Below are 144,179 nucleotides of genomic sequence, written 5' to 3'. Positions count from 1 at the left end.
GTATATGTGAAACTTGGTAAACAGTCTGTGAAGCTAGTGAATGATGCCCCATGATCATATCAATGTACACAGCTATGATTTAATACAAAAAAAATTAATTAAAAAAAAAAAAGAGCTGGAGGTTGCTATGAGCTGTGACGCTATGGCACTCTACCAAGGGAGACAAAGGCAGATTCTGTCTCTAAAAAAAAAAATAGATTCTGTCTCTATATAAAAATAGATAGATAGATATATGCATTATTTAGTTTGATAAAGCACACACACTGCCTTACTTGTGTCTCCTCTCAAACCTTTAAAGTGTCACCTTTATTTAACAAATAAAGAATCCTAGGATGAGGATATTGGGTGACTTCCTCATGATCTCCTGATAAGAAGCAAACTTGAACTCCCTATCTCTGGACTTCAAGTTTTTTATGCTTAATGTCCTTTTGAACTATGCTTTGTTATTAATCTCAGAAAGATATTTTAGCTGTTTGATATTGAGATATCAGGCATTACGAATAATTTCAAGCATATCAAAAAACAAGAGGCCCAAATGAAACTGTCAGAATAGGGGACATAGCCCAGGGGTCCTCAGCTTCTTCCTTTCAGCATTTGACCTTCTCTGGTCCAAGTTTGACATGTTATCTCTGAGTGAAGTCTGTGTCACTTCATACAGCCATGAGTACTTGCATGACTGACAACTCAGTTTGATGACCCAGATATCTGCATAGTTTATGAGACTTCATGTGGGGAGCCAGAACCCAAACACCCATACATTCTAGGTTGGGTTACCAGAAGAAATTCTACACCAGGGACATCCTGATAAGCACACGGAAGTGCTTTCCTGGCAGTTAGCATTAGTCTGTTTATAAGAAGGTGCATTTACCAGCACGCTTATAAAGATGTTAGATAAACTTATCTTCTTTCTCTCCATGGCAGTATCTCACCAGTAATTAGAAAAGGAATAGATCAAAAACCAGATTCTTTATTTTTTTCTGTTTGGATGCATATACTTACTTTTTTCCTCCCCCTTACATTATAGAGAATGTCAATTCTACTATAGTAAAACAATACAAATACGTGTGTGTATAAGATAACTTTATTAAATTTGTGCCTTAAAGAATCATACAATTCTAACTTTGAATAGGAACGTTATCTGCTGTGACCCCTCATTTTATAATTTTGAGAAAATTAAAAATTAAAACAATTAAATCAATTGTTTTTGATCCACTACTGAGTATCTTATTTATATTACTTTATATTACAGTCATTCACTCATTCATGCATTCAAATACTATTCTGGACCTGAAACATAACAAACAAAAGAAATCTCAGTTCTCCATAAATTTATAATTTAGTGATGAAAACAGGCAAAAAATCAAATAAGTAAACATGTATATGGGCTGTAATATGTTATATACCATGTGATAAAAATCACAGAAAATAAAGCAAGAAAATTGGTATTTGGCAGGAGTCAGGAAGAGGAAAAGAAATTTAGCTGCCTTGGCCAGGGAAGGTGATTTCAATTCAGGAACTAAAGAAATTGGGAAATGGGGTGTGCAGATAACTAAGTAACATAAACCTATGAAGGGAACAGCTTGTGCAAGGTATTGGATGGAAGAGCACCTCTGGTTTGTTGGAGAGCACCTCTACGGACCAGGGTTTCTGAAGTGGAGTGAGCCAAAGAGGGGTCAGTGATGGGTTGTGAGACAATAGGTCTTTCAGGAAGTTCATTGATTATAAATCTGCATTCTCTGTTTAACTGGAATTTATAAAAAGTCAGTATTATCTTAGCATTCTGTCTCTATTCACTCTTGAATCTGCACATTTACCATAGTGTCTTCCTTATACATCTCTGATTCAAGAATATTAATTGAAGAAGTGACTCTAGAATCGATGTCCCTTGACCCATGGAATAAGATTCCATTAGATCACACTAAGTCTTTCAGACATAATTATTTTAAGAAATTAATAATGTAACACCTTCAAGATGTTTAGTTACCTTTAAAAGTAGTTTATGATTTTCTACATGTTCTCCTGCATATTAAATTCTAAATTATGAGGTCCACTTAAATGCCCAAATTATGAGAAAATAACAATTATTTATTACCTTGTTTCCCTTGGTAAGACATCCTCTGAAAATAAGACCTACTTACAGGAAAGATAAGACATCCCCTGAAAATAAGACCTAGTGCATCTTTGGGAGCACACTTTAAAATAAGACACTGTCTTATTTTCGGGGAAACAGGGTAGGTACTACTCCATAAGTGACATTCCCAGAGCTAGGGATGCTTTGGCTTATCTGAATTATAATTAATTCAGCTGAGACTCAGTATATTTGGGTTTGAGTAACCAGAAATGTAATGAGACTCAGCAACTGATAATAATGATAAGCATCATTTTACAATGCCATGGATATCTTAATATATTCTATAGGACTTGGTAGTGTTTCTTTTACTTTTAAAACATACTCTACCAAATATAAATGTATACACATGTCTTTTCTACCTTTTTATTGCTCTGTGCTTTCTCAAGTACATAGTTTACCCCTTTCTGTAATAGTTAAGCCAGGTTGAAACCTTGCTAGAAACAGACTAGAAGGATGCCACGCTGAGCCATAGGACTTACAGCAAATGTTTTGAAGAGAAGTTTTAAAATGATCTTATTTTTTCTTTATGCACTTATTCTCTTGTGGTGCACAGAAATGAATATTTACTCTGAAAATGTAAGCTTTGTTGAGTACTTTATTCTAACAGTTTCTTACATGTGGCCATGAAGCTATGATACAAAAATAGGATTTCATGCCATCATTAAACATCTCACGTAAGAGTACACACCAATGTTTAAAATTATTTATAAAAACCTACAGAGCGTAATATTTTTCAGTTAAAAATAGCTTTGTAATTCTAGATAAATAAGTCTTATCTCTATACTAAAAACTTCCCCAAACAAAATTCTATATTTCATGAGAACACTATAAAGTTTTATGGAACAATATACACCAATAATTCATAAAACCAAGTCAATGCTATTTTGTTTGGTGCAGGTCACGCCATTCCATACATTTCTCTCAGTTTGGATAATTTGTAAAATGCCTAGTAATTTTGAACTTTAGGGAAAGTCAGTATGCCATTTCCATGTTATTCCAAATCCTGCAATGCTCATGTCTGGGTGACATAAATGGAATGGCAGCTGATTCTTCCATGTGTTTGATATATGGTCTTGGAGTAATTTCCTGATGGATATTTTAGTTGCTAAATTTCCAGTTGTTGCAAGAGTAATGATGACTATGACACTCTTCTTTAGAGGTAATTAAACTTTCAGCCCATCTGTGCAGTAACTTTCATAATATTTTCAAAGGGCACAGAATGCTTTTAATATTTGTACTACTTCATATTTGCTTGCTAAGGGACCTATTATCTAGCTGAACATTGTTGAAACAAGTTTTCAGAAAATGGTTAGCGAAAGGGGACATTAAAAATGTCACACTGGCAAGAAAACAACATAGCTACTGCTGAATTTAAAAATAAGCTGAAAGATATCTTGTTTACCAAAAGTACATTTCCCATCCTTGCATTAGGCATTTTATCTTTGACTCTCTATGGTAGTCAATCCTGAAATGAAATGACAGGTTCCAGATATGACCTTCTTGTTCTAGAGACATTATCTTATTTCCTTTGAGAAGCTTATGGCTCTGTGTGTATTATTAGCAGAAGATCATATTAAAATATGAAAACTATGAGAGAGGGAGTTAGGTAGACACCAAACGATGATATTTTTACTAGAGTGTATCAACTGCTTAACAGCATAAAAAAATAATAATAGCTATTGTCCCCTGAAACTTAAGTTAAACCCATCAATTGAGTATCTTAGTCCCCTTATTGCTGGTTTAAAGAAATGTGTGAGGTAATTTGTGCAGAAAAGAGGTTTATGTGGTTCATGGTTCTGTAAGCAGTGCAGAGGCGTTGTGCCAGCATCTGCTTCTGGTGAGGGTTTCTGGCTGTTTCCACTCATGAGAGAAGGTGAAGAGGAGCCCGGAAGTGCAGAGATCACATGTGGGGGGAGATTAAGAGAGAGAGAAGAGAGGTGCTAGGCTCTTTTTAACCGGTTCTCACAGGACCAAATAAAGTGAGAACTCATTACCAGGACAGCACCCAGGCTAGTCATTAAGTATCTGTCCCCATGACCCAAACGCATCCCATTAGACACCCCCTCAACAATGGATATGAAATTTCCCAAATTTCAACATGAGGTTAGTGGGCCAAACATACGTCCAATAGCAGTATTTAATAACCTCTAGATCAAATAAGGCTTTATAGAGAATAGGAACTTTTATGTTGTCAAATGCGTGTCTACTTCTACATGTATTTTTTTCTTACTGTGTTTATTGTAAGAAGTTTAAACAATTCAAAAAATTACATTTAAAAACTTCTCTAACTCCATCTTTCTAATTAATTACTAGTCTTAATTTAATAATGGAAATGCTGAAATACACACAGACACAAATTAGACTTACCCAATACATTTTCCTTTACTATCTGGTTTTAATCTTATCATTAAACATTGAAAATTTTTTGCACTAACTTGCTCAAAATTGTTATTAATTAAATTTTATTCATAATTGATACATAATAATTGTACATATTTACAACGTTGACACTTGAATTTATCTATACATATTAATAGCATAATGATCATATCAAGATAATTACCATATTTATCACTTTAAGCAGTTATTTTTTTGTCATTGTGACAACATTCAATAACTTCTAGATATCTTGAAATATGTATCACATTATTAGCCATAGTCATCTTACTATGTAATAACACATTAAAACTTATTCTTCCTACCATAACTTGTACTCATTGACCAACCTGTCTCAATAACCCCCCAAACTTCCCAGCCTCTGACAACCACTATTCTCTACTTCCATTAAGTCAACTTTTTTAGATTCCAAATAAAGATGAAATCATACAGGGTTTGTCTTTCTGCACCTGGCTTATAATAAACATTTTAAAAGTTAATTAACAATTATTTTGGTATATTTTCAGCAATTGGATAGAACATACATGATTTAGCAGACCTATTTTTACTAGTAATAGAATGTCTTCAACAACCTGTTTTTTAAAATGTTATCTCTTGTTTTAGGATGTTTATATATTGCTATTTGTTTGTAAGAATTTTATATAATAAGGATAGTATTCCTCAGTTAAGTCTGATGCAAATACATAATTCCAGGTGATTTGATTTTTAGTATTTTCTATGGTGATTTAGTATACATAATAGTGTATACCAGCAAATTTTGCCATTTTATTTGCCCTTATAACTTTCTATAATTTATATTTGGACTATGTTTATAATATGGATATCAATTACTCATCTATATTTTCTTGCATTTTTAATATATTTCCATTTAAACAAAAAGTACTTAATTTAACTGGAATTAATTTTTGTGCAAGAAATGAGTCAGTGCTTGACTCTTCTTTACAAAAGTATTATAATTATCTAAAAGCCATTTATATTAATCTTTCTTCTGTCTCTAATTTTCCACTTTCTGTGGTTATTAGTAATTTCAAGCTTTATCATTCTTCTTGGGTCTTTAAAAAATGATTTATAAATTTGTTAGCATAAAAATGGAGCTTCTAAAATGTTCACAAATATATTATTGCAATCTTACAATTGAACACTAAATTGCTATTGGTAAAAGAAGAGTACAAGGAATTCAAATTCTAACAAAAGGATCTTTAATAAATATTTTTCTATTACAAGAGCATGGGACCAAAATTAGTGAATTCAGTGAATATGAAACGCATGTATGCATGTCTCAAAGATAAAGAAGATGCCATTTTTCCCTGAAGACCCTTCCAAAGAGATTACGCCATTTAGAAAGGATGGATGTACGCGCGGTGTGATGTGCAAGCATACCCTTCGACCAAGCTTGACTTTCAGGAAAGTCTTCCTGGAGGAGACTGGCTGTGATGAGCGATAATGAATGAATATGTGTTTTTTTGATAGATAAATAAATAAATGTATGGCTATCATGAACACAGCTATGAAGCTAATGTAACAGAAATTTTAAGAAAAATGGAAATTGTACTATTGTAAAACTACATGAGTTCAGCTAATCTTGTGTGGCCATCTAGTAAACAAAAAGAGAAAAGAAAGGCATTATAATAATGTCCTAAATATCTATCTATCTACTCACAAATCTTTTTTTGACAGAAATAATTATAGAGAGGGAAGAAAGAAGAGACAGAGAGAAAACCAAAGAGAGGACCAGAGTAAGTGTTAAGTGCTTGACTGATAACTATGCTCATTTTCACCTAGTCAATATTTAGTGTAGCTGGACATCTTGATAAAGTCATAAAAACCCATGTATTTTTTACTTGTTTAAAGGTTAGGTTTGACCCGCAACTGAGTTTTTGCCATAGTGTAACAAAGCATCAAGATTTCTAGAATTAATAACAAGATTGAATCCCGTGTCAATAAAACTGTCAGTTAATATTAACTATCACAGAGTTGATCAGGATAAGGGAAATAATCTTTTAGTTTAGCTGTCACTCTACTTACTATTCATTACACATATAGAATGAAGCTAATTGAGCTTTTAGAGAAATGACAATGTAATATAACACACACAGATTCGAGGAAGACTATGACTTCCTTTTTTGAAATATCTGCAGCAAATTGGATATCACTTGATTATATATATAAAAAAAATCTCTAATTTGCCCTTAAATCAAAAAGTAAGAAAAATTCACAAGGATATGATAGCCACAATTAATAGCAACTATTCCATGTACAGTGCTATATTCAGCTTGGTGAGGAATTAAAATTATTCCTGAATTTGTTGAACTGACAATATGTTTTTATTATACAAAGGGAAAAAAGGTGGATATTGCCTTTGCCAAACGTTGATTTTATCAAACACATACAACAAGTTTTAAACAGGCTCACTTCACAATGCATAACATTTGTCTTTTGATGTTTAATTTTGAATAAAAACAACGAAGTGTTGATATTTTCACAATTAACAATATAATATATACATGTATATGTAGTTTACTTTCTTATAATAGTCAAATTACTTTTAAAACCAACTACATTAATCTTTTCAGTTTTGGATCTTACTCTGGCTTGGATTTCTCTCTTTCTTTTTAAAATATCATCCAACAAGGGATGCCACTACATAGATTTAGTGATTTTGTAATTTTTAAAGGAGTAATAATAATATTGCCTAATGAAAGTAAGATTTTTCCTTTTATGAAAAAATGGTTTATTGCCATATTCTTCTATTTTCTAAAATCTTCTTTCAAAACAGTTGTGCTGACTGCCAAGCACTCAAAAGATTCAATGCTTTTTCTCTAAATTTTGAATCAATTGTTCAATTTATCTTCATGAGATAAAGGAGTAATAGTGAATGAGACACAATGACTCTAACCATAAATTATAACAAAAACAAGGTATTAATTTGGGGAGAATCTTGTAGCACATATGTCCTGAAGCAATGCAAAGTGTTCTAGAATATCGTTTTGTAGTTTTCAGATATCAGGACATAGGATTTTCTAATAACATGTACTCACTGTTTTTATGCTACACTGTGAATAAAGAAAAGGCATTCCTCACTGTTCTTTTGAGAAATAATATCAACAAAACCACACTGACATTTTATCCCCTTTCTCAACAACAGGTTTCAAATAATAGTGATAGAGTAAGTGTGACGGAGTTAGTATTCACCAGGTAGATAAGACTCCTATGTCAAATAACATGAATGCAGACTGGTCTTTAGAGATTTTCCACTTCATGTTCAGAATTGCCTTTACTAACAGAAAAGGCAAACCAGATTTGGCAAGAATCTCACATTTGAATGGTTACAGATATTAACAAAATTTACTTTAATTATCTAACATATTCAGAGTATTAAATGTAATTTATTGTTTGAATCAACTTTTAGCCACCTGCTATTTTTTGTACCTTATTCACTAAATTTCACTTAACACATTTAGCCAAGTTGACAGAAAAGCAATTCACAGTGGTGCTTTACTTCATTGAAAGAAATTCACTTTATTTCTCCCACAGAGATCTCACTAGAGATGTAGCATTTAAATTTCTCAGGAATCTTAATACACTCAGCAGGGTCAAAATAATTGTTTCAGGTATTTATTGCTGCAATAAATCAATACTGGCCCCAAATAGCTGAACAGGTAGAGAAGTTATGCCAAACAGCACCATCCCAAGTTTTAGAACAACAATTAATCGATACAATTAATCTTCTTCCTTTTCTTTACTCCCCAACAAGGAAAAAAAAAAAATTGGCTCATCCTCAATTTTATAAATTGATTTACCTTGAAATTATCTTTGCCTTTATGCAAATATTATAAAGTACACATTTTAACACTAGATATTTACAAAGTTTTTCAAGGAAATATATCAGAGATTATTAATGAAAAATAAACCATGTAATGTGGTAGTTTATTAAGAGCACTATGGAATATTCATATGGTGGGAGCTCTGAGAGTCAAATTCTTTTCTAGTAGACAATCAATTTGCAAAAAATACAAGTCTTCACTGGATATTCCATCACTGGAAGAGGAACACCAATTGGTGAAATGATCTGCGGCGTTTTTAACAGAATTACATTCTTACATGAATGAAAAAGCTACATTGTTTATTGCTATTATTTCAACTCTGATACTCTTTATTTCTCCATGAGCCCATCATATGGCCGCTCCATGATGTGCAACACATGAGGAAGAGAAGGAGGGATTCACAGGACTAGTCTTTACCTTTGTCAATGTGAAAAATGATGCTCTGGGACACTGATTTTCAACTGGTGTGCTTGGGCACACAAGTGTGCCATGAAAGAATCTTAGCTGTGGAAGATTTTAGAGTTCATTAATTAAATTATTTTTGAAAGAAATTCAAAGCACAGTAAGTATACTCTATTTTTTTTTTACTCTCTCTTTTTTTCTTTTGATCAAAATTTAAATGTGTTGCAGAAGTTTAACTATAGGTTCAAATGTGTCGTGAGATAAAATAGGTTTTAAAACATTGGTTTAGAAGAAGGCAAAGCGAAAGCAGGAAAATAATCAGGACAATGTTAATTCAAGAAATGCCAGGTAGTAAAATGGAATTCAGGGGCACAGTCTGCGGTTACATAGGAAGCAAGCCCAAGAAAATCTGGATTCGCGCCTGTAATCCTAGCACTCCAGGAGGCCTAGGTGGGAGGGTCCCTTGAGCTCAGGAGTTCCAGACCACCTTAGCAAGAGGAGACCCTGTCTCTACTAAAAATAGAAAATTAGCCTGATGTTGTGGTGAGCGCTTGTTGTTCAACTATTTGGGAGGCTGAGGCAAAAGAATCACCTGAGGCCAAAAGTTTGAGGTTGCTACCAGCTAGGCTGATGCCACTGCACTCTAGCCTGGGCAATAGAGTGCGACTGTGTCTAAAAAAATAAAAATAAAAAAATTATAATAATACTTAGAAAGCATGTCCTTGAACAATTTTCCACAGACCTCCACAAGTACATTTGACTCATTTTTATTAGATAGCCAGGTTGAAATATGAAGCTGGGTTAGTTTAGTTCAAACAGATAGAATGAACATGACTGAGCTTTTCCTGTTTGCCTAACATCTCCAGTTAATGGAAAAATATCCCAAGTAGCATGTGCTAATTTGCATACTTCACAACAAATAAATCTTCTAGAACCATACAAAATACTCTGAAGAATGAATTGATTAGTATATATATATATATGTATATAGAGAGATTGATTAGTATATATATACTAATCAATTCATATATGTATATGAATTCATATATATAGGTATATATAGATATATATATTAATATATATTTACAGTACTGTAGGATTTGCTGCACAGTATTTGCAATACTGTAGGATTAAACTCATTCCTTTTTGTTAATAAGAACTAACACTCTCTAGGCATGGTTCTCTATGTGCTTTCCATATACAGATTCTTTTTCTGTGGTTCTGTAATCTATATAGCTATAATAACTGAAAGGTTTTCTTTGCTTGGTACAAACATGTTTGCTGCAAGACCTGATTTTAACCATTGTAGGTATTTCATAGTCTTTATTAATCCCCTTTGATATGAATATAGGCAGCTCTAACCATAAAAGTGTCAGGCTACCCTATAACCCATTGGAAGTATGTAATGTAAATACCATTTGACCTTTTCAAAAACTGAAAAAACATTTAAATTCTATTATAAAACAGCTGTAGGCATGAGGGTTTCAGAAAGGTGATCTGGATCTGTGCACACCCACTTAATCTCAGTATACATATATATTGTGTGAATTGTCCAAGGTCGTAGACAAAACATTGTAATCTGGTTTGTAGTTCATTCTCCCCCTCTAAAATTTTATTAATTACCAAAAACGATGTCATACATTGGTCTTTATAGCTGGGTTCAATACATTCTGCTCAATGAATACTACTTAGCATCTGCTTTCTTGGCTACAAAATTTATCTGTCCGCTAACATTTGCATTTCCAATCTCCGTTGATTTTTTTCTAACTATCCAATGCCTTTGAGCCTTATTGAACCTTTAGACGAAATATTTAAATGGTGTACGGAAGAGCCCTTATACTCTTTTGTTATCCTACTCTGGGAGAAGGAAATACATAAGGCACAGAGGGACAATGTGTTGTGAGTTGGCCTTTTTATTTATGTTTTTATCCCAAAACATACCACTTAGTTATGGGATAAAAATAAGATATGAGAAAATCTCTATCTCTTAAACCAAAAGGATAGAAAAACAGCACATATTCATCTTTAGCTTTTGATTTATTTTATCACCTTCAAATTCTGAAATGTTCTAATTCTGTCTTACTACAGATATAGTCTTAACTCCAATAACATTGTAAAGTTGGAAATGATTTCATGTTGCAACCTCATTTAAAGGCATAAATGATTGACAAAGATACATTCATATATTCATATATATTTATTTAGTGCTGCCACAAACTTAAATACCATGATGTAAATAGCAGCACAATAATTACATGGTAAGCATTTCATTTTGTCAAGGGCTAAATTTGAAGTATGTAATTCTCTATGGAATACAACTCAGTTATGCATTGGTTTTACATGTGCTCCTACTAACTATTCTATTTTTTTTTCCTGTCAAGTTATTAAGTTTCTTGTTCAGCATAACTTCAGGCTAGAAATACACTTTTGTCTATTGACTTTAGTAGATAATTTATATTCCTGTGATTTGTTACATTTGCATTTTATGCATTTATAGCTGCACTTACACACTAAAAAATGATTAGATTGCTTGAGAAGTTAACAAGCTTATGAAACTAGTGCATTGGTTAAGAGATGTACTCATTTCTTCAATATTTATTTATTTTTCTGCCATTGGCTAAATATTCCACCAGCCCTGGAAATATATTAGAAATGAAAGCCAAATGGTTTCTGTTCTCATGCAACAAATGGTCATTGCTTCCTAAGAAAAATTTCTAATTTTTAAATCTTAGAGGTCTATTTTGTAGACATGTTAATACTGGCTTCTTGGAAGAACCTTTATTCTTTTTAAAAGGAAACTAACTAAAATTAACATTTATACTATGGAAATATTGTTGAAAATTAATAGTAAAAATTGTTTCCTTAAGGACTCAATATTTCAATAAAATGGAGTATGTTGGTATTTTTATCTCATGGGAAGAGGCCAAGGAATTTCATGTGACAACTGTTTTAATTTTTCAAATTTGTTATTATTTGCTGTACATATTTAAAGTGATGTAAATCTACCTTTGAAACTATACTGTTCTGAGGAATTAATCATTTTATCATTATGAAATCTCCCTCTTCATCTCAACTATTACATTTTGCTTTGAATTCTATTTTTCTAATATTAATATGAAAACACTTTCTTTTTTATTTTTTTCTTTGTTGTTGTTGTTGTTTGTTTGTTTGTTTTGAGACAGAGCCTCAAGCTGTCACCCTGGATAGAGTGTCATGGCATCACAGGTCACAGCAACCTCCAGTTCCTAGGTTTAAGCGATTCTCTTGCCTCAGCCTTCCAAGTACCGGAACTACAGGTGCCCGCCACAACGCCTGGCTATTTTTGGTTGTAGTTGTCATTGTTGTTTGGCAGGCTGAGGCTGGATTCGAACCTACCAGCTCCGGTGTATATGGTTGGCGCTTTAGCCACTTGAGCTACAGGCGCCAAGCTGTGAAAACATTTTCTTATGTTTAGTATTTACTTATTGTATTTCTTCATCTTGTTTCTAACCTAATTGTATTCTTATATTTAAAGTTATTTTTGTAAACAGGGTTTTTTTTTGTTTGTTTCTTTGTTCTGCTTCATTTTGTTTATATTCACTTAATCTTTGTTTTTTGATTGTATTGTTAGATCTATTTATATTTAATGTAATTTTTTATATAGTTGGGCATAAGTATACCATTTTACTACATGTAATCTAGTTGATATTTCTTTGTTCCTAGTTCAGTTTTTGGATTAGCTTTTTTTAAAGTTAGTCTTTCATATTTCCTCCACTATTGATTTTACTGCACTCCAATTCCTTTACATTATTATTATTTAAGCTTCATTAAATGTTAAAATATATGCTTTCAGATGATCACAGTCTTTATTAATATTATGCTGTTTCATGTAAAATAAAATAAGCCTAAATATAATTCAATTTATCACTACCCTTTGTGCCATAGTCATTTATATTTTGCTACTAAATATATTATAAACCCTACTATTCATAGTATATTTTGTTTTAATAGTCAAGAGTCTACTAATTTTTGTTGTTGTTGTAACTTTTTTTTATTAAATCATAGCTGTGTACATTAATGCAATCATGGAGTACAATGCGCTGGTTTCATATACAATTTAAAATGTTTTCATCAAAATGCTTAACATAGCCTTCGTGGCATTTTTTTAGTTATTGTGTTAAGACCTTTATATTCTACATTTAGTAAATTTCACATGTACCCTTGTAAGATGCTCTCCCTCCACCCATCCTTGCCCCTTCCCTCCACTCCCTCTCCCCTTTCCCCTTCTTCTTGGGCTATAATTGGGTTATAGCTTTCATAAGAAAGCTATAAATTGGTTTCATAGTAAGACTGCATTTCTTTAAATATTTATTCTTTTTTTATTAAATCGTAGCTGTGTACATTAATGCAATCATGGAGGTTACTAATTTCTGATGCAGGTCTTTATACTTGCTCACTAGTTATGAAAGTAGTGCATTGGTTAAGAGATTTATTCTTTGCCTGTGTTAAGAGATTTTGGTCTTTACCTGTGATCATTTCTTTCAGTTAGAAGAAATTCTTTATTTCTTGTGGTGAACATCTACTGATGTTACGAATCACAGCTTGTTTGTTGAAAATATATTTATTTTGCTTTTATTTTTGAAGACTAATTTTACCTGCATATACTCACGTAATTGTTTTTGACAGAAATTTATTTTTTATTAAAGCACTTTAAAAATGTAATCTGTGTTGTGTTGTATTCTATGTTTCTGAAAAGAACTCAGTCATGTCTATTGCTTGTTTATTAAATGTAATATATATTCATTTTCCTCTCACTATTGTTGTTACTTTTTCGTTACTTTTATTTTTAGTTTTTTTTCTTTATTTTAGTTTATCAATCCAAACATATGGATTGATATCTTATATTAATTTTGGAAAAAAAAAAAACAGTTATCTCTTAATTTATTTTTGTACCTCACTTTTCCCCTTCTCTTTTGCGGACTCTGATAATATATATGGCAGACATTCTAATTCTGTCCCATAGGTCCTAGCATTTCTGTTACCTTTAATATTCTTTATTTCTTATGCCTTAATTTTTATAATGGTAAATCTGGATACTTCCTTCTTTGTCTTGTCTTCTGTTAAGTAGTATCAATGATAATTTGATTTAAGATTTTATTAGCTATAAAACTTTCTGTTGGTTCTTCACATTTGCCATTTTCTTTCCAGACTTGCTCATTTTTATTCATTTTGACCACTTTGTCTGAAATAATCTTTGAGTACGTATATAATAGTTATTTTAATGTCCTTGTCTACAAATATCATATGGATTAACTGTGGAAAATTCTTGAATTGACTATCCTATCCTTTAATTATAAGTCATACTTTTGTTGTTTTAATTTCATTTTATATTTACTTTTGTTTTTTCTCTTTTATAAATTTATGCATGAAATTTTTAAAGTGTGTTGTAAAGAGTTTAGCTTGGGTTGCCTTCATTTAAAGAGCGTAGAGAATTATTCTGGCAGGCACTGAATTCATGGAGATGATTTGTATAATGACAAGACTTAGTTAGAAGGTGTTTATTTTGTTATTTTCCTCACTCTTAGGGAATAAATGTGGCCTTTTAGAATTCCAGATGAATTTCTTAGGTATTCACCAAAAGTCTTTCCAAATATCTCTCAGAAAATGTTGAAATCTTTGCCTAACTCTCAGCCCTAAGCTGCTATTTTTTTATAAAGGCTGTGGAATGGCATTCTATGCGCTGATAGCTCACAATTCACTCCAAGTTCTGGTATCATATCCTGCAAATCCTAACTACCTCAACCAAGATGCACTCCAATCTCAGTTGACTTAATACAGACTCTATTTTCTGATTACCAAGATACTGTTTTCTATTGGAATGGATTTGAACATGAAACTGCTTGAAGTTGGCCCCAGGCAGAAAGACAGCATAAAAATGTACTCATCTTACATGTTTTTTGTTGTCCATTGCCCAATGCATACTTCTTATTTTATCGAGTTTGATAGTTGTTTATAGCAAAAGAGCAATTTTAATAGCAGTTGATCTGTCATGGAAAGAAGCTAAAAGTCTCTTTTTGCATTTTCATTGTGGAATTGGGTTCTATCATCAAACCTTTTTAGCAGTTATCAAGCCATCAATTTCAATTAAAAATCACTCAGAAAAACACATTTGTATATCTCTAGTTATTGTATGAAGTGTTAGAACCAAATAGAAAATACATGAGCTTTTTGAGACTTGTTGATATTTCTTAGGGAAGATGCTACACTGCTATTCAAACACTGTAGGTTCTTTTTCATGCATAATTTCATTAAAAGTGTTTACTGCTCTCAAGGAACTAACTTTAGTACATTGCAAAAGCATAAAATCTAATACTATAAAACTATTTAAAATAATCTCCATGATGGAACTTAAGATATAATTTCAGAGATAACATTTAAACAAGTGAAAATTACTATTAATACAACTATGGAGATTGTGGTTCACATCAATAATGAATATATAAGTTTTACAGTAAAAAATTACTATAGGTATTTAAAGGAAGGTGAGATCATTTTAAAGAATTATGAAAAAAAATTTTAGGGAGGAGAGGAAATCTGAACTATATCATCAACAATAACAACAAAAATAATTTGAGTATGTGGAATACACGTGATTATTTCAGGTAAACATAGAAATAAGAAAATAAATGTTGTGCTATTACCACAGTGAAAAAAGCTATCCTCCCTTTCACAAACTGGAACCTCAAACTGAATATCACCATATGTAAATTAGTGACTAATGACATCTACATCTATTTTGCACGAACATAGTAAAACTATAGCAGAGTAACAATAATCATCTTGGAATTATTATTGTGATTTTCCCAGTAATATATACCATCCTTTAATAAGTGTTATGCTTTTTAATTAAGAGAATTATGACAAAATATTTCTATTATAGTACTTTCTTTTTTTTTTTTATTAAATCATAACTGTATACAATGATATGATTATGGGGCATCATACACTCACTTCATAAACCATTTGACACATTTTTATCACAGTGGTTAACATAGCCTTTCCGGCGTTATCTCAGTTACTGTGCCAAAACATTTACATTCTACATTTACCAAGTTTCGCAAATACCCCTGTAATATGCACCACAGGTGTGATCCCACCGATCCCCCTCCCTCTACCCACCCCCCCCTTTCCCACTTCCCCCTATTGTTAAGTTGTAGCTGGGTTATAGCTTTCATGTGAGAGTCCCAAATTAGTTTCATAGTAGGGCTGTGTACATTGGGTATTTTTTCTTCCATTCTTGGGATACTTTACTAAGAAGGATATGTTCCAGCTCCATCCATGTAAACATGAAAGAGGTGAAGTCTCCATCTTTCTTTAAGGCTGCATAGTATTCCAGTACTTTCAATTTCTCAATTCTGTCATTAAAGAGTTCAGGGCACTTGTAGCTTTTATTTTTCACTTATTTGTGAGAATAAGTGAAATGATACAATATTTTCAGCTCTCTACACCTATTTACTTAGTATGAAAAATTGATGAAAGACTACTGTATGATATGATATCCTAAGTTACATAATTTTTATCTAGATCCACAGGTAAAAAACCCTCACTAATTATATATTAGTAATAATACTTTTCTTACATGTTGCAATGGCATTGTAAATCATTTTGCAAATTATCATTTACTCAGTACGTAGTATGGATGTCAATGTGCTAGGCAGAGAAAAAAATGTGCTAGTCAGAGAAAGAAGAAAAACAAGTATTTCTTTTTCCAAAAATTTAATAAATTAGAAGGGAACAGTAAGTAAATAAAATAGTTGAACTATATGCAATATGTTAAGAGTAGAGATACAAATAAATCAGAATGTGAAAAAACTCCATGTGAAATTTTCTAAGCATTGGAAAATCCAAAAGAGTAAATATTCTAATTTTTATCTCTAAAATATTCTTAGGAAAGTGATTCAAATTTAGGAAAGGTTGTGGCAGACAATTTGTAGCATATATCCATTAACAATTTCCTATTATGAAAACATTTAATATATTGCTTCACTTCTTTCACATACATATACCCCTCATTATCCCTTTTCTCTATTCTTTCTTTCCATTATTTCTTCTTTTAGACTCCAAATTTTGTAAAAGTACTTTCTGTTATTTTCACTGTTATAATATTGCTGATTTTAAAACTAGAATATTAAATTATCCCAGTGAACTTTTACTGGGGTAATTGTAACATTTTAATCATTAGTTATATACTTGTTTTAAAACTATACAATATGGGGAAAAAATAAATCCTGATTTTTTGAAACAACTTCTTTTCAAGTGTATACATGCAGGAGAAATCACCATAGGACCCAATTAAATACTTCCATTAGTTGTTGCAACAAAAGGCCTTCGGGCTCCACTATTGCAACAAGGAGTTTAACAAATGAGTAACTTAATCAATATTTGTATCAGCAAAATTCTGGCAGTTTTTTTTTTAATAGAATAGCTTGAAATAACTAATAAAATCATTATATCTAAAGAGTAAAACAGAAAATGAGTAAATTCACTATTTTATGAACATTAAATGCTGGTTACTATGTCTAATAAATAGCAAAGTAGGCAAATCAAAAACATAGTATTATCTACCACTCAGTACTAAATATTTTAGATAATACATTAGCAGATCTTGATTTTTATTCACAAAAAAAAAATTGAATGTAAAGAATGTTTTTTCTAAATTGCCCATAACATTTTGGTGTTTTATCTATGTGGAAGTGATTTTTTAATTTTTAAAAAGAATTTAGTTTTTTTTTTTTGTTTGGTTTTTTTTTGTAGAGACAGAGTCTCACTGTACTGCCCTCGGTAGAGTGCCGTGGCGTCACACAGCTCACAGCAACCTCTAACTCTTGGGCTTACGCTATTCTCTTGCCTCAGCCTCCCGAGCAGCTGGGACTACAGGTGCTTGCCACAACGCCCGGCTATTTTTTTGTTGCAGTTTGGCCGGGGCTGGGTTTGAACCTGCCACCCTCGGCATATGGGGCCCACGCCCTACTCACTGAGCCACAGGCACCACCAAAAGAATTTAGTTTTTATTGATAAATAATAGATTTATGTATTTTGAATATACAAATAATATCTTGATACATTCATACACCAAATCAAGGGAACTGAGATATTCATTAAATATTTAGCTTTATGCTAGGAACATTCAAATTATTTTGTTCTAACTATTTTGAAATGTACAATTGGTGAATGTTAACCATACTCACCCTACTAATCTGTCAGGATTTTTATCTTGTCTGTAACTGAATATTTGTTTTCTTTTCTTTCTTTTTTTTTTTTTTTTTTTTTAATTAGGTAGAGTCTTACCATGTTACCCTCGGCAGAGTGTGGTAGCACCACAGCTCACAGCAGCAACCTCAAACTCTTGGGCCTAAGTGATCCTCCTGGCTCAGCCTCCCAAGTAGCTGGGACCACAGGAGTCCGCCACAACACCAGGCTATTTTTGTTGTTGTTGTTGTTGTTGTTGCAGTTTAGTTAGCTCCAGCTGGGTTGGAACCTGCCAGCCTTGGTGAATGTGGCTGGCGCAGAGCCTGAATACTTGTTTTCATTGTGTAAAGTGCTTATTCATTTTTCTCCTTAAAACTGACAATTTTGAAAACCTTGTTCCTTCCCCTCCCGTGACATGTATCATTTCTGTTGTATACTAAGCATCCATGGCCAAGCTCTGTTGTATAGTGTGGTCCTCAGGTCAATTTATCTGCCAGTACCACTCGGACTTATTTATTCATGGTAGCTACGTAAGGAGTTTTAATAAGCAGTAAAGATGTCCTCCTCTACTCCACTGACCTTCACATTTTTATATTAATGTTAAACTTAGATTTTCATTGTGAAAATCATGTGATTCTGATTGAGATTGCACTTAAACTATCTATTTGAAGGCCAGGCGTGGAGGCACATGCCTGTAATCCTAGCACTCTGGCAGGTCCAGATGGGTGGATTGTCCTGTTGGAGACCAGCCTGAGCAAGAGCAAGACCCTGTCTCTAAAAGTAGTGAGGCATTCTGGTGGATGCCTGTAGTCCTAGCTACTCAGGAGGCTCAGGCAAGAAAATTGCTTGTGCCCAAGAATTTGAGATTGCTGTGAGTTATGACACCAGGACACTACTGAGGGTGACAAAGTGAGATTCTGTCTCACAAAAAAAAATATATATATATATATATGAATAAAAACTTTAAAATACTGAGATTTTCAGTGTAGGATGTTAAATTTTTCTTCCTTTATTCAGATACTATTTAGATCTTTCAATGATTATTAATGCATTTTTTAGTTTTTATCCCTATGTGCTCCATTGTTTTTTGTAATATTGTAATTGACATGTATGTATTTCTGACTACTAAATTGAAAATTTTCCCTTTTAATTCTTATTTGGTTACATTTGTGTTTTTGTTTGAATATTTTAAAATTATTACTTGATATTGAATTTCATCTAATTCTTACTTTTATTGAGATAGTTTCAATTTTTTAATGTTAAATTTATCTTCTAATATTGTTAGTCTTGGTAAATTTTTCTAATATTGCACTTCTTGAAATGGATACAATTTGGTCATTATCTTTGTAGACACTATTTGCTAATTATGGTAGTCATTAGTGCTACCTACCTATGTTTGCTTATTTTCTCCTTTCTTCTCTAATTAGATCTAACTAACACATTGTGACTGAAGACCTATGTGTCACTTCTGAACTACAATGTTTAATTAGAAGTCTCAAGTGTCCAGAATTATCTTTCTCCACCAAAGTGATCTTGAAAACACAGGTAGAGATGGAGCTTGGGAGCTCCCAGTTCACTGAAGGACTCCTTGAATAGAGAGTTCTTTAGACAAACAGTAATGGGAGCAAGAAAACATATAAGTTTCTTTTTCTAAATATATGATATTTGGAAGTTTCTTATACCACATCATTACCTGGTTGGCCCATTCTGACTGATACAATGAGTTAATATTCACCAAAGAGACTCACCTAAGATTTTGATATCTCATACTGTGCTTGCTAGTGTCAGATAACACTGTTTTTCAAAAATAATTATTCAAGTCTCTATATGCATTTTAATAATATTGAAAAATATATATTTCTTTTAAATCAATTATAATTCATGTATAAAGTTATTTTCTTTTCTGTGGGAAGATTTTAACAATTTTTTTTTTATTAAATCATAGCTGTGTACATTAATGCAATCATGGGGCACCATACACTGGTTTTATAGACCGTTTGACACATTTTCATCACACTGGTTATCATAGCCTTCCTGGCATTTTCTTAGTTATTGTGTTAAGACATTTATATTCTACATTTACTGAGTTTCACATGTACCCTTGTAAGATGCACCGCGGGTATAATCCCACCAATCACCCTCCCTCTGCCCATCCTCTCCCCTCCCTTCTCTCCCTCTCCCCCTTCCCATATTCTTAGGTTATAACTGGGTTATAGCTTTCATATGAAAGCCATAAATTAGTTTCATAGTAGGGCTGAGTACATTGGTTACTTTTTCTTCCATTCTTGAGTTACTTTACTAAGAAGAATATGTTCCAGCTCCATCCATGTAAACATGAAAGAGGTAAAGTCTCCATCTTTCTTTAAGGCTGCATAATATTCCATGGTGTACATATACCACAATTTATTAATCCATTCGTGGATCGATGGGCACTTGGGCTTTTTCCATGACTTAGCAATTAACATTCCTTTTGGAAAGCTGTTTGGAGAACACTTAGAGATCTAAAAAAAAATAGATCTGCCATTCAATCCTATAATTCCTCTCCTAGGTATATACCCAGAAGACCAAAAATCACATTATAACAAAGATATTTGTACCAGAATGTTTATTGCAGCCCAATTAACAAATGTTTGTGATGAAGTCTTTTTCTTTTTTTTTTTTTTAATTTGGCCGGGGCTGGGTTTGAACCCGCCACCTCCGGCATATGGGACCGGCGCCCTACCCGCTGAGCCACAGGCGCAGCCCAGATGAAGTCTTTTTCAAATTTCTTTGACGAGTTCATGCTGGTATCACATATGAAAAAGGGAAATAAAGAAGTGATTTGAGATTAGAGATAAAAATAATAGAGAATTTGGCTCAGTGCCTGTAGCTGAGCAGCTAGAGCACCAGCCACATACACCAGAGCTGGTGGTTTCGAATCCAGCCCTAGCCTGCCAAACAACAATGACAACTACAACCAAACAATAGCTGGGCTTGTGGTGGTACCTATAGTCCCAGCCACTTGGGAGGCTGAGGCAAGAGAATCCCTTAAGCCCAAGAGTTGGAGGTTGCTGTGAGCTGTGACACCACAGCACTCTACCCAGGGTGACTGACATAGTGAGACTCTGTCTCAAAAATAAATAAATAATAATTAAGGGTGGTACCTGTGGCTCAAGTAGTAGGACGCCGGTCCCATATGCCGGAGGTGGCGGGTTCAAACCTAGCCCTGGCCAAAAAATAAAAAAATAAATAAATAATAATTAAAAATAATAGAGAATTTGATCATGGTGAGATGTGGGAGGGGTCCTTGGGCTTCAGAAAGACAAAAAGAGAAGAGTTTGTTGTTGTTCTTCTTCTCTGACCTCACCTTAGGACATTTGGAAGACTTCACATGAAACAATTGGCATGGATGGAGCCTACCATTGCATACAAAGCCCTCTAATGCTCTCTCTAAGAAAAGCACAAGAAAATCAGATATATAGGCTCTGAAATGGTCAATTATTTTTCTTCTGATCGTGTATTTTCAAATAGCCTGTCTTCAAGCTCACTGATTATTTCTTCTGGTTGATCAGTTCTGTTTTTGAAAAACTCTGATGCATTTTTCAGTTTCCAGTTGAATTTTTAGCTCCAGAATTTCTGCTTGTTATTGTTAATTTCAATTTTTTTTTAAATTTCTCTGGTAAGCTTCTGGATTTCTTCTCTGTGTTTTATTAAAATTCAATGAGTTTCTTTCAGGCAGTTATTTTGAATTATTTGGCTGAAAAGTTATATATTTCTATCCCTCTGTAATTTTTCATTTGCACTCTATTTAGTGAGGTCATGTTTTCCTGGATGTTTCTGATGCTTGTAGTATTCTTTGGTTGGTGTCTAGACAATACAGAGTAAGTTATTTATTTTAATATTTACAGTCTGGGTTTGTTTGAACGTGTCCTTCTTAAGGAAGATTTCCACAACATAGTCAAGGGAATTGAGTGTTGTAATCTGTGTCTTTGAGCACTACAGCTGCATTAACATGAGGAGTACCAAAAACCCAAGAATATGGTGACTCTGACAGACTCCTGATGGTACCGCTCTGGTGAAGTTGAGTAAGGTACAGGAGAACTTCCTGGATTCTAGACTACAACACAAAATCTCTCATTCTCTTCTCTTTCTTTCTGCTTGGCTGCTAGATTTGGGAAATGAATAATGTAAGCACATCTGGGACTGCACTAGGTCATGCTTGAAACCAGTCTCCCAAAATCTGTGGTGATTGTTGCTTAGCTGCATCTAATGTTTATTCAAAGCCCAAGTGCCCTTTAATCAGCAGATGGTAAATCCTGCCAGAACTGGGACCCTCCCTTCAGAGCAGCATGTTTCCCTCTGGTCCCAAGGGTTCAAGAAAGGTCATCCAAGAACTGTGTTTGAGAATGAGGGGCTTCAGGAGTCATTTTGGTACATAAAGGCTGAGCTCATTCCTAAGTTGCAAACCAAAGTCTTCTGAACTCTTCCCTGAACTTCACTGCCTGTGGTTGAAGAAGGGGTGATAGAGGCACTGGCTTGGCCACTGCCATTGGTATCTCGCCTGGTTACATGCACTCAATGTCCATTGGCTACAAGGCAGCGTAGCCACAGTAGACATCCAAGGACTTTGGCTTAAGTGGCCTGATTGCTTTAAGAATTTATTCTAGGTTGCAGGCTGTTTTTTATCAGCCAGTGCTGGGTCTAGCTGTGAGATTTTGAAACAGAGGGTTTCCCTCATGCCAGGATGGTCTAAATACTTCATGCATGGGCAGCGACAGAATTCTGCCCTGTGCTTTGTCCTGCTGTGACAGAGAGGCAGTGAGTTCCGATAGAAAGCCCCCTAAATCACTTCACTATCTCTCTGCTGGCACACAGATTGCCTCTCCACTCAATGTGCTGGCTGGCACAGTATTGCTGGGGGATGGAGCAGGGTGTCTTAGACCACGTAAGACTGCCTTCTCTGCTCTTGACCCACGTCTCCTTCTTTAATGTAATGTTAAAACAAGTGCTTTCATCGCCTGCCTGATTTTTTGTTCTTCTAAAGGTGCTTCTTGGTATGGTAGTTGAATTTGTGTTCTTGTATAAGGATAGTTGCTAGAAGTTTCTATCCGTCCAACTTTGCCTTCTCCCCCCAAATATTTTTAAGCAATTTCAACTAAAAGGAATTTTCACTATATTGTGCATAATTGTAAGTAACTGTTAAATAATTTGTGTAACTGCCATCCAACAGAATCAATAGAAAATGAGAGCTTGAAAGAATGTCAACTGACTAGAAAAGATAAACAAAATAAATAAATAGTAAAAAGGAGTAGGTTGCCAATTAGTACGTGCTATTTAATTATATATTTATCTGAAAAATATTCATGAAGGTAGTTGCCTAAAAGTACTTTATATTTTTTATGCAATGGAAAAATGTTAATGGGATCTACCTAAGAAAGAATAACTTTTATAATAAGTCCTATTATGAGAGAAACATTGTAATCATTTTAAGTTTGGGGAGTGTGGAAATAGATGCCTGTGTTCCATGCCTATCTCTAACACATTCATTAATCCACTCTGTGCCTAGTACTGAATTAAATGCAGAGAATATGGTGGTGGGATATTGTTAATAGGTGAGAATATGGTGGTAGGATGCTTGTTAATAGAAACAGTGCAAGAAACTCTTAATTTTTTTCTTAAAGTTAACTTTAATTTTCCATATATTCTAATAATGGTTATTTCTGGCAGTGACATAAGAAGAATTTAATGAGAAAATTCAAGCCATAAAACAAACAGATTATACTTTATATATTTACATTAATGGAAGTGAATGAAAATGTCAGCTGTTTCTGCCCTCACTTTTCATGCTGAACTCTGTGAATTAAATTAAGTGAAGAATAAACAGTCAGAAATATACTCAACTATTTCTTTGCAAAACATATCAGTTTATTTTACATGAAGGTGCACTGGAAATACAATAAATTCTTCGGGAAAATAATGAATATATTTGTGTTCATGGTTCATATTTCATGACTATAACTTAATTACTCAACTATGCTTGCCTACAACCAATGGGATTGGCATATTTCCTCGACAGATTACTTGTGAGTAAAAGTATTTGATATCTTTATTATCTTCCCCAGATATCAGGATCAAATCCATGTCCAATAATACACAGTTTGAGCTCTAAATCTTTAATATAATTGGAAAATACATGGCCTGCTTGGCAAAAATTAAGGAGCCTCTAAGTGATGTAACTAAATGAGTGTTTAATCCTAGGTTTTACTACTGAAGAGCATCTAATCCCTTCATTAGTATAAAGTTATTTTGAGCCGGAGTCTTAGTTTTCATATTCGTATGTTCTCAGTTTTCACATAGTAATTGTCATGCAGCACTTAGCCTATACCTATTTGTTGATGAATTCCTTATGTATATATGAATACCTTGATGTATATATGAATTTCTGTTAGATTTAGTCATTATTAGTTAATTAGTAAGATGAGCACTAATATACTCTCCTTAGGCAAGAGTACTGGGAAAGAGAGCAGCAAATTGCTCATGAAAATTAAAAGAAAGACACACACTCAGGAAATTTCTAGGAGGTTGTATGCTGGGGACTGGGGAGTGAGGAAAAAGCAAAGCAGAAGGACAGAGCACAAAATGAGCAGCCTCCCTGCAGCAAAGGATGTCTGGGTCCCTATACTGAAGATGAAGAGAAAAAGAGGGAAAAATAAAATTAGAATTGTGTCATGGACTGAATTGTGTCTAACTGTCCAAAATTCGTGTGTTGAATCCTGCCCCCCCCCACCAAAATGACTATCTTTGGAAATTAGGGTTTTGCAGAAGTAATAGAGGTTAAATAAAGTCACAGGGTAGGGCCCTGATGCTTCAGGTCTAATGTCCTTGTAAGAGACACCAGGAAGTGTGCATGTGCCTGTCTTTCTCCTCCATGTAAGGACACAGCTATCTGCAAGCCAGGAAGTGGTCTTTCACCAGAGTGCTGGCAATCTCTGGTACTGAGAGAAAACTAATCTGTCTGGTTTAAGTCACCCATTCATGGTATTTTCTTATGATACCCCAGGCTAAAACAAAGTGTGAAACAGAGGGAAGAAAAGGATTTAAATTAAACATCACAGATTAAGTAAATATATTTACCTCAAATTCCCTTCAATAAAATGGATGCATTCACAAGGGATGGATAAATAAATAAAATTAAAACTATTAAATTGTGCATGAACTTTAAGGACACGTGTATTAAAACTATCTATAGAAAAGCACAAGTGCTGGCTATGTTTCAAAGTTTATAACTTAGAGCAGTGATTTTCAACTAGCATGCCATGGCACGCTGGTGTGCATGAAAGAATCTTAGGTATTCCATGAAATTCTTTAAATATAATTTATTAAATTATTTTTAAAAGACATTCAAAGCAAAGTAAGTATATTATTTTGTTTTACTTTTTTTCTTGATCAACATAATTTAAGTGCGTTGCAGAAGTTTAACTGTAGGTTCAAGAGTGCCGTGAGATAAAAAAAGGTTGTAAAACATGAGAAATAATAAAAGAAAATGCCAAGACATTGAGACAGCTGTGAGAAACCTTAAGGAAGTTGTCTCGAATAGGTGCGTGTCTGGGAGAGGAGGTATTTGAGTGTAGCAGAAAACAGCCCTGTCCTATCGTGAGAGAATTAAAATAATAGGAAAGAACTCCTTAGAATTTTTGCTCCTGTTTCCTTCCTCCCCCTCCACATGGGACAAACAACAGCTGCCTCCATATCATCAGGGACACAAATTTCTGGTGCACATTTTCACTAGATTAAAATCACAGCAACACAAAAACCACAGCAGGTGTTGGAGATGTTCATGCCCTTTGGAACATACCTCGGGTAGGAGTTTCCACGCCTCTTCTGTATACTCCCCCAAGCCTCTAGAACAAGGGGGCAGGGTTCCTCCTTTCATTTCTGCAGCTCTTTGCTTAGGTAGGACTGGCCTCCTGAGCTGAGGAGTTACTAAGACAGAATTAACTATGGTTTTCTTATGCTGGTGCTTTCTAAGCTTATTCATCCCAAAGTGCAGTAGTCAGGGCTCAATTAGTAAAGAACATAGAGTGTTAGGACCACAGGTGATTCTTACAGGCTAGATACCTGGAGCTACTGAGAAAGAAACTAGGGAAATTAAGGTTTGCAAGGTGGAGCTTGAGAAGCAACTACCCTGTTTCCCCGAAAATAAGACATCCTCCAAAAATAAGACCTACTTACAGGAAAGATAAGACGTCCCCTGAAAATAAGACCTAGTGCATCTTTGGGAGCACACCTTAAATTAAGACACTGTCTTATTTTTGGGGAAACAGGGTAGTTACTTACCCAGCCACTCTGAGCAGCAAAACACTGAAGTAGACTACAAAGGGCAGGAAGCTGGTACAGAAGTCTATGGGGGCTGTTGCCTCCGAGGGTTCTTAGCCGAATGTCCAGTGAAGGTACCATAGCTACCATTGCTTAGTAAGACCAGCATTTTGAAAGAAAACCTAAGTACAGAGCTAGCAAGGTCTGAGGAGAACAAGGGAAGCAGGAACACTTGGTTATGTCTTGTCTGTCTCTCACTGCACCTGACTCCTAGATAGTAATGGCTGTCGCTTCACTTGTGTGAACCTGTTTGACTAACTCTAACTTAGAACCATAGAGGGCAGGGCATTCTGGGCAATTTAGATTTGAAAAGCAAACTGACAAAGTGCCAACCACCAGGCCACATTTTGAACTCATTGGAACTGACACCTCTTAGGGCCTGGTTTTGTCCATGTTGAGTTTCTTGACTGAGTAGTACATAATATTAACTACATAACAACAAGGGAAAAATCACATTAGTCAAAATAGCAAAGCATTTGAGTAGCACAACTATTTGAGATCAGAGAGAACAAACTGATTTATTCCATCAGAAACACAGTATTTGATTGAAGGAGCCAAGAATTTCAAAGTAAGCCCAATAAATATGTAAAAAAGGATATGAAAACTGCATGCAGTATAAAACTATAGAATAAAGACATAAAGACAAGAAAAATATTAACCTGAAAAATATAAAGGTCAAATCAAAGAACATAGTTGTTAGAATAAATTGTGGAAAGGATGCAACTGAAGAAAAAATCTGTGGGAAAGGAAATTGAAATGACACCTTGTTAAAGAGCATGTTTATTGTTACAGGGCGACAGTGTGGTCTAACATAATGAGCACAACCTAAAGAAATGTGTTGCCTTTTATATTTCCTTTTTTTATTGTACATATTTATGGGATACAAGGTGGTATTTTCATCCATGTATAATCATTAAATCATCATAATTAGCATATCTTTCACCTCAAACATTATTTTACTTATGTTGTAAACATGCAAAATCTTCTCTTCTAACTTTTTGAAAATACACATTAATTATAATTTACCACTTTCACCCTCCAGTGCTGCACAACACCAGCACTCATTCCTCCTCTGCATCTAAGAGTGTGTATCGATTAACCAACCTGTCTCCGTATTCTCCTCTACCACCTTTCCAGACTCTAAACCCACGATTACACTCTCCACTTTGATGGGCTTGAATTTCTTTTTAGTTCCCCCATATCAATAAGAACATGCAATATTTGTCCTTCTGTTCCCGGCTTATCATACTTAACACAATGACCTCCAGTTCCATCTTCATTGCTGCAAATGGCAGGATTTCCTTCTTTTTTTATGGCTGAATACTGTTCCAATAGGTATATAAACCATATTTTCTTCATCTATATGTTTATTGATAGACATTTTGGTTGATTAATATGTTTCTTATTATGAATAGTGCCATAATAAATTTGGGATGCAGGTGCCTCTTCAATGTACTGATATTTTTTACTTTGAATAATTACCCAGTAATAGGATTCCTGGATCATGTGGTATTCCTATCTTTCGTTTTCTGAGACTAGCCCACACTGTTTCCATAGCAGCTGTACTAATTTACATTCTCACCAACAGTGATAAGATTTCTCTTTTCTCCTTATCCTCGCCTGCATCTTTTTTTTTTTGTCTTTTTGATAATAGTTATTCTAAATGCAGTGAGATGATACGTCATTGTGGTTTTGCTTCACATTTCTCTGATGCTTAGAAACATTTAACATTTTTTCCACATACCTATTGGCCATTGCCAGTCTTCTTTTAAGAAATGTCTCTTCAGATCCTTCGCCCACTTTTTAATTGAGTTTTTTCTTGGTGTTCAGTTGTTTGAGTTTCTTGCTAATTATGGTTGTCAGTGTCTCATCAGATAAACAGTTTGCAAAGATTTTCTCTCATTCTACAAGTTGTCTCTTCCCTCTGTTGGTTGTTTCCTTGGTTGTGCAGAAGCTTTTTAGTTTGCTACAGTCCCATTTGTCTACCTTTGGGATTGTTGCCTGTAATTTTAAAGTCAGAGTTAATATTCAATTTATGTTTTACTATCGCCAGTGTCTTCATAAATTATTAGCAAATTTGATTTCTGATTTGCTACTTTGACTTAGCAATCATGCACTGTATATCATGTAAAGTCTTTATTTTTTTACTTTAAAATACACATAAATATGTATACACATATGTAATATGAATAATACACAAATTTGTCCAAAAACATGTATATTTACATATTCCTATGTACACATAATACTTTAATGAACACTGTACAACTATCAAATACAGACAGGTAGGTTTATACATACAGCTTGAAACATTGAGATGTTAAGTGAGAAAAGCAAATTGAAAATGAATATATTTAGCACATACCTGGTTTTGAAAAGATATATAGATATGGAAATACTTAGCAGATAATTATACCTATATATTTTACATACTCAAAAATATCCTTTTTTTAAGTATTATGAAGGTATAAATATTTTTGGTTACATGGCTCACTTTTATAAAGTTTGGGTCATGGTTATAAGTGTGCCTGTCACACAGATAGTGTTCATTATAGTCATTTGGTAGGTTTTCATCTGGCCCCTCCTCCATCCTCCCTCCTGCTTGATTTCTATTGAGTTTTATTTCCCTCTATGCACATGTGTGCTCATTACTTAGTTCCAATTAAATAGTGAGTACATGTGGTGTTTATTTTCCTAGTCTTTGGATTCTTCACTTCAGATAAAGGTCTCCAGTTACATTCAGATTGTTATGAAAAGAATTAAGCCATCCTTATTCATGGCTTAGTAGTATTCCATTATATATATCACATTTTGTTAAACCACTCATGGATTGATGAGCACTTGGGTTGATTCCATATCTTTGTGACTGTGAATTGTGCTGCAATAAACATTCAAGTGCAAGTGTCTTTTGGATTAAATGATTTATTTTCCTTTGGATAAAAACTAAGTAGTAGGATTGTTAGATCAAATGGTAGGTCCATTTCTAGTTCTTTGAAGAATCTCCCTACTGTTTTCCACAGAGGTTGTACTAACTTGTAGTCCCAGCAACACTATGTAAGTGTTTCTTTCTCTCTGCATCTATGCCAGCATCTACTGTTTTTGGACTTTTTAATATCAGCCATTCTAACAGAGGTAAAGTGCTATCTCATTATAGTTTCAATTTGCATTTTCCAGATGCTTAGTGACATTGAGGATTTTTTTCAAATGTTTATTGGCCATTTGTCTATCTTACTTTGAAAAGCTTCTATTCATGTCTTTAAGCCAATTTTTAGTGGGGTCGTTTGTATTTTTCTTGCAGATTTGCTTGATTTTCTTATTCTGGTTACTAGCTCTTTATTGGTTGTATAGTTTTCATATATTTTTCTCCCATTCTGTATGTTATCTCTTTGCTTGGGTGATTATTTCCTTGGCTGTATAGAAGCTTTTTAATTTAGTCAAGTTCCACTTATTTTTTTATTTTATTATTATTTTATTTATTTATTTTTGCAGTTTTGGGCCAGGGCCAGGTTTGAACCCGCCTCCTCCAGTATTCCTTTGAGTCACAAGCACTACCCTATTTTTTTTTTTTTTTTTGCTGTGATTGCCAGTGGGTTCTTCTATTTCATAAAATCTTGGTGTAGGCTGATATCTAGAAGAGTTTTTCCAACATTTTCTTCTACAATCCTTATAGTTTTTTGGTTTACACTTACGTTTTTTTATTTATCTTGAATTAATTTTGTGATAAGTGAGAAATGTGGATCCTGTTTCATTCTCCTGCATGTGGCTATCCAATTTGCCAAGCACCATTTATTGAATAGGGCTTCTTTTCCCCAGTGTATGTTGCTGCCTGCTTTGTCAAAGATCAAAGGTGGTTTTGTTCTGAGTTTTCTGTTGTGCTCCATCGGTCTATGTCTTTAGTTTTTTGCCAGTACCAACAGTTTTGGTTACTATTGCCTGCCTGAGGAATGCAATGATAGTTCAACATTCACTAATAGATAAATGTGATTAAACACATAAACAAAAACAAAGATCTTACGATTCTCTCAATAGATGCAGAAAAAGCATTCAACAAAAATCAGCACCTTTTTATGACAAAAACTCTCAACAAACTAGGCATAGAAGGAACATATCTCAAAATTACAAAAGCCATATATGACAAATCCACAGCCAACTTAGTACTGAACGGGGGAAAATTGAAAGCCTTCCCTCTGAGAACTGGAAAAAGACCTGGATAGCTACTGCAACCGCTTGTATTCAATATAGCGCTGGAAGTCCCAGCCAGAGAAATTAGGCAAGAGAGAAAAATTAAGGCTATCTAGAAGGGAAAAGAGGAGATTAACTACAGGCAGTGCTTGAGTTACAAACATCCAATTTATGTATAATTCACACTATGAAAGGAGGTTGTTATAGTAATACCCCAAGATACAAACTTCTGACATTCAACTGGTGAATGGAAGCTATTACAGGTAATAGTAAATGTTCCTGTTCCAACTTACATACAAATTCAACTTAAGAACAAATCTATAGAACCTATCTTGTTTGTAACCCTGGGGCTTCCTGTATCACTTTTTCTGATGAGAAGATTGTACATCTAGAAAAACCCATAGATTCTACCCAGATACTCCTGGAATTGATAAATAAATTCAGCCAAGTCTCAAGTTACAGAATGAATGTATACAAAGCAGTAGCATTTCTTTACACCAATAACAAGCAAGCTGAGGGTCAAATCAAAGATTCAATATCATTCATAGTAGGCACAAAGAAAATAAAATACCTAGGAATGTACTTAACCAAGCAGGTGAAAGATCTCTACGAATAGAACCGTGAAACCTTGAGAAAAGAAATGTCAGATTATACCAACATATAAACAACATTTTATGCTCATAGATCAGTAGAATCAACATTATTAAAATGCCCATGCTACCCAGAGTGTTGTGCAGATTCAGCACAATCCCCATCAAAGTACCAATGGCATATTTAATAGCTCTAGAAAAAAATAATTCTGCACTTCATTTGGAACCAGAAAAGACCCCGAATAGCTATAGCAATGTGAAGAAAAAAGAGCAACTCTAGGGTCATCACATCTTTAGACTTCAAAATGCTATAGTAATCAAAAAATTCTTAAAGTAGAAACATTATATCATTAAATGTAGTTACCCGTGTGTCATGGGTTTGGAAGGAAAAAATACCTTTTCATGTTTGTTTTTACTGTAAATACTTTTATATTACTTGGATTACTTATAACTATTTTTAGAGTTGAGAATACTTTTAAGTGCAAATAACAAAGCAGAGGAAGCACATATAAACTTCTAGATTTAGAATCAGAATACTGGGGCTCGCGTTTTAGCTCTGAGTCATATAGAAACACCAGCTGTGTGATTTTAGACAAGCTGGTATTTCTATCTGAATATTCATTGTAATTCTTCTCTTAAATTTTTGGTGATGGTTAACATGGGAGGTTAACTTACCTACATATAAAAGTGACTTGCCCAGTACTGTGCAAATACTCCAGAAATGTTTACTTCTATAACAAAAAGTGAGAAGAGAAAAGGGAGGAGGAATAATAATTCCTTTTTCTTAGATATTTTTGCAAGTCCTTGTGGGAGTCAGTATCGTTTCATAAAGCAGTTTTAAGTAGAAGCAAATTAGTACAGTGTGAAACTGTAGCTTTACTTGTGTAACCACTATTGAATGTTATTTGTGGGATACCACAAAGATTAGCAAGGGAAAATACAGATTGGCAGAGAAGTGGATTTTACATGGATCTCCAAAATGAGAAATACAGGTGGTTCTCAAGCAGACCTGTCTTCACCCAAGATTTATCTTACATTTGGGCAGAATTGAGTAGGTCAGAAGCATTGCCAGACCACAGAGACAATTCTTTACTGTTCCCTCTGTTAGCAGCCTATTTGCAGGCAATCCCATCATCAATTCCATCCTTGTAAAGGGTCCCTGCCAGTGGCAATTAGGAAAGTAAATTCAGCAGCGGAAATCATCAAAACACACTCATCAATCAGTAGCTCTTAAAGAGAGAGATCACTGTCACAGCAGGAGTCAGAGCCCCAAGGGCATTAGGAGTTTTATACAAAAATATAGATGATGACTTTGCAGTAGGGACACACATTGTGCAAGGTGTTATGTGTAGCTTTCATTATCAATTCAGAGATAGCCCAGCCAGAGATCTTATAATGCAATCACACTTAACGACATAGATATTCAAGTTATGACCACTGATGAGCAAAAAAAAACCCCAATATATTCCTTTTCTCATCCCACCCCACATTCTGAAGAAATTCTGGGGATATTTGCATTCACCCATAAAACCATTTGCCTTACTATGCAAAGAAAGCAGAAACTCAGATGTAACCACTTGCCACCAGTTTTGGAAATACTGATTTCGGGAAAGCCTACTGGCTAGTCTGTGTCCACACCAGTCTTGGTACTATCATTAATGTGGAGGCCTGCTTTGGAGTTGAACCAAAGTGAAAAACATATCTAAAGGCAGCAAATCCAGCAGTGTCTCCTCATTTGGTGCTTTCAAGAACAGCAATGCAGTTTCTGCTAATGCAGACAGGCCTGGGTATCTTCCACCTCACCCGAGAGGTGATAAACTTTTAGTATTGTGCCCCGTCTGTGAATACCCAGAGTAAAAGCTTCCAGGCCAAGTTGCAGCCAATGTCTCTCAGAGTTTATACACAGTGATCTTCCCAAGGGCAGAGCAACTGTGAGTAGGGGCTGGTAGAATAATAGAAGAAACCAGGACAGCATGCTATGCCCAGAATCTATTGTCATTCCAGGCATTGCTTAAGTTACAATGATTTTCTTACACTCAAAATACCAGAATTTTTCTCTCTTTTTGCCAGTAGGTCTACAACAGAGATGTACGTTTGAAGGTGCAGCTGGATATTACCGTCTGTAGACTCATTGCTTTTCTAGGCAACTGATTAGAAATGTTGCTGTTCCTGCAACTGCACAATATCAGTGCCAAAGAAGAGAAAGAGAAAAACAAACAAACAAAAATCCGTGATGGACTTTCTGGTTCTCATGCCAACTCTGTGTGGCCTGAGACAGCTCACTTCCGACCAAACCTACTCCAAAATTCCTCATGGTTCAGAATAGGAATTTCTATACAGAAGAAAACACCTTTCTCTTTTAAGCTTCAAGTTCCTTTTTTTTGCCTCAGGATAAACTCTCTCTCAGACTGATTCACAGTAGGAGTACACATTCATTTCAAAGAAAAACTTCACTCTATATATTAGTGGTAGTTTTTCCTACAAAGGCCCAATGGGTTATTGAAATAATGTCAGAAAATTTGCTAAGGTGTTTTAAGAGCCAGACTCCTTAGCCAGATTCCCTGGCCTGTATCTCAGTTCATTATGTATTAGCTATTTAACCTTGGACAAAATAATTATCTTCTCTGTGTCTTGGTATTTTAATCTGAGAACAAAAGGGATGTCAAAATTATATCGCAGGGCTCTTGTGAAGACGAAATAAATTAATCTATTTAAGATGCAAAGAATATTGCCTCGCCTATAGTAAATGTTCTATAAATAATTTTTTCTTTGTCATAGGTTTATCTCTCAAATCTGTTATATTTAATCATATCTATGGATACCTTTTAAGAACAGGCATCCTAAACCTATTATATCACAGGAGGTGACAAAAGTTGAAGAAGAGAATAGATAGTTTATGCAGGAAAAAGGGAGAGAGGGAGAGAGTGGATAAAGGCTTGGAACTTTACACCCAAGACAACCTTTGCTTAAATCCAGCACATTTGCGTCTCTATACATATTTTTTCCCAAAAATGCTCCTTATAATTCTTCATCTTGTCAAAAACAATGTTAAATTATAACCATTTTCATACTGAAACTATTGCACTGTAAATGTATTTATCATATTCTATGAGTTTTTCTGTTTGTTTGTTGGGTGGTAGCTATGATCATCTTTCTGAGAAAACTGACAGAGCAAAAATCCATGTTTTAGCTCAAGCCTTGTTCACTGAAGACTTCCAAAAATAACTCTCTGGCAGGGGAATTTCAGGGACTTTTACCTTTTCCTTTGTATCAGACAACTGTTTCCAATTACTCTTTTGTGCTGTCATTTATAAACAGTGAATAGCTATGAAGGAAGAGCTTTTCAGCAAAGGAAAGCAGTGACATCCAACCTTTAGTTGCCACATTCTATTTTCTCACTCCTTTATTTAAGACAGTCATGAAAATGCCAGAATTTAAATTGTGAGACTGTGTGATGGTATTTCGATAGGCTCCCAGAAAAGTTTATGGGTACTTCAGTTCAAATCTTTTATTGAATAATAAAAGTTTTTTATCTTCATTGTACAAAATGTAAAATGGAAAAGAGTAGAGAAGAATTAAAAGTCTTCTGCACTTCAATAACCAGATGATGCAACCACTTTAAAAATATTGTGTATGCACACCAGAGAGACCATACTTGTTCACACTATGTACAATATTAGACAGAAACACAGAATTATTTTATATTATGTACGTAGATTTAAAAAAGCAATTGGAGTCACTGTATAATCCATCTTGGTATCATGTATTTGGTATTCTTTAACATTATGTCAGGAAGCGTTTTCCTTGTCTTTAGATTTGCTTTGACCTCATGATTTTTAATGGCAGCAGAAATGATATTATATGAACATACCATTTTTACTTAATCTTAACTGTATCAAACTATTTAATATATTAAAATATTCCTATATTGCTTAATATTAGGTTGTTTTCATTAATGTTAATACTTTGGAGAAATATCTAGAACATAAGACATAGTTTGATTCTTGCTTATTTTTATTGGTAAAAATAGCAAAGGGCCAAATTTCCCTTTTAAAGGCTTGAGCCAATTTCTACTACTAGAAATATAGTATTAATTATTAGGTTTCGGTATAGTAATAAAAAATAGGAAATATTATATTATTCTCTTAACTTGCATTTTGAAAGTCACTGATGATACTGAACATTTTTTTTCCTGTTTTAGTCCTTTGCCCTTTTTAAAAAATTTGCCTGTTTTTATATTTGGAAAATGTGTGCATACATCTTAATAAAATGTAAGCTCAAAAATATTTCCATCAATCACTTATCTATTGATTTTGTCATGGCTTTTAATTTATCAGGTTTCAAAGACCAGGCAAAAATTATTCAAATTATTTCTTTAGGTGTAGGATATTCACCTATGGATTTATAATATTTTTCTGTTTTTTTTTTTTTTTTTGTATATGAAAGCTATTACATAACTTCTTTTAAATCTCTCAAATTTATTTGGGTATGCATTAAGCAATATCCTAACATAACAATTCCCCAGATATCCATTATTTCCCATACCATTTTATGACACGTCCATCAGAGGGGCATGTTCCAAAGCCTGTTTCAAGTCTGTAAATTCTGTCCTATGTATGTTTCTGTTGATTTGTATGTGATCTTTTTACATTATTCTCCTTTTTATGTATTTTAAAATCTTATAGGGAAATCCTGTTTCATTATTTTTTAAAGTTCCATGATTTTTCGCTAATTTAATGGTAACAGCAACTACATATCTGACAGTTTCCCAGTACCTCTGCTATAATGCTTCCTAGTTCACCGAAATGGAGAATTATTTAGCTGAGCTCTAATAGAAATCCCTCTATAAATTAATTTAGGAACATTTGAAAGTTATGTTATTCAGCTTTTCCTTTTGTCTCCATTTATTAAAATGTATCTTTCATTCATTCAAACATACTGGATATGTATAGAGTGTCATTGTGTGCCAGAGGCCAGTCTAAGTTTGGGGAATAGAGAAGTGACAGAACAGATTAAAATCCTGATCTCTTGTGAGTTATAGTCTAAAGGGAACAGAAAGACAACAGAAAAATAGACAACCACCAGAAGTAAAACTTATTCTTTGTGAGACATTTATAAAACTTACAAAAGAAAACAAAGCAGGGTAGGAAGGATCTCTAAACAGGGGTCTGAAACTGGGGAAGGCACCAGCCAGTCTAATATCTGAAGGCAGAGCATTCTAGGCAAAGAGAATGGCCAGTCCAAATCTTCTTTTTTTTTTTTTCCTTTTTCTTTCTTTTTTGTGTTTTTGTTAATGAAATAACCCTCAGGATTTCTTTAGATTAAGTCTAATCCTTTCTTGCAATAACTACTGAGATCTTACAACTCACTAAGGGTGACACATGAAAGGGAAAAATTTTGAAATTTTTGCACCTGAAAATATCTTTATTCTACCCTCATATCTAATGTACAGTTTAACTAATTATGAATTTTTAGGTGGCAGATCCCTTTTCCTCACATTTTACAGGTATTGTCCAATGTCTTTAGTGTTTAGCGTTAAATGTCAAGATACCTAATAATATTTCAGCCATCTCCTTTTGTTACTTTTCCTCTCTCTAAGTTATGTTTCTCACATGTTGTGAAATCACTGAAATGATGAGTCTTGCTGTGAACCTTCTTAATTTATTGTTCTGAGATCTCAGTGCTGTTTTGTTGCTTATTTAGTTTTTAAAGTCTACTAAGACATAGTTTTTCAGTTCTAAAAAGCATCCCTTTGATAGTTTCTCCCTTCCATTTTCCCAGTTCACCCTTGCTGCAACTCTTTTCATCCTAAAATTGGACCTCCTGGGCTGATCTTTTCTTTTATCTCCTATTTTATATTGTATCTTTTATCTGTTGTTACGAATTTCTTTATGGTTTTGTTTCTTTGGGATATTGTTTCAACCTTAATTGTCAGTCTTTCATTCCTCATCAGCCATAGATAAGTAGGAAATATCCTCTAGATATAATAATACATTTGGACTTCTAGATATATATGTATATTTATATATACATACACAGGAACACACATCAGTATAAGTGTATATACATTATACAAGTAATGTGTATGCAAACATACATTGATTATACATACTATATATATTAATATCAATATTATTGATTTGATGAATACTCATTTTTATTGCATTCTATTTGCTTTTCATGATTTTGCTTTCTTACCACTTCAAGCATACTTATTATATGCATTTTGAATGTTTTTCTTCTTCTTGTATTTTTTGCCTTTTTGTTTTTTGTTTTTGGCCTCTGCTTATGACATAGACTTTTTTAAACATACTATTTTATTTAATGTTGCTTTTATTTTGCTTAGTATTTTCTAAGTCCAGTAGTACCTACTATTGCATGACAAATTACCCAAAACATAGTGGCTAAATGGGACAAAAATAGTATTTATTTATTTATGTATTTAAGTATTCTCTCGTTGTTTATGTAAGTCTATAATCCAGGAGCAGCTTACCCAGGTGTCTCTCATTCAGGGTCTCTCAGGTGGAAATCAGTGCATCACCCGAGTCTGAAGTCAAGGCAAGGTTCAGCTGAAGGAGAATTCCTGTCCAAGCTCTCATGTTGTTGTCAGTGGGATTCATGAACTTCCTATCTATTGGCTAAAAATAGTAGTTCCTCAGTACATGGAGCACTCCAAACAGTTTTAGTTGGTTTCCCAGAATGAGGGTAGAGCAAGAGGGAAGAGGGAGAGAGAGACACGCACACACACTGCCATGACATCCTATCTCTTCTGCTGTATTCTGTTCCTTAGAAGTGAATCATTAACCCAGCAATCTAGTCCATGCTCAAAGGGGAGAGAGTAAAAAGAACATGAATATCATAAGATGACAATAAATGAAGACTGTCACAGTCTCTGCCTACAGGAGAAACTTTAAGCAATAATTTTTAATTGTAGTTAGAATTTTTGTAAAGTTATGATATGATGAATGTGGTTCACACAAATAAATGTGGTAGTTACCAATTTTCTCTACACTACAAAACTTTTTGTTTACAAATTAGTTTTTTTCATAAAATGTTTGAAAATTATCTGCCTTTGAAATATTTTAGTAAATTTAGTAAAAATCAAAATCCTTTGATTTTTTTCCCTAATCACTGAATAATTTTTTACCTAATTAAAATTATGTCTGACTTTTTGAGGTACCATTAGGCACCTAGAATATTACCTGCTTTATTGAGATTTCAAAATTTATTTACATTTATTAATAAATACGATTCTTTGCGTGTTATTATAATCTATTCTGCCAAAAAATTTCCCTCATTTCCAAGATAAGTCATTTGTCATGAATTATGTCACTGCACCATCTGAGGCTCATTTTATTATTCTTTTGCTTATTTAAAATTTTTCTTATATATTCCTAAATTTATAATGTAAATTTAGTTTTGAATTACACAATATTTCAATAATTACATTTGGGGGCGGTGCCTGTAGCTCAGCAGGTAGGGCGCTGGCCACATGCACCAAGGCTGTTGGGTTTGAACCCAATAACCAGATGTGGCAGGTGCATGTAGTCCCAGCTACTCGGGAGGCTGAGGCAGGAGAATCGCTTAAGAGTTTGAGGTTGTGGTGAGCTGTGATGCCACAGCATTCTACCAAGGGCAACATAGTAAGAATCTGTCTCAATTTAAAAAATTTACATATATTTTTATAACTATACTTACAATTTTAATAATTGAAAGCACCTGAGAAGTAGCACCATTTTATGTTTTATAACCCAGTTACACAATTTTTGAGTTCATATTGTTAATTTATATTGCAGGGGACTAAAATATGTATTAAGGCATATATTTTAGGAAAGTAATAAAGTGATATATTTCTGACACTTTGTATTTCTGAGATCAATACCTCGCTTTCAAAATTAATAGAAATATATGTGAATATAAATTCATGAAATCAAACTTTTTATCTCAAAAATTAGATTATTCTTGGTTTTATAACTTGTAGTATTTCAGAGAATATCTTAGGCTTAAAGTATAATCTATATGCATATACTCTTTATATATAGCTATATATATAATTATATGTATATAATTTTTGGTTGTGTGTAGAATGCTTTTCTTATGCTTTTTATTAAACATTTGTATATGGTTGACCTACAGTGAGAATCTATTGGATTCCTTATTTCAGATTCACAGTTAAACCATTTAAAGAGTAGAACTGTGTTACTTTTTCTACTCCCCCATTTTTTCTTTACTCAGATCTTATAGGTACCAAGTATTTTTCTTTAAGAATTTCTGAAGCTATTAAATTGAACTTATTTTCTCTTTCTCCCCTGACTATTACCTTCTATTTCATAATTTTAATTTTTATTTCCTTTTCTTCACTGTAGAACTTTCTCAAATTTGTATTTTATAAATAATGCCATAACAATACAATGTATGAATTAAATTCTTTCCTGGTTTCCATTAAATATTTTTAATTTGTATTTGTGTTTTTTAGATTTCTTATAATCTATTTCTCGAAAACCTCACGTTTTGTGTCAATCTCTTATTTTCTGGAAATATTTTGTTACTGTTTTTATTAAATTGGTCTTTTAAAGTTCTAAACAGCTGTTTCAAAATTTATAGATATTTATTATTTCATTTTCATAGATATATTCTTACTTTGAGTTTTTAATACAGTATTGTGTTCTCTTAATTTTACAGCATTTTCATATACTAAATGTTTATTTTTGTTGTTAATCATTCTTGTATAAAGAGAATTGTATTCAGCTATGATCTGTGTGAATCCAAAGGGTATTGAGACTTCCCTTGTGGTATTTATTGTTCATGGAGTTTCTGGTTGAATCCTCTTACACATCTACATCTAGAAAACTGATCTGCACACAGCTTTCTTGGCAAAAACTGCAGGATTTAGCAACAATTAATCTAGCTTAAGTCTCTTATGCTTTAATCCCAGAGTGGGTCTGTGATAATTTGAATAAATGATGAAAAAATGTCTAAACAATGAATTTTCTCCCATCAAAAACTCTGTTTCAAACAAATCATCATTTCCTGTGAAATCTATCCCTCCTTGTCAAGTCTCAATGCCTGAGATATTGATCATATTAAAGGCATCTTTCTATGTCTCCAAGGAAATGGTGTCCTTATGTTAGTAATCTTTGCCTTTGTCTATGTCTTATGAGTAATTTCAAACATGTACAATATATTAGCCAAATTGTGAAAATATATCTCATGTTCTGTCAATGAGTTAGCACCCAGTTTTAGTTTCCAATGAAATTTTATGAGATAAGATAGTGAATTTGTGAACTCATTCTGGAAAAAGTGCTACATACCTCATTGCTGAATAGCACCACTGTCAACTTTGAAGTGTTCAGCTTGGGAAGCTATATGTCAATGACACCAGTACCTTGTCCACCCTTCAAAGCACTTTTTCTAGGATGAGTTCATGAACTTAATTGTCAGGTCTTGGATGATGATAGCTCTAAAGGCCATTGCAGATAAAGAATTCCAAAAATGCTTTGAAGGATTGACTAGGCACTGGTATCAGTGCATAGCTTCCCAAGTGGAGTACTTTGACCGTGACTGTAGTGATACTTAGCAATGAGTTATGTAGCAGTTTTTCTAGGATTACTTTGTGAACTTAATTGTGCAACCTTGTATACTTGCTAGGTCTTTATTAACTCTTTAGCCTAAAAAGACTAAATCTGAAGGCTAAGACACTATTTTAAAATGAAATTCTAAGTTTAAATCTAAATGTTTCTCATATTTGATGTATAATATAAATAATCTACTGTTTTATGCTGTGCATTTGGCAACAGTATTGATAGTCTTCAAAAATAGTAAAATATATTTCAGCGAGACAATGCCTCTTTTATAGATTCTTTTTTTTTATTTTTGTATTAAATCATAGCTGTGTACATTAGTATGATCATGGGGCACCATACATACACTTGGTTCATAGACAGTTTGACACATTTTCATCACACTAGTTAACATAGCTTTCGTGGCATTTTCTTAGATTCTTAACTAGATTATAATGTAATGGCTGACTTTGTTTCTTCTTAGCACACCAATTATTATCCTACCAGGAAGAATAAAATAAGTGCATCTAAATAGATAAATGTAGTTTGGCCTTTTTTTTTTTTCATTGCATACACTATCATTTGATTTCTCCACCCCCTACTCCAAATTTTAACAGTTAATTAGCACATCATGTTACTTGTGAAGAAGAAAACAATCTTTAGAAAGGCAGATGGATGGGGCTCAGGTCAGTAAAAATGTATGCTATTTCTTTTGAAGCTCAAAGGTGATAGATTAAAAAATATAAGTGATGCCAACATAGGATTCTGTCTCTTTTTTTTTATAAAATCAAAATGATGTATATAAAGTATAAATTTATAAAAAGTTCATCTAAATTTAGCCTTCACTCACTTAGCACACTGTAATTATTATTATAACTACTATATCAACTTTTCTAAGTTCACATTGGTCAAAACACTTAACACCAAAGTAAAATTATGTATTTCAAAATCACATATTTAAAATCATATTTATAATCCCTAATTGTTTTAGTGTTCTATTAATATGCTTTAAAAATAAAGTGTGTTGTAAAGAAAGTATTAAAAAATGATATGAAGGTCAAAATTAGTTGCTTGCTAGTATAAACTTATTGATACAATGTGTCTTAAAATATACCTATGCCTGCAAGGTTTCCGCCAGTAACTTTTCTACACTTGAGGTAACTGCCCTGATTTGCATTGACATTTAATAACTTCCCCCAGGCAAATACCTGCAGACAATCATCTGTTGAAGCCTGTCTATAGGCACAGAAAAGCCTTGTACAGAAACTCTGTAAAAGCAATTATTTCCTTCACTGTCACAGGAAGGACACTAGAGAACACAGAAGAATATTAGCTCTCATTATCTAATTCTCTTCATTTCAAAGACTTTTGGAAACTTACCATTGACTTTAAATATAATTTACAAGACAGATTTTTCAATACATTGCAAAACTCTAGGTTGAAACTCATATTCATTGGTATTTATGACTTTCTCAGATCTAGTAAACCAAATTCTACTTATTAAACACTCAGCATGCACTTAGTCCAACGAGTCTATGTTAAACACATTTTTATATGGAAGGTTTAAGAGGAGTGACTTTGGAATCAGAAAGAGCAATGAGGGCGGCACCTGTGGCTCAAGAAGTAGGGCACCGGTCCCATATGCCGGAGGTGGCAGGTTCAAACCCAGCCCCGGCCAAAAACAAAAAAACAAAAACAAACAAACAAACAAAAAAGACAGCTTCCAGAAAGAGCAATGGAATCTTGTCAATGGCTTTTGGCTCTATTCTTCTTTTTGTTGAATAATATCCTTCAGAATAAGATTCTTTACATATAAAGTGGAGATATGTTGTTTCTGTGGTTACAATGATTAAATTTTATCACCTAATTTAAAGTCTCAGCCCGATTGCCCTGTAATCACATAAAGAGAAAACAGTGAATTATTATTACCATTGTAGTATTAAAAATCTCTTAGTTATCAACTAAGAAGGCACAGTTATGCACTGCTACTTTTCTTCCAACCTAAGATATTCTTAAAATATTTTAAAGAACGAACCCAGAAAAGTATATCTTGAGACATATTTAATAAAGTTTAAAATAAATAATAGATTTGGATCGAGATTAAGCAAGTACTTATGAATCTATTTTTATATGATTCTTTGTGTAGATATTTTCAACACTAGTAAAGCATACATGACAAAATGTGTTTAAAAGAAGAATTAATTGTATTTTTTAATAGATAACTACTCAAATTTAAGTTTATGAGATTAGGCTTTCCTTTATTTTAGGAAATTAAAAGAAAAAAATAAAACTGTAATTCTCATTCATGATATAAACCAGAGAAGGAGTTAATGATGATACAGGAATTATAATTATTAAGGGTAAAAAAAAAATGTCAGAAAGGTATCACCAAAAACCTAGTTTACATTATCAATAATAACTTTAAAAGGCAAAAGTGTTACCTTTTAGCTAAGCAAGTTATTATTCCTGTGCAGTTTTTAAGAAGGGACTCAAAAGGAAGGTATATTAGAAATTAGCTGGAATACTAGATCAGGGCCTGGTGAACTCATAACAAAATAACATAATGATTATATGTTAATTTCTTTAAATTTTAAGTGTTATTTCCTCCCAAATTAAAACCTACATGCATATAAGTTTTTAGTCAGAATTATATTAAATTACAGTTATTATTAGAAGTCTACAAAATAATTACTTTAACATGTATAAAAAATTTACTTTTCTAATACCCCTGTGAATAATGAAAGTAATGAGCCTAATCTACTGTAACATTTGAAAATTTCTACCTGTCAAAAGATTTCCATTAAGAGAGAGGAGTTTCACAGTATTTTAACCAGCCTTGAGGAGACATGACTTACACAACCATCTTTATTAGATGCATAAGTAAAATTTAATATCTTTAGAATGTAATATAAAAAACTGAGACTTTAGGAAATGAAAAATTAATATTTCTTTCTTTTCCATTACAGATTAATATAAGGCCACATACAATTAAGTTACATGGTTTGCATTTATTAGGTAAAGTCCAAATTGCGGTGGAGCCCTTCACCCAGGAGGTGTGCCATTTACCCTTGCACTGTACCTGACAGGGGAGGGCTTACCATACCCACTTCCCTTCACCTTCTTGAACTTAAATCACTTTTCTTTCTTGTGGGTGTGTAGTTGCTCATCTACTAGTTTCATTTTAATATTGAGTACATTGGAGGCGTGCTTTTTCATTCTTGTGATACTTTACTTAGGAGAATGTTCTCTGTATTCTTCCAGATAAATACAAAAGATGTGAAATCTTTATGGCTGAATAGTATTCAAGGGCATACATATACCACAGTTTATCCATTCATGGGTTTATGGGCACTTGGGTTGATTCTACATCTATACAACTGGGAATTGAGCTACCCTAACATTTGAGTGCAAATATTCTTATGGTAAAATGATTGTTTTTTCTTTTGGGTAGATACCTAGTAATGGAATTAGGAGATCAAATGAAAAGTCTATTTTTACCTCTCTGAGTATTCTCCATAATTCTTTCCAAAAAGACCATGTTAGTTTGCAATGCCAGCACCAGTGTAGCACTGCCCCCTTCTCTCCACACCCATGCCAGCATCTGCAGCTTTGACACATTTTGATGTGGGCTAATCTTGCTGGTGTTAAATGAGATCTTAAGGTGGTTTTGATTGTAATTTCTCTGATAATTAGGGACAATGGGCATTTTTTCATGTGTTTGTTGGCCATTTGCCTGGCTTCTTGGGATAAAGGTCTGTTCATGTCTATTGCCCAGTAAAAAATGGGATTACTTGCTCTTTTCCTGTCAATTTGTTTGAGTTCTCCATAGATTCTGGTTATTAGGTCATTATCAGATGCATAACATGTAAATATCTTTTTCAAAAAATTTACTGTCTTTTATTCTCAGTGTTAAACTAAGGGAAAATAAGATATGTGGGAGAGCAACAAACAGAGATTAAGATGTTAGCTTTACAATTGATGAACAGATTTGGAACTGTGGCTTTAGACTTGTGGCTCAAATAATGGCTTAATAATGAGAAAAATTCTATCGAAAACAATCATATCCATTATTCTATGTCATCTGCTAACAATCTTCACAGAGGTTAACTCCATCAAATCAAGAAATGTAAATCAATTTAAAGCATGCCTAGATAATTTACAGTATATCCCCCGAAAGGACATATTTCCAAAATTCCATCTCAGTTGATATCAAGAGACAGAACAGAAATAAAAGAACCACTAAGAAAGGGGTGCCCAGAGTCACAGTGAGCTGTGTATAAGAGGTAACAGTAAGACAGCAGAATGAAAGGTTAATCATCTCCATGTCAGAGACCATTATGATACCTTCCCAAAGGCATTTACGAATGTCTATGACTCCATGACTGTGGAGTGCTTTCTGTTCTTCTCCTTTCCGAGTGGAAGTGTTCCTTTAAATTCTTCTATTCTTGTTTCACCACTGATGCTTACTGTATAGAGGTAGATAACTAGATGAAGCCACATCTAATCTGATATAGAGACTATAGTGTGTCACCAGAGATTCCAGACTTTTGACCTTGAATCTCTCAGTTGTATAGAACTGAGATAGAACTCAGTTGTATCTGATGAAGAGGGGGTGAGTGTTTTCTGCCAGGGTAGTAAGATCAAACATCAGAACTGTTACTAATATTGGACAGTGATCATGGATGGAAGAGTGAATGTCCCTTCTGGCTGGGAGCAGTGAAAACACCCTGTTCCATACTTGTTCTTCCTCTCTTGAAGGAAACTGGGACACTCATGTTGAGATCATGGTGGTACAGGTTAAAAATAAACAGCATTCCTGAATTGCTACATAGAAAAATCCATGCTAGAGAGTTTACCAGCTGGCTTCACAATTTCCTTGAATGGGAAATGAACCTCTATTAAATTAAAATCCTAAAATTTGGGGATTTAACTTTGGTTATTATAGTCAAAATGTTTACCTATCTATACATAACCTATTAATACCCATAACTTAAATAAAATTAAATTTATTCATACAAAAATATATAGTCCATTTGAAAAAAACCTACAAACTGAGTGATTTACTTTTCTTTGCAGATTGAAAAATCAGAAGAGCTATTCTTATATACAAATCATGATATATGAGGTTAATATCATGGGTGGAGGAAGTTTTGCCATAAAAAACCTGAATAGAATTAGTATGATAAATTAACTGGTACATTAGCTTTACGTATCTACAATATATGTCAGGTATATGTCAGATTATATATATTATATGTTATATATATATAATTTTAAATTATTTGAGTAAAGTATGTTAAATGTGTGAAGAATCCATTAATTTTAGGTGTAAAATAAACAGATTTGTTTCTATAATTAGTCAGCTATATAATTCATCATCTAAACTATGACATTTTTGAATGTGAAACAGGACACAATTAATAATTATGTCAGAACAACAGATATAACTAGGACACTTCTGGGCAAACTGGAACATAAGGTCACCCTAGCTAGAAGCTTTTACTTAATAATTTCTAAAGTGAAATTTTCTTCCACTTAACTCTCACTTCCTTCTCCTGAAATACAAAATAAAATAACAAACCTCCCAAATTCCTTTCTTACCTTAAAATACATTAGATGACAATACAGATGTCCATTCCATTCTTGGAATTTAGGCTTAATTTCAAACACTCCTAGGTAGCTCACTGATTCATTTAGACATCCTAAGAGCAGGTAGATTATAGCGAAAAACTTGTCACCTAAGGTGAAGGGGGATGATCAAGAGGGTGTGAGGATTTCCATAAAGTAAGACAAAGGGTAACTCTATGCACCTAAAACAGAACTGCACTTTAGTCTTGCAAAGAGCCAGCCTTGTCTGAATATGGAGTTTCTTTTTTTTAAATATGGAACGCTTCACGAATTTGCATGTCATCTTTGCACAGGGGCCATGCTAATCTTCTCTGTATCATTCCAATTTTAGTATATGTGCTGCCAAAGTGAGCACTGAATATGGAGTTTTTGAAGCTGAATTATCATTAACCTTGAGAGGGATTTCATGATGCATGTTTTATTGTTCTCATTTTATTTCTAATTTCAAACTAGGATTTTATACTAAGCAACTTTTCTTTCCCCTTCAATAATTACCTGAAATCCAAACTTCTCTATGAAGTTTTCTGTGATTAAGTCATCTAAAAAAATTAAATGGTCTTGAGCAATAATCAGTCAGAGCAGTTATCCATTTTAGATGAGTCATCTGAATAATAAATGTTAAAAAAATCCTCTTCAGCAGCAGTTTTAGCTTGAATTTTTTCTATAATTGCCTTAATCCCACAGCACAATTACTAAATGTCCACAGACTTCTTTCACAGTTTTACTACTCAAATCACTTGCTCTTGCTCATCAGCTTTGCAAATTAATATTATGTTAAATGCACCAGGGTGGCTAACTTGAATGGAATGTTAAAGTAAATTTTTGTAAATGGCTAATAAATGTGCCTTAAATGTCATTTAGTAAGTGTAAGATTTTTATTATAGGGTAAGGTTGCATTTCTTTCTAAATTGCATTCTTTTCATGACATTGAAATTCATTAATACCAACAGCAGTGTTAATAATGATAATAATAACTAGCCATTCATTTAGCCCCAAACATGAGGCAGGTACTGTGCTTGATGTGTACAAAATATCTTATGTACATCACTTCATATTCAACTCTTGAAATCAGGCTTTAACCTACCTTTATCCTTACTTTAAACATATATATATATACATCATCTTTAGGTTAACTATACTTTTAAATTTTTCTTTCAACAATACCTAATTTATTTAAATAATAAACTCTATTGATGCAGTTAACATATCTACCTCTATTCTGATTGCTTTGTAACACCTATAACTCATTAAAATTAATCAAGGTATTAAACTTCAGAAAACTATGAAAAATAAATAAAACAAAATATAGTTATTTGTTTTGTACAGAACCAGAAAAAAATCCCAAGGCTATTTCTAGTAATAAAAACAAAGCCAGGGGCATCATTCTACCAAATTTTTGGTTATATTACAAGTCCATAGTGATCAAAACAGTGTGGTATTGGCAAAACAATAGAGACACAGACATATGGAATTTAATAGAAAACCAAGGGATGAGCCAGTCTCTGCCTGCTATCTGATTTTTGATAAACCAAACAAAAGCATACAGTGCAGAAAAGAATCCCTATTCAATAAATGGTGCTAGGACAGCTGGACAACTACATGTAAAAGACTGAAATTGGACCTGCACTTTTCACCACTTATAAAAACTGACTTGAGAAATGAAGATTTAAATTTAAGACACTAAATGATAAAAGTACTAGAAGAAAGTGTGGAGCAAACTCTTGATAATGTTGGCCTGGGGAAAGATAAAGAAGACTTCCATGGCAATTGTAACAACAATAATAAACAAATGGGACTTAATTAAACTGACAAGCTTCTGCACATCTAAGTACACAATTAAAGCAAATAGACAACCTTCAGAATGGGAAAAAAATATTTGCATGTTATGAATCTGACAAAGGCCTGATAAGTGGAAACTACAGAGAACACAAATCCCATCTATCATTGAGCAAGAGACATAAACAGAACCTTCTTGAGGAGGACAGATAAATGGCTAAAAAACATGAAAAAAATGCTCATCATCCCTGATTATCAGATAAATGTGCATCAAAACCACCCTGAGATATCACCTAACCCCAGTGGGAATGGCCCATATCACAAAGTGCCAACGTTGCAGATGCTGGTGCAGATATTAAGAGAGGGGAACACTTTTACATTCTTGGTGGGACTGCAAACTAATGCACCCTCTTTGGAAAGAAGTATAAAGAATCCTTAAAGAACTCAAATTAGACCTCCCATTTGAGACTGCGATCCCATTACTAGGCATCTACCCAGAAGAAGAAAAAAATCATTTTATCATAAGAGCATTTGCACTAGATTGTTTATCACTGCTCAATTTACAATCAACAAGTTGTGTAAATAACCTAAATGCCCCCTAACCTAGGAATGGATTAACAAGCTGTGGTATATGTACACCATGGAATACTATTCAGCCATTAAAAAGATGGAGTCTTTATGTCTTTTGTATTAACCTGGATGGAGTTGAAACACATTCCTCTTAGTAAAGTATCACAACAATGGAAAAGCAGTTATCCAGTGTGCTTGGTACTAATATGAAGCTAGCAGACAATGCACACCCACATAAGAGAAAAAATCCATTTCAAGTTGAGGGGGGAGAGAGAGGAAGCTGATGGAAGAGTAGGCGGATGGGTGTGCTCCCACTTAAAGGGCACCATGTAAAGGTGCAGGTGTTCTGGGCCAAGAACACTAATTCCATTAGAGAGATTTTGGGTCAGAGACTAAAATGGAGGTTAGTAAACACTTCGATGAATAGCTATAGGATGTATTTGGTTTCTTTGGTAGAAAAAGTACGGGCACAGAAGGCATGTTATTTATGGGTGGTAGAATATTTTAGATTCAAATATTGAATTCCATCTATACTTAAAATATAATAAATATTTAGTACACTGGTGCTTCATTAATATTAAGTACATTTTGATCCTTTCATCCTTTTCTATCTATGTCTGACACATACCTAGTCTACTTATTAACTGCTTATGTTATAAGTAACACATCCTATGAATTCTGCCAATGTCTAACCAACTGTTTAATTACTGGTTACTTATCTATAATGAAGATGCCTTGAATAGTATTTTTATGTTTTATGAACTATGAATTTATTCATCTATGAGAATTGGATATTCTCAAAATAAATTTCACATTGCAGATATAAAGAAAAAATGTTTGCGGGGATACTATGAATACTTCTCTAACTGTTTAAAAGAAACCTCTTTTAAAGGTTTTCTCCTTGCTTATTTCCTTCAATCATGGGATGCTGGTGTGAAAAAGCATACGACTGTGGGCCCTGTAAGAGCCATTGTACTTCTATGCTGATGAAATGAAAACAAATTGTTGCAAATTGGGGAAAAAATGGCCATGTCCTTGACATTTTTGAGCCATTGCACAAAACCTATAATTGCTTATTGTACACATATATTATAAATTCATTATAATGCATTAAATTTTCAGAAGCATACAGCTCCTTCTGTTCAAACCAAGATTTTTAAAATTTTATATATATATATAATATATAAAAATATATATTATATATATATATTCTTTTTCTTTTTGAGACAGAGTCTCACTTTGTCCCCCTTGGTAGAGTGTTGTGGCATCATAGCTCATGGCAACCTCTAACTGTTGGGCTCAAGCAATTCTCTTGCCTCAGCCTCCCAAATGGCTGAGACTACAGGTGCCTCCCACAATGCCTGGCTGGTTTTTAAAGACTGGGTCTTGCTCTTGTTTAGAAAGGTTTCAAACTTTTGAGGTCAAACAATCCACCTGCCTTGGGCTCCCATAGTGCTAAAATCATAGGCATGAGCCACTGCATCTGGCCTTAATTTAAAATTTTAATTTAATAAGCAACAACAATGATAGAATTACATTTACTTTCCATTCAATTCTGAATTCCCAAGAAGTCAAACATTAATGGCCAGTGTCTGACAGTCTTTCTGTTGCTCTGGAGTGTTTAAATAACATTCTTCAGTAATTTCTCAGGGTACAAAAAGTTAACTATTACCTTCCTTTGAAAGTATTTAACATTTATAATTATATTGGGTACATAATAGTTGTATATGTTTATGGAGTACATGAAGGTCTTTTGATAATGGCACACAATGTGCAACAATCAAATAAGGATATTGGAGTATCGATACCCTAAAGCATTTATTATTTCCAAACAAGTTTTAAGCACAGTCAGAAGAAATGACTGTTTTGTTCTTTTAAATATGGTATACGTGTGTGTGTTATGTGTATAAATATATATATGATGTGTGTGTTCATATATCCTCATGGTAATTTAAAACTATTCCTATCATTATATTTTCTAATATAATATGAATAATATGATATGCATATCATTTTAAACATACATAAAATGATAAACATTTTCTTCATATCATAATTTTATCTCTAAGAAAATACATAACAGAGTATCTGTTATATTCCTTGGAGATATTTATATATATGTCACCCTTGGTAGAGTGCTATGACATCACAGCTCACAGCAATCTCCAACTCTTGGGCTTAAACAATTCTCTTGCCTCAGCTTCCCAAGTAGCTGGGACAATAGGCACTTGCAACAGCACCTGGCTAGTTTTTGGTTGCAGTTGTCATTGTTGTCTAGCTGACCCAGGCCGGGTTCGTACCCACCATCCTGGGTGTATGTGGCCGGTGTCGTAACTACTGTACTACAGGTGCCAAGCCTAAATGTTTAGTTTTTGTTACAATCAATACTGTGTAATACCTAACAAGTACCATTGAAATAGTCATAGCTAGTTTTATAAGTAAGTAGCTATAATGAAAAAATGTGATCACTAGTGAAACTCAACATGGACTTTCAAAGTTTTATATATTTCTTCAATTTCTCCTCAGTTTTGAAAATTGAGCAAAAATAATAGGATAGAATATTTTATTTAATCTAAAGTCACATTTAACCTAAAATAGTTTAGTGACATCAGACATAGTAGGATAGGACATTAAAATTTTGTGCTATGAGTAAATATACTGATAAATTGAAGTGGAAATTAAAGAAATGACAGAAAATTACAGAACAAACATATGCACCAAGAAATACAGAAGGCCTATAGTTGCATCATAGGTTAAGAATGTGAAGTTTTGTGATCCATTCATGGCACCAATTAAACATGGATCTCAGGGATCTCTTGGATCAGTGTCCTAGAAACTCCTTTTTACGTCACTGATGCAACTTTCCAAACAACAGTTCTCAGTTCAAAGCAGGGAACCTGACCAATACTAAAACTGCAGTAATTCATACCATTCTAGGAGAGACAGCGTAGAAAATCAATTAGAATGACTCTGCAGCCAAATTTACCAGACTCATATCCTGCTCTTGTCAATTAGCTGTGTAATTTTAGACAATAAAGTTCACTTGTTTGTGTCTCAGTTTCATCACCTGGGAAGTTGAACTGAGCCAGTCAACATTAGTTATGAAATAGTTTCCCCTTAAAAAAGTGTTCAGTATATGTTAAAAATGAAATCTTCACTAAAACCTTAACTTATTGAACTCATCTCCCTGATGCTAGACTGTCAATAAATGATAAATAATATAAATCATTTATATTATATAATTAATGAATACAAATCCATCATTTAGAGAAAATGGAAAAAAACACAATTTTTCTATTCTTTCTGATAAGTAAAACTAAAAACTCTGGACATTATATATATGAAAGAAACAAAAGAAAACTCAAAGGTAAAGACAAGAAGGCAGGCTAGTCAGGGACCTTGGTATTTATGAAACATAACAATGATGAGTTTCAGAGATTTTCATTTTACCTCATATACTATGGCCTGGATGTTGGGCAAGTTGGCAGTGCAAAAACACCACTAGAAGCAAACAAATAAAAGCCCATTCTATTCAAATTATATTATCTCTAGCTAAGAAAACTGGAAGGAAGCAGCTTTAAATAACAGAAATCTTTTGGACAATTGCTCTGCTGTAGCTAACACCACAGGGGGAACAGTAAATCCATGGCTTCACCTTCACCCATACTGGCAAAAGTCTAATGGGGAGCTTAGAATTTCACTCTAGAAAGGCTGTAGTAGGTACTCCAACACATCTGCCATGATAGTATCAAAGTCTGAATCTGAGTGGAGTTCAGGAAACATTCATCCCCTCCAGATTGTAATAAGCTCCCTCCTCACTGCACAAGATATGAATGGAGATGATTTGGGCAAGTCAGACTTCCATTGCTGCCACTCACAAGGAGGTATCCCTTTCCATGTAAACTGGTGTGGTCCAGAGGAAGCCAATTACACAGCTCAAAATTCAGCAGTAAACAGGACATATCCATCCCATGCCTCCCATGATGTCACTGTTGGTCCACATGAAGAGCACTAACAGGGCCCTTTACCTCTTATCCTTCAGAGAGCAGCAGGTATCAGAAGAAGACTAGTGAAGAGGCAAAACTCTCACCCTGCCCAGCAGTAATTAGGATGCCTAACTCTCTCATGTCAACAAAGGCCAACTGCTGAAGCTGGAATTCTACCCTCACTTCACATTAATGAGGTAGTGTCACAAGAAGTTAATTAAAGTAAAATGTTTCAAGAGTCCGAATATCACTGTAATGTGAATGTACTTAATCCCAATGAATTCTACTCTTAAAAACAGTTAAAATGGTAAATTTTCTTTCATATATATTTTTCACAATTACAGAAAAACAGATGATCAAAAACATATGTGAAGCAAAATAACAAAATGTTAATGTGTTAATTCTCAGTGGTAGGTACAATGTTATTATGTTATTCTCCATATGTTCCCGTATATTAAGAAATATATTTTACTTTTAAGTCTCAAAACACCATGTCCGTGTTTCAATTAACAACAACTTATTATACCAAAGAAATAAAATCAATAAGTCTTGGATGGAAAAAGATGGCCAACTAGAGACATTGCTTGCTAGATTGTTCCAGAGGGAAGGTAGGATATAAGATAAAGGAGAGAGGATACGAGATGCATCTCAGTGTGGATCATAGAGGGAGGCACCAGGGCCTGCCAGGGCTCTCATGGAAGAAAATGGTTAAGCAGAGAAAAAGGAAAAGAAGATATTGGCAAGTAAAAAAGAAAAAGAGATATTGGCAAGGGGATCAAACAGACAGGCTCAAAGCATAGTGACAGGGTCAGGGGGGATTCTGCTCTCTCTCCCACACACCTTTGGTATCTAGTGAGCCACCATAGTTATTAGAGGTTTTTCTACTCCCATGAACCCAGGCAACTACAAATAAGGAATAGTGTGGAGAACATGCATGATCCTGGAGCATGGAGATTCCAGGTGGGGATTCTCATCCTAGAAGAGTGAGATGAGAGACTAGAGAGCCAATTTTCCTTCCATTCAGATCCTACCTCTCCTACTCCACTCCTGTCTACTCTAACCAGAAAAGCAGATGGAGCCTAGAATTTGTTCCCAAGCAGGCATGTGCTACAGGCTGAAGGTTTTATAGAGAATGGGATTCATGTCTTCTCTCTTAGGAACTTGCAGTGGTCCCAAGGTACCTGCTTTGGGATCACTCTGATCTCTGGATTCTAGTGGGTTGCTGAGGGACACAGAGAGGTGATCTTGGTGCTCAACACAGGTGGTGATGGAGCCCACATGGACAAAACTGGTGGGAGACTACCATGGGATTTAGAGTCATAGTGATCTGAGAGAGTGCCCATTCCTCTCCACCCCACAAAACACAACACTGTTGGATCAGGGTGGGTCTTCCAGTGAGGAGGAGCACAGCCCCAGGAACTATGGCAATCAGGCATGGAGAGCCAGGAGAGCAGTTTGAGCTGAGAATTTGGTGTGCAGCTTCTCCTCACTAGAAGCCTCATGCTACAGGCTGAGGTTTCCACAGAGATGGGGGCACATACCTTTCCCCTTCAGACCTTCAGTTGATCTTGGGTGCCCATTTTGGGATCTCCCTACTTGCTGGCATTTAAGAAATTGCATGCCAGTAGGTCACACATAGCCTCGGGGAAGGTTTGAATCTAGACTTGGGTAGCAAAGGAACCCACGTGAGCAGAACTGGTGGTAGAATACTGTGGGCACCCTAGAGGAAGAAATCTTGGAGTGTGACCACGTCGCCCTACAAAACTACTACTGCTGGGTGGAATCCTCTTGCTGGGAACATCTTGGCCTGGTGACAAAGCAACCAAGCATTTAGGAATCTGCCCCAAGAATAACCCACCCAGTTGGGACAGCCTGCCCTGACTTTCCTCCAAACTGCTCCCCACAGCAGCTGGGACAGTAACCTCTGAGCACCATGCAGGCTTTGCAAGGCCTTCCAGGTTCATGCAACTTTACCAAGATATGCCTTGATCCTCCTCCCACCTCTGATGTGGTAGAGATCAAGAACCCCCCCCCCCAGGAGATACAGCCACCACCACCACTCCCCATGGGTGCAAAAGCACATAACAGCAGTTTGCTTATTTTTTTTTTTTTATGTGAACAGCACAGATGACTAGGAGAAAAATTCTGTTCCTCACTATTTAACATCAAACATCTCAATCAAACAGAGCACGGCTGATTCATACTCACAAGCACCATTCACTATCTCAGAGATTAAGCTGAGGGACCCAATACAATTCAAACTACTGGGAAGAAGTGAAGACAGGATATAGGGAACCCAAGAGGGTCATCGAATCTGTTTGAACATCCCATAGGCAACTAGGGATCAGCATACTTCTCCCCAGAATGGTCAGGGATTGATCTTTAGGGACCTGCAGATAGCCATACAGTCCAGACCCACTACTCCCATGACTCAATGGTGTTAATGAGAAACATGGAGGGGAGATCTGTGGACTAATCCTGAAAAGCAAAAAAACCCACATGGGAAGAACTGAGAGGAGAGAGAGGTGTGGGTCCCAGCCATAGTACCTTCAGAGAGCACACCTTCCCATACTGAAAGACTACATTCTCAGCCCAGGGTAGGATCCTTGGAGGTAAAGCCCCCAGCCCACAGCACAAATATGGAGGAGTTCAGTGAGTTAGAGCTCCTGCCTGCTGGCAGATACCAGAGTGAAATATGTCTTGACAGCTAGATTATGACTCTCACATGGTCCAGCTCCACAATCAGACTTTCTGGCTGGGTGGAGCTACTTCAGCTTCTCCCTGGCACCATTTCCCAGAAGCTGGGAGCAGACCATTGACCCATTCCAAAATAGCTTCCTTGCAGGTTTTTGTGGAGCTTGAAGGTAAGATCATTCAATCCAGGCCTCAACCCCTAGTCTCAGTCCCCCACCCCGCTCTGCTGTGGCATAGAGTAAGGACTACCCTGAAAGATCCAGAGCCCAGTCACCACCTAAGACATTTGAGTACTTCTGCTGAGGGACAAGAACCAGTCTGGAGCCCAAAACTACACTCCAGCATGTTCCTTCCGGCAACCACCTACTGACAGAGAGGTCAATTTGCATGGCCTTTTGCATCATTTACTGACTCAGTCTTATAGGGTATGATTTATTCTCACCATGTCTCAGAGATTAAACTGGTGTACCAGTATAATTCACACCATTAAGAAGACAACACAGCTAAGGAAAGAGAAAGTATTTTAAAGACTTTACAATCCCTCATCAAAAAAGGCAGGGAATTTGCCCACTCACGTAGCTCACCACTGCGATAGCCTAAAAACAACTAGTAATTGAGAAAACCACCATACTAATGACGTCAATAACAAAAGCATCGCTCCAGAACATAGATCAAAATCAAAGCATCCACAAGCAAAGCCAAAGGTTCTTACCCAACAAATGCTACAAATATGCTCTTGTAAATGAGAGGGGAAGTCTCCATCTTTTTTAATCGCTGAATAATATTTCATGGTATACATATACCAAAGCTTGTTAATCCATTCCTGGGTTGGTGGCCATTTAGGCTGTTTTCACATTTTGGCTATTGTAAATTGAGCTGTGATAAACAGTCTAGTGCAAGTGTCCTTATGGGAAAATGATTTTTTTTTCCTTCTGGGTAGATGACCAGTAATGGGATTGCAAGATCAAATGGGAGGTCTACTTTGAGTTCTTTGAGGATTCTCCATACTTCCTTCCCAAAAGATTGCATTAGTTTGCCATTCCACCAGTAGTGTAAAAGTGTTCCTTTCTCTCCACAGCCACACCAGCATCTTCAGCTTAGCGATTTTGTGATGTGGGTCATTCTCAGTGGGGTTAGATGATATCTCAGGGTGGTTTGGATTCACATTTCTCTAATAATTAGGGATTATGAGCATTTTTCCTATTCATCTCTCTTGCCCATTTATATAAGTGTTTGTTGGCTGTTTTCATGTTGATTAATTTGAGTTCTATGTAGATCTTAGTTATCAAGATTTTGTGTGACTCAAAATATGTAAATATCCTTTCTCATTGTGTATGTTGTCTATTGCTTTGGTTGTTATTTCCTTAGCTATACAGAAGCTTTTCAGTTTAATTAAGTTCCATTTGTTTATTTTTGTTATTGTTGCAATTGCCACAGGAGTCTTCTTCATAAAGTCTTTTCCCAAGCAGATATATTTACATCTTTTGTATTAAGCTGGATGGAAGTGGAACACATTATTCTTAGTAAAGCATCACAAGAATGGAGAAACAAAAATCCTATGTACTTAATTCTGATATGAGGACAATTAATGACCTAGTACACGGTGGGGGATGGGAGAAGGGAAGGGAAGAGAGAGGGAAGGAGGGAGAGGATTGGGGGGGTCACAGTGTGTGACAACCTTTTGGGTGTGGGACACAGTTTTAAAAGGGACTTTACCTAACAAATGCAATCAATGTAACTTGGTTCTTTTCACCCTCAATGAATCCCTAACGATAAAAATTAAATAAAGAAACTCCCCAAAACAAATAAGGGGAGAAGAAAATCCCCAAATGAACAAACAAAAATATAAAAATAAGAAGCAACGAATGCACCATGTAAAAAGAAATCAGCAAAAAAACTCTATGAATATGAAAAAAAAAGTGTGAAACAACACCCCCCAAAGGAACACCTGTTCTCAAGCAATAGATAACAATCAAAATTAAAATATTGAAATGAGAGGTAAGAATTGCAAATATGAATTATAAAGAAACTGAATTATATCCAAGTAAAAAAAAAAGAGTAGGCCAGATAAAAGAAACAATCTCCGAGCTTAAAGATAACTCTTTCAAATTAAATAAGTCAGTCAAAGTGAAGAACTGAGAATCAAGAGCAAAGAGCAAAGTCTATAAGAAATAACAGGATTCTCACTTGGTGCCCATAGCACAATGGCTATGGTGCTAGCCACATACACCAATGGTAGCAGGTTCGAACCTGGCCCAGGCCAGCTAAACAAGGACAACTGCAACAAAAAATAGCCAGACATTGTGGCAGGTACCTGTAGTTCCAGTTACTTGGGAGGCTGAGGTAAGAGACTTGCTTAAGACCAAGAGTTTGAGGTCACTGTGAGCTGTGATGCCACAGCATTCTACAAGGGTGACAGCTTGTAACTCCATCTCAAAAAAAAAAAAAGAAAAAAGAAAGAAAAGGAAAAAAAAGAAATAATAGGATTCTGTAAAATGGCCAAATATAAGAATTACAGTTATCTCTGAGGCTGAAGAAGAAAATGCACAAGGGTTGTAAAACAAAGAACTCAAACAATCAACAAGAAATAAATCAAACAACACTATTAAAAAGCAAGCAAAGAACAGAAGCTCTCCAAATGCAGGTAGACTAACGGCCAACAAATATTTGAAAAAATGCTCCATTTCCTTAATCACTGGGAAAATGCAACAAAAACTGCCATGAGATAACACCTTACAGTAGTGACTTTTTATCAACAGAAACACTTTTTTGACTTTTATCCATAAGTCAAAAAAACTAGATATTTGTGTGGATGCAGAGAAAATGTAATGGTTACACACTGTTGGTGGGAGTGCAAATCAGTACATTCCTCTATGGAAAATAATATGGAGATTCATCAAAGAACTAAAAGTACACCTACCATTTGATCTAAAAATTCCACCACTGTCTAAAGAAGGGAAAAGAAGTCATTTTATCAAAAGGATACTGGCACTATCAAATGTTTACTGAATCACAATTCACAGTTGGAAAGATGTAGAACCAACCCAAATGCTAATCAATTCATGAATGGATTAGCAAAAGTGGTATACATATACCATGGAATACTACTGAGCCATGAAGGATGACTTAATTCATTTTGCAATGATTTGGACAGAACTGGAGACCTCTATCCTAAGTGAAGTATCTAAAGAATAGAAAAACAAATACCACATGTACTCACTATTCAATTGCAACTGATGAGCACTCATGTGCATCAAAGAAAGTAAAACAATGAAAATTAAGCAAGCAGTATGTGGAGGAAGAGGGGCTGGGCCTCCTAACATGTACAATGAAGACTATCTGGGTGATGACAACACTTACGCCTCCGATTTAAGTATTACAAAATCAATCCATGCAACTAAAACCTTTGTACCTCTGTATTATACTAAAATTAAAAACTTCTATGAATAAAATAGAGTTTTGAGATAGAAAGAAAAATACATATCCCCCTATCAGTTACTTCTGGACTTACTCAGGAGAAGAAAAGTACTCATCACTGACCACTTGTTAACACATAATTCAATGAAATAAAGTCTTTTAAGATTAATAATTTTAAAATGAATTCAGTGAATATAGTTTACCCTATTTTAATCTGACTTCTATTTAAAAACATATATAGAATTAACCATAAGATGATAATGGAAACACTACTCATTTCACTCAGAATTAATTAACCCTAAAGTTATGGTCTTAACAATTCTGGAGAATCAAAGTTTTATGAATTAAATTTATTTTTGGTTATAATATAAAAATATTTCTTCTACTACCCACTATTTTAGACTATCCTTTTAAAATAAAAAAGTATTTATTTCTCTACATATATTTCTGTACTAATTTGGAAGCTAAAATAGCAAAATAATAATGAATCTGATATTCACAGGTCAAAAAAATTGAAGAAAATTAATTCATCAAAAAATAATAGGACTATGATATGAGAACTGTCTCACTAATATTTTATAATAAACATCATAAAATTATTTAATAAGCAATTAATGCTTTAAATAGATGAAAAATAAAAAGTCTCAACACTGGAAATACAAAGAAAAATTTAAAGTAAATTTTAGAACTGATAAATAGTATTATTTTGCTACCAAGTGCAAAGCTTTGTAGCTGGACTCAAGAGCACAAAGATGAGGGAAGAAGAGACAAAAAGTAAACAGGAAGATAGAACAATAGAAATTACTCAATTTGAACAATAGCAAGTAAAAAAAGGATGGAGCCCCAGGGATCTCTGAAACCATACCAAACAATCTGACATCCATATTATTATTTTTCCTGAAAAAGAGGTGTAGAATAGCGGTCCTGAAAAAGTATTTCAAGATATAATGGCTAAAAAATTTCCAATTTTGGCAAATGTAATATATTTCTAGATTTCAAAATTTTAGCAAATAACATGCAGAATAAATCCAATGAATACACAAGACATTAAAGCATATTCCTAAAGACTAACTAAAACATGTGTAATCTGCAAAAAAGAATCAATACTTGCATATAGATTCTGACAATTAAGTTCAAAAATTCATCCTAGAAAAAATGCTACATACCTTATTGCTGAATAACACTATGGTTACCTTTGAACCTTGGGAAACTATGCACCAGCATAGTCTACCCTTCAAAGAAATTTCGGAACTCTCATTTTCTGGAATGTCCATCACAGCTTTCTTTATTTGGCTTTCACTTAATATCTTCTTAATATCTTCCAGTTCCATCCATGTTGTTGCAAATGACAAGATTTTGTTCTTTTTTATGGCTGAATAATATTCCACTGGGTATATATTAATATGTTCTTAATTTTATCCTTTCAGTACCCAGTAAAATGTCATTTTCACATTACATCAAGACCTCAAAACTGTAGAAGAGCCATTATGTTAAGCATAGTATTTTTCTATCTTAATCTCCTTAATACTTCGGTCGTATTTTGATTCAAAACACATGTAAAATAGACTGAGATCTCATCCAAACAAAAAGTGAGACCCAATATTGTTCTCTACTCCTCATTTACTTTCATCATCCAAAAATAGCTTGACATAGTTGGAAATAAGAAATTATTCTCTTTTTCTGCATTGGTACAAGTTCTAGGTGTTTTTATTTTTGCTTTTGTTTATTTGCCTTTTTATTTTTCTATTATCTGGCTCCTTTCTGTAATTCCCAGCACCATTGTAGATACCCGTTTTCTCTCCTGATACCCACTGTATAGAATTCTTAGGCCACCAACTTTTTTTGCCAGTTTCCAAAGTGCCATTAAAGTATTGATTTGGGGAAAACCATATTTACAGAAAATTTGGAGCAATGGAAAATTTATCATAAGAAGAGAATTACAATCCAAACTTCAGCTTTTATGACAAACCCCGAATCACAGTGGTTTTACATAAACCATACTTTTCTTCATAATTATGAGTGGGAAAGTTAGGTAAAGTCCCTCTTATAATTATGAGTAATCCATTTACATTCTTTACCTCTAAGTAATTCTGAGAAATCCATTTATATCACTGTCCCCTTGCCTCCTCTGGCATGCTTACCATCATTCATCATATCGTTCAGGGAATTCTCTGAATCAAAGCCAGCATGGAGCATGTTACAAAATATTTTATAGCCAGTGCCAAACTGGTTATTCTTCACTTTCAAACATATTCCAAAATCAGTGCCATGTCCTATTTTAAAGTCCCAGTAAGGATAGACAATGTAGCTTTCATGTGTACTTAGGCAGGAAAACAACAATAATAACAAAATAGAACCAAAGAAAAACAAAACAAAACAAAAAAAAAACCAAGATTATTAAACATCTAGCTAGTTTGTGTTACTGAGAGCAATTATGGAAAATATAAGAAAGAAGATAGAATTGAATATTATTTATTAATTTGCAATCCCACCAGCAGTGTAAAAGTGTTCCCAGGATCTGCAGTTTTGAGATTTTGTGATGTGGGCCATTCTCACTGGGCTTAGATGATATTTCAGGGTGGTTTTGACTTGCATTTCTCTAATAATTAGGGACAATGAGCATTTTTTCATGTTTGTTAGCCATTTATCTATCTTCTTTAGGGAAGGTTCTATTCATCTCTCTTGCCCATTTATATAAGGGTTTGTTGGCTGTTTTCATGTTGATTAACTTGAGTTCTCTGTAGATACCAGGTATCAAGCTTTTGTGTGATTCAAAATATGCAAATATCCTTTCCTATTGTGTAGGTTGTTTATTTGCTTTGGCTTTTTGGAAGAAAGTATGAAGAACTCTCAAAGAACTCAAATTAGATCTCCCATTTGATCCTGCAATCCCATTACTGGGCATCTACCCAGAAGAAAAGAATCCTTTTACCATAAGGACACTTGCACTAGACTATCTATCACAGCTCAATTTACAATCACCAAAATGTGGAAACAGCCTAAATGCCCACCAATGAAGGAATGGATCAACAACCTGTGGTACATGTGTATCATGAAATACTATTCAGCCATCAAAAAAGATGGAGACTTTATAGCTTTTGTGTTAACCTAAATGGAAGTGGAATACATTATTCTTAGTAAAGTATCACAAGAATAGAGAACCAAGAATCCTATGTACTCAATTCTGATATGAGGATAATTAATGACCTAGTACATGGTGGGGGATAAGGGAAGGGGAGAGCAGAAAAAGGGAAGGAGGGAGTGGGGTGGGGGATCAAGACATGTGACACATCTTTTGGGGGTGGAACATAATTATAAGAGAGACTTTACCTAACAAATGCAATCAATGTAAACTGGTTCTTTGTATACTCAATGATCCCTAACAATAAAAAAAAAAGAAAGAAAGAATTGAATATTATGTAACACTGTTCTGTGTATTATGTCTCTCTGTGAAATGTAGAGTTTCACCAGCTAAGTTCTTCCTCAGTTCTGGTATCCCATCATCTTTCTAGTACCTTTCTCTCTTAGTTCTTTTCATGCCTTCTTCAATACCAGCATCTACTTCTAAAATGTGTGTTACTATATTATGCAAAGTAATTTAATTCTAATATTTGCTTAATCTTCTCCCATCTACAGTCTGTTCTTCCAACCATGCCTTTGTTAATTAGACAGAAGTATTACTATTTTTCTAAAGTAAAGGAAATATTCTCACTAGGAGGTATTTTTCTGTCCTTATAAACCATCCAGTGTAAAATGTGGATAGTTTTTCAAATAAAATTTTCTCCTTGTCATAGAATCTTTCAAAAATCCTACACCTTCTCTTCAAATAGCAAAAGCATCTATCAGCATTAAGGGATTGTCTGATAAATGAGAGATACAGAGGGAGAAAAAAATCTTCACAGTTGTGCCTATTATCCAGGGATGCTGTGTAAATTATGGGAGGTAATATATGCAAATGCTATGACACCAACCAGGTGCTTGATAGATCTTTTCATATATTTTTCCTCTTTTTTCTTCCCTTCTTCTTCCTTTCACTTAAAGCCTTGCATCTTGGTTCTGACTATCCTAACCTGCACTACTTTGGTTAACTTTTTCAATACAGTGCTCATTACCTTCTCTGGGACATGAGGTCTGTGTATGAAGGGTCTGAATTTCTAAGAACCTATAAATAGTGGCTAAATATTTAAAAAAAATTTCCACAAATCTGCATTATTTGAGGACAAAGTGACTATTTTTAAAAATGTATTCTGTATAATTATTCCTTAAATACATTTACGTCTCTGACTTCCTTTGTCATGAATGTTGTTCCTAAAGTGGTGGCAGGCACATACTCCCAATGTGGCTTATTAGGTAATTAAATTACTTCCTTACATTAATATAACACACAATGGTTCAGACAGGTGAACAGCCTAATTGCTTTTTATCACTGCTCTATGCTGGTCCAGAAACAAAGGGCTGAATATGCAATTTAATATTTTTCCTTCTATTAATTCTATTTTAAAATAACTTCTTCAATTAAAGAACTCAATTTTCTTTTATCTGATACAGTCCCTGGAATTTACATTATATGGGCTAGAAATATCACTAACATCTCTCTTTTTTAATCTATTCCACATTTGTTTAATAAATGTTTGTGAAAAAGAAAAATACTTCTAAATTATACAAGACAGAACATTGGTACAGACATGAGACAGTTTGATATCTAAGTCTACAAAATTGTGTTATAACTAGTTGGAAAACAATCCTCCTGTATCTCTATGAAGAGATTAGCTGTCAGATGCCCATTAGCTGTACCATGTTTCACTGTGACATAAAACTTTTCTTTTTCCTAGTTTCATAAAAAATTCCCCCTTTTCCTTGAGAGACAATCTCTAGTTTTATTCAAAGGCAAAATCAGCACATGCTAAGACTGCCTACTCAACGCCAAATTTCTAGAGACAAAAACATTAAAAAGTGTGCAATTACACCAGGAAAGAAGAATCCTTCTAGCACAGAAAACAGAAAAAGAAATTACTATGAAAAAGAACCCACAGCTAAAGTACGTGCCGCAGTCTTCTTCTACAATTGGGGGCTTATATAGAGAAACAGCTGAAAAGGTGGTGAGAGGGGGCACAAAGTTATCACTTTGCTTACCCTCAAAGAAGCAGCCAGGTGTACTTCCTCTGGGCATCACTCACTTGTGTCAGTTAATATAACCACAGAAGTATATGCATATGTGTAAAAGGACAGGTCTTAGGAATTTAGGTAGGAGAGATGGGGCAATGCCCTATGCACCTGGCTAAATCCAGGAAGAAATGTGGTGCCCCCAGCAACCAGATTTGCTTCATTCTGCCCACCATCTTCCCTATTCTTTAGCACTGCTCAAAATCAAAAGCTGCAGTACCTCCTGCCAAACCTTCACACACAAGCAGCCAGGGCAAAGGATATTAAAGACAGTCTACCCGAAATCTCACCTAGGAAAATGAGCACACTTGGTACCCAACACTGAGGAACAACTAGACCAAAACAAGAACTAATGGTCCAGGAATGAAAGTTAATCGAGCAAGCAGAAAAAAATGATAATTTCTTTAACTACAATACTTAGAGGAATTAATGACATTGGGTAATGTTTTAGTTATGGAAGAAAAAACCCAGATCAGGATTTGAAACACTCAGTACATGTTATAGGGGAAAATTAAGAAACCACCCAGATGATTAAAATAAGAAAAAGCAAAAAAATAATTTAGGACATGCAAATGCAATATAGTTAGCAAGAATAAATGTTAAGTATCTTTCTTACACAACATATTAAAACAGATGCCATTTTAACACGGGAAAAAAAAATGTTTACCAAATTTAACCTGTTTCGATTTTTTCAATTGCAAATGGATGACCAAGGCCAAGAGAGAGAGTGCTTATAGAGTGAAAAAAAGCCCTTTGTACAGGCCGTCATCAGGATGCACAAGAGGGAGCCCTCACACCAAGGTCCGATCTCCCTCTGCAGAGCGCAGTATGCCCTTTGCTGTCTGTTCACTCTTCTGTTAGATGAAGGCAAGTCAAGTGGAAGCACCAGGGCTCTTTCTTATCCTGGGAAGAGCCTTCCCCAATTCAGCACACATAGTCCCCTTAGTACTGTTTGTGTCCCTTTGAGCAAATGACATCATGCCCCTGTATCTTGTTCATAGTGGCCCAATAAAAAGTCCAAGACCCCTGTATTACCCACATTCCTCAAACCCTAATTATCCTATTTCTGTACAAGCTTTCTTTTATCTAAAATTGTTTCACCATATCCTGAGAAACTCAAGGTAAATTGACAATAAAATCCTCTTTTAACCCCCTTTAGCTTTTCTTCCCTGAAATACCTGTAACCAGGCTTCCTCCGATGGTACTGCATCTCCTAAAGCCATTTCAAGAGAGTACTTACTATTTTTCAAATCACTTACAGTGCTGACTTTGGAAGTGAAATAGCTTTTGTTTTTGTTTTTTATTCTATCATCTGGAATACTTTTCCTTTCTCTTTTATAGATCATCCCACCTCATTACAGTCCTTGAGTCATAGCCATTGACCAATCAGGTTGCCTCCTTTATGCCTTGAAGATTTTAGTTTCAGGACTAATGTCTCCAACACTACTACTATTGTAATTCGTGGTGATCTGGGTTTCTTTCAATATCTAGGGCATCTTGGTTTTCTGACACTCCCCTCTCTTTCAGTTATTTAGTCTTCCATTGTATCTTAACTGTTCATTTTGGTGATCCTACTTTTGACTTTGTCATTATCTAACTTCATCCCCTTTCTACATACAAATTAAAATACTTAGTTCCTTTATTGCCATTTCTCATTGTTTTAGCTTATTTCCACAAACATCCCAACTCTAGCAACCTTTCAACCCACTTCAGTTTATTGAACTATATGGCTTGATTTATCATTCTCTATGTCCTCTTTCTCCATGTTACCCAATGTAAATATAATCATGGTGGATCGTCCTTGCATATATCATCAACTCTGTCATTTTTGTCATAAGTTTTTATGAAACAACCACCTAGTTATGCACATGCACTGTGGGTACTTAATGGAAGAGTCATATCTTGATATACTTGCTAGTAATAATGATTTAATAAGCTTAAAACCAATATTCAACTGTTTGGTGTAAGTAGGTTAGGAATTGAATTAAGAAAGTGATTGCAGATAATGGGCAAAAGTGAACAGAGACAGGAGAGAAGTGGATCAGACAAAACCCAAAATGCACTACCTGGAAGCCTGGTCCCTATTTTGCTGGAACTTCACCTATCCCACAGGATGACTTCACTGTGAGGTTACTGAGCAGACAGGGATTGCCCAGGCAGGGCTACCTTCTCAAGGAAAGTGAATGCTTTTGGGGTGTTGGGGAATGCAAAATGTTTAAACCTAGTTAAAGAAAGAAAGAGTCTCTCTGGACTAGATAAGGAGAAAAATATCTCCTTTCTTCTGTCACCTTGGTATGGTCAGAAGCATCAGTCCATTTGAGCACAAGGCTTCTTGAATGTTAATTACCACTCCTGTGATTTGTGTGTGCAGCCTAATTGGGATCTGCTTTGACATCCTGCTTCTGGACTATGTTCCCCGTCCCATGCTTTGTTAAGATCATAAATAACTTAGAACATAATAGTAAAAGGTAAATCAATCTAATCAACATAGTTAGTTAAAGAAATAGTTTGGTTACAAAATGCAAGCATAGCAAGAGCCATGACCTAAGGGTTAGCCTTCTCTCATTAGATTGATGATTAAAACAATGGTGCATGCAATAAAAATGGAACTAGTCTGGAGCCAGGGGCTGTCTGCTGATCTTCATGTTTGAAGGTGGACAGACTCCCAACCCAGCTGTCTTTTTAAAAAACTTTCTCTTTGCGTCTTGCCTTTTCATTTTTCCCTCATTCCCTCATCTCTGCCAGCCCCTGGGGGGGACTCACAGCATAGTTTGGGACTGGTCTCCAAATATTTATATACATTTTTCTTGCTACTCTTAAGCTGAATCTAGTTAGAGGAATACTTAAAGTGACTTGTTTTACTGAAAATATAGCAGGTTCATAATTCTTTTCATTAGTTCCACTCTATTATCCAAGTCTATTTTCATACCTGCCCTAATAGACAACTCTCATTCTTTATTCTTTCTCCTCTCTCCACAAATTTCTAAAGTCTTCTTATTCTCATTGTCAATGATTGTATTGAATGGTACCATGGTCTCAGAGAAATTTCTGCTTCTTGTTTGTTTTTTGTTTGGCCCTTGGTTTCAGAAGACATTCATTTAAAACAGCCAGGACCTAGGGTTTACTTGCAGATAACTCACTGTAGCTGATAATGGAGAGTTTTGTAACAGAAGGACCATGGACTTATCACCCTAGAAAACAATTAAACAACAAGTGATATATATTGTTGTATGAAATTCTAGCTCATTGTCTTTGGTCAGGATTATTTTTAGGAATGATTTACACTCCAGACCTCCTTATTTTATTTTATTTATTTTTTTACATACTTTTTTTTAATTGTTGGGGATCCACTGAAGGTACAAAGAACCAGGTTTGGTTAGGTAAAGTCTGTCCTACAATTGTGTCCCACCCCCAAAAGATGTGTCACACAGATCAAGCTTAAGGTCTATAGGACTGGGCCTGAAATTTTCTTCTTCCTTCACTTCCTTTCCTTTCCTGAGCTCTCTGTTATGATCTCTTTAGAGAGTACTTCCTTAATAAATTGCTTGAGCAAATATCATCACCTGAGGGTTTTTTTTTTCCCCTTAGGGAAAAAATACCTAAGTCAATAACTTTTCTTCTTGACTGAGAAAATTGAAAAAAATTAAAAGAGAAGTTCTTCCAGCTATCACTCCTATCTGCCCATCTATCTGCCCATGTACCCTAAGTTTTCTCATTTTGCTTTGAGACTACTCCACTATCAAGTATTCACTTAGGAACTAATTCCCATTTCCCATCACTTTCTCCAGAGTATTGATTTAGCAAAACTGTAAAATCAGTTTTTCCTATTCTGATGTATCATTCACACCAGTATCTCTTGTGCATTGAATGATAGTGCCCAGAAATATATGTGCATGTTCTAATACTAAGACTTTGTGGATATTCTTTTTTGGAGAAAAGATTGTGCAGATGTAATTGTATTAAGTATCTTGAGATGAGGTCATTATGAATTACCCAAGTGAGCTCTAAATGCCAGGATTAGTTTTCTTAAGACAGAAGAAGAGGTGCAGATGCCAGAATAAGAGGAAGCAGGGGGACCACAGAGGCAGAGATTGGAGCAACACAATCAAGGAAGCCAAGGCATGCCTGGAGCCATCAGAAGCTGGAAGAGGCAAAACAAGACTCTCCCCAGAGGCTCCAGAAGGAGGGAAACGTTTGCTGACACCTTGATTTCATACTTCTGGCCTCTAGAATGATGAGAGAATAAATTTCTTTTGGCTTAGGCCTCCTAGTTTGTGGCAGTTTGTTGCATTAACCAAAGGAAACTAATAAAGTATCTAAACAGTATTTCCCATCTTAAAAAAGTACAAGCCAAATAAATTTTATCTTAACTCACTTTCCTCTTCAGCTGCTACCGATTTTCTTTTCTCTTTTACTATGAATGTCCTTGAAAGAGTTTTCTCTACTTGGTGCTTCCAATTTCTTCTCCTTGTCTCATAAACCTATTCCAATCAGGTTTTTCTTTTCTTGTACATCACCACAAAGAAATTGATCTTACTGAAGTCACCAAAGAACTAAACTAATGGATTCTAAATCCAATTTTTATTTCTTTTTTCCTTATCTTACTTGACCTTTGCACAGCCTTTGATATAGATGATCCCTCTCTCCGTTAAAAAATTTCTCCACTTAGACTTCAGGGCACCTCATTCACCTCTTTTCCATCCATCTTAAACTTGCTGCTTACTTCTACCTCTCCAACTTCTATGGATTTTTTCTATGCCTTGCTCTTTAAATCTCATCTTAAATATATGTACTCAGTCCCTGGCTGATTTCATCTAATTGTGTTATTTTAAAAACCATCTGAATCTTGATGAATTCCAAATTTCTATTTGTATTCTAGTCTTTTTCTCTTCACTTCAAACCCATTATTCAACTCTATATGTATTACCTATACTCAGATGTATAATATTTATCCCAAATGTAAAATATCCCAAGCTAAGCCCCTAATTGCTTCTGGTCCCATGAGAGTCCACATATTAGTCATTGGCACCCTTATTTTTCCATTCATGCAGGCAAAAATATTTGATTCGTTTTTAATTAAACTTTCACTTGCTCCTCAAACCAGCAGGAAAACACGCAGGTTCTGCTTGAAAATAAATTCGGAAGTAGACCTCTCGTCACACCACAGGTGATTTAAGCTCATATTCTTTCTTATGTGGAGTAGTGAAATAGTCTTCTCTGTTGTCTCTACTGCCTCCTTTCAGCCTCCTTTTACCCAGCGTCATCTCAAAATAACAGCTACTGTGATCATATACCTATATATATATATGCCAGCTCATGTTATGTCTCTGTTCAAAACCAACAAATGTTTTTTGACATCACTCAAAGAAAAAACACATTTCTTCCAATGATTTTGAAGCATCTGTGTGATCTTCCCTTTCTTATTACTTCTGGGCTCCCTCCTCCTCCTGCTGCCCACCTCATGTATTCCTCTCAAGCACAAGGACAATCTTTTTATCAAACAAGTCAGGCCCATGACACCCTTTAAACCAACCTACCTTCCTTCCTTCCTTCCTTCCTTCCTTCCTTCCTTCCTTCCTTCCTTCCTTCCTTTTTCCTTCCTTCCTTCCTTCCTTTTTTCCTCTTCTTTCTTTTCTACTTTCCTTCCTCCATTTTCCTTTTTTTTGTCATTGTCTCATTTATTTATTTTTGTTGTTGCTTTATTTGCCTTTGTCATCTTACACATTCTTTGCCTAGTCCACTGTCTAAAATATTTTTCTGTTTTCCTCTAGAATTTTTATGTTTTCCTGCCTTGTATTTTATTGTGTTTGCCTTTCCTCAATAATTAGAGACTCAGAAGTGAAGTCTGAGATATGAGTGAACTTTAGCAAATCTAATGAGATAATTAGAACAAATGTTTATGTTGTTATTTCTTACAGATAAACAAAGAAAATGGTTTTCTTAAGATGGAATTTGGTGAAGATGGTGTGAAGATAGTTGAACTGAAAACAAAGAATTTAGTACATTATATAACTTCGTTGATGAAGCAGTGGCAGGATTTGAGAGAATTGACTCCAATTTTGAAGGTTCTATGTTGGATAAATTATTATCAAACAGCATCACATGTTACAGAGAAATCTTTTATGAAAGGAAGAGTCCACCAATGTGACAAACTTCCTTTTCTTCTTTTTAGAACTTCTCACAACCACCCCAACTTTCAGAAACCAGCATCCTGTCATCAGCCATTAACATGGAGGGAAGACTCTTCACCACCCCAAACAATTATGTTTCACAGAATTATCAGATGATCATTAGTATTTTTTAGAAATAAAGTATCTTAAATTAAGGTTTGTATATTGTATTTTTAAAAATAATTCTATTGCACACTTAATAGACTGTGGTGTAGCACAAACATAACTGTTAATATGCACTGTGAAACTAAAACACCATGTGCTCACTTTATTCTAATATTTCCTTTATTGTAATGGCCTGGAACTGAACCCCTAACATCTCTGAGGTATGTCTGTACTGCAAAAAATGTAAGATTTTTTCAAGGTTCAGTTTTCAGCACACTTTGTTGAAAAAAAAATGGTCATTTCTCTATTGAATTGCTTTATCTTTTTTGTAAAGTTCTGTAGACCTTATTTGTGTAGGTCTACTTCTAATCTCCTTATTCTTTTCCATTGATCAATTAGTTAGGGAGCATCCTCTCTGCCCCCAACTTCTAGATGAGATTGTGAGGATTCAGCCCTGTTTCTTCCTAGACTGATTGGTAGCATTCACCTGTAAAATCATCTGAGCCTGGTGCTTTCTTCTGTGAATGCTTATTAACACTGATTCAATTATTTAAATAGATATAGTTCTGTTCAGCTTATCTGTTTCCAATTTAGGAGTTTGAATAATTTGTTTCTTTTAAGGAATAAGTTCCTTTTAATGAATACATTAATTTATGATCATACAGCTGTTCATATTATCCCATAATTATAAGGATTGATGACTATTTCTTTATTTATAATTCTGATGAATTTTATCTTCTCTAATTTTTTCTTGGATATCATGATGAGAGATTTCTCAATTTCATTGATCTTTTAAAAGAACTCACTTTTAACTTCTCTAACTTTCTTTGATTTACATATTTATCCTGTTTGATGTTCCCTGAAAGTTGTAAATCTTTGGTCTGGTGTCCATGAATAATTTTGAAGACCTATTAACCATTCTTTCTTCACATATTTATTTTGCTCCAATCTCTTCTACTTTTAATTTTCCAATTTTACATATGTTATCACTTTTGAAATTTTTCTGAAGTTTTTAGATTTTCTGTTCTGATTTGTTTGTCCATTTTAGTGTGTGATAATGTTTGCTGTAGCTATGGGAGTGTGGTTATTGTACTTCTGAGGCATGGGAGAAAGAGAGTGTAATATAATCATTCCATTAAGTGTCAGTATATAGTTAACTTATATCTTAAGGCTGTCACCTTCACATGTTTTTCCCCAGACATATAACTTCTCCATTCTAGTCCCCTCTGTATTCCACTCTCTTTCTTGGTTGCAGTGCTATTTCTTTGAAACTGACGTCAGTTGCATTTCTTTGCCCTTCAGTTAAGACAGGTTGATAGAGGGGGGTGGAGTGTGTAAAATGCCCTTGTCCCATTTGAAATAACAATATAAAATGTTCTTTTCTTCAAAGAGTATGTATTTGTTGCAAAGAAGGCTCAATGTTTGTTTCACAGTTATTACTCTTACTATCCCCCTGCTGAGTCATGCACATGAAAGGTTCCTGTTGGTAAAGCTCACAAAAGTGTGCCACCCCCAAGACAGCAGTACCAGGGGATTCTCAGTGTTCCACTAGTCTGTACTCAGCTTCTCACCTTTGTCAAAATTACCACGGAAGAGTTTCTATAAGTTTATGGCTTTAGCAACACCAGATAGGCAGACCCTGACTGTGAGTGTTACGGATTTGCCTCTCTCTCTAGATTTCAGAATATTGGTTTGCTCTGTAACTCCGAAGAAAAATTAGTCAAGGAAAAAATGTTGATTTTCACTATGTGCAGATGGAAGTGAAAAGCTCCCATCTCTTTACATGATGTAGATGAAACTGAAAGTTATTTTGATTTTTATGCATTGTCATGGCTGAATACGTATTGCCTATTTCTTAGAGTTTATAAAGGCGCGTAAGAGAAGTTATGGTTCCCAGAAACCCTTAAACTTTAGCATTTATCTCTTGGGAATGCTTAAATTTTCAGAGATCCTTTATGCTATTTAAAGCAGGTAAACATATTTTTTTCTGCTAAAAGAAATCACTCCATTAATAACTACTATTAAAAATCTTATCTAGATTTATCATATATCTACTTAAAGATCAGAAGGAAGAAGAATTTTTTAACCTTTTAAAAAGAATGAATAGAAAATATCTTATTCTATTGTGGGGGGGAAATGAGATACAGAAATTCTTTCTTTCCTATTGTAACCATTTCTTTGTTGTGAAGATATTTATGAACCTAGATGGAAAGGAGACATAATTTGTTTTTGTTTTTGCTGAAGGTACATGGAGATAGGAACCCAGCAGCCATGACTACAAATTCATGTGTGATGTTGGATGAGGCAGATATTTCTGCTTTCTCCTCAGTCAATTGTGGGTAATGTTTCCATTTTAAGGCTTCTTGTGATTAGTTTAGAAAATGTGTCTAGGGCAGCGCCTGTGGCTCAGTTGGTAAGGTGCCGGCCCCATATACCGAGGGTGGCGTGTTCAAACCCGGCCCCGGCTGAACTGCAACCAAAAAATAGCTGGGCGTTGTGGTGGGCGCCTGTAGTCCCAGCTACTTGGGAGGCTGAGGCAAGAGAATCGCTTAAGCCCGGGAGTTGGAGGTTGCTGTGAGCTGTGTGATGCCATGGCACTCTACCGAGGGCCATAAAGTAAGACTCCGTCTCTACAAAAAAAAAAAAGAAAATGTGTCTAAAATTGCAAAATCCACTATATATAGTTGATACTCAATAATGATTTGTTGATTGTTCTTTTTTAATTCAGTTGTTTACCTTTCCATAACCTACTTCAAATTTTTTCTGAAGTGTACATGAGCCCTTACATCTATCTCGGTTAACCTTGTGAGGAAGACATAACCTGCCAGTAAGGAAATGGAATTATTTTGTGTTATTTTAAGAACTATGCTATTTATTCAGCACATTTGATCTCATTAATCCTCACAGAAGCCTACACTGTCTACTTTAACAGATGTGAATGCAATGACCAAGTGGTCCTGAGAGATTGCCTAAGATCATTCATCTACCAAGTTCCTAAAATATAATTTAAGTACAGTTCTATCAGACAACAACAGCCATAGTCTTACAAGCAGTCTAGAATTTCATAAAACACAACTTTCATATGTAAATGCTGTCAATTTTCAGAAAACAGAGAAAGACTAACCAATTGAAACATAATGATATAGAGTTGTATTCTCTGATCTTGATATCAGCAAGATACAAATTCAAAAGAAAATATGAACAGAATGCATTTTGCATAGTAAAATTGACATGGTCAAGTGAAAAAGAAGGAGCAGATCAGATTTTCTTGTCAATCACATTTTTAAAAGCAATGAAACATCATTATTTTCAGTGGTACCTACGCAGCAGTTGTATAAAACAAAAATATAAACTCCATATAATGTAATCTTTAAATATAGTCAATATGTCTTTTATTAGCAATCAGACCAAACTGAGTCAATTTTAGAATATGTTTTAGATTTGGCAAGGCTTAGATGAATAGAATAACTAAAATAATGCATAGAATGTGTTTTTAAAACATTCATGTTTGTGTAGATATTTTATTTCATTGACAAGTAATTATACATATTCATGGGATACATAGTGCTATTTCAATATCTGTCACATATGATAATCAGAACAGTTAATATCCATCATCTCAAACGTTTATGATTTGTTTATGTTGGGAACACTCAGTATCCTCCTTCTAGCTATTGGAAACCATAAGGTCATTAAATCTGAAATGTCCAGTTTCAGATTAAAAGTTGAGCTTCTTATAGCTCAAACAAGAAGCAGTACAATTAATCAGAGGATGCACCTACACTATTGATATAGCTTTGCCACCTTAATGGAAGCTTATTTATACCATTAGCAAAGAATCCTGGAGAGCAAGTGGTGGTGATAAAATTTTGAGAGGGGTTTTCCACAGCTTGTTGAGAACTGAATATTTTTCCTTTCAAGAAGTGGCCCAAAGGCTGAAAGAAGTGGGAATCAGTTGGTGCAAGGTCTGGTGAATATGGTAGATGACAGAAAGTTTCCAAGTCCAGTTTCTGTAGTTTGAGCAGCATTGTTTATGTAACAGCATTGCCTTATAAGATGAACGTCCTGTCTTTATTGACAAACCTTAGCTTCTTGGTCACAAGTATCCTTATCATTTCATGTAACTGGTTGCATTTGACACCTTCTGTAATCAGTTGACCTGGTTCATGAGGCTATAGTGGATAATAACAGCCCTGGACCACCGAACAGACAGGAGTAGCTTTTTTTGAAATATATTAAGTTTTGGACTATGTTTTGACACTTCATCTTTATCCAACCATTGTGCTGAATGTTTGTGGTTGTCAGAAAGAATCCATTTTTCATTGCAAGTATTTGATGCAGAAATTGTTCACTATTATGTTGAGACAGCAAAGAAAGACAAACTTCTAGATAATTTATCTTCTGATGCTTATTTAATTCATGCAAAACCCATCTAGCCATCTTGCTGACTTGTTTCAAATGGTTCAATGATGCTGAAATAGTAATGTCAAACCTTGCTGGTAATTCACGGGTAGGTTGAGAGGGATTGCTTCCACTAAAGCTTTCAGCTCATCATTATCCACCTTAATCTCAGGACACCCACCTGGCTTATTTTCAAGATTAAAAACACTGAAATGGAACTTCTCAAACCATTGACATACTGTGCACTCATTAGCCACATCCTTCCCAAACACTTTGTTGATATTTCTAGATGTCTGCATTGCATTGGTTCCACAATGGAACTATATTCAAAAATAACATGAGTTTTTCAGTTATCCACAGTTATGCCAAAATTCCTCTGGAAAAAAAAAATAAATAAAGATAATCACAAGGCAATATGTGCCTTTGACAGAATGAGTATGTACCTTTACAAAAACAAAAGAAGAACCAAACAACAAAGAAGTGTCAAAGTGGAATATGAGAGTCATTAATTGTTAAACTTAATACTTAAGGTAATCAGATACTTCATACTTATTAACCTAATATACATTATTGTTAACCATACTTATTCCTCCTATCTAGGTATAATTTAGTGTCATTTAACAAATCTTTCTTCATCCATCTCCTCTCTCTTCCCTTTTCATTATGTGGATAGTTTGGAAAGGCATAATTATTATTGCTTAATACATGAAGTAATTTCATCAGAGCCACCATCTGAATGAAATATAAAATAATTCACTTTTGAATTATTATCATCTTATCATCTTACACGCATGGCATGTAAGAAACCATCTACTACCTATATGTGCAATGACTATAAAACAAACCTTTCTTTTATCTGAGAGGTTACTTTTCATTAGATTTAATGTTTATCTAACACTCCTTGTTTCATCTAACCTATAATTGATATTTGATCTATGGTATTAATATTTGTCTCACTGCCTGATAAAAAGGCATGTAATATTCAAGGAATGATAAAAAGCCTAATGTTAAGAAAGTCTCTATACACAATACGACTTACTGAATAGCACCCAACAATTTTTTATCACTGATTAACTTAGTATCTAATCTATGACAAGCCACGTGATGAACAAGAGAAATGCAAGAAACTCATCACAAGATCACAAAAAAATAATGTTAATAATTCAGCATGTAATCACTATAAAAGCTATGATAACAGGTAAATCTTGCATTTGGTTCATTTGAAGGCAAATTCTTTGATTATTTTTCTGGATTTCTCATCTATCACAGATAACACAATGCCAGATTAGAATTTATATGCTGACAATCTGCTAATGGAACCTTTTGTTTTAATGACTATAAGTAACTAAGTTTAAGTAAGTATTTTTTTTTTTTTTATTGTTTGGAAATCATTGAGGGTACAAAGAATTAGGTTACACTGATTGCATTTGTTAGATAAAATCCCTGTTATAATTGTGTCCCACCCCCAAGAGGTGTGCCCTACACCGTCACTCATCATCCCCCTCCTTGCTCCACTCTCCCCAATCCCTCATTCCTCTACCCACTATCTTGTATTAGATCATCTACGGCCTTCATATTAGAATTGAGTACATTGGATTCTTGCTTCTCCATTCTTGTGATGCTTTACTAAGAAGAATGTGTTCCACCTCAAATCCAGGTTAAAATGAAAGATGTAAAATCTCCATGTTTTTTAATGGCTAAATAGTATTCCATTCCATTCCATATACAATAGTTTGTTAATCCATTCTGGATTGGTGGGCATTAAGGTTGTTTCCACAATTTGGCAATTGTAAATTGAGCTGTGATAAACAGTTTAGTTCAAATGTTCTTATGATAAAATTATTTAATTAGACCCTCTATTGGATCCTGCAATCCCATTACTAGCCATCTACCCACAGGTAAGTAAGCATTCTTAAACCCTAGTTCATGTATATTACAGGATATGCATTTTTCAACTTGCATAGATTTAAATCCAAATTCTTCTAACTAGTGGCACTATAACTTTGCAACCATTCTTTAAACTTCATAGTTTTATGCAGCCTTAAAGAAAGATGGAGACTTTACCTCTTTCATGTTTACATGGATGGAGCTGGAACATATTCTTCTTAGTAAAGTATCTCAAGAATGGAAGAAAAAGTAACCAATGTACTCAGCCCTACTATGAAACGAATTTAGGGCTTTCACATGAAAGCTATAACCCAGTTACAACCCAAGAATAGGGGGAAGGGGGAAAGGGAGAGGAGGGAGGGGGCAGGTGGGTAGAGGGAGGGGGATTGGTGGGATTACACCTGTGGTGCATCTTACAAGGGTATATGCGAAACTTAGTAAATGGGGAATGTGAATGTCTTAGCATAATAATTAAGAAAATGCCAGGAAGGCTATGTTAACCATTGTGATAATAATGTGTCAAACGGTCAATGAAACTAGTGTATGATGCCCCATGATCATATCAATGTACACAGCTGCGATTTAATAAAAAATAAAATAAATAAATGAAAAAATAAACTTCATAGCTTTTGTAAAGTTTGAAAAAAAGTAAAATTTAACACCTACATGAAGCATAATTCATTTTTAATGTTTCCACTTGAGTTTTATAGAAGGTGAAAATAATTCCTATCCCTTTATTTTGTTGGACTACAGAAATTCCTCGCAAAAATCTAAGTTGTATGGTAGAGCCGAACATAATGTCATCAGCACTAGAATGAAACAGACTACAAAATGCTTAAATCCAAATTCTGTCCCTTATCCACTGTGTGTCAATAGATAGATATTCTAAACTCAGTGAAGGAAACCTTACACTCCTTACTTGTAAAAAGGGATGAAAATATCTATCTCATATCGTTATTCTGAGAAATAAATTTTCTAAAAAATCTATAAATTATGTGAACTTATTGTGACTGTTATTCAATTAAGATGAAGCAAATTTTGTCACCTTAAACTTATGTTTACTACTGACAACAGGTAATGAAGCAGAATATATTCATAAAACAAAATGTCCAGGCTCAGATGCCTATGGAGGAAAGCAATATAAGTAGATAAATATGAATACAAAAAGAGCTGGAGAACATGTAAACAGGAACACGTATGCTTAGTGAGAATTTTTCAACTTGAAAAAAAAGGTTTAAATGGTATTTTGACCAAAGAAAATAACTCTGTAGGACTATCTGGCTCATTTGTCTCATTATAAGTGATATAACATGTTGCATAAGGGACTTAGAGTGTAAAATAAATAACTTTGTTCTCTGTAGCACACTTTTCTTTTTGGCCCAGGGAGTATGCCTCCACCTGTTAAAACTTGGATTGTATATTCTGCAAAGATGTGTGACCCTGGAGGTTGAAAAATAATTTCAGAAATCACACACCTAGTGATTCTAAATCCATATAATAACTTTTGGAAGAACTGCTGTTGGCAGGTGACCTACACCATTTTTGTAATGGGAATTGAAAACAAACAAAAAGAAAACTGTAACTTTGTAATTTCAAACAATTGTGTATATGCTTTTGTGAGGTTAATCTTAATTCAAGGCTGAGGAAAAAGCATGGAAAGTGGCAAAAAGCTATGCTTGCCATGACCTACTATTATATGTTATGATTCACACAGTATTCACATAATAAAAGCACATATTTATTAGAAAATAATTTTGATGTATCCTTTATAACACAAAAATGAGCTTGCTCTTAGTATTTTGTAAACTGATCCATTTCTAATGTCATCAACTTCTAAGAAACTATTACCTTCAACAGATAAGTGTAGAAAAAATTTCTAATCTTTAGTTAATTTCTCTGTGTGTACATCTGGTGTGCTAGAGAAAACTCTCACAAGTGAAAATCTAGGCTCTCAGTGTGATGCATCTACAATGCCATAGTTAGCGTAGCTCTCATTATCTATAACAGTCTTTTTAAACTTTATCTAGTCTCAGCAAATCTCCAAACCCATTCCTTTACTTTAAGTTTAAGCTTTCGCCTTCAACTTCATAAAGGAAAAAGCTCTCTTGGGAAGTGCATGTGGCTCAAGGAGTAGGGTGCTGGAGGTGGCAGGTTCAAGCCCGACCCTGACCAAAAATTGCAATAAAAACAAAACAAAACTTTCTCAGAGAAAACTAGTCAACTCCAATCTCCTTTAGTAAAAAAAAAAAAAAAATGAACCAAGTCCCCTGCATTCTGTCCAAACTACCACAGAACACTAGCAAACAAAAACAATGGAAGATGAGGAAAGCTATGACTTCTAAATAAAGTAATAATAGCAATATTTCTCTTTGGGTTTCAAATTGAATGAGATGCCTCTTAATGGAAATTACTGTTAACCACTTGTTCCTTGAGGATAGACATTAGTTTTGACTTCTCAACTACCTTCTGTGGCTCTTAACAATGATGGCACCTTACAAATGTTTTGGATGAATAGGTTAATATACAACTTTAAGCACTAGAATTCTTAGATACATTTTTGAAAGACTGAAGTATACAAGAATCCTTCATTAAATTATGATTCTTTTAAAAATATTTGAACAACTATGAAATTTAAATCTAAATTGTGCAGCTAAAGATAAAACATATGGCATCTTCTTACAAATAAAGTAAGCATTCTTAAACCTTCATTCACTGATATCATTGGGCCGTGCATTAGCCATTCAATTATAGAAAAGAATGTGTTTAAGATGAGAATATTTCTTTTCTTTTCTTTTCTTTTTTTTTTTTTTTATTGTTGGGCATTCCTTGAGGGTACAAAGAATCAGGTTACACTGATTACATTTCTTAGTCCCTCTTATAATTGTGCCCTGTCCCCAAGAGATGTGACACACTACGTGATCCCCCCTCTCCCCCTTTCCTCTCCCTGCACCTCCCTCTTCCTATTCCCCCCCCCATGTACTAGGTCATCAATTTCCCTCATGTCAGAATTGAGTACATAGGATTCTTGCTTCTCCATTATTACGATGTTTTACTAAGAACAATGTGTTCCACTTCAAGATGAGAGTATTTCAATTAGCTATTTCTTTTTCCAGTTAGGCTGTTTCTTTCTTTTTAAGTCTTTCCTTACATTTCTCTTTATAAATAGCATCAAAAGCTATATGAAATAACAAAATCTCCACTTCCACAATTGCTTCTCTCTTTGACCATTTTTGCTGCAGTTAAACTAAACAGGAGAAATATTGGGAAATTTTCTATTATGAAAATTGCCTCTTCAGTACATACCCATTCAAAGGGAGACAGGAGGATAAGTGAAGTACAGGAAAGACTATAGTATGGAAAAATAGTAACGTATATTAACATGAAACAAAGTGGGAGTACATGGAAATAGAATGGTTTAAGTAGAAACAGCCTGTAAGGTGGTAAAAGGAGATATTTATGCCCAAATTTGTTTTCAATAAATGATGTGCTCCTTCAGGAACGGCAGCAGGCTCCCTCTTTTTATCTTACACAGCCTCCGCTCTGCTCTGTTTAGCACGGTCACTGAAAAATTATATTTACTTACCAACTAAGCAATCCAGCGGCATGCATACAGGTCTTCTTCCTGAATTGCTTTAAGGTATGAATTAAAATGTACAACTGTAAAATATCAATAAAGCTGACATAAAACTTTTTGTTCTCAAAGGTAGAAAGCAAAAAGAGCATGGCCTTAGGGTAATATACGATGCCTAAAGGCTAACTATGTCTCCTGCCACATATTATATTGGAGTGTTATTACATTTTATCTATTAGAGGCATAGTGCCCTTGAGATTTAACAGGGTTTTGAACATAAATCCTTCAGCAGCTCAAATTTTAGTTGATGCAGAAGTGTATATCATGGCTCTAATGCTCCTAAGTTGGACAAAATACCAAATCATTTCTTGAGATGCCTAATGCGAGTGTCAAATTACCAGCCTCCACCTTAAGCAAAAGGGAATGCTAATTAAAAGGGTAGGACATGTTACAGTTGGTCTAATCAAAGAGAGCTTAATCCTTCCATAAGCTGGCTGGCTTTGTTGGAGAAAATTCTGAACAACCTTGTTACTTTTGATAACTATAAGCCACTGACTCATGGCCCCTTGACAGCTAGCTGAGCATGTAATAACATTTCTCTGTATTTGGGGACTGGCTTAGCTGGCTTTATAATAGATTATTGTGGATGTTAAAGTGAAATGTTAGTCTTTCTTTAAAGCTCTATATTCCCCAGTAATTAAGGTTATAAAAAGGGCACTGAGCACAATACAGTTTCAAGGTCGCCAAACACAGATATAATAGCCTTCAGCTTGTGTAAATAAGGTATTAACCATAGGTTTATTCTGCAATTGTGTCATGAAAAATAGGTTTTTCAAGAGCAGTTTGATAGAAAAGTATTTTGAGCTGTATAAAAAAGTGTTTTTTTTCCCTTTTTGCTTCACAAAATTAATGACTAGAAGGAAAAGCAAGTTACGTTACAGAAAAGCAGGAAAAAAGATTAAAAAAAAACAGTAAAAGGAAGTTGAATGCTATCAGCTAAGAGAAAAACTCCATACAAACACGCAACTTCATCCAAAAACATTTGAGGTCACTGGGTATAATAAGAATCTTGGAGAAATCATAACCTTTGGCATGAAAATGTCTACAGAGACGGTACAAACAAGAATTTCACTTTAACTTTCAAGGCAATGACAATTATTGGCTGTTTCTGTTTCCAAATCATTGTAAGGAAAAAAAAGTTAAAGAAAAAGTTGATCCAAGAGAGCCATTGAACTACCTGTTTAAAAGAAAAAAGAAATAATATAGTTGCATTAACTTTTGTTTTGATATTCACTCTCCATTTGAATCAGATCTATATATTGTAGTAGGGAGAAATGTTTTATCATGTATTTCATGGGAAATACTCCTTTTGATGATCAGTTGCCATACAGTTTGAGATTCAAAAAAGAGAAAAAAAGATTTTCTATTTAAGGGTGGTGCCTGTGGCTCAAAGGGGTAGGGCACGGGCCCCATATGCCAGAGGTGGTGGGTTAAAACACAGCCCTGGCCAAAAACTGCAAAAAAAAAAAAAAAAAAGATTTTCTATTTAAGTATTGTAAAGGTAAAAGGACTTGTTATAGAGCAAAAGAGTCACACTAAGCGTGTAGATACCTATTGTAGAAGGGTTCTAGAGTTGGAAAAGCATAATTTCCAGTGTCAGTAAGGCAATCATATTTTCATTCTACCAGATAAGATCAGGGCAGGTACTCCCCAAGGAGAGAGCCTCTTCACTTCATTTTTAAATTGATGAAAGTGAGAAAGTGCAGTGCTTTATAGTGCAGACAAAAATGTCACACCAGTAATTGTTATGCAGGTGCTTAAGTACATGCCAAATAAAACCATAAATTATATTTCTCAGGCATTAGGAATTAATTGTGTCAGCAGTTAAAAGAACAATTACCACATAATATGTATCTTTTTAAAAGATGGAAATAATCAAGAAAATCTTTCAGATAACCTTTTTGAAGAATTAAGACTTCCCTTCAAGGTATTTTATATTCCTATGCTTTTTTCAAAGCAAAAAATCTTCATTTTAGTCACATTCCTTCTATCAGGATGTCATATATAATATACTGAAGACTTCTAAAATTTGTCAAATTGAATTATAATTGATAACATAATGAATTCATTTAAAGTTGTATAATAGACTAAGAGGAAGCTTGCATAATGATCAGGAAACAAAAGCCATCCTAGAAATCACCAGTCCCCTTCTCCCTCACCACAGAAATTTACTCAATTTGACCTTTGTCATAAGACAAATGCCTCACATGCATAAACCCAGTAACCTCATTTAGGTTGCTCCTCTTCTTGTTTGCTCTTTTCTAGATATGATCTTCGTCTCACCTTGGTATGTGGTGAGCACATTAACCCAATTTTGACCAATTGGAGCCCTTCTCCTGTATTGTTCAAAGGAAGTTGGAGAAAAGCAGTGTCATTAACTTATGTAACCAGGAGGCAGGAAAGGTGCTGCACTCTGCTGACCTTGTCTGAGGTTCAACTGTCATTGAACAATTAACACATAGAAGGGAATGAAGATAAAAGCAGGAGAGAGAAATCTCTTGGGATTCGAGGTTTGCATCCAGTCATCCTAAGGTCATCTCTATCAGTGATGTTTCTGGAATTGCTAGCTGAGCTAATGTCTAATGCCCTCTGGTTTATGATACCTTGGGTTTCTGTTTACTTATAAAGAAAGGAATTGTAAGACATACAATCTGTGTACCCACTGAATTTTCTTATTTGTTAAGCTACTATGCATTAATTGCTTAAGACACATAGAACTTGCATTTGAGTATAACTCAATCATTTCTTAGGTAGCGGACCCTGGTCTAGTGTCCAAACTTCTCTGTGATTCAATCTGCCTCTATATAATTAGAGTATTAAGCATAATTGCCCCAGAAGACGGTTTTTAAGATTAATTAAAATATGTAAAATACTTAAGTCAGTTCCTGGCACAAAATAATAAGAATAACAATGAGAATAAGAATACAAATAAAATAATATTAGGTTTTATTAAAGATATACATCTAACCACTTAAGCTTATTATTACCTTTAGTCATTAACACAAATGTATATCAAGTTGCTTTTATTTTTCCCATTTTATGGATAATGAAACTGAATAAAGAAGTGGTAGCCTCAGCATTTAATTCCAGGTTTGTTGGAATCTGATTCTTGTGTTAGTTCCTTTTTTTGGCTACCTCTTAGAAGATCAATATAAACTCATCCATTGTATTGCTATTTTTTTGTGAGGATATGTCTCCTGTGCTAGACCATAAATATCTTAAAGTAGTAAGTATATTGAATTCACTTTGCTGACCAAACTGCTTATCTATGTGCATGTTCTACTCTCACACCTTCAACTCTTCCCCTTCCTCTTCTTTCCTTTCTCTCCCAGGTCCAATAGTCATGTGCCAAGGGCATGCAATCTACCTGCTTCTACAGAACATTGTCATCCAAGGAACAGCCATATTTATTTCCTTTTCCTTAGACTAAGAATTACTCCTTACTAGCTCTTTCAGGTTGTCTTCCCTATAGATCAGTGGTTCTCAACCTGTAGGTCACGACTCCTTTGGGGTTGAACAACCCTTTCACAGGGGTAGCCTAAATACATCCTGCATATCAGATATTCGTATTACAATTCATAACAGCAGCAAAATTACAATTATAAAGTAGCAACGAAAATAATTTTGTGGTTGGAGGTCAACACAACATGAGGAACTGTATTAAAGGGCGTGGCATTAGGAAGATTGAGAACCACTGCTATAGATAATCTTGTATTTGCTCTCAAATACAAGATTCTGGATTTCATAGGGAGTTTCTGAAATAACTTAGTTTTGTATCTATACTCCCACTCTTTCCAATAGCCATTGCTCATGCTACATTCCCACAATGGTCATGTTGCCTTTTATTCTACGTTGTCAGCCTTGAATTGGTATGGATCTTTACTACAGACTTGCTAACCTTGATTATTAATGATGAGTTACTTTCATTTTTGATCAAAATTCTTTTTTGCCAGTACAAACATAAAAGCTTCCACTCAAAAGCATGTCATCATATCTCCCAAGCACACGTCACTTACACATATCCCAAAGGGCTACGCTATCACCACAAAACTATGAATTTGTAGTATGTACATATAAAGCCAGAAGTGTTTGGAGCAAAGGTGGATAGGTAATATAAAGCCATCATGTGTCTCAAGGGCTGAGACAAAGCCTAGCAAGTTGCTGGTGACAAGTTAGTAAAGCTGAGGTCAGTTAAGTTCATGATCAGTAAAGAATGGTTTATATCTTAGGAGAGTGTCCTTTATTTTAGTCATATAAAGAAATGTCTTCTTCACAGAGTAAATCTCTTTAGTCTTTGAAATATATTTTCAGTTAGCATGTGTGCTGTGGCCAAACATCTACTACCTAGTACTCTAAATAATACTAAATTTATTTTAATCATTTAAGAGATTTATTTGTAAAAATATATTACTTATATTTAAATAACTGGAGTATCTCTGTGTCATCAATGACACATCACACGAAACATCCTCAATGTTAAGAAAATTATTGAATTAATTTTAACTTATGAACCTTAACAATATCTTTGTTTATTAGTTTCACAAATACATTTTTTCAATGTGACACAAATATCATCACAAATATTCCCAAGTACCCCAAAAGTAATGGGTTAGAGGGATATGCAGGTAGAAATTATGAACTCTGTTCTTAATAAGTAATTGTATAAAATCACAAATAAACCCAGTTTAGTTAGTGGTCTACAGGCATTATATAATAAACTACCAGACATATGGAGGCTGCCTGTGGGAGGGTAAATTGGAATAAGCATCTTGAAACATTATTTGGCATTACTATAAAATTTTTATTTCCCATAACTCATAAAGTATATTTCTAGCCATACAACAAAAAACAAATGGACTGTTTTACCAAGAATAGGTAGAACAAAGTAAGAAGTAGCATTGAAATATTTCCAAACTAGATAAAAACAACCTATCATACTAAAGTTAAAAAAGTGTGGCATGCCATATTAGAAAATATTATAAAGTGATGACAATGAGTAAACTAATAAAACATATAAATACACTAATTAGTGTTTTTGTTTATTTGAGCTCCTATAACAAAATACCAAAGAATCAGTAGCTTATTAACAACAGAAATTTATTTTGCACAGTTTTGGAGGCTGAGTAGTTTAAGATCAAGATGTCAGGATATATAATATATAGTGAGGTGTCCGTTCTCCAATTCAGACATGGCACTTACTTTCTGTGTCCTCGTGTAGCCAAGCTCCTGTGGGTGTGCTTCATAAGGGCATTAATCCCACTTAAGAGCGAAACCCTTATGACTATTCACCTCCCCAAAGCCTGACCTTCTAAGACTACCCTGTTTCCCTGAAAATAAGACTTATTTTAAGGTGTGCTCCCAAAGATGTGCTAGGTCTTATTTTCAGGGGCCTTCTTAACTTTCCTGTAAGTAGGTCTTATTTTCAGAGGATGCCATATTTTTGGGGAAACAGGGTATCACTTTGGGATTAGGACTTCAAAATATAAATGTTGGAGGAACACAAACCTTCAGATATAGCAAAGAGCTTCACTTGCTATCTGGTATAAAGGGAAAGAAACTAGGTCCCAGAAAGATACACACCATATTTATATTTGTATAAAGTTTTGATGACACCAATGCTGTATTGTAAAGGCCAGGATAATGGTTATCCTTTGGTGGAGTATAGAAATTAGAAGTTATTACAAAGAAGTCTTCAAGGATATTGATAATAGTCACTTGGGCATATTTACTTCCTGAAAATTTGTCGAGCTATACAATGACAAGTGTACCTTTTAGATTGTATGTTATCTTTCAATAAATGGTTTCCTAAAGCCAGAAAAAGAGGCATGGACCAGAGTATTAAAAATGACAACTTCAGCTCAGCACCCACAGCACAGTGGTTACAGTGCCAGCCACATGCACCAAAGCTGGCGGGTTCAAACCCTGCCTGGGCCTAGTAAACAACAATAACTGCAACAACAAACAAAATTGCTGGTCATGCATCAGGTGCCTATAGTCCCAGCTGCTTGGGAGGCTGAGGCAAGAGAATCACTTAAGCCCAAGAGTTTCAGGTTCCTGTGAGCTGTGATGCCACAGCACTCTTCCCAGGGCGACATAGTGAGGCTCTGTCTCAAAAAAAAAAAAGAAAGGCAACTTCAACCAATGTTCAGAGAAGGGATTACACAGTCCTACAGAAGTTGAAAAATGGCTTATGGAAGACATAAATATTAATTGGAGCCTTGAAAGTATAGATATAATCCAGCATAACTCATCATTTTATGAGTACCTGTTAGGATAAAATTCATCTAAAAATAAGAGACAGAAAAAGAACAAATGAATCAATGCAGCTTAAAGAAAATAGAAATGCAGTTCTCTCACTAGAAAAGAAATTTGGAGATTATGCAGATCCAAAGCATTCATCAGAGATCCACCCTCCAATATTTTCCACTACATCATGATATTTTTAAGAGATTCATGGTCCAATATTACTGTGAAATTGCACCTATTAGAGCCAGGGTACTGACTAGAAGAAGAAAACAAAACAAAAGGATAAAATGGGTTTTGGAATTGTATCGGTTTTCTTGAAACTATTGTCCAGTAGGTGCCACTTTTATCTCTTTTTTTATTTTTATTTCTTTATTTTTTTATTGTTAAATCACAGCTGTGTACATTAGTGCAATCGCCTGTACCCATTCTAAGATGTACCATAGATGTGGCCCCACCAATTACCCTCCCTCCACCAAAACCTACCCCCTCTTTTCCCCTTCCTTGGCCCTTTCCCCATAGTCTTGTGCTTATAGTTGGGTTATAGTCTTCATGTGAAAGCTATAATTTAGCTTCATAGTAGGACTGAGTACATTGGATACTTTTTCTTCCATTCCTGAGATACTTTGCTAAGAAGAGTATGTTCCAGCTCCATCCATGTAAACATGAAAGAGGTAAAGTCTCCATCTTTCTTTAAGGCTGCATAATATTCCATGGTATACATGTACCACAATTTCCTAGTCCATTCGTGGGTTGATGGGCACTTGGGCTTCTTCCATGACTTAGCAATTATGAATTGGGCTGCAATAAACATTCTGGTACAGATGTCTTTATTATATTGTGACTTTTGGTCTTCTGGGTATAAACCTAGAAAAGGAATTATAGGATCGAATGGCAAGTCTATTTTTAGGTCTCTAGGTGTTCTCCAAACGTCCTTCCAGAAGGAACGTATTAGTGGGCATTCCCACCAGCAGTGTAGAAGTGTGCCGTTTCCTCAACATCCACACCAACATTTCTGGTTTTGGGATTTTGTTATGTGGGCTACTCTTACTGGGGTTAGGTGATATCTCAGAGTAGTTTTGATTTGCATTTCTCTGATGATTAAGGATGATGAGCTTCTTTTCATGTGTTTGTAGATCTTGCGTCGGTCTTCTTTAGAGAAGTGTCTCTTCAAGTCCCTTGCCCACCCTGAGATGGGGTCACGTGTTCTTTTCTTGTTAATACGTTTGAGTTCTCTGTGGATTCTGGTTATTAGAACTTTATTGGAGATATAACTTGCAAATATTTTCTCCCATTCTGAGGGCTGTCTGCTTGCTTTACTCACTATGTACTTGGCTGTGCAGAAGCTTTTTAGTTTGATCAGGTCCCAGTAGTGTATTTTTGATACTGCTTCAATTGCCTGGGGAGTCCTCCTCATAAAATATTCACCCAGGCCGATTCCTTCAAGAGTTTTCCTTGCACTTTCTTCAAGTATTTTTATAGTTTCATGTCTTAAGTTTAAATCTTTAATCCAGTGAGAGTCTATCTTAGTTAATGGTGAAAGGTGTGGGTCCATTTTCAATCTTCTACAGGTTGCCAGCCAGTTCACCCAGCACCATTTGTTAAATAGGGAATCTTTTCCCCACTGAATGTTTTTAACTGGCTTGTCAAAGATCAGATAGCGGTAAGTAGCTGGATCCATCTCTTGGTTCTCTATTCTGTTCCAGATATCTACTTCTCTGCTTTTGTGCCAGTACCATGATGTTTTGATCACTATGGATTTATAGTACAGTCTCAGGTCTGGTAGTGTGATTCCTCCTGCTTTGTTTTTATTGCTCAGTAATGTTTCGGCTATTCGAGGTTTTTTCTGATTCCATATAAAATGAAGTATTATTTTTTCAAGATATTTAAAGTATGACAATGGAGCTTTAATAGGAATTGCATTAAAATTATATATTGCTTTGGGTAGTATGTACATTTTAACAATGTTGATTCTTCCCAGCCATGAGCATGGTATGTTTTTCCATCTGTTAACATCTTCGGCTATTTCTTTTCTTAGAGTTTCATAATTCTCTTTGTAGAGATCATTCACGTCCTTTGTTAGGTATACTCCCAAATATTTCATCTTCTTTGGCACTACTGTGAAAGGAATAGAGTCCTTGACTGTTTGTTCGGCTTGGTTATTGTTGGTATATTTAAAGGCTACAGATTTATGGGTGTTGATTTTGTAGCCTGAGACATTGCTATATTCCTTGATCACTTCTAAAAGTTTTGTAGTAGAATCCCTAGCGTTTTCCAGATATACGATCATATCATCTGTGAAGAGTGAAAGTTTGATCTATTCTGACCCTATGTGGATACCCTTGATCGCCTTTTCTTCCCTAATTGCAATGGCTAAAACTTCCATTCCAATGTTAAAGAGCAATGGAGACAATGGGCAACCTTGCCTGGTTCCTGATCTAAGTGGAAATGATTTCAATTTAACTCCATTCAATATGATATTGGCTGTGAGTTTGCTGTAGATGGCCTCTATTAGTTTAAGAAATGTCCCTTCTATACCAATTTTCTTAAGTGCTCTGATCATGAAGGGAGGCTGAATATTATCAAAAGCTTTTTCTGCATCAATTGAAAGAATCATATGGTCTTTATTTTTAAGTTTGTTTATGTGTTGAATTACATTTATAGATTTACGTATATTGAACCAGCCTTGAGATCCTGGGATAAATCCCACTTGGTCATGGTATATAATTTTTTTGATGTGTTGTTGGATTCTGTTTGTTAGGATCTTATTGAGTATTTTAGCATCTATATTCATTAGTGATATTGGTCTATAATTTTCTTTTCTTGTTGGGTCTTTCCCTGGTTTGGGAAGCAAGGTGATGTTTGCTTCGTAGAATGTGCTGGATAATATTCCTTCTTTTTCTATATTTTGGAAGAGGTTTACTAGTATAGGTACTAGTTCTTCTTTAAATGTTTGGTAGAATTCTGATGTAAAGCAATCTGGTCCTGGGCTTTTCTTTTTAGGGAGATTTTGTATAGTTGATGCTATTTCAGAACTTGATATAGGCCTGTTCAACATTTCCACTTCGTTCTGGCTAAGTCTCGGTAGGTGGCGTGCTTCCGGGTATTGGTCAATTTCTTTCAGATTTTCGTATTTGTGAGAATAGAGTTTCTTGTAGTATTCGTTAAGGATTTTTTGAATTTCTGAGGGGTCTGTTGTTATTTCATCATTACCATTTCTGATTGATGAAGTTAGAGATTTTACTCTTTTTTTCCTGGTTAGGTTGGCCAAAGGTTTATCTATTTTATTGATCTTTTCAATAAAGATCAGCCAGCTTTTGGATTTATTGATCTGTTGTATAATTCTTTTGTTTTCAATTTCATTTAGCTCTGCCCTGATTTTGGTTATTTGTTTTCTTCTGCTGGGTTTGGGGTTGGAATGTTCTTCCTTCTCCAGTTGCTTGAGATGTCCCATTAAGTTATTAACTTCCTCTCTTTCCGTTTTCTTGAGGAAGGCTTGCAGTGCTATAAATTTCCCTCTTGGGACTGCCTTTGCAGTATCCCAGAGGTTCTGGTAATTCGTGTCTTGATTGTTGTTTAGTTCCAAAAATTTGGTGATTTCCTTCTTAATCTCATCTATAACCCATCTATCCTTCAGCATAAGGTTGTTTAGCTTCCATGTTCTTGTATGGGTATGCAGGTTCCTGTTGTTAGGTTCCTGAGTTCAACTTTTATTCCATGATTGTCTGAGAAGATGCAAGGAATAATTTCTACTGTTTTAAATTTGCTGAGGTTAGATTTATTCCATGATTGTCTGAGAAGATGCAAGGAATAATTTCTATTGTTTTAAATTTGCTGAGGTTAGATTTGTGGCCTAGGATGAGGTCGATTTTGGAGTATGTTCCATGGGCTGATGAGAAGAATGTGTATTCAGTTTTGTTGGGATGAAATGTTCTGTAGATGTCAGTTAAGTCCAGATGTTGAATGGTTGACTTTAAATCTAGAATTTCTTTGCTTAGCTTCTTTTTGGAGGATCTATCCAGCACTGCTAAATGGGTGTTAAAATCTCCAACTACTATGGAAGTGGAGGAAATTGAGTTGCGCATGTCTGTTAGAGTTTCTCTTATAAATTGAGGTGCGTTGTGGTTGGGTGCATAAATATTAATAATTGAGATCTCATCATATTGAGTATTACCTTTAGCAAATATGAAGTGTCCATCCTTATCCTTAATTATTTTGGTTGGTTTAAAGCCTATTGCATCTGTGAACAGAATTGCACTGCCTGCTTTTTTCTGCTTTCCATTTGCCTGGAATATAGATGACCATCCCTTCACCTTGAGTCTATACTTGTATTTTAATGTAAGATGCGATTCTTGGATACAGCAGATATCTGGTTTGAGTTTTTGTATCCAGTCAGCCAACCTGTGCCTCTTTAGAGGACAGTTTAAACCATTCACATTAATTGAGAGTATTGATAAGCCTTTGGAGAGTCCAGTGGACATTTTTAATCCTTTTGCAACTGTGGAAGTTGGAATTTGATCAAAATTTTCTGGGTGAGTTTACTTTTGAGGTGGAGGATTATACTGGTCTTTATGGAGGATAGGTCTGAGAATATCCTGGAGAGCTGGTTTAGTTATGGCAAATTTCTTCAACATGTGAATGTCATTGAAGTATTTAATTTCTCCATCATAAATGAAGCTCAGTTTAGCTGGGTACAGGATCCTGGGTTGAAAGTTATTTTGTTTTAGGAGATTAAAATTCAATGACCATCCTCTTCTAGCTTGAAAGGTTTCAGCACAGAGATCTGCAGTTATTCTGATATTCTTCCCCTTGTAGGTAATGGTTTTCTTTCTTCTGGCAGCTTTCAGAATTTTCTCCTTCATATTAACTTTAGTGAAATTGATTATGATGTGTCTGGGGGATGTCTTATTTGGGTTGAGTTGTGCTGGAGTTCTGAAACTGTCTGCTATCTGAATTTCGGAATCTCTTGGCATGTCTGGAAACTTCTCCTTCATAATCTCATGGAGAAGAGACTCTGTGCCTTGTGAAGCCACTTCATCACTTTCGGGTATCCCTATAAGACGAATATTGGTTTTCTTCAAATTATCCGAGAGCTCTCTGAGAGAGTGGTCTGTTTTTGCTCTTCATTTCTCTTCTTCTTTGAGGGTTTGAGAGCGTTTGAAAGCTTTGTCTTTGATGTCAGAAATCCTTTCTTCTGCTTGCTCCATTCTGTTACTGAGGGATTCTACTGTGTTTCTCAGATCTTTGAGGGCTGCAATTTCTTGTCTCAATGTGTCGAAATCTTTGGTCATTTGGTCTTTGAATCCGTTGAATTCTTGAGATAACTTTTGGAATTCTAATTCGATCTTATTTGCTATCCAGATCCTGAATTCAATTTCTGACATCTCAGCTATTTGTTTGTGCATGGGGTCTTGTGCGGTTTCTGCCCCATTGATCCTTGGGGAGTTGATCTACTCTGATTATTCACATTGCCAGAGTTTTTCTGTTGATTTCGCCTAATGATTGTTTTTCACTGTTGCCTCTGGCTGTCCTCAGAGTTGAGGAGGTGTCTCTCCAACATTAGACCCCAGCGGGATCACTCTATTGTTGCTGGATCTTTGTAGGGAGTGACCCTGTGTTGTTCCTCTGGGGCAGCTCTAGCTAGGGAGTTCTGGTTGTGGAAGCAGCTCCAGTTTGTGACACACCCAGATCCAGCAACAGGGCTGGGGGTGGTGCTCACAGTTCTGGGAGTGCCAGGCATCCAGTGACTTTGGCACAGAGAGACCAAGGCTCCAGCAGTCTCTGGACAGGAGAAGAGCTCTGTGCAGAGGCAGGGAGGGCTCCAAAGGGCACGCAGCTACCAGAGTCCCTGTCCAGATGAACGGGCTAGTGTGGAAGCTGGGAGGACACAGGAGGGAGAACGCAGGGTTGTGGGCTCCCGCAGTTCCTGGTCAGGGAATGTGGAGGCCCAGTGGGTGCGGGTCACCGGTCATGGGTCACTGTACAGCTCTTATGGAGGTCTGGGCGGCACCAAGCCCAGGAGTTTGAGGTTGCTATGAGCTGTGACATCACAGCACTCTACCCAGGGCAACAGCCCAAGGCTCCAGTGTGCCAAAACCGTCTCACTTTGCCCCTAAGGATTAAGGTTGTAAGGCAGCTCAGTCCCCGCCTTTAGGCTGCTCAGTCAGTAGGTTACTTTGACCTGCCCAATCCTTGCTCTGAGACCCTGAGGGTGAAGCTTGCCGGGGCAGTTCTTTCACAATGGCTTCTTGCGCCCAGCTCAGTGGCTCAGTCTGGGGCCCCAGACAATGCCCAAAGTTCTCCACACTCCTGCTCAAGCTCTCCCCAAGGCAGTTCAACTGAGTGCCAAGTCCAAGAACACTGAAACAGTTCACAGGTAAGGCCTTTCCAGTTTGCAGTCTCACTGCTGCTGGTACTTACGGTTGCCGGCATGATTAGGTCGATAAAACACACGCAACCACTTGCCAGTTTTCCACTGTTTTTGTCCTCCTCTTGGGGTCCAGAAGTCCCTTGCTGGCTCCCTGTATCCTCAAAGGGATGATTATAGGCAGATCCCACCAGCCAGAGATGCCTGGAGTCTTGTCTCCCCAGACTTGCTGTTCCCAGTTGCAGGGAAGCTGTTACTTGGCCGCCATCTTTAATCTCACTCCGCCACTTTTATCTCTTAAGTCACGTGGTCACACTTTTCCTGTAAGTGTGTGAAAAATGTAGTCTTTCATTCTGAGAGATAATGTACTGAGTTTAATAGATAGACTACCACTAAAATAATATGCAGGAATTTATTGTAGATAGATAAACTTCTCTGTCATAGTGGAAAACAACAAACTGCTTTTTTTAAAGACCTAATTTCATGAAATACCAGTTTGAAAAAATAGAACTAATTCTGGAGTAAACAGATGGATTTCTCTATAACTATAGAGAATAATAAAATGTGGTATCTGTCTTCATGGAATACATGTTCAAGTGGCTGTATTTGCAAGTCTTATTTTATTTTTATTTTAGTTAATGTACTCAAATTCAAAGAAAATGGAGATGAAACTCAAGCAAAAAGTGTTTTCTTGGATAGTTGCATATCTAAATACTTGAAAGTCATATTATAAGTGCTTTGAAAGGCTTCAGAATCAAGTTCCCCCTATATAAGAAAGGAAACACTGTTAGTGATAGGAATCTTTGCTTTTATAAATCGTTGTAAACAATTTTTACTATGTATATACATTGACTATAACAATTTTGACATATAATCTTTCCTTGAAATTAAATGTACTTACAGATCGTAACTATAAATTGTGCTGAGAAAACATTTAAACAAACAAAGCTGTAGAAACGTTTCAGAGGATTCTTCTGTATTTCTTCAAGTATAGGATTTAAACTCAGAGAAATTACCTCTGAGGTGATTAAAGTCCCCTACTAGATTTTATGTCCCTTGAAGTCAAGAACAATTCATTTTTTTGTGTCTCCAGAATCTAGCATGGTGCTTAAGAATGAATAGACTCTTGAAGATTGATGATGGATAAAAGGACATGGATTGTGTTAGAGAAAGACAGCTATAAAAATAAAGTTTACCCTTCCTTATATGTTTATAATGTGCAATTAATGATGGAACATAGCTGTTCAGCACTAACTGAATCCAGGTGTAGTGAGATGACCACTTCTCACCAATAGATATGAGCAGGAATGATGAGTAAGTCTCTGGGCCAGGGCATTTAAAAAACAAATTCATTGGCCCTCTCTTTCTGCAACATGAAAGTTGATATTCTGAGATCCTGGAGATGGCACAGCCTTAATATGAAGCTGATTAATGCACGTCAGTATATCACCACAAGGAGTAAAACTGCTCTCAGATTCTAACAGCCATTCTGAACTCTGGGCTGAGCAAAAAATAACTTTCTATTGTATTAAGCCATGGAAATTTGATGATTTAATTTTTAAAAAGATAGCATAAGCATCACAGAGGCAAAGATAACTTCTGAAAGATAAAATATATAACTTCCTTCTTTCAGATCTCTGCACTGAAGAAGATCAATGGATTCTTACCTTTTTGGCCTAAGAGGTTTTTCATATTCTAGCACCTATACCTGTTACTGTGTCACTGTTATTTTTTCTTTATGTAGCTGTACATATGCTTATATATGTCAATATTCTTATTCAGGTATCATCATCAGTAACTATGAAATAGAACTTTGAAAGCTCTACTATCAGATATGAATTCTTGTATTCTCCACTTTGAGGTCTCAAATAACATGAATGCCTCTTCTAACTCAGAATTTCTCAACCTCAGACCTGCTGACTTTTTGGCGTGAATATGCTGTTGGATGCTGTACTCATACTGTAGTGGGGTGAGCATCATTCCTGGCTTCTACTTCTTTGATGATCATCACATCTTTGACAACCAAAAGTGTTTTCATCTATTGGTTTCATATTAGATCAAGTACATTGGATACCTGCTTTTCCATTCTTGAAATACTTTATTAAGAAGAATGATTTTCTTTTGTTGTTTGTCTGTTTGCTCATTTTTTGAGGCAGAGTTTTACTCTGTTGCTGTAGGTAGAGTGCTGGTGCGTCATAGCTGACAGCAACCTTAAACTCTTGGGTTTGGGAAATCCTCTTGCCTCAGCATCCAGAGTAGCTGGGATAACATGTGCTCACCACCACACTTGGTTAGATTTTCTACTTATGGTAGATATGGGGTCTTGCTCTTGTTCAAGCTGGTCTTGAACCCTGAGCTCATGTCATCTGCCTGCCTCAGCCTCCCAGAGTGCTAAGATTACAGGCATGAGCCACCATGCCCATCGTTGTGTGTGTGTGTGTGTGCTTGTTATGTAATAATTTATTTTATTTTATTTTGTTTTAAATTAATACAAGGGTAAAATTTTGGGGTTGCACTGTTCTCACTTCCGAGGTAAATTTTAAGTTGTGGTTAAACCCTTCACCAAGGGGGTGTGCTGAAAACCTTCACATTGTGTAAATTAGGTGAGATCCCACTATTTGCCCTCATTCTTCCCTCCAATTGCCCTCCCCTTCCTCTACCCATCTCTTTCCTCTTCCCTTACCATCTCTAGACAATATTTATGCTTTATCATTTATGCAGATGTGCAATTGTTTATATATTGGTTGTATATTAATATTGAATACATTGGGTATACATTTTTTCCCATTTTTCAGATTCTTTACTAAGAATAATGTGTTTCAACTCCATTCAGGTAAACATAAAAGATGTAAAGTCTTCAATTTTTCTTATGGTTGTATAGTACTCCATAGTATACACATGCCACAGTTTGTTGATCTATTCAAGGGACAATGAACATTTAGATTGCTTTCATGACTTGGCAATTGTGACTTGAGCTGCAGTAAACATTCTAGTGCAAATGTCTTTGTGGTAAATGATTTTTATTCTTCTGGGTAGATACCTAGTAATGGAATTGTGGGACCAAATGGAAAGTTGACTTTTGAAGGTTCTTTACGATTTCTCCATAATTCTTGCCAAAAATGTTGTTTGGAATGTTTGCAATTCCACTAGCAGTGCAAAATTGTCCCTTCTCTTCACATTTATGCTAGCATCTGTAGTTCTGGGATTTTGTGATGTGGGCTAATCTTACTGGAATTAAATGATATCTCAAAGTGGTTTTGATTTGCGTTTCTCTGATGATTAATGATGAGTATTTTTTCATATGTTTGTTGGCCATTCATCTGTTATCTTCAGAGAAGTTTCTGTTAAAGTATATTGCCCATTTGTAAATGGGATTGTTTGCTCTTTTCTTCTTGATTAATTTGAGTTCTCTATAGATTCTAGTTATCAAGCCTTTGTCAGATTCATAACATGCAAAAATCTTCTCCCACTCTGAAAGCTGTCTGTTTGCCTTGCTGTGATACTCTCAGATGTGCAGAAGCATTTTAGCTTGATCAAATTCCACATGTTTACTTTTGGTGTTGCTGCAATTGCCAGGGAGAGGGGATCTTTCACCTGAAGTCTTTTTCCAGGTTAATATCTTTAAGTGTTTTTCCCAAACTCTCTTCCAGGATTTTTATTGTTTTGTGTCTTGAATTTGAATTTTTTTACCAAGGAGAATCAGTTTTTGTCATGGCCTCTATCAGTTTGTCAGTGGGGAGAGGTTTTGGTCCAGTTTTAGTCTTCTACAAATGGCTAACCAGTCCTCCCAGCATCATTTATTAAATAAGAATTATTTTCCCCAGTACATCCTATTGTTTTGTTTATGAAAGATCAAATAGGGATATGTGGCCGGTTCATCTTTAGATTTTCTATTCTATTTCTAGCTCTATAGCTCTATTTTTGTGTCAGTACCATGCTGTTTTGATCACTATAGATTTGTAGTATAATCTGAAGTCTGGTAATGTGATGCCTTCAGATTTATTTTTATTTCTAAGAATCATATTTGCTATTTTTTGTTTTTTCTGGTTCTATATGAAGCAAAGTACTATTTTTCCAAGTTATTCAAAGTAAAAACTTAGTGTTTTGATGGGGATTGAATTAAATCTGTAGATTCCTTTGGGTAGAATAAGCATTTTAACAATGTTGATTCTGCCCAGCCATGAGCATGGTATGTTTTTCCATTTGTTAACATCTTCTACTATTTCTTTTCTCAGGTTTTAATAGTTTCCTTTATAGCAGTGGTTCTCAACCTGGGTTGCAACCCCTTTGTCACAACTAAAATACATTGTGGCATTAGGAAGATTGAGAACCACTGCTTTATAGAGATCTTTCACATTTTTTGTTAGATAAATTCTCAGGTATTTCATCTTCTTTGGAACTACTGTAACAGATATAGAGTCTTTGATTTTTGTTCTCAGCTTGACTGTTACTAGCAAATATGAAGGCTCCTGATTTGTGGGCATTAATTTTCTATACTGAAGTGCTGCTATATTCCTTAATCACTTCTAAAAGCTTTGGAGTTGAGTCTCTGGGGGGTATCCAACTATAAGATCATATCATCTGCAAAGAGTGAGAGTTTGACCACCTCTGACATCATTTTAGTACCCTTGATCTCTTTCTCTTGTATTATTGCAATGGGTAGGACTTCCAGACCTATGTTAAACAGCAGTGATGACAGTGGACATCCTTGTCTAGTTCCATTTATGAGTGGAAATGCTTTCAGTTTTACTGCTTTCCATATGATATTGGATGTAGGTTTGTTGTAGATGGACTCTAGAAGTTTAAGAAATGTCCCACCTAAGCTTATTCTCTTAAGTGTTCTTACCAAGAAGGGATGTTGAATATTGTCAAAAGCCTTTTCTGCATCAATTGAAAGAATCATATGGTCTTTGTTTTTTTATTTTATTTATGTGATAGATTATATTTATGGGTTTACAAATGTTGATGATCTGGCCTTTCTTTCATCCCTGGGATAAAGCTGACTATATCATGGTGTATAACTTATTTAATGTGTTGCTGTATTCTGTTTGCTAAGATCTTATTGAATATTTTGTATGATATTCATTAATCATATTGGTCTCTAATTTTCCTTTTTTGTTGGGTCCTTCCCTGGTTTTGAAATAAGGGTGGTATTTGCTTCAGAGAATGTGTTGGAGAAGATTCCTTTCTTCTATATGTTTTGAAATAGCTTATGTAACATAGGAACTAGTTCTTCTTTGAAGGTTTGATAGAATTCTGGTGTGAAACCATCTTGTCCAGGGTTTTTATTTTTGAAATATTTTGTAAAGTTGATGCTATTTCAGTGCTTGATATAGGTCTTTTCAAAATTTCTAGTTCTTTCTGGTTGAGGATAGGAAAGTGTTGTGATTCAAGGTATTGGTCCATCTACATTTTCATATTTTTGAGTATAGAGTTTTTGTAGTAATCATTGAAGATGTTTTGTATTTCTATGGTATCTTGTCTTTTCCCCTGTATCATTTCTGACTGAAGTTATTAGAGAGCTTATTTTTCTGTTTTTGGTTAGTTCGGCCAAGTGTTTATCAATTTTATTAATCTTTCCAAAGAACCCACTTTTTGTTTTGCTGATCTTTCAAATGATTCTCTTGTTTTCAATTTCATTTAATTCTGCTCTAATTTTGATTATTTCTTTTCTTCTTCTGGGTTTGGGGTTGGATTATTAGTCCTTTACTAGTTGCTTGAGATATCTCATTAACTTGTTGACTTGTTCACCTTCTGTTTTCTTGATGAAGCCATCTAATGCTATAAATTTTCCAGTTTTGACTGCTTTGCAGTAGTTCACAGGTTTTGATAACTTGTGACTTAAATATCATTTTGTTCAAGAAATCGAATGATTTCCTTCTTAATCTCATATTTGCCCCAGCTGTTGTTCAGCATAGGTTATTTAGTTTCCATGACATTATTTGGGCATGGGATTTCTGTTATTATTAAGTTTAACTTTTATTCCATGATACTCTAAGAAGATATAAGGAATTATTTCTATTTTTTTAATTTTATAAGGTTATATTTGTGTCCTAAGATATGATCAATTTTGGAGGATGATCTCTCATGGTCTGATGAGAAGAATGTGTATGAATTTTGTTAGAAGAAAATGTTCTGTATATATCTATTAAGTCTATTTGTTCTAGGGTAGAGTTTAAGTCCATTATTTCTTTGTTTACTTTCTGCTTCAAGAATATGTCCAGTTCTGTCAAGGGGGGTTGATAATCTCTGACTACTATAGTGCAGAAAGATATTATATGGTTCATATAATTTGGAGTTTTTTTAATGAATTGGGATTCATTCAAATATGGTGCATAAATGTTAATAATATTGAAATCTCTTCATGTTTTGTACTTTCCATGACAAGTATGTAATGTCCATTCTTGTCTTACCTTATTTTTGTTGGTTTAAATCCAATTGTATCTGCAAATAAGACTGCAACCCTTGCTTTTTTCTGATTTCCTTTTGCCTGGATTATAATTTTCCATCCGTTCATCTTGAGTCTTGTTTTATTGTTTGATGTTCTGTTTGAGGTTTTGTGCTTCTTGGAGACAACAGATTTCAGGCTTGAGCTTTTTTATCCAGTCAACCAGTCTATGCCTCTTTAGAGAAGAATTCAAGCCATTCACATTTATTGAGAGAATTGATGAGTATGTTGGACTTTTGGTTCTCTAATTTTTTAGAGTTCTAGGGCTTATTTTTTTCCCTAGCACCTTTGTGGAGGCTAGGCTTTATTCTTTAATTTCTGTGTGTGTTTACATTTGTGATGGGCCATCATGCTGGTCATTATGAAGAATGCATCTAAGTATTTTCTGTAGAGCTGGTCTAATTGTGGCAAATCTCTGCAATGTTTGCATGTCAGTAAAATATTTGATTTCTCTATCACAAATGAAACTCAATTTAGGAGGATATAGATTCCTGGGCTGCCAGTTGTTTTGTTTAAGAAGATTAAAAGCCAATGACAATCCTCTTCTGCCTTGAAAAGTTTCTACTGAAACATTTGCAGTCATCCTGATATTTTTCCCTTTGTAGATAAGACTTTTCTTGTGTCTGGCTGCTTGTAGAATTTTTTTCCTTTGTCAAAGTTAATTGCAATGTAGTTAGGAGATACTTTGTTTAGATTGAGTCATACTGAGGTTGTAAAACTATCTATTATCTGAGTTTCTGTATCTCTTGCAATGCTTAGAAAATTGTCCACCATAATATCTCAGAGTAGAGAGAGCATCAGTGCCTTTACAACTATCCTCTTCTTCTTCAGGAATACATATAATTTGGATGTTTGATCTTTTAGAATAATCCCATAACTCTTTCAGAAAATATTCTGTTCTTGTTCGCCTTTCTGCCTCATTGAATTCTTGGGATAGTTCAAAGGTCTTCTCTTTGATTTCTGAAATTCTCTTTTCTCTATGTTCAACTCCATTACTGAGTGTCTCCACTTTATTTCAATGCTCCTCAACTGCCTCTTTCAATTCCCATTCTGTAAGTCCTGTTATATCTTTCCTTTTTATGTCCATATCCTTAGTCACTTTGTTTTTAAAGTCATTAATTTCTTAAGGCAACTATTGGACCATTTTTTTTTAATTTATATTTCCATCTTGTTCGTTCCACTCATTTGCCACCTGTACACTAAAATCTATTTCTGACATTTCATCAATTTCTCTATGGGTGGTATTCTGGTGTATCTTCCCTATAATCTCTTGTGGGAGTTGCTCTGCTCTGATTTTTCATGTTGCCAGAATTCTTCTACATGCTCATCCCCATGCATATTTCCAGCTTTTTAAAGCAATATATTATAGTTTTTTACTTGGAATGATAGGTTGTTCCTGAATAGATACAGAGAGAGATCTATTTAGATTTTTATACTGTCCCAAAGTAATTGGCTATTAAAACTGGCAGGGTAATGGGCAGTGCCTGTGGCTTAGTGGGTAAGGCACCAGCCCCATATACCAAGGGTGGCAGGTTCAAACCCAGCCCTGGCCAAACTGCAACATAAAAATAGCCAGATGTTGTGGTGGGCACCTGTAGTCCCAGCTACTCGGGAGGCTGAGGCAAGAGAATCATTTAAGCCCAGGAATTGGAGGTTGCTGTGAGCTGTGATGCCATAGCATTCTACCAAGGATGATAAAGTGAGGCTCTGTCTCAAAAAAAAAAAAAAAAAAGCCTTCAAACTGGCAGGGTAAGACCAGTTTGGAAGGCTCCAGGAACTAGAGCTAATCACCTCTTCCCAAATTAGATGGGAAGTTTATCCTTATGGTCTTTCCCCTACAGCCTCACAAAACTCCCTTTCAAGGCTGCAACCAGATGCTCCAAGTGACAGCCTGGAAAGACAGTGCACCCTGGCTCTATCTTGGCATCAGCTTGCCCTCCACCTACTTCCAAGGTGTTGCATCACTTATTTCAAACCTCCAAAGTACCAAGATTCATGTGTGATAGCTGAAGAAGAATCCTCGAACAGACTTGAGAAATCTACCCCTTCCTATTCCAAACTCCATCCTCACAGCACAAGCGAAGTCAAATATGCTATGAACCTGCATCCCCATACAGTGAGGGCAGGAGAGCAAGAATCTGTGGCCAACTTTGGACCAAGATTTCCAGCTAAACTTGCCCAGGCAGTGCTAGCAACACCCATCCAAATAAGCCCAGAAAAATGCCAGGCACTAGAGAACAAGAATCTGTAGGTAGTTCTGACTGAGAATTCCTGAAGGGGTTGGGGAGGGACTCCTTCTGTGGGAAAGGGACGCAGCTGGACCACACTTGTCCACTTCAAAGTTAGGACTCTGGCACCACTGTTTCCAAGTTGTTTAGTGAACCATACAACAGATCAGCCTCTTAGAATTTTCCCCAACACCCTGGCCTCTGCAGGGGGAAGTCCACCAGGCAACCAGATGGGAGAAGGGTAGACTGTGGGCTCATATCACAGAGAGAAAAATTGTTGTCCTTTGCTCCAGGCAGGATGGGGACTGGGCCTGGAGCTTTCCAGGTGTAGGAGAACCAGGAACTTGTAACTAAACTCCCATGGGCTGAGGTGAGAGGTCCTTTGTTCCTTGTTTGCTTCCAGAAAACCCACTGCATGGCTCTTCCTGTTGGGGGAGGGTCTTCTGTTCCCATAAGAAGAGGAGTCTTCCAAGTAAGTGCTCAGTGCCTGTACTCTATTAACTTTCTTCCTCTTTCTGGGCCTCACACTTTGGCGCAGTGGGGATGGTGCAACTTGCATTATTGTTCTTGGACTCAACTCTCCACCTTCAGCTTCTCCACATCCACTTCAGTCCAATTACTCTCCCTCTGTACAGGAGCATCTGAAGAAAACTGCCTCTAGTCAGCCATCTTGCAAAGCCTCCAAGAATAATGTCCTTCAACTCCATCCAGGTAAATACAAAATATGTAAAGTCTCAATTTTTTATGGCTAAATAGTATTCCATAGTGCTCTATACCAGTTTATTAATCCATTCATGAGTTGATGGGTACTTGGGTTGATTTCATGTCTAGCATTCTACTGCAAATGTTCTTATGGTAAAATAATTTTTTTTTTCTTCTGGGTAGATACCTAATAATGGGGTTGTGGGATCAAATGGAAGGTTTACTTACAGCTCTTGAGAATTTTTCATACTGCTGTCCATAAAGGCTGTATTAGATTGCAATCTCACTAGCAATGTAAAAATGTTCCCTTCTCTCCACATCCATGCCAGCATTTGCAGCTTTGGGCCTTTGTGATATGGGCTGTTCTCACTGGGTTTCGGTAATATCTCAGGGTGATTTCGATTTGCATTTCTCTAATGATTAGGGATAATGAGTATTTGTTCATGTGTCTCTTGGCCATTCATGTATCTTCTTCAGAGAAGGTTCTGTTCATGTCTATTGTCCACTTATAAATGGGATTGTTTACCATTTTATTGTTAATTAGTTTGCATTCTCACAACTACATCCCCATCTGAAAGAAAAACACAATTAAATTCAAATGGGGTGAAGAGAAATGACAAAATGGAGAGTGGGGAGGAGAAAAAGCGATTGGTTAACTCTTGCCTAATGGGCACAATGTGAAGGTATATAGTACAACCCCTGGATGAAGCACTCAATTACAACTTGAATGTTACCTAACAAATGCAAACAATGTAACCTAATCAGTACCATCATGTTAATCTGAAAGAAAAAAAAAAGTGTTTTCAGACATGTGATATTGCCAAATGTTCCCTGGGAGTTTCAAAATGCCTGAGAGCTAAAGTGATCAAAATCTTCAGATGTCTACTAGGTATATATCCAGAAGAACAAAAATCACATTATAACCAAGATATTTGTACCAGAATGTTTATTGCAGCCCAATTCATAATTGCTAAGTCTCGGAAGAAGCCCAAGTGCCCATCGACCTACGAATGGACTAATAAATTGTGGTATATGTACACCATGGAATATTATGCAGCCTTAAAGAAGGATGGAGACTTTACCTCTTTCATGTTTGCATGGATGGAGCTGGAACATACTCTTCCTAGCAAAGTATCCTAAGAATGGAAGAAAAAGTATCCAATGAACTCAGCCCTACTATGAAATCAATTTATAGCTTTCATATGAAAGCTATAACCCTATTACAGCCCAAGAATATGGGGAAAGCGGAAAAGAAGGGGAGGGGAGGGGAGGGGGGAAGATGGATGGAGGGAGGGTAATTGGTGGGACCACACCTATGGTACATCCTACAAGGGTACATGTGAAATTTACTAAATGTAGAATATAAATATCTTAACACAATAACTAAGACAATACCATGAAGATGAAAATATTTCAAATTGTATATAAAACAAGCACATTGTACCCCATGATTGCATTAATGTACACAGCTATGATTTAATAAAGAAGTAAAAATAAACAAATAAAAATAAATCTTCAGCTGCAATTTAATTACTTTCATATACCTTTAAAATGTAAGTACATATTAACAGAAAAAATTCCAGCAGGATTTTTATCCATCATGTTATGGTTATTCAAATTGAATAACATTATGCTAAATTTCTTTCCTTTTTTTTGTAATTTAAAAAAGACAAAAATAAACTCTGTAATAGCTATTTAATCTAATTTAGGGGTTGCTAATAAAACATCTGTATATCTGTAAATTATTTCAATATGTGGTACACAATATGTTTTAAAAAAATCTATTGAAAAGCTTCTAACCCTCTCCCTAGATAGTAATTCCACCAAAATATATCTTTAATATTTAATATTTATACTTATTAATTTATTTAACAAATATAAATTTACCAAGAACAAGATCTGTGCTGAGTGTTAGAGGAAATGAAAGTGAAAATTATTACTGGATGAAGGACTCAATTGCAACTCAGACTTTACTTCACAAATGATAACAATGTAACCTAATAATATGTACATTCATATAAATCCAAAATAAGTAAAAAGAAAATTATGATATTTTCTTGAAATCCTGCTTACATTGTAGCTTAGGAGGGTTCCTCTCTGTCACAGCTGTGTTTGGTATTGAGTAGAGTCTCAACTAACATTTGCTAAATGAAGAAAGAATGATTTAACAGAGATCGATACCTTTATTTAATCATTTAATATGAATTTATTCAGTATGGAATCTGTGGATTCTATTAGTACCAAGACTAACTGTGCCTGTTTTGAAGTAAACAATTTGGTAGCTTCACAGTCTGTTTTGCTAGTAAGTGACTTATGAAGAATATAGGACTGCCATTGCCTTTAGAAATCATACTGCTAGTGGCAAAGTGTAAGCATACAAGTTAGAGAAACAGTTCTTAATTGTTACTAGAAATAGAACTTTTCTTTCAAAGCAACATATTTCAAAACAGATTTTGAAGCATTTACCTAAACATGAACAAATAGATTTCTCAACCTCTGGGGCATTTTCAGTCTATATTTTAAGCCAGTCTTTTATCATCTAGAATAAGAACATCAGTTCCAACCACCCTGCAATTACAATTTTTACTCCAGGACTTAGAGATGCAAACGGTATTTAGCAGCTAGGAGCTTTATTGATAGATAAGCTTTGGTGTTTCAGGACTTGAAAGGTTAATATTCCTGCACTTGAAAGCTTGGTAAGACTTTGCCTCCTTCTATATACATAAAATCGTTAATTAGCTGATTATCCTAACACCTTAGCTAACACCCTTATCTGAGAATGCCTTCTGCTAACACTGGCGTGATACAAGGGACAGTACCTTGCTCATGGCTTCTCCCTGCCAAGTTCTGATCCTTCAGTCATTCTGCTTCAAGACCAAGCAAAAATGATTGGAGGAAAGAAAAGATGCAAGATCTCCTTACTCTACGGTTTATATAAGCCTGATCCAGCTTTATGGTATTTCCCTTCTAATCAGGATCAGAATAAAACATCAGTAATGTGGAAAATAGCCTCTTCAAGAGCTTTCAAACAGACACATTTTTTTCTCTCCTTTTTTTGTATGTGGGAGGACATGATCAGCAATTATGCAAGCTATCCAACTATATGTCTTCTTTTGAGAGGTATTAACAGTTTCAATTTGTGTACATTTGATTATTTTCCTCTTCTAACATGATTCTGTTCCACAGATCTTTCGAAGCCTACTTAGAAAACACACACACATACTCCCACACAGGTATAAATGGCTACATACAGACAAATACTGAAGAACTAAAAGTTCTCTAATTTTTCTCTTCAGGCAGCTTGTAACCCACAACTTGTGTTTCTTAGAAATGCCTAAGGCAATTGGAATGACATCAAAGAGGCAGTGACTTTGAATTTACCATATAAATAGTAATCCAGGGGACATGAGAAACGATTAGAGTCTATACTTAGTATATTTAAGCTTTTACTTGATCATATTAAAAATTAATATGTAAGCACTTTAAGGAAATAATGTATGTTTTCATTTGGCAATTTACCATTCATTCTAAAGAGAAAAAGTTATTATTCTTAATATGTCTATAATAACTAAAGTTCACATCAACTTTATCTATCTCGTCAAGCTCAATTATATGAGAAGTAATGATTTCTACATCCTTGAAATAGTATGGTTTTGATAAATAATCTCCAGGTGATAATTGTTACTTCCACTGTTTCATATAGATGGTTTGAGTGTTGGGTCAAACTAACCTTTCATTAAATCAAAGCAGTGAACCAGATGCTTAGAATAGGATGACAATTAATCCATAGACTTGTAGAGGAACAAAGGCTTATTTGAAGAAGGCATTTATATGCTGGAGTAGTTTCTTTTGTTCTTGATTTATTTTGTGTCTCATAGTAATTGAATTCATAAGAGATTTGAAAAACATATTAGATAAAGTTTATTATGTGACAGCATATCAGCATTTCAGAAAATCCTCCTATACGTACATCGAGCATCAATTTAACTTTGCTTCCAGTATTGTACTAAAATTAAGCATAACTAAAACAAAAATGTTATCAAAGATAGACAATACATTTTACATTACTTTGATGGATTTTGTTCTTAGAAATGATCATGAATAGATGTCTCTGTAGAAAGATATTAAAGAAAATAGATTCCAGAAAATTTGGATAAACGTGACTAGGTCAAAGTTTCCACTCACTCTTATATTTCTTTTAACAAAGCTAAGTCCAAATTCTAATTAACTATTTTTTGTATAATTTTTTATTATAGAAAGTTAAATTTTCATGATAAAGTATATATTTTTACAAAGATACTTACAGTCTTGCTTATGTTCTTTTATTCCTATTGCACAAGGTAAGAAAATAAAGCAGAAAACATTCAAAAAGTATACCAAACATGTTTCTTCTTACATACCACAAAAAACTCATCTCAAAAAATTAAAAACATTTGCATTAAAGATTGAACCATATTGGCATTGCACACAGAAATACCTAACAGAGAAAATAATCTTAATTCACTCATTCAAAATATTTTCATCTTTGAGTAAGACATACCAAATTTTGTTGAACTTCTCTGACAATTGCATCACTGCCACCGCTTTCAATGTGAATAAGCCCTAAGTTTTTGTTTAATTCATTTATTTTCCAGGGCACTATATAGCTATAGCATATCTGTCTCTTTGTTATAAGAACCATAATACAATATAGGGAATTCTACTATGATTTTTTTCTTAAAATAAGTAATTTTTAACGTGAATTTTATCTTAATAAACTGTTATATGTCCTTATAGAGCTTAAAAATTTTTATGTGGGGGCCTGGCACTGTGGCTCACGCCTGTAATTCTAGCACTCTGGGAGGCTGAGATGGGTGGATTGCCTGAGCTCACGAGTTTGAGACCATCCTGAGCCAGAGAGACACCTTGTCTCTAAAAATACCTGGTGTTGTGATGGGCACCTGTAGTTCCAGCTATGTGGAAGGCTGAGGCAAGAGATTCACTTATGCCCAAGAGTTTGAGGTTACTGTGAACTATTTCACCACGACACTCTACTGAGGGCAACAATGTAAGACTCTGTCTCCAAAAAAAAAAAAAAATTGATGTGAAACTTTTTGTGAAGATTTCTACTTCAAAATAGGTGGGTCTGAGGTATTCATATATATTTTTAATCTTTATATTTAAATTAATTCATTGTTTATATGAAAATATATGCTGGTGCTTAAGTCAATGAAATTAAACATAATTAAGATAGTTTCATTATCTATTTTCGAAACTATTATTATTGTCATGGTGGTGCCTGTAATATTGCTATGTCCTTCCACAGCCCAGTGGCAACTTTTAACGAAAAATTGACCAAATTTTTAATTTTTTCTCTACGTAAGTTGTCTTTGGGGGGGGAAGAAAAAAGAAAAGAAGGAAAGAAAAAGATTAAATACAAAAAAAATCTTCTAAGAAAAATCTGCTTTTCATTAAAGAAATTTTTATTCAACTTGAGCAATCTTTTTTTTTTTATTTCACATTACTAAGAAGGTATACATTTTTAGGTTATGTTGTTCCCACTTCCAAGTAAAGTTCAAGTTGTAGAAGAGCCCCTCACCCAGGGGGCATGCTTAACACCCTCCCACTGTGCACATTAGCTGAGATCCCACCAAATGCTCCCCCAGCTCCTCCTCTTGTTAGACTGTTTGTGTTTCATCGTTCATATGGGTATGTAAGTGTTTATATATTGATTTCATATTAGTATTGAGTATATTGGAGTTTTTTTCTTATTCTTCAGATACTTTTCTAAGAAGAGTATGTTCTAACTCCATTCAGGTAAACATAAAAGATGTAAAGTCTCCATCTTTTTATGAGTGAGTAGTATTATATACAATAGTTTGTTAATCCATTCATGGGTTGATGGGTGTGTAGGTTGCTTCCATGAGTTGGCAATCAACCAATCTATTCATGCTTCCCCAGGTTAATTTGGAATTATAAGAATTCCCTTACAGTGTTGTGAGAAAGCCCTTAATTTTTATTCATCATGTGACCTCCAGTCTAAGCAACCGCTATATGAGTGCTGAACAATGCTGCTTTAACCAGGCACCAGGGGGACTTTTGAATGTTTTCTTGATGTTAGCTGTGAATCACAGCCTTCACTTCCTGAAACACAGGTAAGCTGGGGAGCTTATCATCCCCTTCTTTCTTTGTTTAGCAGTTGCTGATTCTTAAGCACATTTTTCACCCTTGTTTAAGTATCTATGTCCTTAAATTTGAAGATTACACAGCTAATATGAGAATAAATTACCACACGTTCAGTATGTTCTTCTTAATTATTTTCACATTTCCTTTCTACATCGCCCACTATAGGGTTTCCTAAGAGCTCCAAATTCAAAGTATGGATTAGCATTTTACTAAAGAGCACTGGCAGTGGAACACTTGGATTCATAATGTTCTTCCTTCACACACACAAAAAAGCCTGTTTTTAAACCTCACATCAACCTGCAAAACATAACAAGCAGGATTATACAAAAATACATGTACAAAATATTTTCATCATTGCAGATGAGTGGCTCTCAGAGCAGATGAGAACCCACAAGGTATTCATGTCCATGACTGACTTGTCTCTTCAAAATCCTTTCCTCTTTATACATGCCATTTTTAATCTTCCTAGTGCGTATTATGCTCATTTCTACTCTAACCCACTTTTCATGCTATTGCTTCAGACTCCCAGACCTACATTTTTCTTCTTTTCGTATTTTACCTATTTTAAGTGCTGGGTGAAGCACTCTTTCCACAATACTTCATTTATACTGCCTGCCAAGAGTTCCTATTCTTCGTTAAGTCTTTCTTTTACCAACTAGCCATAGTTTGCTTGTTTTGAGCAAGTAGTATGATATCAGTAGAGGAAATAAAGATACCTTGGCTTCTAAGTCAGTGCTCGGTACATATCTTCAGTTGGGGATGGTGTGATAATTCCAATTCTTACTTTCGACACTACTAGCAGGGATGAGATGTTTCCATTCGAGATGTTAGTCCTATATATCTCCTTTCTAATGCTATTGTGGTGAGGTGGAGTTCTACGTCTCAGAATGCCAGTTGTTGGGTCTCACCCAGGGATAGAGAACCTTTTCATGTTGAAAGGTTGCCTTAATTTCCCTGTAACATGGCTGCTTTAGAGAAATTTCAACTAGACATACTTTTAGTACATTAATTTGTAATACTAACTACAATATACTTAATAATTACAAAAAATGAAAATAATTTAATTTAAAATTTTAATGACTTTGTTGTATTTACTTTTGGTTAGAAAGTGAAAAGGGACACTAGGAAGGGGCTCAAGGGGAATGGGAGGGAACCCTGGCCTGCTGAATCGGGAAGTCTGGAGGGCTCCTAAGAATGTGGATGTGTAGTCACCTGGGTAACCAATGACCAATAGAAAGAGACAATCAATGACCAATAGAAAAGGGCAATACTGGGCAGCACCTGTGGCTCAGTGAGTAGGGTGCCAACCCCATATACCGAGGGTGGTGGGTTCAAACCTGGCCCCAGCCAAACTGCAACAAAAGATAGCCAGGCGTTGTGGAGGGTGCCTGTGGTCCCAGTTACTGGGGAGGCTGAGGCAAGAGAATCACCTAAGCCCAGGAGCTGGAGGTTGCTGTGAGCTGTGATGGCACAGCACTCTACCAAGGGCAATAAAGTGAGACTCCATCTTTACAAAAAAAAAAAAAAAAGAAAGAAAGAAAGAAAGAAAGAAAGAAAGAAAGAAAGAAAGGATGAAAGAAAAGGGCAATACTACCTGGAAGCACAGAAAAGGCAATGAAAGACTTGCAACCAATTTCAAACAGAATATTTATACTGCTACAAACTATTTTGTCTCTGTCTCTCCTACCTTTTCTCCTTCATCAGAGACCTAGTTCCAACTCTCTTTGAAAGTGCTCCAAACCTTCTTTTCATTCTTCTTAAATAAAATCTCTTTGATCCCCTGAAACTTGTGTAGGTTTTACTTTTGCTTTCTATCCACACTGCCTGTGAGGCTCCAGTTATATTTCCAGTTTCCATTGGTTTTTACTTTCAATTACTCTCTTGCCTTGATTGAACTTCCTCCTTCAGACAAGTAATTGAACCAGGTCAACTGGGTTAAGAGAACTGGAACCATTGACCCCCAGCAGAAAGCATTTGAATATATGTTGTAGCATGGAGGGCTACAGATTGAGTCAATCATTTTGATTTGGGTTAGGTAGGAAAATGTAGATTTGCAGCAATAAATGGTTGAAAAACAAGAAAGCATTTGGGGGGCATGTTCGTTTTACATTTAGATTTCTGTCTCTTCCTTCTCAGTGTCCCCTGAAGAACAATCTGTGCATAAAGTAAAAGCAACAATTATATTTCATAGGGAATAATATCCTAACATTACCATTTCAAATTTAAGTATGAAAAGGACAAACGTTTTAAAATAGTTTCTATGATTTATATAGAAATAAAAATAATCAAAGACATAAAGATAACCGTTATGTACTTAGGTAGGAAGGGCTATCCTGGGAAGGAGAACAAGGTGGGGCTCCAGGGCCCCCTCTGGTGCCTCCTACCTTAATTTTATTCCAAGCAATTGCTCACACCTGGGGAGGAGGGAACGTCCTACCAATCAGAACTTAGCATGCCAACTTCAAATGGATGTAGAAGACTCTCTAGCTGAGTAGCAAGTACAATAAAGTATTGAAGGTGACCTAGAACAGCCTTAAGACTAATTATTATGTGGTTTACCCCCTCCCACACCTTCTTGGGGAGGCTCATGGGAGGTCCAATGCAGTAAGACTCTGGTGCCAAGGTGACTTCTGAACCACGAGGTAGGCCTGACCCACACAGTATAAAAGAGAACCACCAACCATAATCTTTGCATCTTTGCCTTTTCTTTGTTGCAAAAATAGGGGCCAGTTCACTATTTATGGCAAATCTATATTGTTCTGTAAGCCTATACCTTGCTTTTACTCCCACAGTATTCTAAAAGTTCTCAAGGATGTGTCTAATTGTTTTTAAATTATTCTTCTTGCTCAACCTTTGGTGAGGCTTTCCACTCTGTCTAGTTCAGTCTTCTTCAGTTTTAGAAGACTTTATATTTTAATTATGTCTTTTGATCCATTTTGACCTTTCTTTCTAGAAATCCTTTAAGACAGTGGAACCTGCCAGATTGATACTTTTTGCCATGTTTTCATTCACTTTGTTTGTTCTTTTTACTGAGGTTTCCTTGACAACTTTGAATTTATCGTCTAATATTTACTTATAATTTTTATTTTTAGTCATTACATTTGTGATAGCGGATAATTATTTCTTTTTACTGTTAGTTTCTTTTTCATATTTAAAGAAACAACATAGCATTATCTCCTAACTTTAAGAATGACAATAAAAAATAATTTTTAATGCTCACTCCACAATTACCATTTATTCAAAGGCTTTTTACAAATCTTGATCTTCTTTTCATAACTGCTAACTTTTTGTGTAAGTCTTTCACTGCTGATTTATATCTAAAAGATGAAGAAACTGGCCAGGTAAAGGCTTTGAGGTAGTTGTATGAACTCCTTCTGCTATTGGGTTATTGGATCTGTCTTCATATCTTGTATCCTCTGAAAAGAAAGGGTTAGAGACAGAACTAGAAATGTAGCTGGAGTTTATGGCCTGAGGCACTCAACTTTGGGAATCACAAACAAGGTTGTGCATTACGCTTGTGAAGGCAGGACTATCATAAGGGAAACACTTTTGTGTGTACTTGGGCCCGTATCTGACCTGGGAACCTTCACTGTCCAAAGTCAAGGTACTCATTTTCCTTAGAGAAAGGTTCTCTCTCAGTTACTTTCTGGGGATGAAAGTCATCCTATTTGTAGAGGGGAGTGAAGAGAGGTGTAGGGATTGCAGGTGATTGACACAGTCAAAGTGGATAAAAAAATTCCTATTTCTCACCATTTTCATTCTAGCACTCCATAATTAGGGTAGATAAGTGTGGAGGGCTAGACTGAGAATGGTGAGGAATAGGAATTTCATATACTTTATTGTTAATCTGATTTTATTTATAGTAATCTATTATTAGTTTAGGGAATCCATGTTGATATCCTAGAAATGGTTTTTAATTAGCCTGGGATAGTTGTTTGTTAAAATTTTGACTTGGCTGTAGTCGTACTGTTATTCTAGAAGGGAAACAAAGAAATAATGCTAATTAAAAAATCAACTATCACTTATGGCTAATATTTAAAGGAACATGATTTAGAAATAACATTATTATCCTATTTCCTGATCCATTCAGAGGAAATATTATATTTTTCTATTTAGCTTTATATGCAAGAAATTGTTTTACATCAATCTAGGTTCATATAACTAAACTTAATTAGCAAATAATTTTAATAATCAGTAATTCATGACTTAATTCTCTCCTATCAAAAAATAAATGTTCTCTAAAAATGTAAATACATGTAGATATTTTATGTGCTAAATTTTCAAATAAATGCATTTATGTTATAAGAGAAAACCAAGATTTTATAAAGATTGTGCCCTTAAAATTACAAGATTATGAAAAATACAGAGTGGCCATAAAGTAATAGTACATTTCAAAACAAGTAAGAGTATATTAGAAATGTCTTACCATAAAAAATAAGTCAGTCAGCTGATGGTTATGTTAATCAGTTTGATTTAAGAATTCCACATTCTATATCAAATCATCACATTGTACCCCATAAATGTATACAGTTATGATTTAATAAAAATTAAGTTAAAAAATAAACAAAGCAAACGAAAATAAATTAAAATATTAGTGCTCATTAAAAAAAATTGCACACAAATTTTGTGGCCACCCTGCATAAGTTTAGAGGGCAGTCCACCCAAAAATGACAAATATAAAAAAAGCATTGTCCTTAAAAAAGTATAAAACACTCATACTCCAGTCCAGAATAGATAACAATCTCCTACCAGACAAAAAGTAAAAGGCAGACAACTAAGGAAATATAGGTAAACCACTTGTACAAATCTCATGCCAGGAAAAATTCAAATGTACAATATGTATATAAAAAGATATCCAACTTTATTAATGATCAGAAGATGCAAATTGAAACCGAAATGTGATACAACTGCATAGTTTCCAGAATGACTAAGTGAAAAATAGAGAAAACACAGTGTTGGCCAGGGAAGAAAGCTGGAACTCTCGTATGTGCTAATGGCCTTGTCAATTGGTACAAACAATTTCAAACATTGTATTCCATTTCTACTACCATTGAGTATATAGGCACTTTATGACCAAGCAATTTCATTCCTTGGTACGTATTCTAGAGAAAAAAAAAATTACTGCTCAAGCAGAAAGTCTTGACAGCACCATTTGTCATATATACTTCATTTGAACTTTACCCGGTAATTGGGGTGACTGTCTGTGTTAGCTAATTGACTTTATCCAAGGGGAGAAGCAAACTTCTCTTGTCATTATCACAGGAGGTAGTTTTGCAACATAGAGCTAGGTGCCCAGTCCACAATAGTTAGACTACTCCTTTCTTAGGAAAACAGGAGACAGGGGGCTACCTTTTCCCTTGATCTTTACATTTCAAAGAGATGGCTCCCAAGTCCTTGAGAAAGGCATTCTTGTGTAATAACACTGAAAAAATACTTTTCTAGTTTTCCCAAGAAACCAGATATTACAAAGGGAGGAGAAAATAGTCACCAGTTTTCTCATGAAATGGTCTAAGAAAAAGAAGTGGGAATAAATCTCTTCCTTTATTTTCAATTAGGAGAATTAGCCTCTTATTTTTAACTTTCACCTATGTCTATAGTACATGAAAATCTTGTTTGTATGTTAAACTTTAATACAAAGCTCTAAAAATGATTAAAAAGTAACATGACTTTCAAGAAACACTGAGTAAGCTAAAATATAAAGATTAAGAACAAAATGGGAACTGAACACAAGTTCAATAAGTGCTTCCAAAGCAGAATGCATGAATGAATGAAGAAGCAACTAAGATGACATACGGTTTGCAAATATTTTCTTCAATTTCACAGGTTGTCTTTTTTTTTTTTTTTTATTGTTGGGGATTCATTGAGGGTACAAGATGTGTCACACACTGAGACCCCACCCCCCATCCTCCTTCTCTCTCTCGTTCACAGGTTGTCTTTTTCATTCTGTGGATTGTTTCCTTTGCCGAGTAGAAGCTTTTTAGTTGTATGTGCCCCTACCTGTTTATTCTGGGGTTAGTGGCCTGTGCTTTTGGTGTCCTATCTGAAGCATAATTGCCAACACCAATTTCAAGGGGATTTAGGACTATGCTTTCTTCAAGGAGTTTTATTGTCTCAGGTCTTACATTTAAGTTGTTAATCCTGTAACATTTTTGTATATGGTGTAAGACAGGGTCTGCATACATTTTTCTGCAGGTAGATATCCAGTTTTCTTAGCATTATTTAATGAGCAGACATATCGGTTCCCATTGTGTATTCCTAGCACCCTTGTCACAGATTAGTTGACTATCTATATGCTTGTTTAGTTCTGGGCTCTTGGTTCTATTCTGTTGGTCTGTGTGTCTGTCTTTATGCCAGTAGTGCTCTACTATTTGATTACTTCAACTATAGCTTTCCAATATAGTTTGAAATCAGGAAGTGTGACGCCTTCCAGCTTTGTTCTTCTTTCTCGAAATTGTTTAATATTTTTTTTCTATTTCTATGAAAAATGCCCCTGGAATTTTGATAGGCACTGCATTAAATCTTTGGATCACTTTAGGTAGTATGAGCATTGTAGTAAATTGATGCTTCCTGTCCATGTACAGGAAATATCTTTCCATTTATTTGCATCTTCTTCAGTTTCTTTCACTGATACCTTACAGATTTCAGTATATAGATTTTCTTGCTTAAATTTATTCTTCAGTATTTTATTCTTTGTGATGCTGTTGTAAATGGCATTGCTTTCATAATTTCTTTTCCATGCAGTTCGCTGTTAGTGGATGGAAAGGAAACTTATTTTTGCATGCTAATTTTGTATTCTGAAACTTTAATTAATGAGTTCATTAGTTCTAACAGGTTCTTTTTTTGTAGAGTCTATAGAGTTTCAATATGTAAGAGCATGCCATCTTCAAACAGAGGCCTAAGGAGAAGCTTTCTGAGGCCCTCCTTTCTGTTGTTATGCTTCTTGTACAGCCTGCAGAATTGTCAGCCAAATAAACCTCTTTTCTTTATAAATTACTCAGCTTTAGGTATTCCTTTATAGAAACACAAAACAGACTGAGACATATATGTTGCATTAAAATGTCAAACTCATAGAAGCAAAGAGTAGAACAGTGGTTGACAGGGACTCGGGGGATGCGGAACAAGAGGTGATATTGGTCAAAGGACATGAATTTCCAGTTGTAAGATAACAAATTCTGCTGATCTAATGATGTACAGAATGAGCAGTGTTATTTTATCTAATTTTGAACATAATTACACAATATAGGAATTTTTTTATAATTAGAATGGGTGTTTGGACCAAGTGACCTGAAAAGGCAAATTTTCTTATTTAGTATTTGTTTACTCTTTAGTGTACCCATCCTTGATCTGGAGGATGTGAACTAATTACTTTCTTTCTGGCCCCTATAAATCTCACATGCCCCCTCCTTCAGGATGGTCCCTGGGCCTAGACAAAGTATACTTGTAGTCATAATAGTAGAGGGTTGGCATGTGAGTAACTGATCAGATTCAATGAGATTCGATAATTTTAAATCCTAGAGATATCAGGTAAACTTGGTATTTCCTCAAAACTCGTCTTAATTCTGGAAAACAAAGCAACAGAATCAGTAATGCTTTAAATAGAAAGTCATGAAAATAAATTTAAAAATGAAAATGACCAACCAAAAATTATATAGAGATCAGAATAGAAAAAATATTGTTTTATACTAATCCATTTCCTATTAATCAGTCTCGTGCCAGTTAGACTCACATAGATCACATGTTGAAGCAAAAGAGATTGTTTTATTCACAGGTTACTGTGAAGCTAAGGTAGCTTAATCTTTAGACACTGTGACCTTCAGAGACACTTTCCAAGGTCTTGCAAAGAACCACAGCAATGCAATCTTAGGAGATAGACATTTTCATAAATATGCAAAATAAATATAACCTTTTTTTTTTTTTATCTTAAGGAGATACCACGAAATTATATAATCTTGAGGCAACTCATAAACCAGATCTATTCTTAGATAATCCTGTTGTTTTATTTTCTTCAAAGGGTACAGGAACAGCTCAAGTTACAAAATGAATGTATGCTAATGAGTGATGATGGAGGAAGCATAATTTACTCTTGTTTTAATCCCTTTATTGAAACAAAGCCTTGATCAAAAGACAACGTAATGTTTATAAAGGAGTGTCATAAATGTTTTCTCAAGTATTATTCCAGGGTGTGTAAAGGTAAAAAAATAATAATAATAATTGCATAAAAAAGAAAGAAAATAAATGGTTTAAAGACTAGGAGGGGAAAGGCACTGATTAAAAGTAAGAAGATCTATAAGTGAAAAGGAAGTTTTAATGATTTTGCTTTAGCTGCTAGCCCCTTATAATGCATGTCCTTAGAAAACTATTTAAATATCTGGTGAGGAGTCGCAAGGGGGCAAATTCCAAAGGTAGTTTTGGACCCTTATTAATGCAGTGAAATTGTAACTCTACATTATAATAGTAATTAACCATGGATAAAGGTACCCTGAAGAGATACAATTACCTTTAAATTCATTCTTCAATTTAAGAAATATAGGAAATGCATTTATTTATCAGTTAATTGATAACTTGCCAGGTGCATTAATGTAAAAGTCCCTAGCATATGACATAATGAGGATTTTTCATTTATTTGAGGATATTTTATTGCTGTCTCTTGCAAATAATATTTAAGGTGGCCATCGTCCTCATTACAGCACAATATAATAGTCTTAGAAAGTAGATGAGAAAAAGGCAGTTACCAGAGGGCATGTTCATTTATTGAGTCATTTAAATTTACAATACTTCATAAGAGCAATAATAATTCTCTTTGAAACAAAATAATTATTTTCACATTTTTAAAATAAATTGACTATAGCTATTTTATAATGGATTAGAAAGGCAAGAAATAGAAATTTATAGCAAATACTAAACACAGTTATATTTCTAAGTGGCCTACCCCAAACTCTATTAACGGATTAGAAACATTTCATCATTGTTTAATGGAGGGTGGATTTCTATTAATCAAATCCTGCTTTACACAAATTCCCATCATTAAAAAAGAGACCATTTTGTCAAAAGTAAAATTGCCACTGGAAAGTTTAAATGACAAAATTAAGAGGAGAAAAATTTAAATATGCATTAGAGACAAAATGATAATTATATAGACATTTAAAAATTTTAATAGCAAAACCATTTTCAAAATGAATCTCAGGGTAAGTATATGCTGCAAGATTTGAATTATTTATGGCAGGATTAAGTCTTTTCACTGATTTGAAGCTTGTAGAGCATGTAATCTCTAATATTTTATTGACTTGGTTAAGTTTTTCACTAGCCTTAAATTGTCTTATTACTTTTACATCTTTGCCTTGAGTAATAATACTGCTCTTTTTCTCCCTACCTTTGTTACTTGACCTGACTGACCTCTTTTGAAGTATCTTCACTTAGTAATATCTACAGAGTTTTTCACAGTATTATGGGAGAGAAAATCATGGAATGAAGTACAAAGCAGTTATTTGACAATGGAGAGAAAGTTGATGGCTCACATTTAGTTGAATTGTATAGAAGAAGAAAAGGGTGGACTGTAACTAATTATAGTAATAACTAAAGTATCAAAGACCATGAAAAAAACATATAATTTCTTAGTGCAAGGTGACAATTAACTTAAGACAAACACCTGATTTAATTTCCTTATTGCTTAAATATACTTTTTTAAAACCTATCTAAACCAATACTTTTTAAAAACCTATCCTAAATTCCTAGACTTAGAAACTTATAGATAGGTTTTAAAAAAGTATATTTAAGCAATCCAAAAACTTGGATTCAGAGAGGTTCTGGGTTCAAATCTTACTCTGTGTTCCTCCCAAAGATTTTGAGACCTGCAAGATACACTTTTTTTTTTTTTTTTTTTTGAGACAGTTTCACTTTGTTACTCTTGGTAGACTTCTGTGGTGTCATAGCTCACAGCAACCTCAAACTCTTGGGCCTCCTAAGTAGCTAGGACTAAGGGTGCCAGTCACAAAGCCTGGCTGGTTTTTAGAGCTGGAGTCTTGCTCTTGCTCAGGCTGCTATCAAACTCCTGAGTTCAAGTAATTCACCTGCCTTGGTCTCCCAGAGTGCTAGGATTATAGGTGTGAACCACCACACCCAGTGTAAGATATACATAAAAAAAAAAAAAAACTATTTTCTGTGTATATTGCCAAGGGAGAAAAAACAGAGGGAGGATGTTGTTTAAGGGACAAAAGTAAACAGGATTACTTAGTTAAAGTCTGCAAAAGATGGTGAGATCCACTCGCAAAACCACTCTCAACTCTAATAATGGGATATAAAATATATTCCAAATTCTATACACATCTCTTATGGAATTAAAATTTTGTAAGATTTATTTAAAAGTTTGAAAGTTCAAGAAGAGTGAAGACCTATTATAGTAAAACAAGGCAAAATTGTTTCATTAGATATCAAGATATATTATAAAACTACTAAACCCCCAAAATATTAGCACAGAGATAGAAAAAAATAAATCAATGATACAGAATGAAGAGAAACTAGAGGCAGGTTTGTAGACATAGGGATACTGGATTTGTAATAATGTTGCCTTTACAGAGCAAGGTATGTGAATGAACTTTGTAACATCTTTGTAGTGAGAGAAATGTCAAAGTTATAGGAAAAAAGCAAAAAAAAAAAATTATATCCATTGATTGATAAATAAGGAAGCATCAAAATTCAGGATTTCTGCTCCTGAAAAAGAAACACTGTGAGAATATTAGCCATAGGGAGGCTGAAATGTCATTTTCAACCACTGATAAGGGGTTTATATCCAAACTGTACCCATAATCTCTAAAAATCAATAAACAAAAAACATACAACCAATAGGTTAAAAAAGTTTTATAAAAATGGAAATTCAAATGGTTCATAAACATAAAAATGATTGTCACTCTCATTAGTCATTGGGAAAAATAAAATGATACACCATTCGATCCCCGCAAGCACAATACTGGAAAAAAGCTTGATTATTGGCAAGTTTTTTGAGGAAAGTAAGTTTTCATACACTGTTGTAGAGTTGTAGAGGAGTGTTTCCTGACACACATTTACTTTGGAACAGAGTTTGGCATTACTTGGTGAGGAAGAGTCTTTTCGTTGTCAAATCTTTTTTTTTTTTTTTTTTTTTGGTAGAGACAGAGTCTCACTTTATGGCCCTCGGTAGAGTGTCGTGGCATCACACAGCTCACAGCAACCTCCAACTCCTGGGATTAGGTGATTCTCCTGCCTCAGCCTCCCGAGTAGCTGGGACTACAGGTGCCCGCCACAATGCCCGGCTATTTTTCTGTTGCAGTTTGGCTGGGGCTGGGTTTGAACCTGCCACCCTCGGTATATGGGGCCGGCGCCCTGCTCACTGAACCACAGGCACCGCCCTCATTGTCAAATCTTAATCAGGCACCTATGAGTCTTCTTCACTCAGCTTTGACCTTGGCCTTCCTTTAACAAAATTCCTGCAAAGTCAGTTTATCAAGAATCTCTACACCCTTGATATCTGATCAACCTTGATATCTTATAAAGCTCCTCATCACTCATGCTTGATATCAAAGTCTTTGGCCTGCTTTTATGGCAAGAATCTTGTTAGGTAAGAGTAGCAAAAATACTCCTATCCTTGATGTCTTGTGTTAGTAATTTTTCATCAATGACACCCTCGGTCTACTTTGTGGCCATAAATCTGACTTGCCCTTGTTGTAATCAGAGTTGCACTCAATCTCTCTTCCCTATTGCAATGACCTCTGTTGCAATAGTCTTGAATACTGTTCCTTACTGTCCTAACAAGTGTCACAATAATTTATCCTTAACATTGATAAGGTAAAGTATTTGCACATCTTGATTCCTGTTTATCTGCATATCTTGCAGAAATGTGTGTTTTAAACATGATTCAAGGACACTCAGAGAAATGTTTTTGATTACCCCAAATGGAAAATCACCCAAACGTCTATCAACCATAGAATGAATAATTATGTTGTGGTTTATTTCAATAATAAGAAAGTATGAAAGCACTAACTATAACCAATAATATAGATGAATCTTGAAGATTAATATCAAGCAAAAGAAGGTAGGCAGAAAGTCATTTATACCATAAAAAATTCAAATACATTTAAAAATAAGTAAAGCTAAACTGTGTATACAGAAGTTTGTATACTTTAATGGTCCTTTATGTGCCAACATTCCTGGGCTATCCTCCCCAGTGATTTAACCAAAAACTAAGCTAAGAGTTGCCGTGCCTATAATTTTTAATATGGTCAAAGTCTGCTATACTTTGACTTTAAATAAGGGAGATTATCCTAGATAATTAGAGTAAGCAACTTGGGAGCCGTAGGAGCAGAATTGAGGCTTCCATGATGAAGAAGCACTTCTGTGGTCAGCAGTGTCACCCCATCCACCGTCTCTTCTGAAGGTCTGTCCTATAAATGTCAGATTTGCCCAGTTATTTCCCACAATTGTGTAAGCCACTTACGCAATAAATCTCTTAATATCTATCTCCTACTGATTTCTGTTTGTCTACAAACTCTGACCTAAACATATGCTCTACAGACACACATAGAAAATAAAACTGGAAGAATGTAGAGTTAAAACAATAAAAGACTAAATATGAGATTGTTGTGGCAAGAAGCGAGTCAGACGGTAGCCTCTGACTAGGATAATGGTCACAGGGCATTTGATTACCATGTGTGTTAGCCTGCACATTTAGGTCTATCTTTTGCTTTGTTTTTGTATGTTTTCAAATAAAAAAAGCTTTAAAAATACAACTTTTATATCATGGAATTATGCTTATATGCTTACTTTATCCTGTTTCATATGACAAACTATGTCTACACTCAAGCCTGCAATATTCATGGGTTCTGCCTGTGTGGATTCAACCAACCACAGATTGCAAAGATTAAGAAAAAAAAAAGAGATGTTTGCATCTGTACTGAACATGTACAGAATTTGTCTTCCTGTCATTATTCCCAAGTCCGTACAGTACAACAAATACTTATGCAGCACTTACGTTGTAATTGGTACCCTAAGTAATACAGAGATGGTACATGATGCAGTGAGGTTATCTGCAAATACTACCCTACTTTCTATGAGGGGTTTGAGTATTTGTAGATTCGGGTATAGGCTCTGTGGGAAAATATTTCATTATTTTTTTTTCTAAAGTTTTAACTGTTTCCTGCAGGGAGCCTGTATTTTTTTACTCCAAACAAATTGTTACAACATAAACACCTGCACTGAGTTATTTCATCTATACAATGTACCTGAAATTTGGCTGTGAAATGTTTCATTACAGTGACCAGTTAAGATTGTCAGTTTAGGTGGTTGTATGTGCCATTTTAAAAAGTTTAACATTTTAAGAATATTTCAAATGTTTTAGATTTTTCTTAATGAAAAGAATCTCTTCGAATAAAAACATGCTGCTTTTACTATAATCTCACATTCTCCAAAGCCGATGTGAGTATGAGTGTTTTTTGAAGTTAGTGTTAGTATCTAAGGGTATGTCCCGGAAGCTGGAGAAATACCTCGAAAATAGACACCATCTAGATTTGTTTTTCATACAGAATTTGAAACATTTAAAATGGTTCTAAAGAGACCTGCTTTCCTTAAAATATATTGTTGGAATTGTGAACAATAAATAATAAAATGAATGACACTGATTTCTAGGTTGCTTTTAACAAGGATAAGAGAAATAATCTACCTATAAGAAAAATGATAATATAAAAGGTTTCAAAAATTAACTTGCTATACTCTAAAAAATAATATTTATATTAATTCATTATTAGAACTAAGGTATTAAGTAATATTTATATTCATATTCCAATCATTCAGTAAATCATTCATATTCTAGGAGTGTATCTCACATCTATCACTAGAGTCTTAGAGTCATTCTGTCAAATTCAGAAAGGTAGTTCTTGATTTAAATACTCCAGTTCAAGGTTTAACACAGGAAAGTAAGTTGATCTAACTTGACAGCTCTCTAGAAATAATCATTCCAACATGTCAAAGATGGTACATGCCTGGATCTCTACATTATTCAAAAATGATGGAATCTAGGGAAAGGAAAAGAAGTGACAGAAAGCCATACACCCAAGAATTAAGCACTTCAAAAGTGAAAAATGCTATAATTTATATGGGGTTAGTTTGGGCGTGCATGATGAGACTATAACATATATATCATTATATCCATTCAACCTGTTCCCAACTTTCTCCTACATTCATTGAACTTCTCAAATATGGGAAACTATTTTAAAAGATAATGCAAACTCTGGCATTTAACATTAGTAGTCAGGGATACATTTTGAAGTGATATTTTGGTATTTAATTAATAACCAGTTTGCATCTAAAATTTTAAATCAGGTGTTCCTTTTTGTATAGTCCTGTTTATAAGTTGGCCCAAGATATTTTCAGTAATGACTGGCTGTCTAGCTGTCTTATTTGGTTGGTTGTTTATGTCAGAGAATAATTGGAACTATGGAATATTTCCCCCATTTCTACCCATGTATTACATAAATGACTACATCCAATTTAATGATATAAAATATTATTTCAAAGTTTTATTTTTATCCACAAAGGGAATTAATGATTTTTCATACTACATTATCTGATTTAAGACCTAATCTGCAAGAATAATTTCTAGAGTTGACATAGTTGTTCAGATACTTTTACCCAACAGAGTCTTAGATCCTGCAGCGAGTCCACCACAACAGAACTGCAGTCAGCCTATGAATAACAAACTAGCTGAGCTGAGTCAGCTGGGTCATCTATTGCTCCCTCCTCACAGAGGAGAGCTGGAAGTGATAGATAGCTCCATTAACTCTGCCAGACTAATGCACACTTGGGGAACACCAAATTGGGAACATTTCTTTTTTTTCATCATTCAGAGACAAGCCACAGGCTTGCAGTTGGTTTATTCTCTAACTTGTACTAAAGAAAATATTTGAGAAAATAAATAATAGCTATAGAAAGTGGTGAAAATAATAGTTTGCATCATAAAATACTTAAATTTTAATTAGCACATTTCAGTCCAGACTGCCAAACACTTTTTCCCATATTATTTATAGATATCTAAGAAAACGTTGATATTCAAGGCCTCAATTCAAACATTTAAGCTATGTAAGTAGAATGTTAATTCTTATGACATTAATTTATACATATCTAGTATGTTGTACATTTTATAATGGTGCAATATTTATATAAGATGTTTAAGATAATTTTATACATCAGGAATTAAGTATAAATTTACTAGAGTCACAGCTTTCAAAAATTTTTCTTTATTAGGCACTCAAAAGTATTATCATAACTTTTTAAATTCAAATAGTGAAATTGAAATTTTCCTCAAATTCCTTGTAACAATTCTTTAGGGATTGTGAGTTGATAAACAGGCTCAGGAGGAGAGCACAAGGCAAGGCCACTTCTCCAGGATTTGCTAGTTAAAAAATGGGTATTTACAAAAGTGACTACCTTTTAATGTAAAAATTCTTTCTTTAATTCACAGTACCACTCCTCTGTAGACTACTTAAAATGCTTCAGAAGTTAAAAATGACATTGGCAGAGAATTCAAAGTACAAGGCACCTGGAAGGATAAAGGGAAAATGGAATCATTTAAAAATCACTATTTTTTTTTTTTTTTTGCTTTTGTTAGATGTCATTGTAATTATAATAAATAATTAACTTTTGGGGGGAGATTTAAATAGTTACATCTTATATCATCTCTACTATATGCTTTCCCAACCAACCACCCTTTTATTTCTTTGTAGATTTGAGGATCTACTTAAGGTGCTGATAATTCAATTTCGGTCATCTCTGATCTTTAAAAAAAAAAATTACTAAGTCATATATACGTAGATCATGAATACATTTATGCCTTTGTGGGATTAAATATGCTGATTATTTGTACAAATTGGAGTGCTTACATCCTACTAATTAACATAGCTTTCACCTCATTTAAATATCCAATGTACTTAGTACTACTATAAAACCAATTTATAATTACTCACACTTTCATATGAGACATGAATCTCTGATCTTAATAAAAGGAAAAATGGAAGAAATGAAAAGTAAAAATTACAAAATAATATTTTTTCATTCAACAGTCATTATTGAGTACCTACTAGATATCAGTCACTGGCTTGGCTCTTGCACATGATGGAGAGAAAAAGGTGATACAGGCCTTCATTCAGTTTAATCATAAATGATCACACAGAAAAATACCACGTGGAAAGTGATAAGAATTATAAAGAGACTTACTGCGGTGGAAGATTTAGTAATCTGGGAGAGGAAAGGCTTTCTTGAACACGGAGCAGTTGAGTTGATACGTGGGTGAGTGGGAACTTAATGAATGAGAAATGGAAGATGTAGGCTCCAGGCAAAAGAAACATCATGTAGTAGGAGGCGACATTTAATGGAAAACAAGAGGCCAGTGTTACTGGAACTCTGAGAAACTGAGGAAGAGTAGTGCAAGTGAGTTACTGTACTTTTATAATTTAATTATTGTACATTTCCTGCTACTTGGGGAAATTTTACTTTATCTCCAAAAAGAAATCAAGTCAGTTGCTCTTATAGACCAGCTAATAAATTGTTTTCTCATAGTTATTCATGAAAATCAATTGAGAATAAAATACATGTACTATTTCACAGAAATTTTTGCTGTTCTCATTTTACTATTGTGTGTACCAGAAGGGATGACGTCTGAAGAGCTAAAAAACATTCAATCTGTTTCAACACTGTGGTTGTTGACATCAGAAAATTGATATTAATTATGAAAGTGAACACTACTACTAATAAGACAATATTTTCATGTTTAATATGCAATGAGAGGATTTATGGCTATGGTCTATTTCTTTTGCTATTAAACTTAATGTTTTTATGTCAATTTTTATTACTTTGTTTGTTATTCTTAGCACTTTTAATACATCAACAATGTGTTTAGGGTATGTTCTACAGCATATATTTTGTGATGATTTGAATAAATGACTTTGAATAACATAATTCAGTGCTATCATTATTCATAGCATAAGTGTTTTGTTGCATTCTGTATTTACAGATATGTATCATGTTGACAATGTGTGTTCAAACACTGAATTGCATAATGATACCAAATCTAAAATGGCATTAACACTCCATCAAACTTTTGAGGCAAGACTAATAACGAAACGAAGTTCACTATATTAGCAGCTATAATTTCATTTAAATTACTCAAACTCTATAACTCCTAGCTATTTAAGAGATCATTTTTATCTACTTTTAATTTGCAAAGGAACTGAGTTTTACTTGGCTAAAAATATTAGTGTATATTTTATTTCAGCACATTTTCTACATAGTACATATCACAAAAATTTACTTTTTGACATAGTTTTCATCTCTCTTCTTGTTCAGTACTTTGTGTCCAGTAAATAAAGGCTAGAGTGGCTCAAAATAGATACCATAAATATTCATGATGAACTGTGTAATTTGTCAATGATTTTTAATTATCTAAGACAGATTTCATGTTGTTTGTTTTAAATCATTTTAAGTTCTGTTTGTCACGGTGCTAGGTTTTAGGCAAGTCACTTTCAAAATATTTTGCATAAGGACCAAAGAAACAAACCTTAATTTTTAATAATATGCAAATATTATTATTACATTTTACCTGTAGCAGTTGGCTACACATAAGGGATTGCATAGTTAAAACTAGCCTTAGTCATAAGAATATTCATTGTTTATTTAATTTCCAAAGTTGATGATCCAATTGTTTATTCTGAGACTCAGAGAAACCGTTACTTGCCCAAGATATTCCCATCCTTCCGCTAGATACTAGACAATGTGAGTGTTCTCCTTACTCCTATTGGCTGGATGGTTGCTGAAACTTTTAGCATTTTATCCACTCTTACCTATCTAGACAAGGGTAGCAATAACAAATTAAAATTTTTTTCCTTGTTGTATTTTTACTGTTACTATCATTAAAAAAAAAAAAGAAAGAAAAAAGAATCCAAGGTGCCCAGGCAGCCTTCCTCACCCTCACATCCAGAATCTAGTCACGTATTACAATTGTGGTTCTAAGTTTCAACTTTACAGCATCGATCTTTGGCTAAGCATTATTTCTGGGTGTGTCTGTGAAGCTGATTTAGAATGAGATGCATGGGACTCAGTACAGCAGATTGCTTTCTCAAAGTGGGGAATCTTTCAATCCATTGTAATCCTGAGTAGAACAACTGGCAGAGGAAAGAGATTCTGCCCCTATATCTGCTTGACTTCATGAGCTTTGTGAGCTCCTCTTGTCCTCTGATTAGAATTTACACCATAAGCTCCCCTGATTCTCAAGTGCTCAGTCTTAGACTGAACCATATCACTGGCTCCCTTAAGTCTCCAGCTTTCAGAAGGCAAACCATGGCATTTGTAGATCTTCAGAATAAGTGAACATCCCTCTCTCATTTATTTTCTCTCACCATCTCTCTTTCTTTCATCTCTCTTCAGGTTAGAGACCAATTCTAGAAACCCCAGAACCAATTCAGAAAACTCAATATTCTGTTTCTCTGAATCCCATTTGAAGGAATTAACCCTTTATGGCCTGAGGAAACTATAAGGGCCTCTTTTGAGGCACTTGCAAGATCATGCTGATTTTCCCCAGGACAGGCCACCACCCCCCTCTCCTTCTAGACCTATACCTAGATTAAAGTCCTAAATGTGAAATGCAAAGTGTAACCCATGAAGAAGTATGCTACACACCAAAATAATTGCTTGAGTTTTATAACTTATATAGATAAAATCATGGGAGTATGTATGGGACTAGATACTAAGTCTGAGGGAAATGATAGAAGAAAAATAAAGGTAAATCAGGCTGAAGTTATTAATATGGGCTAACTGAGAAGAGATTCTGCATTTAATGTTTCATCTCTAGTAGTTAGAAATGGCTCTCACAATTTAGTTGGTTAGCCACATAGACAACAAAAGGTGGACCACAAGGAGGAAAGCGAAAATTCTGAAGATCTCTTGGTTTGATGTAGAGAAAGGATTCAAAGACTTAGAGGTAGTCAACTGTTAGAGTGGATTTTTTATTCACTTACAGTGGTTGAGCCCTAGCATTTTCAAAAAGCTCTGTCATCACTGTAGATCCCCGTAAGCCAGAAATCACAGTGGGAGCTGTAGTCACTGAATTGAAAAATCTAAATACATGGGAGTCATTGAATTCTGGGATGGCCAGGACCAAGTGTTGGCACTCAACTTCCAAGGACAAGGTATGCATGCTTACTGTAATGTATAGGGGAGTCAAAATAGCAATCAAAATAAACCAAGTCATGCATATTTATTGATGGCAAATTGATCATGGTGCTTCTGGAAGTGAAATAGATGAAAAGTCTGTGAAATCTTTACTTGATCTAAGCAGAAAATTTCAAGGTCAAGTGAACAAAAATCTAACCTGACTGACAAAATTCATAAGTTACAGCTCCTCAGTCAGTTTTCAGATTGGAGCTAATTTTCAGATCCAGACCCCTTGAATGAAAGGGAGGTTGAGTCCCCTTGAGAAAGGACTCCTGTATATTACTAAATATAATGCCTGCTAATCTTTCACCTAAATTTCCCCCTAAAAAAATGTATGGACTAACCTATCTTTACCTTGGAAAATAGTAAAGCAGAAGGAATCCCTCAATCATAGAGGAATTTCTGAGATTATGCCACTATCAAGGACTGAAAGTATGCAGGAGTGGTGTTTCCTACCACATCCCATCCAACCTGTTAATTTGGCTTGTGAAGAAGACAGATGGATCTTGTAGAGTGACCATGGATTATCATACGCTGAACCAGGTGGTGACTCCAGCTGCAGCTGTTATGCCAGATGTGGTTTCATTGTTTGAGCAAATTAAAAAATCCCCTGGTCAGTTTAGCTACTGACCCAGAAAATGCCTTTCTATCTATTTCTGTTCATAAGGACCCATCCATATCAGCTTGCTTTCAGCCTGAAAGAAATATATATTTACTATTCTACCTCAGAGGTATATCAGCTGTAAAGGATTCTGACATAATTCAGTTCATAGGGATCTTGATAACCTTTTTATTTCCACAAGTTTGGTCCACTGCATCAATGACATTCTATTAAAGGAACTTACTGAGCAAGATGTAGCAACTATTCTACACACATTGGCAAGACATTTCATGACAGAGGGTGAAAAAGAAAGCTGATGAAATTCAGAAACCTTCTATGATACCACAGGGAAACTTCTAATGTTCCAGTGGTGTGGAACATGTGGAGATAACCCTTCTAAGGTGAAGGATAAGATACTACATATGTCTTTTCCTGTAACCAAGAAAAAAAGTACAATGGCTGGTTGTCTTCTTTTGAATTTAGAGGCAACATGTTTCTCATATGAGTGCGTTACAACATCCAGTTTACTGAGTAACCCACAAAACATCTAGTTCTGAGTGGGGCTCAGAATAGGAGAAAGCCTGTAACTGCTATGCAAGGTGCTCTACCACTTGGATCATAAGATCCAGCAGATCCGAAGGTGGCTGAAATGTCAGTGACAGATAGAAATGCTGTTTGGAGCCTTTAACAGGCCCATATAGGCTAATCACAACACAGGCCCTAGGGTTTTGGAGCAAAGGCCAGCATTCCTCCATAGATAAAAAGTCTCCTTTGAGAAACAGCTCTTGATCTGTTATTAGGCTTCAAGAGAAATTGAACACTCAACCATGGCCACCAAGTTACCACGCAACTGAGATGCCGATCATATACTGGATCTTATCTGATCTATCAAGCCATAAAGTTGGGCATCAAAAAATGGAATGGTAGGCTGGTCCAAGTGCAGTGGTGTTTATAAATAATTGATCACAACCAGTTATAGATTCCTTTGCTCCACTGCTTCACTTGACTAGCCTTAACAATTAAATAAATTAATAAAAATGGCACAGAATATACAAGATTGGGCCTTGTATAGGTGGTCTTTCAGTTACAAGTAATTTCTGTAATGAAGTGATCCAAATGTGATAATTCTCACTCTTGCTACCTTGCTTCCTCTCTCCCAGACTTTACCCACATCCTCACAGGGAGTTCTCTGTGATCAGCAAAGAGGAACATTGATCCTGGTTTGCAGATAATTCTGCACCATTTGCAGGTAACATCCAAAAGTAGGCAGCTGCATAGCCCTTTTCTTGGACATTTCTGAGATATAGTGGTGAAGGAAAGTTTCCCCTGTGCACAGAACTCCAGATAGTGCACACCTTACTTGAAAAAAGAAATGGCCAGACATGTAATCATAAGCCAACTCATAGGCTATGGTCAGTGGTTGGCTGGATGAGCATGGAATTGGCATAATTGGAAAACCGGTAACAAGGAAAATTAAGGAAAGAGCATGTGGATAGTTCTCTTAATTGGCCAAAAATAAAATGTGTAGATATATGTATTCCATGTGGATGTCCACCAAAGTATGGCATTGATAGAAAAGTATTTTAATAATCAATTATATACCAATCAGCCTCTTTATCTAGGTACCCCTGTCATCATCCAACAGGCTCATGAACAAAGTAGTCATGATGATGGGTATGAAGTTTATGCATGGATTCAACAGCATGAACTTCCAGTCACCAAGGCTGACCTGGAGACCAATACCAAATTTCTGATAGGATACCATTCACTGTGTGATTAGCAAGCCAGTTGGTGGCAACTAGTCTACCCTGAACCACTTCCATAGAAGGAACAGTATTTTTTTTCTTATTGGAATAAATACTTTAAATAAAGATTTACTTTCCCTGAACACAATGCATTGGTCAAAAACCACCATCCATGGACTTACATTTTTCTACTGTCATGACAGTCCACATGGCATTTTTTCAATTAGGAACTGACTTTACAAAAGAAGAGTGACAATGGGCCCATGCTCATAACATTCCCTGGTCTTGCCATGAAATATGGAATAAGAATATATAATACCAATAAACTAAAATTAAATTCTACGGTTTAATCATGGGGTCTGCATGGATATATTTCAAAATTTTATCTCCTAGTTCTCCTGTTAGTCAACATTTTTCCTTGCATCACATGCACTCTGGAGTTCGTTCATACTGTTTCTCTCTCTTTTCCAGAATACTTTTATACTTTTCTCCAGCTGCATTCTTCTAAAAGCCAAAACCAATGTAATACTTTTCCTGATATCAGGAAGTCAAGAAATGATTGGTTAGAAGATCCATGATGTAAAAATTAGAACTTTTTTCATGTTACTATTGAAATATTTATTTTAGAAGAGATTTGAGTGTAAATACATTTTTACCTTTTTAACCTTTTTCTTCTGAGACACCGACATCTCTAAGGGAAACTTCTGTTTTGCCTTTTGTAAATGTCTAACATTCCGTAATGTTACAAAAGAAACATCTTAATCAGTAAATACCATTAGTTCTTTACAGTAATTTTTTCTTTGCTTATTTCTCATTTCCCAATGAGCCCTTTCTTTATTAAGACTTTTGCTATTATCTGTTCTTTTTGCCTCCCACAAAACCTCCCACTCTCTATCTTAAGGTTGTGAGCACAATATCTGTGATTTCTACTAGGTACATAGTAGAAATGATGTGAATGTCCCAGTTATTTTTTTGATTTAAGAGGGTTTGTTTATTCATTCATTCAACTTGTACTGCATACTAACCAAACATGAATTGCTGAACATGTGCTATTTTAGCACATTCTGTGTACTAAATGCTATATTTTTAAAGCATACATACTTCCCATTTTACTTTTTTTAAAAATGTAGTCTTTAGAAACAAGTTTGCTATTTTTTAGACAGAGTCTCACCATGTCGCTCTCAGTAGAGTGCTATTACATCACAGTTCACAGCAACCTCAAACTCTTGGGTGTAAGCAATTCTTTTGCCTCAGCCTCCCAAGTAACTGGGACCACAGGTGCCCACCACAATGCCCTGCTATTTTTTATTTTTTTATTGCAGTTGTCATTACTGTTCAGTTTGCCCAGGCTGGATTCAAACCTGCCAGCCTTGGTGTATGTGGCCGGTGCCACAACCACTGTGCTACGGATGCCGAGCCAGGTTTACTTTTTTTGACACCTGTATTCTTCAATATCTTTAATGTGACTTTCATTTGAGATTCTTATCTATTTCTTTATTTCAATTTGACTAAGAATTTTTCATTTTCCCATAAATTGTATTTCTTTTTATAATACATCTTTAATTTCAGCAAATATACACAGCCTGTTTTGTCCACAGCAAGACATATGCCAATATTGTTTAAGTGTATTTTATTTTCTAGTTCACATGTGAAAAAGTAATTTTTATAACACTTTGTCAAGTGTGAGAATTAGCCTCTGATAACGAAGTGAAGTTAGGTCAAAGCTGGCTAATATTTTAAGTATCTAAGAATGGGATTTGGTGCTCAAAAGTCCTAGTTTATTTTTAAATATACTGCAGCTTAATAACTAATTGGAATAGTTCCAGGATACATTTTAAATGTATATTGCTATTTTGAAAAATTGTTGTGATTAAATAAAATGTGTGAGATACAAGAGATTTGTTTGAGTGTAAAACTTTATAGGGTTAAAATGATTGCAATTGTTCAACAGTTACAGGCAATAAAGTTACAAAAACATAACACAACATGCAAATGTAGATGCTCCCATCATAAGGTCAATATCACACTTTGAAACACACTTCACCCTATGCTACAGTTAAATTTAGAATCTGATGGTATCATAAAATAAATGATTTGGTCTTTCATATAAATAACACATTCTATTAACTAGTACCCTAAATTTAAAAAAGAATACTACACGTTATAGCATTTCTCTTTTAAGAGCTTTGTAGTAGAAAATTTGGGGAAATTGTTTTCCAGTGATTAAAACTCAATAAATCTTTCAATTATTGATTTATTTTTTGTAGTATAGAGAAATAACAGGTAGAGATGGAAGGGATAGCAGTGAACAAAATAATATAAAGGAATCAATCGAAATGCTGCTCTGAATCAGAGTGGAATCTTATTGCAATGTTCTTATCAGAAAAAGAAGTATCACTTTCATGGTTTTATTGTACTTCATAATGACACAGTTAACAGTATAAGAAAGGCCTGAGTCTTCATGATCGTGCAGAATAGCAAGATAAATTAAAAGAACACGGAAATGTATACAGATAATGACAGATGCTTTATTTATCTGGCATGATTTAATCCATTAATCTGAGGTAAATGCAGTCACATTTATCTTTCTCTTTTTTCTCTGAATAATCACTCTTGCCATTACCTGCCTTATTAGCAGGAATGATGATATTTTCCTCTTCATGTTTTATCCCTAGCCTATTGTTAAACAAACAAACAAAAATTTGATCGAGTTATTAAATATAAAATGAAGGTCTGTTGTACTTTCATGCGCTAAGAAGACAGCCATAGGTTGTAAGATAAATCCATTCTTGTCCTGGTACCTCCCTACCTCCCAGTATTGCTATTAAAGCTTCCCACTCTCATGTGTGCTGTGTCTACTACAACAGTGGCACGACTAGCCCATTACCCTGGGAAGGACTATTGGAAAACTGTCTTAGACTGCAAAGCCCATTTCTGTATTTCTTTTTACACGCTTTGTGACTTTTCCCTAAAACTTAAATACCATCAGATGGCAGTGGCTGTGGATGACTGCAGCACCTATACTCAACTTGTAGGAATAAACATTTTGCTGTAAATTGCTCTTTGCCAAAATTACTTAATATATTCTCAACTAAGTCACCTGCCTAGACTTGTCCTTTTTCCCATAGGGTTTACTTCACTGGACTTCTGTCTTCCTGTCACTAGGTCATCGGTAGGGTTGCTATTGCCTCATTTTTCTATGCTTCTCTAACTTTGAATATGAAGATGTTTGGTGATTCTGTCCTATACTTCCTAGAAGATCCTCAGGACTATATAAAAAAAATCTACTATTTTCTAAAACTTTCCATTCTGAAGGGGTAATCATATTCACCATCTCAAAAATTTGTATTACAATTTTACCTGCCAAGATTCTACCTGCATAAATGAAAGGCATTATTCTATCTCTACTTGTAGCCTAAGAAAATCAATGAATGATAATAAGAAGAAGGATGATGAGGAGAAAAAGTCAGTACCAAAAACAAAAGTCTCAATTAACCAGGTACTGTCTTTTCAATACTTAAGTAACTGTAAAGGGAGAATATACGCAGCATTTTTAAAAACATAGATGGCGTTGTAACTGTCATGGTGCTCATAATGCCAGTTGATATATTAGATAACAAAAACTCTCATCTGAAAAGTTTGAGAAGAAGGGGGAATCTGGAGGGAGTTGTCTGATAGGCGTAACGTGACTCTTGTCATAGCATTCTTGAACTGTCTTGAGTTGGTCTTGAATTACCAGTGGTTTTGCCGTTCAAAGCTCCTTTGGAGCCATAGATCCATTTTCTATATCTCAAACTTAGAAGGAAGATGGGATGTGAAATTTACATGAAGAGAACATTAAATCAGAAAATACTGAAAAATATCTGGATAGATGCTTTAGTCTACTTTCAGGGCTATAAAACTTAGTTGTGCGGTTTGTATCCTGACCAAGTATGCTAGGTAGGAACCAAGTAGGGCCTTCAAGCTCAGCTACGTTTAATCAGTCAGGGCAGTGCATGTTCAGTATGGAAGCACAAAAGTCATTTTTATATTTGCCTTCTCATTGAACAGACAATCCGTTCCAATTAGTATGCTGAGAGAAAGTAATTTTTGCAAGACCACTTTTGGGCTCACAGAGACCTGCACGGTGTCTTTTATAATGATAATAGTCTCATAACATTTCTTTCTTTTTTTTTTTTTGCTAACTTATTTATCTATGCCTTTAAAAATGTGACTCTCTCTTCCCAAAGTCTAAGAAACTATGTTTGGGGCTTGAAATATTTTCCATGTCACTTATTAAATAAGAAAGAAAAGAATGTAAATGCACTGATTGAAGTATTTTTTAGAATATTAGCCCCAAACAAGGTCAAAGTAAAATGGCTAGCTAAGGCACTCACCCCATTAACATAGGGATTCCTTGCATTAAATTGCTCATTGAGGGGGAAAAAAGCAAACCATTCCTGAGAGATTGTTTATTTCTCCATCCTCCACCTTCTATTTGCCTGTTTAGACAATACTTACCCTCCTCCTATTTGGGCAATACAGTCACTCTTGTTGCCAGGAAGACAGAACATCTGAAATCTGTTTTTAAGCAGTGTCAGTTTTTCAAAGTAATAGGCACAACAAGAAGAAAAGAAACATCTGCTATCGGCAGATTTTTTTTTCTTTCCTCCCAACATCAATCTAGCAAGTCTTTGGCAAGCAGCTTCTTGCTCTCTAAGTCACAGAAATGTCAAAGGAGAGTGGAAATGAGAGTGGGTACCTCTGTTGAAATGTCACTTTGAAAGTAAATAAAATCAATTGCAAAAAAGCCATCAAAAAACAAGGAAATTTAGCAGTCAGGAGAGAAGTTTCACTGTAGTCACAGGCTGTTGAAGTAGCCACATTTAGGAAATATGATTTTTCTCCTAATTTATGCTTTATTGCTAGTGATAGTTTGAAATAAACATTAATGCAGATTTAAAATTCAATGACTTTCCCAGTGTTGTAATTAAGATTACTTCATATTAAGTAAATATATAATATTATATATTTATATGTATTTAAATGAAGATATTTATTATATGAATAACATTACAGTATTTACATTTATAAAATTGCCTCTGAAATAATGATGGCATACACCTATAAGCTCAACACTTGAGGACAACTGTTCCCAACCTGTGGGTCACAACCCCTTTTTAACAATAACATTGCGTTATTAGGAAGGTTGAGAACCACTGCTTTAGGAGGATCACTTGAGGCCAAGAGTTTCAGACCATCTGTTACAATATTGTGATACCCATCTTTACAAAAAAAAAAAAAATTATTTTAAATAGATGGGTATCTGGGCACACACCTATGGTCCTGGCTACTTGGAAACTGAAGCAGGAGGATATCAGAAGCTCAGGAGTTTGGGGTACAGTAAGCCTTGACATCTTGCCACCATATTCTAGCCTGGGTAATGATAGTCTGAGAATCTGTCTTAAAAAAATAAAATGGAGAAAGAGAGCGAAAAGAAATAATAATGACAAATATTACTAGATCTCACCTTACTAGATGAGGTAAGGTGCCATAACTCTGGATTCAGAACATATGTATTTAATTTTCAGCTCCATCACTTAACTGTGTGGCAGAGGGCAAATTATTTAAACTCTCAATGACCAATTATCTAATCTGTAAATTTTGATAATAATTGTAGCAAGTTGGATTTTGTGAGTGTTAAAAATATGTAGAACTGTAAAAATATGTAAAGAAATCAGGTATATTGATAAGAAAATTATGAGGACTTCATAAGTAGGCATATGAAAGGATTTGGTAATTAAAAAATAACTAGCAAAAAAAAATACCTGGGATTTTCCAATATTACTGTTCTATGCAGTTCATTGTGAGTATTCATTTGAAAAGAAGATCATAAGAATTTTAAAAATCATAAAAATGTCCATATACATTTCTCCACTTCCAGAAATCTTTCCAGTGGAAATCACAAAAACTTGAGGAGGCCAAGGTACAACTTTCTTTATCATCCCAAATCTAGGTTTATTCAATTCAAAGTTGTGTACCTGAGGTGCGCTGGGGCAAAGTTGGTACCACATCTTCCCTAGCCCCCTGGGTTTATCTTCAAAAGAGGTTGGTGATGACATTGCAGAAGCAACTGGCAACTGGAAGTGTCTGAGGATTATAATGAAACTGACTATCCAGAGCAGACAGACGCAGATTCATATGATACCTTCTGCCTCGGACCTCATCATCAAAGCCCTCAAGGAACCACCAAGAGACAGAAAGAAACAGAAAAACATTAAACACAATGGAAATATCTCTTTTGAGGAGATGGTCAACATTACCAGACAGATGCGGCAATGAGCTTCAGCCAGAGAGCACTCTGGAACCATTAAGAGATTATGGGGATGGCCCAGTCAGTGGGCTGCAATGTGGATGGCCACCACCCTCATGACATCGTGGATGACATCAACAATGGTGCCGTGGAATGCCCAACTAGTTAAAAAGTACAAAGGAAAATGTTTCAATAAAGGATCATTTGACACCCTCCCCCACAAAAATAAAATTTACTTCAGAAAAGACATATGCACAAAATGGTCATTTTTAATTTTTAATAATAAAAATTTCAAAAGAAATTTGATGTCCTCTTATGGCAATTAAAGTAATTTTAAAAACTGAAAAAGCTTATCAAAATCTTAAAAATATCTATCTCTAAGCCTAAATTGTGTCAAGATTATATGTAATGCAATAATTCTTGAAAAATATCAAAATTCTTGCAGTGGCTATCTTAAGAGGTAAGATTATGTATTTTTTTTTCTTTTCTGTACTTTCCAAGTGATACAGCTATCTAGTCTAGGATATAATGAGTACAGGCAGTCCCCCAGTTATGGAGGAGAGAGGTTCTGGAGGTTGTTTTTAAGTTGAATTTGTATGTACGTTGAAACAGGTGCATTTACCTATTACCTGTAATAGCCTCCACTTGTAAGTGCGAGTTGTACGTAAGTTAGATGCTTGTTTGGCACTGCCTGTGCTCAGTATGTTTGCTTATTATCATTATTAATTGAAATATTCCTAATTATTCAGTAAAATCACTTCTGACATAAACCTATACATAAAGAAACAATTTCCTCTTTTCAGTTACTACATTGCTGGTATTGACTCCCAAGCGAGATGTTGATTCCCTACCAAGGTGTTGACTCCAAAGTGCACGATGGTATCATATAGATGTACGTGTTTTTTATAGAGCTGTCTCAGAAAACCTGTGAAAAATGGGAATGACTTAGAAGAGCATGGCCAAAATATAAGTTTGTAAAGCTGTTGTTTAATCCTCAAATAACTAATAATAGCAAAATTATGATCATTATAATTGAATGAAGAAATGATCACTCATTAGCAGATATAATTGTTTTGAACTGATGCTGATTTACAATCTAGAACTAGTAGGAAACCCCTTCACATTGCAAAAGGCAATGCATGATGTTCTCTTGTTTATTTTTCAGACTTATCTACAACTAATGTCCATGTTAACTCCTTGAATTTTCCATTCATATTTATTATAAATTTTTGCATATGTATTGAAATTAAGAAAACAAGAAGCACCTCAGATGATTTTGTTTGGAAGACCAGGGACAGATTTAATTTTACTAGAAAGTTTACTGTGTGTTTCTTTTTGTTATTGTTTATTTACTTACTTATGTTTTGTTTTCTATCTTTTGTTCTCTTGGTTCTTTCATCAGAACTCTAGAAGAGTTACTGGTGCAGACCACATAAAGATGGAAGTCTGTGATGTTTCTCCTCCCCTTAGTTATGACCTCAATCTTCTGTATCTTCAATATTGAAGTGGCTATAAATGGAGCTGAAACTTGGCAAACCAACATCTTTGTGTCAGTAGAATTGTGTTTTTTCTCCAATAACTGAAGTAAGATTTCCTTTGTTTGCATTTTGTTTAAATATGATTTCTAGAAAAGTTGTATGCTTTAGAGGGACATTCCTGAATCTACTGCAGATCCTAGAGACGATGCCATATTTAAGTATTTAGAACTACGAAGGATTCAAGCCTTTTTACAGATAAAGATATTCCAGAACTAATTTCCCACCAGGCAAACTTTGTTCAAATATCTGAGAGTGGGTCATCTTATGATTGGCCAGATAAGTCAAAATGCAGCTATTCATACGTTTCCTGACTGGCCCCTTGCCCCAGTCTTTGTCTGGCACCTGGTAGAAGGTGGTATAATAAATTAACTAGCTGCTGTCAATCTCCATTGATCTATAGAAGTCAGCCCTCTAAGCTGAACATCATGTAGGCTTCCATTTCTCCATGGGATATGGCAAGGGAGAAATACTACGGAGATATTTCTCAAAGGGTAAAGATATTTGAAGCCCTATATGATGTCAATATTTTTAAATACACTTAGCATATATTTCTAAGTCACCATTTTTGGTCATTAATGTTAAACAACACATTGTTTTTGCAAGATAGCTTCTTGAGACACAAATGTTAAGACAAATTAATGTTAGATGCAGTATAACTTTCAGTTCTGAACAGTTTTATAGTCAGAATGCTTTAGTTTGTTTCTTTGTCTCTTGCTCATGTCCGTATATACAGTTTATTTCCTTTGCATAAAAGATGAGTCGGTAACAAATGAGTGCTCCCACAAAGGCAACTTCAGTTGTTGCTACGATAAAATGCTCCAGAAAACTTCCATTTGCTGGCTGTTGAAGATCAGATTTAGGAGTCGCCCAAAGACTTTTTCTTTTCAGCAAACTTTCAGGCATCCTTAATATTTGGTTTATGTATATACATGTTTGCAAATTATATTTTTAAAAGCCATATATATTATCACTAACAAGATGGGTTAGGGAGACAATGTCTGCTCTTCTGTATGATTACTTTTGCTTCCAATATGTAACAGGCTGCTAATTTGAGGAAGTTTGGTGATTAAGAAAAAGAAAAGAAGAAAAGGGGAAACTCTTGATACTCTATTAGCAGAGTGCTTTACATAAGCAACTCTGACAGATATATTTTTTATTAATTTTCTGCTTTTTCTGTCTGACATTGAGACATTTATTCTTTCTATTTCTTTCCTCTTTGCATGTGAATTCATGTCCTGAATCAATATTAGAATTATAATAGTCATTGAAATTACTCATTTTTACCTTGGTATCGTACATTAAAATGGAAATTTTAATAACCATCCTTTCATATTAAAACCAATACTGTACCCTAGACACAACAGATTACTGATCACTTTATAAACGCACCATGTCATTTTTATGTCTTTTTTTTTTTTTTTTGAGACAGTCTCACTATGTCACCAAACTCTTTGGGCTTAAGCGATTCTCTTGCCTCAGCCTCCCAAGTAGCTGGAACTACAGGAGCCCACCACAACGCTCGGCTATTTTTTGGTTGTAGTTGTCATCGCTATTTTAGCTGGCCTGGGCTGGGTTCAAACCCGCCACCCTTGGTGTATGAGGCTGGCGCCGTAACCACTGTGCTACAGATGCTGAGACAATTTTTATGTCTTTTTACTCACATTCCTTTGTCTAAATTGTTTTTCTTCTTTCTTCAGTTTTGAAATCTTATTCATCCTTCAAACCCAGTTAGAACATAATTGTTTATATTGAGAGAACTTTTTTGATGCCTTAAAATGGTTTTCCTCCTTCCTCTGTGTTTCCATAGTATTTTATTTTATAGTAAAGCTTGTACTTAACCCGCTCTTCCTTGTATTTTAAATATACAAAGACATACTAAGATACCCTTTATAAATTTTAATGATGAAGTTAATACAGTAAGAGGAAAACATATAAATTAAAATTATACTAAAGAAATAGGATCTCTCCATATTTTCTGATATAAAAAAACATTTTCTAAAAGATCTAATCAAAATATGTATCAATCAGAAACTCGGGGCTGGGTTTGGGGTGGCACGATACTAATCAGTTTTGCTTTGGTTTAAAAAATAAGAATGTAGGAAATAAATGGGGTCTGAAACCATTTCCAAAACACTTGCAGGAGAAACTTTTGCCAATACATTATAAATATTACAGTCCCATTGGTGAGAAAGAAAAAATTCTGTGGTGAAATGAGTGCATTTTATTGTAACTTGCTTTCTTATAAAGATTTTCTAGAGATAAAAGACATGCATTATGACACTATTGAGTTTTGTGGTCTGTGCAGCAAGAATGTTTCACTGCAAAGAAATACATTGAGATTCTGCTTGTATACCAGACTCATGAATTTGGTTAATAATATATGTACGAATCTACACAAGGCTGAGAAGAGACACATGCATTGCAAAACACTAAACTGTGATTCTTTTTGGTGGCAAGCCAATAGGATTCAAACTTTACAGGGGGCTTGTGATAATAACATGGGGAAAATGAGAACATTTTCTTTATTTTTATATAGTATTTCTATATCTTTTTGTATGATTGGTTTGACATTTCCTCCTAATCATATTTTTTGGTACATATGAGTAAGTTCCGTTTCTTTTTATTTTTGCTAACCCAGTGCCTAAAATAAATCTTGACCCACAGTCCCTCAATAAATATTGACTGAATTGATTCTGTGAGTCTGTGAGTTCAGGCGTACTCTGTTATTGTCATTTCTAACCCAGTCTGTGATGGCTTAGCCATTTATTCTTTCATTCAAAAGGTGTTGTATGGCTTTCACATACTAGGTAGACACTTATGTGCATATCTTTTCTTAATGGCCAAACAGCTCCTCAGAAGCAGGCTAATCTACCTATTGATCAATCTACAAATATAGTAGATTCTATTTGATGAATCAGAAACTTTTTTCTATAATATCATCTTCATTTTTTACTAACAAAATCACTAAATTATATCTGTATGGATGGTCACACAGCTAAAGACTACAGCACTCAACTTCTATTTTAATAATATTTGACCACATGACTAAATGCAGGCTAATGGGATTGAGGAAGAAATGATGAGTTCAAATTCTAAGCCATACCCTTAAAGGGCAGAAGCATGACACCTAATAATTCTATTATCCTTTCTTATGGTTGAAATATAGACTTGAAAAATAGAACCGTGGACTATCTTTGATCATAAGGCAGAAGTAATGTGTTGAGAGTTTCAGACTTGTATGATAGAAGGAAATTAGGTAACTCATATCCTGATGCCTCATATCGCCACCTGATGCCATGGCTAAGCTACTATTAATTATTTGTTACTGATCTTGAGCCTTTGTAACAGCAGTTTACCAAAAATGCACATATCTACAACTGGATTTCATTTTGACTTTATAATGGCATTTTGAGAATATCCTTAACTTTTCCTGTATGTCTAGCTTCTATAGATGTAAACTGAGGAGCAAAATAGAAATCATACACTCAGTAGAAAAAAGATCAAACAACTAAGGGCTCTTTATGCTCACTCATTTCCCTCTCTCAGCCTTCCAGTCTCCTTTTTCTCTGCTCTTCCTGATCTAATTTTCTCACTGCTTAGCAAAGATACAATTAAGTTTCCTGAAAATGATGTTATGAAAATATAATCAACATTATAAGCTAAAATTAAATAGTTTAAAGAAATGAGTGCACTCATTGAATTGATATATAGATGACTCGTCTTTTAAGAAAATGGTTCCTATGAATTTTTAAAATTTTTTTTCTTAAGAATAACCTTATTCCTTTCCATATCTATTATTTAGTTCTTCTTCCCAGTACGTGGTATGCTTTTGTAACAACACCAAACAGACTAAGACAGAAAATTGTTACTAAGAAATGGGATCATGGCTATACCAAATACCTGATGGTGTGGAAACAACTTTGGAACTAGATAATGGGCAGAGAGGGTATAAGAGATTATAGGAACAGGCTAGAAATTCTGTTTTGCTGTGAATGAAACATTACAGATTTTTCTGTAGACAGCTCAGTAAGAAGCACTGTACACTATTCGGGTGAAGGGTACACTTACAATTTGTACAAAAAAAAGTATGTAAACAGAACACGTGCATACCCTAATATTCTGTAATTAAAAAAAAAAAGAACGGTAGGAAAATGATGGTACTTTTTAGATATTATTTAAGTAGTCATAACCAGAATGCTGGTAGAAATGCAGGCTGGGAAATGCTATTCTGAGGAGGTCTTATAGAATCCCCAAAACAAGGTATTGAAATCTGGGGTACAGGCCATTTAACAGTTACAATGAATTTGGTGGAATTCTGTCCATGTCCTAGAATATTATAAAAGGCAGAACTTAAGAGTAATGAGCTAGGAAACTTGGCAGAAGGAATACCTAAGCAGCAAAGCATTCAATGTGCTGCAGAACTTTTTATGGCCACTCAAGTAAAAAGAGAGAGGAGAGAAATTATTTAAAGATGGAATTTATAATTCAAAAAGAAGCAGAATAGGAAGTTTTGTAACACTCCTAGCCCAGCCATGTAAAAAATAAAAAGTGTGGTGTTTGGGAGAGAACACTAAGGGTGTGGCCAACCAATCTTTAGCTCAGCAGATTAATATTAATATGGATAGAAGGGAGCCAGATTCCATTCATGAAAACAATGGAAGAATGATACAAATGGCATTTCTGATAGTTTCAAGCCATACCAGGACATTGAGGGCAAAGTCTAGGTCCAGCTGCTCATTGTATAAAACTCCAATTATCATGATAACTGAGACTGCCAAGAAAGAAAGGAAATTTCATTATGACAGTTGTCATATTGAATTTGAGGCCAGAAGAATGCGTCAAATATATCTCCCCAACAAAGGGATAGTATGTGCTTTTAAAACAAGGGACATGTGCCTTGGGGCAGGTGAGAGTATATCTCACAAGGAACTACGGCATCTGGACCGGGTAGTGGGGGACGGTGAATCTCAGTGTCAAGAAGTCTGCCCTGAGATCTTCAGAATCTCAGATCTTTTACTTATTGAAATCCATCTTTTCAGGCCAGCTGTTGTGGCTCAAGCCTTTAATCCCATCTCTTTGGGAGGCCGAGACTGGAAAAATCACTTTAGGCCAATAGTTTGAGTTCATAATTTCTGGAAAACAACTCAAAGGGTCCAGGAGTTACTTACAGGGGAAGATTATAAGAAACATATAGGAGTTTATGGAGTCAGTTAAAGTTGCCCCAGCCATGAATCAAGTAAACTCAGGTTTTAATCAATTCAAAATCTGAAAGGCATAAGCCTGAGTTCCCCAACTCCCAAATCATAGACCAGTATTGATCTGTGGCCTGTTAGGAACTGTGCCACATAGCAGGAGATGAGCAGCAGACCAGGGAGGGGAGCTGCAAAAATGTTCACAGCTGCTCCCGCAATAGGGGCATCACCACTTGAGCTCTGCCTCCTATTAGATCAGCCTCTGATTCTCACTGGAGTAGGAAATCTGCAGCAAACTGTACACGTGAGGGACCTAGGTTGCACGCTCCTCATGAAAATCTAATGATGATCTGAGGTGGAGCTAAGCAACACATGTCAGGCGTCACTGTCTCCCATCACCCCCAGAAAAACAAGTTCAGGGCTTCTACTGATTCTATATTATAGTGAGTTACATAATTATTTCATTATATATTATAATGCAGTGAAAGTAGAAATAAAGTGAGCAATAAATGTAATGTGCTTGAATCATCCCAAAACCATTTCCCTAACTCCCAGTCTATTGAACAACTGTCTTCCATGAAACTGGTCCCTGAGGCCAAAACGACTGAGGGCCACTGGTACACGTATAAGCCGTAAGCCTTGGTAGCATCTACCAAAGAAAAGGTTGATTTGAAGATCCTATAAAAACTAAATCTAATATAGAAACATGCACTTTTCAAATATATATATATATATATAAACACACACACATGCATATACATATAATATTTACTTGCTATAAACATGCCTCAAGAAATGTTAAATTTTCAGAAGGATATTACAATTTGCATTACAAAGAATGCAAACATGTTAACAAAAGTAAAATGATGACCAGGAAAATATATCTTAAGACATTAAGGAAAAAAAAACTCCAAATGCTTATGAATGAAACTCACATTGCTACTAGAAATTGAAAAATATTTACAAACTTAAATTAAATACATTTCAAGACATGTTAGCTAAGCTTCTATTACCTAAAGGAAAATTTTTTGGCTTATGGCTCAAAATAAGCTTATTATTGTTTTCCCACATGCATGTAGATAAAAATTTTTGTACCATTTTAAAGGGTTTAAGAAATGTAAAGGTATTCAACAGAGTCCAAGTGTGGCCTGAATAAATTCAAATATTCACTTTCTATTTATGGGAAGTCTTTGCCAATCCTGGTCTCCAATACTTACAGTAGAAAAGAAAAAATAATGAGCCCAGCAGAACATACTTCCTAAGAAATTAATAAAAGATTAGGAAAATAAATCTGAAAGAAATTAGAGGAAAATAGTCAAGATAAGAGTAAAAAG

At 34.9% G+C, this 144,179-nt stretch overlaps 1 non-coding gene across 1 annotated transcript; it reads right to left on the bottom strand.

Moving 5' to 3' along the window:
• Positions 1-46,545: 46,545 nt before the first annotated feature.
• Positions 46,546-46,652, bottom strand: LOC128567043 (U6 spliceosomal RNA). The gene has a single exon (XR_008374718.1). It is a non-coding gene; the product is annotated as a U6 spliceosomal RNA (small nuclear RNA).
• Positions 46,653-144,179: the final 97,527 nt, after the last annotated feature.

Source organism: Nycticebus coucang, chromosome 15 (genome assembly GCF_027406575.1).
Source record: "Nycticebus coucang isolate mNycCou1 chromosome 15, mNycCou1.pri, whole genome shotgun sequence".
NCBI lineage: Eukaryota > Metazoa > Chordata > Mammalia > Primates > Lorisidae > Nycticebus > Nycticebus coucang.
Note: the sequence above shows the minus strand (reverse complement) of the source record. Positions and strands in the feature narration are given on the sequence as shown.